We start from the raw sequence: 144,179 nt of genomic DNA on the forward strand, positions 1-144,179 counted from the left end.
CATTGCCACAGTAACTAGATGAAACCCACTAGCATGGGTAGGAGTTGATTGAGCCATGTATGTGATTCCTACCTTGCTATGCCTGCTATGCTTAGAGTTGTGCCAGGTCTGGTTCATCTGGGTGATGGGCTAGAGTGAAATGATTATGTCGGTAATGTGAGGGATGTGTTGAACATGATTTGGTAAAGGTATCGATGAGAGGCCATGTAGGAGTACATGGTGGGTTGTTTCATTGAGGCCGTCCCTAAGAACTGAGATCTGTATGTGTGATTTAAGATTCAGTTACTACCATACATTGGTCGGGTATGCGGGGCGCCCGTTTGGCGTCTCGGGACCCTGTTCACATCATTCGGGGCCGTATGTGGAAACCTCGGCCGGACTCCCTGCGGATGGAACCTGGATAGGCGATAAACCTGGACTAGAGACTTGAGTGTTTAGGTACGCCGTGGCCGACACCCTCGTTGGGCTTCCGCTTGAAGGTTGCCGAGTACATGTCGTGTAAACGGCGGTTAGTGGTGAGACGTGTATGAAGAAGTACACCCCTGCAGGGTTAACATCATCTATTCGAATAGCCACGTCCGCGGTAAAGGACTACTTGGTTGCCTATACAGTTCATAGACAAGTTAATGGATACTACTAAAAGACTCAAGATAAGTGTGAGTACCGAGGATGGCCCTCTCGTAGGACGACGAGGGAGGATCCCCAGTGGAGTATTGTGTTGGTGATTAGTGGACTCGTGTGTGGAAACTATTTTACTAGTGGTGTCCCGTAGGATAGCTTAGCTAAGAGTCAAAGCTGGCTTACTGCAATAACTCCACCACCTTCTTGATAATGAGCATGTATAGTAGGTCCTGATGTAAGACTTGTTGAGTACCTTTTTACTCATGTTTGCTTAATTACTGTTTTCAGACGACAACACCGCCCCCTCCGATGGGTTCTACGTAGACCTTGATGTCGACAAGTGACTAGCCACCCAGGTGGTGATCCTGGCCATGGAGGGCCCTATGTAGATAGACAGGCTTCGAGAAGCCTTCTTTATTTCTAGTGTCTGTACTCAGACTAGTTGCTTCCGCATGTGCTTGTATGATTGTATGACTTGAGTGTCGGGTCGTGTGACCCCTACCTGTATGAATATGTTATGTATGGCTCCTCGGAGCCTTTTTAAATAAAGAACTTGAGTTGTAGAGTTTTGTTGTGATGCCATGTTGTATGTACTCATATCGGGCATATTGTGTGTATGATTGAAATGCTTGGTATGAGTGGGATCCGACAATCTAGTTGTTTATCTTTGGCAGCCTTTCTTATGGGGAAATGTAGTCTAGTGTTCCTCGAGCCATGGTAGTCCGCTAGAGCCCGGTTCACCGGAGTCCTGCTAGCCCAGCACTATTGCTCAGGACACTTGACTGGCCGGCATGTGTTTCACTTTGTTCCTATGTCTGTCCCTTCGGGGAAATGTCACGCGGTGACTTCCGGAGTCCTGCCTAGCCTGCTACAACCCGGGTTCCCCGGATTCCTGTTAGCCCAATGTTACAGCCCGGATTCACACGATGATGACCAACATGCTCGATGTGATTCACGTATGCCTGTCTCCATAGGTCTGTGCCGCTTTGGGTTCATGACTAGCCATGTCGGGTCGGGTTCTCTGTCATATGGATGCTAGCGACACTATCATATACGTGAGCCAAAAGGTGCAAACGGTCCCAGGCCATGCTAAGGCGACACTCGTGGGAATACCGTGCGTGAGGCCGCAATGTGATATGAAGTGTTACCGGCTAGATCAATGTGACTTGGAATCGGGGTCTTGATAGCTATTGTTAGAACCAAACACGTCGAACAGTTGATAGACAACCTCCGCGACACATTAGCCAATCTACGGGAATACCAAATTAAACTCAACCCGGAGAAATGCATCTTCGGAGTCCCAACTGGCAAACTCCTTGGTTTCATTGTATCTAGCCTAGGAATTGAAGCCAATCCGGCCAAAGTCTGAGCCTTCGACTGTTTGGAGGTACCAACTCAGCTCGACCACGAGGACCGGTGGCTTAGTGGGACGGGGTAGCTCAGCAGCTGAAGGGGAGTTGTTCCCGCCAAGCTCTCTGCTGGGAACCCCGCGAGGCTCTACCGGGAGAGGCTTGCCGGAGTCCAATTTCCTCCTATTCCAGGCCATTGTTGCCATGGATATGGAGGGCTGAGTAATATGGAGAACAAAAGTACCTGGTTCCATAGGAAACTTCCGCGCAGTGCACTTTGACAGATGATCAACAATGTTATTTTACGCACACGGTATGTGCTCTGTTTGCAATCCGTCAAAGCGCTCCTGTAGACTTCTCACTTCCTCAACGTATGCCTCCATCAATGGACTTTGGTAATCCTTGTTGACTTGTCTCACCACAAGTTGTGAATCTCCTCGAATGATCAGCTTCTTGATCCTCAATTCTGTTGCAATCCTGAGCCCAGCAAGGATCCCCTCATACTCTGCAGTATTGTTGGTCACCTCCTCTCAAGGAAAATGCATCTGGACGACGTACTTTAAGTGCTCTCCAGTGGGAGCAACGAGAAGCACACTAGCCCCTGCACCTTGTAGAGAGAAGGCACCATCAATTTACATGATCCATTCTTTGGGTGCTTCCTTGCCAAGGATAACTGTCTCAGTTCCTCTTCATGAGGGGTTGGCGTCCATTCTGCAATAAACTCTGCCAATGCCCTTCTCTGAATTGTTGATGTGCTCTAAAACTTCAGGCCAAAGCTGGATAACTCCAATGCCCACTCCACTATTCTGCCGGTATGTCGGGACCCCGATCCTAAGTCACACCGATCTAGCATGTAACACATCATATCACTTTGCGGCCTCACGCACGGTATCCCCACGGGTGTCGCCTTACCATGGCCCGGGACCATTTGCGCCTTTTGGCTCACGTATATGATAGTGTCGCTAGCATCCATATGACAGAGAACCCGGGCCGACATGACTAGTCGTGAACCCAAAGTGGCACTAACTTACAGGGACAAGCATACATGAATCAACCTCGAGCATGTCGGTCAACAGCGTATGAATCCGGGCTGTAGCAACTGTGCTAACAGGACTCCGGGAACCCAGGATGTAGCAGGCTAATAGGACTCCGGATGTCTCCGCATGACATTTCCCCGAAGGGACAGACATAGGAACGAAGTGAATCACATGCCGGCCAGTCTAAGTGTTCCAGAGCAGTAGTGCTGGGCTAACAGGACTCCAGTAAACCAGGATGTAGCGGACTACCAAGGCTCAGTGGAAGCACTAGACTACATTTCCCCATAAGAGAGGCTACCAAGGATAAACAACTAGATTGTCGGATCCCACACATAGCAATACACGTTACACGTACGCATAACATGCAAGTACGTGATGTACAACATGGCATCACAACGTAACTCAAACTCATATAGATAAAGGCCCAGAAGAGCCACGTAGCATTCAATACAAACAGGGGTCTCATGACCCATCATTCAGAGCATACAGGCAACGGAATCATTACATGTCTGAGTACAGACAACTACAAAAGAAAAAGGCTGAGAAGCCCGACTATCTACAAGACCCTCCCAAGGGTACAAGATCGTAGCTGGGATACAAGATACTCGTCGAAGTCACTAGTGTAACCAACTGCAAAACATAAATAAGCAAACGTGAGTACGAAGCTACTCGGCAAGTCTTACATCAGAACTATCTACATATGCAACATTATCAACAAGGGGGTGGTGGTGTTTTAGCAGCAGCAAGCCAGCTTTGACTCAGTGGCTAACCTATACTATGAGTATCAGAAACTTCTTTGAGGTGAGAAGACACACACGAGTCCATATCAATACTCCACTATGGATCCGTTCCCGTCTGCCTACGAGAAGGCCATCCATAGCACTCACGCTTATCTTGCGGATTTTAGAGTATCCACTTCAAGTTTTCTATGTACTACATAAGTCCTCCAAGTTTCCATATCCGAGGAAAACGGCTATTCGAATAGATAATGTTAACCCTGCAGGGGTGTACTTCTTCACACACGCTCTCGCCACTTATCGCCATGTACACGTCATGTACCTCGGCAACCTTCAAGCGGAAGCCGGGCGAGGGTGTCGGCCACGACCTGACTAACCACACAAGTCTCTCGTCCAGGTTTATCGCCTATTCGAGTTCCATCCGCAAGGAGTTTCGGCCGAAGTCTCTAGTACGGCCCCAAACGATGTGTGCAGGGTTCCCAAGCCCACCATCCGGGTGCCACTTGGTACACCGTGCCACGGTGCCTAGTCTGTCCCAAGCCCGTCCCGTCAGACACCACCTGGTAGACAACTAGCACTACCTACAAACGCCAGAAACTAGTTGCAACTCCTGGACAGAGATCAAGTAGATTAATAAGCCGAGAGGGGACGGATAACCGGACACTACTGGAATCTGCTAATTTGCCATCTGCCAGCTCTTTGCCGTCTGCTAGCTGACGGCAAAGAAGCTCTTTGCCATCAGCTACCAAAAAGCAGACGACAAAGATCTGGCGGACCGCAAAGAAGCTCTTTGCCGTCCGCCAGATCTTTGCCGCCCGCCAGCAGACGGCAAAGAATCTTTGCCGCCAGCTGGCAGACGGCAAAGAGAGAGGTGGCCCCCACCCCTCGCCCGTTTGGGAAAAACTTAACGGCCCACCTCTTTGCCGTCTGCCAGCAGACGGCAAAGAGGCAAAAGGCGGACGGCAAAGAGGGGCGGACGGCAAAGAGGCAGTATCTAACGGCCCATATACCCCCCGCCCCTCTCTATTCTCTCCTCGCCCCACTTCCCACCCCACCGCTGCCGCCTCTCGCCTCCGCCGCCGCCGCCCCGTCGCCCCGGCCCCCCGCCGCCCCGTCGCCCCCCCCCCCCGCCCTGGCCCCACGCCGCCCCGGCCCCCCGCCGCCCCGCGCCCCACCGCCCCGGGCCCGGCCCCCCGCCGCCCCAGGCCGCCCCGGCGCCCCGGCCAGCTCCTCCACCGCCCCGGGCCCGGCCCCCCGCCGCCCCAGGCCGCCCCGGTGCCCCGGCCAGCTCCTCCACCGCCCCGCCCCCCTCCTCCACCGGCCCTGCCCCAGGTGAGCCCCCCTCCTTTTTTCTGTTTTTTCTGTTTTTTTTTTCTTTTTTAGTTTTAGTTTAGATTTAGTTTTAGGTTTAGTTTTAGTTTAGTTTTAGGTTTAGATTTAGTTTTTTCCTTTTTTTCTGTTTTATTAGTTTTAGGTTTATGTTTAGTTTAGATTTAGTTTTAGTTTTAGTTTTAGGTTTAGTTTAGTTTGAGGAAAGAAGAAGAAGAAGAGAAAAAGAGGAGAGGAGGAGAAGAAGAAGAGGAAAAAGGAAAGGAAGAAGAAGAAGAGGAGGAGGAGAAGAAAAAAGAAGAAGAGGAAGAAGAAAAAGAAAAAAGAGGAGAGGAGGAGAAGAAGAAAAGGAAAAAGGAAAGAAGAAGAAGAAGAAGAAGAAGAAGAAGAAGAAGAAGAAGAAGAAGAAGAAGAAGAAGAAGAAGAAGAAGAAGAAGGAAGAAAAGGAAGAATAGGAAGAAGAAGAAAAGGAAAAAAGAGGAAAAAAAACCCGACCCGACACGGCACCCCGACCCGACACGGCACCCCGACCCCGACCCGGCACCCCGACACGACACCCCGACCCCTAGACCCCGACCCCGACACCCCGACCCCGACCCCGACCCCGACACCCCGACCCCGAGCCTGACCCGACACCCCGACCCCGACACCGACACGGCACCCCGACCCCGACCCGGCACCCCGACCTGACACCCCGACCCCGAGACCCCGACCCCGACACCGACACGACACCCCGACACCGACACCCTGACACCACACCCACCCTTACCCCGACACCGACACGGCACCCCGACCCCGACCCGGCACCCCGACCAGACACCCCGACCCTGAGACCCCGACCCCGAGCTTGACCCGACACCCCGACCCCGAGACCCCGACCCCGACCCGGCACCCAACCCGACACCCCGACCCCGAGACCCCGACCCCGGGCCTGACCCGACACCCCGACCCCGACACTGACACGGCACCCCGACCCCGAGACCCCGACCCCGACACCCCGACCCCGAGCCGGACCCGACACCCCGACCCCGACACCGACACGGCACCCCGACCCCGACCCGGCACCCCGACCCGACACCCCGACCCCGAGACCCCGACATGGCACCCCGACACCGACAGGACACCCCGACCACCGACACCTCCCGAAAAGGTGTTCTTTGGCCTTCCAGAGGCCGACGGGGTCATATATTTGTGAATTATTAGTTAGGTCATATATTTTTCGATTTTGTTATGAAAAACATCATATATAATTGTGTTGATCGTGTAGTTTTAAATGTGCAGTTGTTTCATCGCTGCGAGGTTTGGTGTTCGACGACCTCGCTATGCGTTTGACGAGCTCTGCCCCTTCGTTCGTGGGTGAGCACAAATGACAAGTCCTCCTCCCCCATTAATTATTTGATCTATTCCGATGAAACTTGATAGCTAGCTATATATGTGTCTTGAATCATCAGTATGCGTAACCAATATGTGTCTCCCGTTCGAAAGCGTCATAGTTATAAATATGCATGCATTTGCATATTTATAACCTTGATTCTTTCGAATTGTCCAACGCTATCCATGGAATGACATGCAGGCAAGGGCCATGTACGAGCTCCTTGTGGTAAGTTTCTTCTGCAGATTAGCCAAAACATTCATGTAGTGTTTGTCTCATTACTAACTAGTATGACTGAGTCGTCAAAACCAAATGTGCAGTCTGTGTGCGAGAAGACAGGTCAGACCGCTCCGCCGATGCCAGTGATTGCTCCTGGGACCACGGTGAGTTTTATTGAATGGACATTACTTGCTAGTCTTAACATTTGAGTGTCATCATGCTAACAAGACATTGGAAATGATCTTTGGTGCAGCGTAACTCCAGACAACCATCGCACGATCCTTCTGCAGCTACCGACACGAGCCACCCCGCTCCTACACCTCCTACATCTTGGTAAGTTTATCTAGTGTTTTGCTTAACACATGCATAAAGACCTAGACTTAGCTTTATTTCCTCCAATGCTTACCATAATGACCTAGACTTAGCTTCTTCACCTCCAAAATGACTTAATAAGCTTACTGACCTCCAAAACCATCCATTTTACCTAAGTTAGCTCTAAAACGATCTGTACTTAGCTTACTTATGTCAAAAATTGCATAATTAGCTTAGTTAGCTTATAGACGATCCATTTTACCTAGGTTAGCTCTAAAATGACCCATTTTACCTAGGTTAGCTTATAAATGATCCAGTTCATCCAAGTTAGCTCAAAAATGACCCATTTTACCTAGATTAGCTCCTAAATGATCCATTTTACCTACGTTAGCTTTAAAATGACCCATTTCACCTAGGTTAACTCCAAAATGACCAATCTTACCTAGGTTATCTCATAAACGATTCATTTCAACTAATTTAGCTCATAAACGATCCATTTCACCTAGGTTACCTAAAAACGATCCATTTCACCTAAATTAGCTTATAAATGATCCATTTTACCTAAGTTAGCTCAAAAAGATCCATTTCAGCTAGATTAGCTCATAAATGATCCATTTCACCTAAGTTAGCTCAAAAACGATCCATTTCAACTAAGTTAGCTCATAAATGATCCATTTCATCTAAGTTAGCTAAAAAAGATCCATTTCACCTTAGTTACCTGAAAAACGATCCATTTGACCTTAGTTAGCTCATAAACGACCCATTTCAACTAAGTTAGCTCATAAATGATCCATTTCACCTTAGCTAGCTCATAAACGACCCATTTCAACTTAGTTAGCTCATATATGATCCATTTCACCTAAGTTAGCTCAAAAAGATCCATTTCAACTAGATTAGCTCATAAATGATCCATTTCACCTAAGTTAGCTCAAAAACGATCCATTTCAACTAAGTTAGCTCATAAATGATCCATTTCATCTAAGTTAGCTAAAAAAGATCCATTTCACCTTAGTTACCTGAAAAACGATCCATTTGACCTTAGTTAGCTCATAAACGACCCATTTCAACTAAGTTAGCTCATAAATGATTCATTTCACCTTAGCTAGCTCATAAACGACCCATTTCAACTTAGTTAGCTCATATATGATCCATTTCACGTAAGTTAGCTCATAAATGACATACTCTTCTTGTTCTAGTCTTCTTCTTGTTCTACTCTTCTTGTTCTACTCTTCTTGTTCTAGTCTTCTTCTTGTTCTACTCTTCTTCTTGTTCTACTCTTCTTGTCTTAACTTTCTTATTTTTCATTTTGCAGAGTTCATTCACTTGACGAAAGCTTGCATAGATGGAGTGCTCCTTGTCCCTTTCTCTGTTTCTTTTGTATCGTTGAACTATGCATGTATCGTTGGATGAAACTATTGTAATATATATGGTTGGATGCCTCTATGTTGAACTTGTTATGTATGATGGAACTATGCATGTAATATATATGGTTGGATGATGAAGTTATGTGTTGGATATCTTATATGTTTGCTCTGTAATGGCCTTTTGAAATATATCTATATATGTCATCTATATTTGTGATGAAAATTTTTGGATTTAATAAAAACAGATAAAAGAGCCAATATGCAGGCTCTTTGCCGTCTGCCACCGACGGCAACGGGCTCTTTGCCGTCTGCCGCGGACGGCAAAGAAGGCACGTGGCATCCAGCTGTGCTTCCTGGGAGCTGACCCGTTTGGCCAGTTTGCCTACAGTGGCAGACGGCAAAGACTTTGCCATCAGTGGCAGACGGCAAAGAACCTGCCATGTAGTGACGTGTAGATGACATCATACGGCGGACCGCAAAGACACTAGAAAGTTTGCCGTCAGCGGCGGACGGCAAAGGCCTGCCGTTAGCCACTTAACGGACTGACAGTGCAATTATTGCTGTCCGCCTTCTTTGCCGTCCGCCGCGCTTTCTTTGCCGTCTGCGGCGGACGGCAAAGACTTTGCCATCAGTAGCAGACGGCAAAGTAGCTATTTACCGAAGCCTACTTTGCCGGAGCCTTTTGCCGTCCGCGGCTGACGGCAAAGGCCTTTGCCCTCCGCCGTTCATGCCTTTGCCGTTCGCCGTGGCGGACGGCAAAGTAGCTGATTCCTGTAGTGGGAACCCAATGTGTGGTAGTAACTGGACTTGGATAACATACACAGAACTCGGTTCTTAGGGACGGTTCCAATGAGACAACCCACCATGTACTCCTACATGGCCTCTCATCGCTACCTTTACCAAAACGTGTTCACACACTTAGCCTTTATCGGTAGGACATGTTCACCACTCCGATTCATTCCCGATGAATCAGACCTGACACAACTCTAAGCATAGCTGGCATAAAGAAAACAAGCATGGATGAGTAGGCACATCAAGGCTCAAGCAACTCCTACTCATGCTAGTGGGTTTCAACTATTTACTGTGGCAATGACAGGTCATGTAGAGGAATGGGTTCAACTACCGTAGCAGAAAGTAGCAGTTTAATCGTTGTTGTCCTAATGCAGTATAAGGAGCAAGAGCGAGAGAGTGGGATTTATCGAAATGCTCAAGTGGGGTTGCTTGCCTGATAGATCAACGAAGGGGTACTGCTCCTCTGATAGGTACTCGGGAATACCTTCCGGAGTGGAACCTATCAAGAAGAAACGGTGCCGGCAATCAATACACAAACAAATGCAACAATATGATGCATGAACATGACATGTGCAAATTCTAGTGTTTGGGCTAATGCAAGATGCTACCAAGTTGGTTGAAGCCCATTTGAATCAAAGATTCAAATGCAATTCAAAATGAAGCATTTAAAATGCCCATATTATATTTTCACTTATACAGCATGTGTAAGTTGGTTTTTCATGAATGGAACTGGCATAAATGGATTCCTTGCATTTTTATGATAATTTTACATATATAAATTGTTTCATTCTGAGCTACGGTTGAATTTCTATAAATTTTAGAAGTTTATATCATTTTCTAGATTTTCCTAATTTATTTTAATACCAGGAAATGAATAACTGCATCAGCACTACGTCAGCATGACGTGAGCGAGTCAACGGGGCTGACCAGGTCAAACCTGACTAGCGGGTCCCACTGGTAAGTGACCTAGTCAACTAACTAAGTTAGTTAGTCCTAACTAACTAGGCAGGGCCCACTAGTCAGTGACTGTAATAACTAACCTAGCTAGTTAATTAGTGCTAACTAGAGTAATAAGTCGGGCGGGGCCCGCAAGTTAGTGAGAGAGAGAGGGGGAGGTCAAACTGGGCAGTGGGGTCAACCCACTCCGGTCAACGGTCAGTGGTTGCCGTTGTTTAGCCGCCGGCGAGTCCAGACGCGGCGGTGCGCTGCGGGTTTTGCCTACAGGGCGTCGTTTGGTGCACGGAGCGCAGCTACGGGGTGCGGACGCTCGTCCGCATCCAACCATGGTGGTGGCGCGGCCGGGGAGTGGCCGGAGTGGCGCCGGCGACGACGAGTGCGGCGGCCGGAGTTCGGGCATGCTCAGGTTGGAGCTAGGGGCACGTGGGGAGGAGCTAATGGTGGCTACATGCTCCTGGGGAGGTGAGGAGAACGATGATGCATGCGGGAGCGGCTGGTTCGGACTCTGGCCACGGTGGCGCCATGGCCGACGGCACGGAGCTCTCGGCTCTGGTGGCAAAGGCGGCTAGAGGAGAGGAACGAGCTCGGGGAGGAGGGGAAAGGCGGCGGAGCTCACAGAGGACTCGTTGAGCAGGCCAGTGGGCTCGGGGAGGCGCTGAAGACGGTGAATCGGAGTCGGCAGTCGGCAGCGTCCGAGGTTGAAGACGATGGTGATGACGATGCTATGACGCGCCCCGGCTCACTTGACTCGGTGGAGATGACGAAGACGACGTCGCGGAGCTCATGGGCATGTCCAGGGGGCGAGGGGGAGGCAGTGGCCACGGTGGTGCTTGTCGGCGGCGACGGCAGCGCTTCGGCCGTCACAGGAGAGGGTGACAGAGGAGAGGAAGAGGGCGAGGGAGAGTGAGAGAGGTGTGGGGCGTCTCCATGGCGTCCACATCGGCGTCGGGAAGGGGACAGGCAGGCAGGGAGACAGGAGGTGGCCACGGCGTGTGGCCGCAGGCGCTGGGCACGCGCCTCTCGTCCTCCTCGCAAGAGGAGGGAGATGACTGGCACGACCAGCTGGCTGGGCCGGCCAGCTGGGCCGCACAGTGCCAGGCCTCAGGTAAGTTTTCCCTTTATTTGTTTTCTTTTCTATTTCTGACATTTGTTTTTGACTTAAAATAAATACTAGCAGAAATCTAAAAATGTTGGGATTCCTTGTGACCACTAGTTATAATATACCAGAGGCCCTCACCAATTTCCAACATTTTTGGAGCCTTTAAAATATTTATATATTTTAAACAGCTCCAATTCAAATACATATGGGTTCATTCAAAAATCCAAAATGTTTAGCAAAAATATGCATCACCTCTGGTTGTTGTTTCAACATTTTCCAAAGAGCACGAACATTTTTGAAGAGCATTTTGGGTTCATTGAAATTCCATTTTAAATTTGAATCTATTTGAATTTGCTTTGGTGCTCGGGTTTGAAACATTCCCCATTTCAATTTCATTTGAAAATTAAACATGATACACAAAGCAAGCCTAGATCATACCAGAACTAGGGATGTGACAACACGCCCCCACTCGAAAAAATCTCATCCCGAGATTCAGGAGTCGGCAGAAAGAAAGCGGGGTACTCAAGTCGAAGACGATCTTCTCGCTTCCAGGTAGCTTCTCTCTCGGAATGATGAGACCACTGAACCTTGAGAAACTTGATGTTATGACGTCGAGTGACACGCTCTGCTTGATCCAGAATGCGAACGGGGTACTCTCGATAAGTGAGGTTATCTTGGAGATCAAGCATTTCGTGGTCCACTCCGCGGATGGGATCCGAGAAGCAACGCCTGAGTTGAGAGACGTGGAAGACATCATGAACTCGAGAAAGATGTGGGGGTAGTTCCAACTGGTAGGCAACCTCTCCTTGTTTAGCGAGAATGCGAAAAGGACCAATGTAACAAGGAGCCAACTTGCCCTTGATACCGAAACGATGGGTACCCTTCAAAGGAGTAACCCGAAGGTAAGCCTTGTCGTAAACTTCATAAGCCACTTCCTTATGATGACGGTCATACTGGCTCTTTTGACGATATTGGGCTATTTTCAAATTCTCACGAATAATGCGAACTTGATCTTCTGCTTCCTGAATCATATCCGGCCCAAAGAATTGTCTGTCACCGGTTTCTGACCAGTTCAAAGGTGTTTGACATCTTCGTCCATAGAGAATCTCAAAAGGAGCTTTCTTAAGACTGGATTGATAGCTATTGTTATAAGCAAACTCGGCGAAAGGAAGACACTTCTCCCAATCCATACCGAATGAGATAACACAATCTCTAAGCATGTCTTCGAGAATTTGGTTGACCCTTTCCACCTGACCACTTGACTGAGGGTGGAAAGCGGTACTGAAGGAAAGATGGGTTCCCATGGCATTCTGGAAACTTTCCCAGAAATGAGAGGTGAAAAGACTGTCACGGTCTGAATTGATCTCTAGTGGAACACCATGGAGTGACACTATTCGGGAGATATATAAGTCAGCGAGCTGACTAGCAGTGATACTCTCTCGAACAGGTAGGAAGTGAGCCACTTTGGAAAGACGATCAACGACTACGAAGATAGCATTATTTCCTTTCTTGGTCCTGGGAAAGCCGGTAATGAAGTCCATACCAACTTTGTCCCATTTCCACTCGAGAATAGCTAAAGGTTGAAGGGTGCTAGCAGGTCTTTGATGCTCTGCCTTAACGCGACGACAAACATCACAGTTGGCAATATACTGAGCGATTTCTCTCTTGATCCTAGTCCACCAGAACCTTTGGCGTAGGTCCTGATACATCTTTGTACTACAGGGATGAATCGTGAGAGGAGATTCATGGGCCTCCTTAAGGATTAGTTGCTGCATCTGTTGACATTTGGGAACCACCAAACGGTTTCCAAAGTAAACAACACCTCGTTCATCCATAGAGAAGCAACCAGCAACTCCCTTGGAGATATTTTTCTTGATCCGGGAGATTCCCGTATCATGCTTCTCAGCCTCTATGATCTGATCCGTAAGGGTAGGTGTAGCGACCAGACCTCAAACAGTCTGATCTCTGTGCTCCGGTGTCATCCCTGGATCTGTAATGCTGACACCACACAGTACTCGGAGGATTTATAGCAGAGTAGCAATCACACACTTATTACATTGAGTGTCTCAAAAGAGAACTTATTACAATAAATATGGCTTAAGGCCATCTAATAACGAAAACAGCGGAAGGCTTGGAAGATAAGTGAGTCCATCAACTCCAACGGCATCACTGAGTATAGAACCACGACCTAAAACTCCTTATTCGTCGTCTGAAAAGTCTGCAACATTAACATTGCAGCCCGAAACAGGTCAGCACATGGAATATGCTGGCAATGTAACACATAGAGAGTAATGGAATGAAACAGCTATACTATATGCATATTTGGCTGGTGGAAAGCTCTATGGTTACAGTTTTGCGTAAAGCCAATTTTTCCCTACTTTAAAGAAATAAAATTTACTTAACTATCATGGTAGTTGTTAAACATTGAGAATGGCTGACAGCATCCTCAATCCCAATTAAGCATCATCGTTAAACATAACCCAACAAAATTAATTTAGAGTAACATGTTGAGATTCACATGATAATCCAGGTACTAGATACTCAAGATGTCCATAACCGGGGACACGGCTAACCATGATTAGTTTCTTACAGTCTGCAGAGGTTTGCGCACTTTTCCCCACAAGACTCGATCGCCTCCATTTGGTTTCTCGCACTACATGGTGTTTGAGAAGACGGATGACCGAGACATAGTCTTTCAGAAGCGCTAGCACCTTATGATCGGGTAGACCGTACCACCTACATCCCCTACATCTGCTAGTCTACCACTGTAAGAGTTCGCACAACTTAATCAACTATGCTAGAGCCCATAATAGCTTGTGGCTGCACACGGAAGTTTCTAGTATGAATAGTCTCATGATCCCTTTGAGCCTGGGTGGCGGTCCAAAAGAAAACAGGCAAGTCCTGGAATACCCAGGTGCCTCAATCCACCCAGATGTGTGTTTAAGTTGCCACCTTAAATAAACCATTAATTAATAAACTCACATCTGTCATGGATATCACTCACCCAATCCACGTCTACTAGCATAGCATGGCATAATGGCAAACGTAGAAGTAACTCCCAAAGGTTTGATAATAAACAGGTAATAGGTACTACCTCATCTAGTTCCCATCCCACAGTTTAATTAGATCCTAATCATGCAATGTTTGAGGATTGATCTAATGCAATAAAACTGGGTAGTAGGAAAGGTATGATCAAAGTGTTACTTGCCTTGCTGATGATCCGCGAAACCTAGAGATTCGAAGTAACAGGCGGCGCACTCCGGGTATTCTATCACAGACAAACAAACAAGCATACAATAAGTACTCATCTAATGCACAGGTAAAAGTCATAAGAGATCTAACCAGAAGGTTCAACTTAAGAACTCCGGTTGGCAAAAAGAATCAAATCGAACGAAGCAACGAAAGTCAAACGGCGAAAGAAAACAACTACGTTCTACTAATCTGGATCTAGGGCAAATTTTACAGTAGAAAAATCTTGTTTAAGTTGGTTAAACGGATAGAGGGTTTCGAGACGAAACTCTAGGTGCTTGAATCGCCTGATTCCGATAAACGAGCAAAAAGTTATACTAAAAAGAAAATCGGATCAGGAATCGCGATCAGAAAAATCGCGGATTTAATCCGAGAAAAAGAAAAACGACGAACGTTCACTAGAACGAACGAACAGACGAACGCTCTCTATTTAAATAAACCGGAAAAACCGATCTATTAAAAAACCGAAACTAAAAAACCGGCAAAAAACCGACGAAAACCGATCTAATTTTAAACAAAAACGATGGCACGGAAGTCGAGGCGCGGCGAACCTCGGCGACGGCGGCGACGGGCGGCGCGGGAGCGGGTGGCGGCGGCGGCTAGGGGCTGGGCGGCTAGGGTTTCTCCCGGGGGGGCTGGGCCGGCTTTTAAAGGCCACCTCGGGCCGGAGTCCTATCCGGACACGGCCCGTAGGTCGGTTCGTTTATTATTATTATTATTATTATTCCACTCGGAAGAAAAATAAAAAGAAATACTAAACGGACTCCAAAAATTCCGAAATAAATTTTCACGGGCTTCTAAAATCAAACCGCACAAGGTGAACATTTATTTGGGACCTAAATGCAATTTTGAAAAACGCGCATTTTTCCTAAATTCAAATAAAACACTGAAAAACTCCGAAATAAAATCCTATTTGATTTTATTATTAAATCCTCAATATTTCTTTATTTTGGGAAAGTCGTTTTATTCCCTCTCTCATATTTTTGTAATAGAAATATTTGATGATAAAATAATTAAAATCAAATGATCCTATTCTCAAAATTTGAGAAAACTCAAATATGAAAATAACGAAATCCCCAACTCTCTCCATGGGTCATTGAGTTGCGTAGAATTTCTAGGATCAACCAAAATGCAAAAATAAAATATGGTATGCAATGATGATCTAATGTATAACATTCCAAATTGAAAATTTGGGATGTTACAAACCTACCCCCCTTAAGATGAATCTCGCCCTCGAGATTCGGGTTGGCTAGAAAATAGGTGAGGGTGGTCCTTGAGAAAATCCTCCTCTCGCTTCCAGGTGGCTTCATCCTCTGTGTGGTGGCTCCACTGAACTTTGCAAAACTTGATAACCTTGCTGCGGGTAACTCGGCTGGCAAACTCGAGGATCTTAATTGGCTTCTCCTCGTAGGTCAAATCGTTATCCAACTGAATAGTTTCTAAGGGCACTGTGTCTCTCAACGGTATGTCAGCCATCTCCGCGTGACATTTCTTTAACTGAGAAACGTGGAACACATCATGAACTCCTGACAATCCTTTAGGCAATTCCAACTTGTAGGCCACTTCTCCCATACGCTCCAAAACTCGATATGGTCCTACAAATCGTGGTGCTAACTTCCCTTTAACTCCAAAACGCTTTGTTCCCCGAAGTGGAGATACTCGAAGATAAGCTCTATCTCCGACTTCATAAACTGTCTCCTTGCGTTTAGAATCTGCATAACTTTTCTGTCTGGACTGGGCTACCTTGAGCCTATCGCGAATCAACTTCACCTTCTGTTCAGACTCTTTAATCAAGTCAGGTCCAAACAACTGGCGGTCTCCAACTTCGTCCCATGACAACGGTGTCCTGCACCTCCTTCCGTACAAGGCTTCGAAAGGGCCATCTTTAAACTGGTTTGATAACTGTTGTTGTAAGAGAACTCTGCATATGGCAAATTATCGTCCCAACTAGATCCGTAATCTAGCGCACAAGCTCTCAGCATATCCTCCAAAATCTGATTGACTCTCTCGGTCTGTCCATCTGTCTGTGGATGAAAAGCTGTACTGAATTCTAGCCTGGTACCCAAAGTTTCGTGTAACTGCTTCCAGAACTTTGAGGTAAACTAGGTTCCTCCATCTGATACGATACTCCTTGGAACTCCATGCAAACATACGATCCTGGTCATGTATATCTTTGCCAACTTAGCACTGGTGTAAGTGGTCTTTAGCGGGATAAAATGAGCTACCTTCGTCAATCGATCAACTACAACCCAAATCGAGTCATAGCCTGAACGAGTCCTGGGCAATCCCATGATAAAATCCATGCCTAGCTTATCCCACTTCCATTCAGGTATCGGCAATGGTTGTAACAATCCTGCTGGCTTCTGATGCTCTGCCTTTACTCTCTGACATACATCACAAACTGCTACATACTCCACAATATCCTTCTTCATTCCGGTCCACCAGAAAATATCTTTCAAATCCAAATACATCTTGGTATTTCCTGGGTGAATCGAATACGGTGAGTCGTGTGCCTCTTGCAAAATCAACTTCCTGATCTCCGGGTCATTGGGCACGTAAACGCGATCTTCAAACCATAGGGTATCGTGCTCATCCTCACGAAATCCTTTAGCTTTTCCTTTGCTCAGTTTCTCCTTAATAGCGGCAATCTCTTTGTCGGTCTTCTGGGCTTCTCTGATTCTATCCATCAAAGTTGACTGAATCTCCAATGCTGCTACATGGCCTCTCAGAACTATTTCCAAACATAGTTCACATAGATTTTCTACTAACTCCTTGGGTATTTCTCCCGTCATCAACGTATTGACATGGCTCTTACGGCTTAATGCTTCAGCTACTACATTAGCTTTTCCAGGATGATAATGCAATCTCATATCATAATCCTTGATGAGTTCCAACCATCTCCTTTGTCTGAGATTCAACTCCTTCTGTGTGAAAATGTACTTCAAACTCTTATGATCCGTGTACACCTCACAATGGTTTCCAATGAGGAAATGCCTCCATGTTTTTAGAGCATGCACTACGGCTACTAACTCCAAATCATGCGTAGCATAATTCAACTCATGAGGTTTCAGTTGTCTTCAGGCATATGAAACAACTCTCCCTTCCTGCATAAGCACTGCTCCAAGTCCTCGACGTGAAGCGTCGCAATACACCTCATAATCTTTGGTCTGGTCTGGAAAAATCAACACTGGTGAGGTAACCAAACGTTTCTTCAACTCCTGGAAACTAGCCTCACATTCCTCTGTCCATATGAACTTGGTATCTTTCTTTAACAACTCAGTCATAGGCTTCGCAATCTTTGAGAAATTCTCAATAAATCTCCGGTAGTATCCTGCGAGTCCAAGAAAACTTCGGATCTCTCCAACTGTTGTTGGGGCTTCCCACTTGGTCACGGTATCAACTTTAGCGGGATCTACTGATATTCCTTCTCCGGATATAACGTGTCCGAGAAATCCTACTTCCTTCAACCAAAACTCACATTTGCTGAACTTGGCATATAATTGATGTTCTCTGAGCTTTCCAAGTACCAAACGCAAATGCTCCTTATGCTCCTCTTCATTCTTCGAATAAACCAGGATATCATCAATGAACACTACGACGAACTTATCCAAAAACTCCATAAACACTTTGTTCATCATGTTCATAAAATAGGCAGGTGCGTTAGTCAGACCAAATGACATAACGGTATACTCGTACAGCCCATACCTGGTGGTAAAAGCTGCCTTGGGAATATCCTGTTCTCGAATCTTCAACTGGTGGTATCCTGATCGCAGATCGATCTTGGAAAATACTTTAGCTCCTTGCAATCGATCAAACAGATCATTAATCATTGGTAGTGGGTACTTGTTCTTGATCGTTACTTCGTTCAATCCTCGATAATCAACAACCATCCTTAACGATCCATCCTTCTTATCCACTAGAAGTACTGGCGATCCCCAAGGCGAAGAACTTGGGCGGATATATCCCTTATCCAGTAACTCCTTAATCTGGTTCTTAATTTCCACCAAATCCTTTGCTGACATCCTATATGGTCTCTTTGATATTGGCCCGGTGCCTGGCAATAGCTCAATCAAAAACTCAATATCTCTATCCGGTGACATGCCTGGCAACTCCTCTAGAAATACTTCAGGGAAATCCCTTACCACTGGTACTTCCTCCTGCACAACTCCTGTTAGGCAATTTACTTGAGTCCTCTTTGGCACATGCCAGGATACATACTTGATCGTTCTCCCTTTTGGGGTGGTAAGAAAAATTGACTTACTAGCACATTCAATATTCCCTTCATACTTTGATAACCAATCCATGCCTAATATCACATCCAATCCTTGGGATTCCAATACTATTAGGTCTGAGGGAAAAACATAATTACCAATCCTTAATGATAACCGATCACACCATAGGCTAGCCACATACTCTGCTCCAGGCGAGGTTACTAACATGGGTGACCTAAGGGCTTGGGTTGATAGGTTATACTTATCCACAAATTCCCTTGAGATGTATGAATGCGATGCACCAGTATCAAAAAGAACGAGTGCAGTAAATGACTTAACCAAAAACTTACCTATTACTGCATCGGGCTGAGCTTCAATCTCCTCCACGTTAACGTGGTTCACCTGTCCCCTGTTGAAAGGGTTCGGCTTCTTTCCAAAACTTCCATTGCCATTTTGGCCTTCAGGACATTCATTGGCATAATGTCCGATCTTCTAACACTTAAAGCAAGTGACTTGGCTCAGGTCCTTCTTGGCTGGGGTTGATGGGTTGGTGCGATTCTGGCTGTTGCTTCCTCCATTCCCATTACCATTCCTGGTGCCATTGTGATTGTACGAGCTACCTCCTCCATGGGTATGCTGAAAATGTCCTCCTGGTCTAGGGGTAAAACGTGGCTTCTGCTGAGCTCCAGAATTATACTTTCCTTGTCCATACTTCCTCTTGCGATTCTCAATTTACTGTTGCTTCCCTTCAATCATAAGAGCACGATCTACCAACTCCTGGTAGTTGTTGAAGGTTGCTACCATCAACTGCATGCTCAACTCATCATTCAGTCCTTCCAGAAACTTCTCTTGCTTAGCTGCATCCGTAGCGACGTCATCTGGGGCATAACATGCTAACTTACTAAAGTCCTCCACATACTGGCCAACTGTCCGTCCTCCTTGGGGCAAGTTGCGAAACTCACGCTTCTTCATGCCCATAGCTCCTGCTGAAACATGTGCAGTACGAAAAGCCTGCTGAAACTGGTCCCATGTGACAGTGTCGACTGGAAAAGTGGCTGTGAAATTTTCCCACCATGATGTTGCGGGTCCTTCAAGCTGATGTGCGGCAAACTTCACCTTCTCCGCATCTGTGCATCCTGCCGTGGTCAACTCTCTAGCGGTCTTGCGAAGCCAATCATCTGCTACTATCGGCTCGGTGCTACTGGAAAACACCGGCAGATTCAGCCTAAGAAAACGGGTTAAGTGATCAACAGGTGGTGGTGGTGGTGGATTGTTGTTGTTGTTCCCTTGATTCTGATTCTGGACTAGCAATTGCATCAATGTGTTCTGCTGCTGGATCAATTGGGTGAGCTCCAGTGGAAAGGAAAATCTGGGGTCACGTCTCGGAGGCATCTGAGGGTTTAGAAAAGATGAGATGTGAGAATAGAGGGGGTCTAAAGAGAAAACACTACCCATATGCACATGAGGCAAAAGCAAACAATTCACTTCATTCAATCAAACAAGGGCATACAATCGATCTATCTATCGCAAAAGTGCTCGGACTACTATATTTACATGGTGGACTACTACTACTGATGAGGTGGTCTACTAGAAATATTCTTCGGTTGCAGACTCCATGACATCTGCTCCAGCTTCATCAACATAGTCATCATCGCTACTATCTGGATCCGAATCGGTGTCGTCGATGATGATGTAGTCTTCCGGGCTAATCTCCTTGGGTTCTTCATCTTCCTCTACTGGCGTAGGGCCTCCCATAAATATTCCAATCTTCTTGATCAGGTCGTCATTCTTCTCCACCAATACTTCAATTTCCTCTTCATAATATTCATGTGTAGCCTTGAGTTCTTCCTCCAGTTCCTTGATTCTAGTCTTAGCCTTCTTCAGATCTATCATGTCGGCGCACATCTGGTTCTCCTGTCGTCGAATGTGCTGGTTTAGCTCCTGGATAAAAGCTGCGATTGATCTATCCTTCCTGGTGCTAATTATCTCCCAGTGTTCATCTCGGTGCCCACAAATCTGGTAGATAGTATCCTTGAGGTCATTGTGGTAGACTTCTCCAATGCGTCCCATGGCGATGTGAGCTGCCATGCTCTGTCCTAGACTCCAAGTTGGTGTATCAAAAGAAAACTCTATGGGCTCAGTGACTGGCATGAACGTCCTTCCTAGAACTTGAACTTGAATCATCCAGCACTCTTCTTCAGGTAATGTGGCGTTGTAGGTTCCAGTGAAGCTTGGTACTCCTATGTTCAGGTATCTAGTGACTTCCTTCAAGTGCCGTCCAAAGGGTGTATCTTCATCTGGTTGCGTGAACTTGTTCCTTGCATCCCCCATCCTAAAAGAGTAGAAAAGATGAGAGGTCAGAAGAGAAGAGAGTGAAATAGTGATCTAGGTCTTTTAGCTTAGTGGTCGTGTCCTACAGTCAGCGTGTGCTCTGATACCATCTCTGTAGCGACCAGACCTCAAACAGTCTGATCTCTGTGCTCCGGTGTCATCCCTGGATCAGTAATGCTGACACCACCCAGTACTCGGAGGATTTATAGCAGAGTAGCAATCACACACTTATTACATTGAGTGTCTCAAAAGAGAACTTATTACAATAAATATGGCTTAAGGCCATCTAATAACGAAAACAGCGGAAGGCTTGGAAGATAAGTGAGTCCATCAACTCCAACGGCATCATTGAGTATAGAACCGCGACCTAAAAACTCCTTATTCGTCGTCTGAAAAGTCTGCAACATTAACGTTGCAGTCCAAAATGGGTCAGCACATGGAATATGCTGGCAATGTAACACATAGAGAGTAATGGAATGAAATAGCTATACTATATGCATATTTGGCTGGTGGAAAGCTCTATGGTTACAGTTTTGCGTAAAGCCAATTTTTCCCTACTTCAAAGAAATAAAATTTATTTAACTATCATGGTAGTTGTTAAACATTGAGAATGGTTGACAGCATCCTCAATCCCAATTAAGCATCATCATTAAACATAACCCAACAAAATTAATTTAGAGTAACATGTTGAGATTCACATGATAATTCAGGTACTAGATACTCAAGATGTCCATAACCGAGGACAAGGCTAACCATGATTAGTTTATTACACTCTGCAGAGGTTTACGCACTTTTCCCCACAAGACTCGATCGCCTCCGTTTGGTTTCTCGCACTACATGGTGTTTGAGAAGACGGATGACCGAGACATAGTCTTTCAGAAGCGCTAGCACCTTACGATCGGGTAGACCATACCACCTCCATCCCCTACATCTGCTAGTCTACCACTATAAGAGTTCGCACGACTTAGTCAACTATGCTAGAGCCCATAATAGCTTGTGGCTGCACACGGAAGTTTCTAGTATGAATAGTCTCATGATCCCTTTGAGCCTGGGTGGCGGTCCAAAAGAAAACAGGCAAGTCCTGGAATACCCAGGTGCCTCAATCCACCCAGATGTGTGTTTAAGTTGCCACCTTAAATAAACCATTAATTAATAAACTCACATCTGTCATGGATATCACTCACCCAATCCACGTCTACTGGCATAGCATGGCATAATGGCAAACATAGAAGTAACTCCCAAAGGTTTGATAATAAACAGGTAATAGGTACTACCTCATCTACTTCCCATCCCACAATTTAATTAGATCCTAATCATGCAATGTTTGAGGATTGATCTAATGCAATAAAACTGGGTAGTAGGAAAGGTATGATCAAAGTGTTACTTGCCTTGCTGATGATCCGCGAAACCTAGAGATTCGAAGTAACAGGCGGCGCACTCCGGGTATTCTATCACAGACAAACAAACAAGCATACAATAAGTACTCATCTAATGCACAGGTAAAAGTCAAATAATAGATCTAACCAGAAGGTTCAACTTAAGAACTCCGGTTGGCAAAAAGAATCAAATCGAACGAAGCAACGAAAGTCAAACGGCGAAAGAAAACAACTTCGTTCTACTAATCTGGATCTAGGGAAAATTTTACAGTAGAAAAATCTTGTTTAAGTTGGTTAAACAGATAGAGGGTTTCGAGACGAAACTCTAGGCGCTTGAATCGCCTGATTCCGATAAACGAGCGAAAAGTTATACTAAAAAGAAAATCGGATCAGGAATCGCGATCAAAAAAATCGCGGATTTAATCCGAGAAAAAGAAAAACGACGAGCGTTCGCTAGAACTAACGAAAGGACGAACGCTCGCTATTTAAATAAATCGGAAAAACCGATCTATTAAAAAAACCGAAACTGAAAAAACGGTGAAAAACCGACGAAAACCGATCTAATTTTAAAAAAAAAACCGATGGCACGGAAGTCGAGGCGCAGCGAACCCCGGCGACGGCGGCGGCGCGGGAGCGGGTGGCGGCGGCTAGGTTTCTCCCGGGGGGGCTGGGCCGGCTTTTAAAGGCCACCTCGGGCCGGAGTCCTATCCGGACACGACCCGTAGGTCGGTTCATTTTTTTATTATTGTTATTATTCTGCTCGGAAGAAAGTAAAAAGAAATACTAAACGGACTCCAAAAATTCCGAAATAAATTTTCACGGGCTTCTAAAATCAAGCCGCACAAGGTGAACATTTATTTGGGACCTAAATGCAATTTTGAAAAATGCACATTTTTCCTAAATTCAAATAAAACACCGAAAAACTCCGAAATAAAATCCTATTTGATTTTATTATTAAATCCTCAATATTTCTTTATTTTGGGAAAGTCATTTTTTTCCTCTCTCATATTTTTGTAATATAAATAATTAATGATAAAATAATTAAAATCAAATGATCCTATTCTCAAAATTTGAGAAAACTCAAATATGAAAATAACGAAATCCCCAACTCTCTCCGTGGGTCATTGAGTTGCGTAGAATTTCTAGGATCAACCAAAATGCAAAAATAAAATATGGTATGCAATGATGATCTAATGTATAACATTCCAAATTGAAAATTTGGGATGTTACAGTAGGTTTTGCCACCAAGGTAGAAAGGGAACCATGAGGAGCTATGTGAAGGTTAAGCTTACAGAATTCCTCATGGAGGGGTGGTTGACATTGTTGCAACATGAGGTTGTTGCAATAGGATTTATGACTTAAAGCATCAGCCATGACATTGGCTTTGCCTGGGGTGTAGGTGATTCCTAAGTCGTAATCCGAGATCAACTCCAACCAACGTCTCTGTCTGAGATTCAGATCCGGTTGGGTGAAGATATACTTGAGACTCTGATGGTCAGTGTAGATTTCACAACGGTTACCAAGAAGGTAATGTCGCCAGGTCTTAAGTGCATAGACTATAGCTGCAAGCTCTAGATCATGTGTAGGATAATTTTCCTCATGTGGATGCAACTGTCGAGATGCATAGGCAATCACATGATGATCCTGCATAAGAATGCAACCTAGTCCTTAACGCGAAGCATCGCAATAGATAACAAAGTCTTTAGTGAAATCCGGTGGCACGAGTATGGGCGCAGAAGTCAGGCGTCTTTTTAGTTCCTGAATATTGTGCTCACACTGTGGGGTCCACTCAAACCTTTTATCTTTCTTGAGAAGTTCCGTGAGGGGTTTGGCCACTTTGGAGAAGTTTTCAACGAAGCGGCGACAATAACTGGCTAGACCAAGGAAACTCCTAACTTGTTTGACCATTTTGGGTGGAGTCCAATCGAGAACGGCTTTAACTCTCTCGGGATTGACAGCAATGCCCTTACCAGAGATCACGTGGCCTAGATAGGTTACTTATGGCAACCAAAATTCACATTTGGAGAACTTGGCATGAAGGCGGTGCTCTCTGAGTTTTTCTAACACAAGTCTAAGATGTTCGACATGCTCTTCCTCGTTCTTCGAGTAAATAAGAATATCATCGAGGTAAACCACGACGAACTTATCTAAGTACTCCATAAAGATCGAGTTCATCAAGCGAGAGAAAGTAGCTGGAGCATTGGTTAGGCCGAAAGACATCACGGTGTACTCGTATTGACCATAACAAGTGACAAAGGCCATTTTGGGGATGTCCCCATTTCTGATTTTGATTTGGTGGTAGCCTAACCTCAAATCCATCTTGGAAAAGACTAAGGATCCAGCGAGCTGATCATACAGGTCGTTGATCCTGGGGAGCGGATACTTGTTCTTTATCGTGACCACATTAACGGGACGATAATGTACAACCATCCGATCCGTACCATCCTTCTTCTTAACGAAGAGGACAGGACAAGCCCAAGGAGAAGAACTGGGACGGATGAAACCCTTTTGCAAGGACTCATCAAGCTGTTTCTTAAGCTCGGCTAACTCCAAAGGTGCCATCTTGTATGGTCTCCTAGAGATTGGAACAGTTCCTGGGATAAGTTCTATGACAAACTCTACATCTCTGTTAGGTGGGACACCTGGCAGTTCTTCTGGAAAGACATCCGGGAAGTCACGGACTACCGGAATATCTTCAAGGTCTGGAAGAGGGCTGGCATTAAGAGAATAGAGTTGACGCCTTGCAACTCTAGTGGAGACAGTGACTATTTTGCCAGATGGATGTGTAAGTTGAACAGATCTAGTGTAACAATCGATCTTGGCATGATGAGCTGTCATCCAGTCCATGCCCAAGATGATGTTAATATCTGAAGACTTGAGAGATATCAAAGAAGCAAGGAATACCAGTCTGTCAACAAGGATTTCATTACCATGGCTTACCTTGGAGGTTTTCCATTTGGAACCAGGAGTCTAGATTATTAGTGGAGTTGGCATATCACAGAATGACATGTCGTGCAACCGAGCATAACCTTCGGATATGAAGGAGTGAGATGCTCCAGTATCGAACAGAACTGAAGCAGGGTGACAATTGACAAGAAGCATTCCCAATACGACGTCGGGGTCATCTTGAGCTTCTGTAGCTGAGACGTGGTGCACACATGCCTGTTCAGTGGTGGCTGGCTTGGTACTGATCATCTTGCATGATGGCTTTTCACGGCCAACAGACCTCTCAGACTGGGGTGGAGTATAACTGGACTGAGGGCAGTCACATGCATAGTGTCCTGGTTCTCCGTGGGTGAAGCAAGTTCCTAAGGTAGGACGTGGACCTACATCGGCAAGTGGTCCACTAATAGGCCTGGGTGGAGCACGTTGCTGAGCTAGGTGAGGCGCCACATCGGATGGCCTCAGTGCATATCCAGGTGGAAGAGCTGAGTTCGGAATCCAAATCCGTTGCTTCTGAGAGCCAGAGCGGGAGGAAGAACCGAGATCACGGTTGTGCTTACAAGACTCCTCGTAAGTGAGCTGAGTTGTCTCTGCATTAATGGCCTTGTTCACAAGAGCCTGGAAAGTATCACAATGATGCAGGTGGAGATCACGATGCAACTTAGGGTTGAGACCCTTCCGGAACCTAGCCTGCTTCTTGGCGTCCGTGGACACTTCTTCTGTAGCATAGTGGGCGAGGTTTCCAAACTCTCTACTGTAAGCATCAACAGGTAGCTTACCCTGGGTAAAACTACAGAACTCTTCCCTCTTGCGGTCAATGAGAGCCTGAGGAATGTGGTGCTCATGAAAAGCCTCGGTGAAATCCCTCCAGGTAGGAATCTGGCCAGCTGGAAGCATAGCCTCATAGCTCTGCCACCAAATACTAGTAGGACCTTCCAGGTGATAGGTAGCATAGGTGACCTTGTCACCTTCAGCCACGTTCACAGAACACAGTTTAAGAGTGATGCTACGGAGCCAGTCATCTGCATTGAGTGGCTCAATGGAATGATGGAAGGTGGGTGGTTTCAGACCAATGAAGTCGGTGATGGAAACCAACTTCTTATGCTGATGTGCGGTGTTCTGCTCAATCTGTGCCAGCAAGCGGTTAGTCTCACGCTTGTTCCTCTTGGATGCTAACAAGAACTCTGCCATCAAAGGCTGGTCAGGAGGATCCTCATCCCTACCATCTCCATGGTTCTTGCTATGAGCAACTGATCCTCGGTTAGCAGACGACATCCTGGCACAGAAACCAAGGAAACAAGGATGGAATTAGCCTCGACATAAGGATGCGGAATGTAATGCAAAAGCATTGGAAACTCTTGAAATCCTAGGACAATTTCGGCAGCATAACGGCTGTAAATGCTCAAAAAAGATTTTGAGACATTCATCAAAGGAATAGCATAATCACTCAGCATCATAATATCAAGGTTCTGGGTCAAACTAATGACACACTGAAGTAGTAGAACTGTATGGAGACATAAACTCAACAATCCTAAGACTTTACGGTTTAGTAACATGTCATCCTAAGAGATAGAGGAGAAGCCTGGTCCTTAACCCTCATAGAAAAGAAGAGGCTGACTCAGAAAGAATGACATCAGGTAAAGGAGTAAAAGAGCCTTACGTTCCCTTCCACAATCAATTCCCTTATATAACTAAAGCATTTCTAGACTCAACTTCGACCAGTTTGGCTTGGTAATCCTACAGTCAGTCAGGCTCTGATACCAACGTTGTCGGGGCCCCAATTCTAAGTCACACCGATCTAGCATGTAACACACCATATCACTTTGTGGCCTCACGCACGGTATCCCCATGGGTGTCGCCTTACCATGGCCCGGGACCGTTTGCGCCTTTTGACTCACGTATATGATAGTGTCGCTAGCATCCATATGACAGAGAACCCGAGCCGACATGACTAGTCGTGAACCCAAAGTGGCGCTAACTTACAGGGACAGGCATACATGAATCAACCTCGAGCATGTTGGTCAACAGCATATGAATCCGGGCTGTAGCAACTGGGCTAACAGGACTCCTGGAACCCGGGCTGTAGCAGGCTAACAGGACTCCGGATGTCTCCGCGTGACATTTCCCCGAAGGGACAGACACAGGAACGAAGTGAATCACATGCCGGCCAGTCTAAGTGTTCCGGAGCAGTAGTGCTGGGCTAACAGGACTCCGGTAAACCGGGCTGTAGCGGACTACCAAGGCTCAGTGGAAGCACTAGACTACATTTCCCCATAAGAGAGGCTACCAAGGATAAACAACTAGATTGTCGGATCCCACACATAGCAATACACGTTACACGTACGCATAACATGCAAGTACGTGATGTACAACATGGCATCACAACATAACTCAAACTCATATAGATAAAGGCCCAGAAGAGCCACGTAGCATTCAATACAAACAGGGGTCTCATGACCCATCATTCAGAGCATACAGGCAACGGAATCATTACATGTCTGAGTACAGACAACTACAAAAGAAAAAGGCTGAGAAGCCCGACTATCTACAAGACCCTCCCAAGGGTACAAGATCGTAGCTGGGATACAAGCTACTCGTCGAAGTCACTAGTGTAACCAACTGCAAAACATAAATAAGCAAACGTGAGTACGAAGCTACTCGGCAAGTCTTACATCAGAACTATCTACATATGCAACATTATCAACAAGGGGGTGGTGGTGTTTTAGCAGCAGCAAGCCAACTTTGACTCAGTGGCTAACCTATACTACGAGTATTAGAAACTTCTTTGAGGAGAGAAGACGCACACGAGTCCACATATTCACCATATCAATACTCCACTATGGATCCATTCCCGTCTCCCTACGAGAAGGCCATCCATAGCACTCATGCTTATCTTGCTGATTTTAGAGTATCCACTTCAAGTTTTCTATGTACTACATAAGTCCTCCAAGTTTCCATATCCGAGGAAAACGGCTATTCGAATAGATAATGTTAACCCTGCAGGGGTGTACTTCTTCACACACGCTCTCGCCACTTATCGCCCTGTACACATCATGTACCTCGGCAACCTTCAAGCGGAAGCCGGGCGAGGGTGTCGGCTATGACCTGACTAACCACACAAGTCTCTCGTCCAGGTTTATCACCTATTCGAGTTCCATCCGCAAGGAGTTCCGGCCGAAGTCTCCAGTACGGCCCCAAACAATGTGTGCAGGGTTCCCAAGCCCACCATCCGGGTGCCACTTGGTACACCGCCACAGTGCCTAGTCTGTCCCAAGCCCGTCCCGTCGGACACCACCTGGTAGACAACTAGCACTACCTACAAACGCCAAAAACTAGTTGCAACTCCTGGACAGAGATCAAGTAGATTAATAAGCCGAGAGGGGCCGGATAACCGGAACCCAATGTGTGGTAGTAACTGGACTTGGATAACATACACAGAACTCAGTGCTTAGGGACGGTTCCAATGAGACAACCCACCATGTACTCCTAAATGGCCTCTCATCGCTACCTTTACCCAAACGTGTTCACACACTTAGCCTTTATCGGTAGGACATGTTCACCACTCCGCTTCATTCCCGATGAATCAGACCTGACACAACTCTAAGCATAGCTGGCATAAAGAAAACAATCATGGATGAGTAGGCACATCAAGGCTCAAGCAACTCCTACTCATGCTAGTGGGTTTCAACTATTTACTGTGGCAATGACAGGTCATGCAGAGGAATGGGTTCAACTACTGCGGCAGAAAGTAGCAGCTGAATCGTTGTTGTCCTAATGCAGTATAAGGACCAGGAGCGAGAGAGTGGGATTTATCGAAATGCTCAAGGGGGGGGTTGCTTGCCTGATAGATCAACGAAGGGGTACTGCTCCTCTGACAGGTACTCAGGAACACATTCTGGAGTGGAACCTATCAAGAAGAAACGGTGCCGGCAATCAATACACAAACAAATGCAACAATATGACACATGAACATGACATGTGCAAATGCTAGTGTTTGGGCTAATGCAAGATGCTACCAAGTTGGTTGAAGCCCATTTGAATCAAAGATTCAAATGCAATTCAAAATGAAGCATTTAAAATGCCCATATTATGTTTTCACTTATACAGCATGTATAAGTTGGTTTTTCATGCATGGAACTAGCATAAATGGATTCCTTGCACTTTTCTGATAATTTTTCATATATAAATTATTTCATTCTGAGCTACGGTTGAATTTCTATGAATTTTAGAAGTTTATATCATTTTCTGGACTTTCCTAATTTATTTTAATACCAGAAAATGAATAACTGCGTCAGCACTATGTCAGCATGACGTGAGCGAGTCAACGGGGCTGACCAAGTGAAACCTGACCAGCGGGTCCCACTGGTCAGTGACCCAGTCAACTAACTAAGTTAGTTAGTCCTAACTAATTAGGCAGGGCCCACTAGTCAGTGACTGTAATAACTAACCTAGTGTAACGCCCTCGATGCGGCTATATCTCCCACGTGTCGAAGCACGACTTAGAGGCATAACCGCATTGAAAGCAATGTCGCAAGTGAGGTAATCTTCACACAACCCATGTAATACATATGGGAAAGAGATACATAGTTGGCTTACAATCGCCACATCACACAAATACATGAATAAAGCATTACATCATCCCAATACAATCAGGTCCCGACTACGGAGCCAAAATAAAAGAAGACTACCCCAAATGCTACACAGATCCCCGATCGACCCGACTAGGCCCCACTACTGATCAACTAGAACGAAACAACACAAAGGGCAAGATCTTCATCGAGCTCCTCCTGAGCTTGGTTGTGTCACCTGCACGTACTCATCGGCACCTGCAAGCTGGTTTTGGAAGTATCTATGAGCCACGGGGACTCAGCAATCTCGCACCCTTGCGATCAAGACTATTTAAGCTTATAGGAAGGGTAAAAGGTATGAGGTGGAGCTGCAGCAAGCGACTAGCATATATGGTGGCTAACCTGTTCGCAAAAGAGAGCGAGAAGAGAAGGCAAAGCACGAACGAAGAAATATGATCAAGAAGTGATCCTATAACAACCTACGTCAAGCATAACTCCAACACCGTGTTCACTTCCCGGACTCCGCCGGAAAGAGACCATCACGGTTACACACGCGGTTGATGCATTTTAATTAAGGTCAACTTCAGGTTTTCTACAACTGGACATTAACAAATTCCCATCTTCCCATAACCGCGGGCACGGCTTTTGAAAATTCAAATCCCTGCAGGGGAGTCCCAACTTAGCCCATGACAAGCTCTCACGGTCAACGAAGGATATTCCTTCTAGCGGGAAGACCCGATCAGACTCGGAATCCCGGTTACAAGACATTTCGACAAGGTAAAACTAAACCAGCAACACCGCCCGAATGTGCCGACAAATCCCGATAGGAGCTGCACATATCTCTTTCTCAGGGCACACTCAGATTGTCTTAGGTACGGGTAGGCCAGCCCAGAGTTGCCCCTGGTGGCCACCGGCAGCTGACAGGTTGGACCAACACTCGGAGGAGCACTGGCCCGGGGGGGTTAAAATAATGATGACCCTTAGGAGCGCGACTCCCAAGGGAAAAGAAAAGGCTAGGTGGCGAATGGTAAAACCAATGTTGGGCATTGCTGGAGGAGTTTTATTCAAGGTGAACTGTCAAGGGGTTCCCATTATTACCCAACCGCGTAAGGAACGCAAAATCCGGGAACATAACACCGATATGACGGAAACTAGGGCGGCAAGAGTGGAACAAAACACCAGGCAAAAGGCCGAGCCTTCCACCCTTTACCAAGTATATAGATTCATTAATTAAATAATATATATTGTGATATCCCAACAAGTAAATAATGTTCCAACAAGGAACGATCTCCAATCTTCACCTGCAACTAGCAACGCTATAAGAGGGGCTGAGCAAAGCGGTAACATAGCCAATCAACGGTTTTGCTAGGACAAGGTGGGTTTGAGGCTTGGTTCAACAATATGGGAGGCATGATAAGCAAGTGGTAGGTATCGCAGCATAGGCATAGCAAAAGAGCGAGCAACTAGCAAGCAAAGATAGAAGTGATTTCGAGGGTATGATCATCTTGCCTGAGATCCCGCAAGGAAGAAGAACGAGTCCATGAAGAAGACAAACGGACGTAGAAGAACGGGTCCTCACAAACGCGACGTTACCGTAACCAACCCGAAGAAGCAAACACCGGAAAGAAGCACACAACATAGTAAACAACCACACATGAACATGGTATGATATGCGAGATGCGGTATGCGATGCATATGCATGATTTGCAAGGGAATGAATGAACCTGGCCTCAACTTGGAAATCCAAGTGTGCCACTGAAAAGGTGAGGTGATTTTGGTTGAAATCGATATAAAGATTGCCGGATTCGGATGCACGGTTTGGAAATGGCAAGCGAAACAAATATGGCACCGGTCTGCGATAAACAGCAAGTAGCCATCTAAAAGCAACAAGACAAACATGCTACAGCACTCAAACATGGCAACATAATACATGGCAGGGATCCATTCATAATGCTTGAGAAAAGATGAACACTGAGCTACGGCCAAATCATCCATTAACAGCTTCAAACAAGCATGGCAAAAATGCAATTGGTAAACAGATCTCAGACTTAGTGAAATTAACACTTGTCTGGAATTTCAGATCAGGTAGCACACTTTGGAGCATGCAAACTATATCCTATAGGGCCTGAACATGGCAAAGTAAAGCATGGCATTGAGCTACTCAAAGAGCTTAACAAAAGTCCCTTAGTGACCTTGAGCCAAAAGGGATCAGAAAATACAATTGCAAGCATGTGAACATGGCAAAAACACAATCAGGTTACAGACTTAGTGAAAAACTGGAGCATGCAAAAACAGATATCAAGTAGGCATGTCTACGAGCTCGATGCACTCACTAAAGAGCATGTCATGACAATCTAAGCATACACCCATCAATAATACACATAATACAAGCTATACATGGCAAGAATAACAACATAGCAAGCACGGATAAACTACAACATCCTCGGCAAAATCGCTAACAAGTAGACAATCTGCCCAGATTCACGAAATAGCAAAAGTAGAGCTCGATTGACTCAAGCTAGGGTGCTCCATAATTGCAAACAAACACATGGATGGATAGAGCACCACAAAATTAACAAATCATCCTTACTGATCATCCTCAAAAGAGGCACGGATCACTAGGAAACAACATGAACATATGGCATATTGATAAAAATAGATCAAGGACTTAGTGGAATTGGTATGTCCCTGAAATCAGCATTAACGAATGCACCACTTGGCATGCTTGTGCTAGTCACCACACACATCATAAAATTACATGGATGGCACCTCTGTAAAGATGACAAAGCATATAACAAAACTCATGTAGAGCTCAGGGGCATATCATGCACACAATAATCATGGCAAAAATGACAAATAGCTATTTGGAGCAGCAGATCTGACAATTAACTCAAATAGCATTCTTCCAACGGCATTTCGGGCATCAAGATGAACTCAAATGAAAATGATGCAATGGGATGAAATGATGTACTCTCCGAGACGAACATTTTGATATGCTATATGCCCAAAACGGAGTTACCGATGCAAAGTTACGGCGGGTCAAAGTATGCAAAATGAATCTGAGAGAAGGGAAGAAAGTCAACCCTAGGGTTTTCGTCCGGATCTGGATCTAAGGCGGCATGCACTTCAATGTTCATCGGAATCCTGTTCGCCGGAGGAGGGAGTCGCCGGACTTGGAGGAAAGGGAGGTGCCGCGGTGGAGGGCCGGAGGTGGCCGGAGCGGGGCGACGCCGGCGGCGATGGTGGCGGAGGTCGTCGGGCGGCTCGGCGCCAGTGAGGGAGCGGGGCGGCGGTGAGTTCAGCGCAAGGCAGCGGCGAGGGAGGCGGGGCCGGCGCGGTGGCGGGCGGCGGCCGGCCGGGCGACGTGCGGCGGCGCGCGCGCCTCGGGGCGGCGCGGGGCGCGGGGCCTCCCGCAGGCGAGCGGCGGCGCGGAGACGGGCCGCAGGGGCCGGCCTCGGGCCCCGGCGGGCCTGGCGGCGGGGACGGCAGCGGTGGGCAGGTGGCGGCTTCTGATTCACTGAGGGGCAGTGCGGACATGTCCGGCGGCGGGGTGGACATGTCCGTCGGTGGGAGGAGGACGAAGTTAGGGTTTGCACCGTGAATTTCGGGAGGGGAGCACGTATTTATAGGTAGAGGGAGCTAGGAGAGTCCAAATGAGGTGTGGTTTTCGGCCACGCGATCGTGATCGAACGACCGAGATGATGGAGGAGGTTTAAGTGGGTTTTGGGCCACTTTGGAGGGGTGTTGGGCTGCAACATAGACGAGGCCTTCTCGGTCCCTCGATTAACCGTTGGAGTATCAAACGAAGTCCAAATGACACAAAACTTGACAGGCGGTCTACCGGTAGTAAACCAAGTCCGCTTGGCAAGTCTCGGTCCAATCCGGAAATGTTTAACACCCGCACATGAAAAAGAGGTAGAAAGGGACACCGGGTGACATAGGAGCGCCGGATTGCAAAACGGACAACAGGGAAAATGCTCGGATGCATGAGACGAACATGTATGCAAAAGAAATGCACATGATGACATGATATGCAATGCGTCACACGCAAGCAATGACAACGCAACAACAGCGAATAACTGGAAGACACCTGGCACATCGGTCTCGGGGCGTTACACCTAGCTAGTTAATTAGTGCTAACTAGAGTAATTAGTCAGGCGGGGCCCGCAAGTCATTGAGAGAGAGAGGGAGAGGTCAAACTGGGCAGTGGGGTCAACCCACGCCAGTCAACGGTCAGTGGTCACCGGCGTTTAGCCGCCGGCGAGTCCAGACGCGGCGGTGCGCTGCGGGTTTTGCCTACAGGGCGCCATTTGGCGCACGGAGCGCAGCTACGGGGTGCGGACGCTCGTCCGCATCCAACTATGGTGGTGGCGCGGTCGGGGAGTGGCCGGAGTGGCACCGGCGACGACGAGTGCGGCGGCCGGAGTTCGGGCATGCTCGGGTTGGAGCTAGGGGGCACGTGGGGAGGAGCTGATGGTGGCTACATGCTCCTGGGGAGGTGAGGAGAACGATGACGCATGCGGGAGCGGCTGGTTCGGACTCTGGCCACGGTGGCGCCATGGCCGACGGCACGGAGCTCTCGGCTCTGGTGGCAAAGGCGGCTAGAGGAGAGGAACGAGCTCGGGGAGGAGGGGAAAGGCGGCGGAGCTCACAGAGGACTCATTGAGCAGGCCAGTGGGCTCGGGGAGGCGCTGAAGACGGTGAATCGGAGTCGGCAGTCGGCAGCGTCCGAGGTTGAAGACGATGGTGATGACGATGCTATGACGCGCCCCGGCTCACTTGACTTGGTGGAGATGACGAAGACGACGTCGCGGAGCTCATGGGCATGTCCAGGGGGCGAGGGGGAGGCAGTGGCCACGGTGGTGCTTGTCGGCGGCGACGGCAGCGCTTCGGCCGTCACAGGAGAGGGTGACAGAGGAGAGGAAGAGGGCGAGGGAGAGTGAGAGAGGTGTGGGGCGTCTCCATGGCGTCCACAGCGGCGTCGGGAAGGGGACAGGCAGGCAGGGAGACAGGAGGTGGCCACGGCGTGTGGCCGCAGGCGCTGGGCACGCGCCTCTCGTCCCCCTGACGAGAGGAGGGAGATGACTGGCACGACCAGCTGGCTCGGCCGGCCAGCTGGGCCGCACAGTGCCAGGCCTCAGGTAAGTTTTCCCTTTTTTGTTTTCTTTTCTATTTCTAAAATTTGTTTTTGAGTTAAAATAAATACTAGCACAAATCTAAAAATGTTGGGATTCCTTGTGACCACTAGTTATAATATACCAGAGGCCCTCACCAATTTCCAACATTTTTGGAGCCTTTAAAATATTTATATTATTTTAAACAGCTCCAATTCAAATACATATGGGTTCATTCAAAAATCCAAAATGTTTAGCAAAAATGTGCATCACCTCTCGTTGTTGTTTCCAACATTTTCCAAAGAGCACGAACATTTTTGAAGAGCATTTTGGGTTCATTGAAATTCCATTTTAAATTTGAATCTATTTGAATTTGCTTTGGTGCTAGGGTTTGAAACATTCCCCATTTCAATTTCATTTGAAAATTAAACATGATGCACAAAGCAAGCCTAGATCATACCAGAACTAGGGATGTGACACGGTAGCCTCAGGGTTTCGGAGTATCCTTTGCAAAGGGAAGTAGCTGACAACCGTGATCTCATGGGCTTGGAAGTAGTGGCGTAGTTTCCTTGAGGCCATGACAACGCCAAAAATCAACTTTTGCACACCAAAGTACCTAGACCTAGCCCCTGCAATAGGGAGCTGATGAAGTACATTGGGCGCTGCACCACTTTCTTCCTTGCCGCATCCTTGGGGTTGCCTCCGCTGTCGTGCTCTTCTTTGCCTTGATCCATATCTGGCCTTGTCGGGCTGTGCTCACTCTCTCCTCCGGAAGGGACAGTGGCTGAGGCTACTGCCTCTTCCACTTCTCGCTGTGCCACTAGTGCTGCACTAACCACTTGATTAGTTGCCGCCAGGTATAGCAGCAATAGCTCTTGTTGTCTGGGAGTAACCAAAGTGGGCACAGAGGATAAGTAGGTCTTCAAATCTTGTAGTGATGCATCTACTTCTGGGGTCCACTCCATGGGTCCTGCCTTCTTCAAAACTTTGCAGAACGGCAAGGCATGATCAGGAGACTTGGAGATGAACCTGCTAAGTGCAGCAACGCACCCTGTCAAGCGCCTCACATCCATGACTGTCTTGGGTGCCTGAATCTACTCGATGGCCTTGATCTTATCGGGGTTGTCCTCTATCCTATGGTGGGACACAAAGAAACCAAGTAGCTTGCCGGAGGGAACGCCAAGCACACACTTCTCCGAGTTCAGCTTCAAGTTGATCTTGCGCACATTAGCAAACGTCTCTTCCAAGTCCTAGATGAGGGTCGATTTGTCCTTGGTCTTGACCACAATATCATCAATGTAAGCTTCAATGTTCCTGTGCAACTATGATTCAAAACCAATCTTGACTACTCTTGCAAAAGTGGATCTGTCACTCTTTAACCCGAAAGGCATTCGCATGAAGCAGTATGTGCCACATGGGGTGATGAATGAAGTCTTCTCTTCGTCTTCCTTGGACATAAATATTTGATGATATCCAGAGTATGCATCCAGAAAGGAGAGCAAATCACACCTGGAAGTGGAATCCACAATATGATCAATGCGCGGCAAGGGAAATGGGTCCTTCGGGCATGCCTTGTTCAGATTCGTGAAATCTATGCAAAGCCTCCATTTCCCATTAGTGTTGCGCATGACCACTTGGTTTGCTAACCACGTTGGATGTAGTACTCCTCTAACCAAACCAGATGTCTCAAGTTTCTAGATTTCCTCGGCAATGAACTATTGTCGCTCCAAGGCTTGCTTTCGGACCTTCTGCTTGACGGGTGGGGCATGTGGGCAAACAGCAAGGTGGTGCTCGATTACCTCCCTAGGAACACATGGGATATCAGATGGTTGCCAGGCAAACACATCGATATTCGCCCGCAGGAAGGCAATGAGCGCGCTTTCCTATTTGTCATCAAGGGTGGCACTCATCATGAAAGTACCATCAGCGCCAGCCAGCCCTATCGGGACCTTTTTCACATGGGGTGCAGCAGCCTTGGATCTCTTGCTATTGGAACTCTCCAGCAAGTCAACAACAGGCGCAACACACTCCGAAGAGGTACGCTTCCCAGATTCCTTGTCGGCGTCCCTGCTGGCCTTCTTCTTTCCTTTTCTTTCCTTGGTGGGAACTGCGGCTTCAGCTGCCTCTGTCGTGACCGTGTCCCGGTACATCTTATCGACGCAAATAATTGCATCCTTCTCATCTGACAGAATGGAAATGACGCCCACCGGCCCTAGTATCTTCAAGGTGTTGTAGGCATAGTGGGATGCCGCCATGAATTTGGCCAGAGATGGGCGTCCAAGGATTCCATTGTACAGCAGGGGGAGGTCGACCACATCGAACACAACCTTCTCAGTCCTGTAATTCAACTCTCCCCAAAATGTTATTGGCAACATGATCTTTCCCTTAGGACGACTCCTGCCAGGGTTGATTCCTTGAAACGTGCCCGTGACCTTGAGCTCTTCCTCTGCTATCTGAAGTTTGCTGATGACCTTTGGGGAAATCAGATTCAACCCGGCCCTGCCATCAACCAACATCTTTGGGACCTTGAGATTGCAGATTGTTGGTGAGACCAACAACGGGAAGCACCCAACCGCGGTGGTGTGGTCAGCGTGGTCCTCTTCATCGAGGATGATGGGCGTGCGTGGCCACTTGAGCAGCTTCCGAGAATCTGTCGCTGGCTCCACGGCATTGACCTCACGTGCCCACTATTTAAGTTGGCGGTGAGAGCAGTGCAGAGATGCACCCCCCATCAATGCACAGGGCGTCAATGGCCTTCTGAAATTCCTGCTCACTGGTTTCCTCTTCATCCCCTCCATCACTTTCATCATTGCAATCCTCCTTCTCTCAGCCCCTGGAGGATTTTCCTTGGTTCCAAGGAGCCTTGCCGGGGTGATTTGCTTCACCGACTCGGCCCTTCCCGCTAGTGTCATTCTGACCTTTTTCCTTATCACGCTTCTCATACTCAGCCCTCTGCTTCTTGACGAGTTGTTCGACCTGATGGCATTCCTGGAGATCATGGCCCTTGGTCTGATGAATCTTGCAGTACGGCCCATCACCTTTCCCAGCCTTCTCGGCAGCCGCAGCCTCCCGGCAATCAGTGCACGCGGCAGCTTCCTTGCTGAGAGCTTTGGCCTTAGCCTTCTTGCCAGTACTAGGCATGCCCGATCCCTCAACGGTCAGTACTTCCTTATCCTTGCGCTTCTTGTTGTGCTTCTTGTTCTTCTTCTTCTGACTGGTGGCCTCATCATCATCCTCTGAGTCGATGTTGACATCATCTTATTCTCCAGGGAGTTTCCTCCCCTCCTCCACCCGAGCACACTTGTCCACCAAGGTGTAAAGCTCCTTCATTGTCTTGGGCAACCGAACGTTCATCTTGGAACGTATCCGACGGTTGTGCACATTGGACTAGAACGTAGCTATCACAGCTGCCGGGTGGATATCTGGAATATTTATGTGGACTCGGCTAAACCTCTGCATGTACTTCCACGGAGTCTCTCCTTCCTCTACGGGAGAAGCTACAAATCACTGGGCCGCCCTGGTTCCTGATGGCCGCCTGTGAAGGTGCCAACGAACTCATGGCACAGGTCAGCCCAGGTCGAGATGGAGTTCTCTAGCAGATGCATCAGCCAAGACCTCATGTTTGGCTTGAGTGCAAAAGGGAAGTAGTTGGCAAAAACCTTCTCATCTCTTCCCCCGACAGCTTGAACAGCGATGGTGTAGATGATCAGGAACTCTGTCGGGTTTAGTCTCCCATCATACTTCTCTGGTATCTCTGGCTTGAACATGCGAGCGGATGGCCGACGGACTTGCCGCAGCTCACGGGTGAAGGCAGGGCACCCAGCCTCAAAAGGCAAGTACCCGCCTCCGCCGAGCACAGGCTCGTCGACGTTGGGTCCATCGCGCCCATTGGACTAGTGGTGGTTGTCACGGCGTCGCTCGAGGGTGACGCGCGCGCCCTCCATCTGCCTGTCCTCTGGGGCCCACCGTCGGCCTTAACATGCTCGAGGATCGAATGAAGCCATCGAGACGTCATCAAGCTCTTGGTCGCGGCCCACGCTGCTGGCCATGCGGAAGGGGCCACCCCCACGGTGCAATCCCCACCACGGCAACCAGCGCGAGTCCAAAGATATTGTGGGAAACCACAACCACCTATGGGTCGATGAGCCCCTTTTGGTTCGGTGGGGGGATGGGCATGTTGCACAAAGAGCGGAGAAGCATAACACAGCACGGCGAAGATCGCACGGGCAGTTTTACCAGGTTCGGGCCGCCCTGAGGCGTAAAACCCTACTCCTAATTTGCTTGATTGATGGTGGATAATGGTGGAAAATGCGGCACTCTAGTCCGGCAGGGTTGCCTCAGGGCGAGAGTGGCTACGCGCGTATGAATGTGTGAGGGTCTGAATCATTTCTACGGTTGCCACGGGCCTCCTTTTATAGATGAAGGGGTCACCACAGTGGCAAATCAGTCATTTACACACTGATATGATAGCAAACAGTGCTATCATACCTAACTCTACAAGCTAACAGAGCTCATTAAATGCACCGCTCAGTGTCACATCATAGTGTGCCCGGCAGGCCTTGCCAGGCTGTTTTGCCAGCTTCTCGCCTGCTTGCTTGACACATCTCAGGACGGGTGTCGTATGGAGGTGTTTGCTGTAGGAAGTGGCTGCCATATGGCAGGAAGCAGCCACTTAGTCACTTAGGGGTTTGACACTGCACTGATCGATGACTTGCATAGCTGTGAGGTGGTGCGGTGGAGTGGTTTGCCTCCGCAAGCCCCGGCAGGCCTGTCGGGATGATCTGGAGGCTTGCTTCCAGGGTAATCCCAACCCTGCCAGGCTCGCCTGCCCAGCAAGGGAGGTTTTTCCCTTAGTGATATCTTGCTTCTCAGGCTCGTCTTTGTCTTCTTGATCTACACTTTGATCCTTCAAAGAACTGATCCCTTGTGCTTGGTCTGATCTTGGGTGCTCCAATCTTGTCCTTAGGCTTGTGTACTATCTAGGCAACGAACCCAGGGTTTGTTGCGCCGACAGGAGCCCCCGGGCCTGGCCCGAACGCATTGTGGGGTGTCGTCGGGGTAGGCCCTAACCAGTGCATAGGCAGGAGCGTAGTGGTGGCTTGCCCTTTTGAGATGTTTCTTTGCTTCTTCATTAACCTGAGCCCAGGTCACTTTCCGGTTCTTCCGTGCGTCGCGTAATGTCAATTGTAGTGGAGTCACTCTTGTAATGGCCCATGAATGACTTTAACGCACGGGCGAGTAACCGTCAATTCACTCCTCCCACCGTGCCCTTATCCTTAGGCACGTATGCTACATGCATCAAGGGGGGTAGGTAACGGAGGCGCGTGGTGCGGGAGAGCATCAAGGCAGGGGGTCGGTCTTCTTGGATTGGCGGAGGAGGATGGTGAGTACCTGTCGGGGGATCAGCCCCCAGCCCCAGCCCGCCTATAAAAGGAGGGGTAAGGGAGGAGTGGGAGTACTCATCCATATACCTCTCTTCCTCCATCCTCTGCTTTCTCTTGGGTATGCTGAAAGGGAGAGCCCGGGGCCAAGGCCCCAGGCCCTAGCTTGGGGTTGGTGATGCCAAATGCTCGTGCTGATGCTTGGGGAGTGTGCCTGGTCCAAGTCTAGAGGAGGTGCGGAGGTCGAGCCGTCTACGGTGCAGGAGATATCCAGATTTCCCATTGTGGTGAAATGCTTATCTCCTCTACCTCGGCCAGCCGTATGGTGGGGTGTGTTGGATCTTGCCACGAGCCATTGCAACTCGTCGGCCTGGTGACCAGATTCTTGGAGCCTCTGACACCCGTCCGGGATGTAGGGCCCGGGATCGTTGGTAATCCCAACACTGCTCCTTCCAGCGGAACTGGGGCCGATGCTGAAGAAAGGGGCGCCTTCCTGCCCGCCAAGGTGGGGACCGGCGCACCTCAAGTGCCCTGGCCATCTTGGCTCTCGGCCGCTTCTTCGGGGAAGATGACGGGCCGGGGGTCTGGCGTCTCCTTGGAGTGGTGGTGATGGAGAGAAAACGAGCGAAGACGGAGAAGGCGGGTGGTAGGGCGTCAGGTCGGAGTACGATGGCACCGACGCCTTCGTCTCCTACTGGTGACCTGCCGCCTCGTCTTTCCGCTCTTCCCCTTCCTCCCCTACCTGGCGCGCCAAAGATGTCGTGGAAAACCATGACCACATATGGGGCCATGAGCCCCTTTTGGTTCGGCGGGGGGATGGGCACGTTGCACAAAGAGCGGAGAAGCATAACACAGCATGGCAGAGATCGCACGGGCAGTTTTACCTAGGTTCGAGCCGCCGCGAGGCGTAAAACTCTACTCCTTCTTTGGTGGATCAATGGTGGATAATGGTGGAAAACGCGGCGCTCTAGCCTGGAAGGGTTGCCTCGGGGCGAGAGTGGCTACGTGAGTATGAATGTGTGAGGGTCCGAATCCTTTCTACGGTTGCCATGGGCATCCTTTTATAGATGAAGGGGTCACCACAATGGCAAATTAGTCATTTACACACTGATATGATAGCTAATAATGCTATCATACCTATCTCTGCAGGCTGACAGAGCACATTAAATGCATCGCTCAGTCTCACATCACAGTGTACCCGGTAGGCCTTGCCGGGCTGTTTTGCCAGCTTCGCGCCTGCTTGCTTGACACGTCTCAGGACGGGTGCCGTATGGAGGTGTTTTCTGTGGGAAGTGGCCGCCATGTGGCAGGAAGCAGCCACTTAGTCACTTAGGGGCTTTACACCACACTGATCGATGACTTGCGTTGCTGTGGTGCGGTGGAGTGGTTTGCCTCCGCAAGCCCCGGCAGGCCTGCCGGGACGATCTGGAGGCTTGCTTCTGGGGTAATCCCAACCCTGCCAGGCTCGCCTGCCTGGCAAGGGAGGTTTTTCCCTTAGTGATATCCTGCTTCTCTGGCTCATTTTGGTCTTCTTGGTCTGCACTTTGATCCTTTAAAGAACTGATCCCTTGTGCTTGGTCTGATCTTGGGTGCTGCAATCTTGTCCTTAGGCCTATGCACCGTCTGGGCGACGGTCCCAGGGTTTGTTGCACCGACAAATGGATTTGGATGAGCCGCTGATTAATTTGGTAGGACCTTCAATAGGAATAGAATCCACATAGTGGAATCAGTAGAGAGTTGTTGTTTCTATGGATTATTTCCTGAAATCTGCTGATTTAATTTCGAGGGTGGACAACAGAGTGTTTTTCACTAGAAAATTTAGGAAACGGCGGAGTTATTGACATTCTTTCTTTGTTAAGTCTATTATTACAGGATCAAAGTCTATGAGGGTAAGGGGTTCGGGGTGTTATATTTATGCCAATTGGGGGTGTCGCAACAACAAGAAGTCCAAGGCGCTGGGTGATCTCACGGTTTCCGAAAAGGAAGCTGCTGATCCCTCCATGGTGGCCGTCGAGGCGACGAGGGAGACTGTCTAGGCTTTCCCCCCGCTCGGCCAGCAGGGTCGGGCCTAGGCGCCCCCTTCACTGGTGCGGGCTGGAGCCCAGTCTGGTCAGCCAGACCAGACAACCACATCAGTTGCTGCTGCTTGTCCTGGCCAGGAGGGCCAGGTCCTGCCACCTATGGAGGATCCCAATCGCGGTACTATGCTGAAGGAAATATGCCCTAGAGGTAATAATAAAGTTATTATTTATTTCCTTATATCATGATAAATGTTTCTTATTCATGCTAGAATTGTATTAACCAGAAACTTAGTACATGTGTCAATACATAGACAAACAGAGTGTCACTAGTATGCCTCTACTTGACTAGCTCGTTGAATCAAAGATGGTTAAGTTTCCTAGCCATAGACATGAGTTATCATTTGATTAATGATATCACATCATTAGAGAATGATGTGATTGACTTGATCCATTCCGTTAGCTTAGCACGATGATCGTTTAGTTTGTTGCTACTACTTTCTTCATGACTTATACATGTTCCTCTGACTATGAGATTATGCAACTCCCGAATACCGGAGGAACACTTTGTGTGCTACCAAACATCACAACGTAACTGGGTGATTATAAAGTTGCTCTATAGGTGTCTCCGATGGTACTTGTTGTGTTCGCATAGATCGAGATTAGGATTTGTCATTCCGATTGTCGGAGAGGTATCTCTGGGCCCTCTCGGTAATGCACATCACTATAAGCCTTGCAAGCAATGTGACTAATGAGTTAGTTGCGGGATGACGCATTACGGAATGAGTAAAGAGACTTGCCGGTAACGAGATTGAACTAGGTATTGAGATACCGACGATCGAATCTCGGGCAAGTAACATACCGATGACAAAGGGAACAACGTATACCGTTATGCGGTTTGACCGATAAAGATCTTCGTAGAATATGTAGGAGCCAATATGAGCATCCAGGTTCCTCTATTGGTTATTGACCGGAGATGAGTCTCGGTCGTGTCTACATAGTTCTCGAACCCGTAGGGTCCGCACGCTTAACGTTCGGTGATGATCGGTATTATGAGTTTATGTGTTTTGATGTACCGAAGGTTGTTCGGAGTCCCGGATGAGATCAGGGACATGACGAGGAGTCTCTAAATTTTCGGGACGTCAAGATCGATATATTGGAAGGCTATATTCAGACATCGAAAAGGTTCTGAGTGGTTCGGGTATTTATCGGAGTACCGGAGAGCTACGGGAATTCGCCGGGGAGTATATGGGCCTTATTGGGCTTTAGGGGAAATAGAGAGGGGAGGCTGCCCCCCCCCCAAGGCCTAGTCTAAATTGGACTAGGGGGAGGGGCGGCGCCCCCTCCTTCCTTCTCTTCTCTTTTCCCTTTCCTTCTCTCCTACTCCTACTACATGGAAGGGGGGAATCCTACTCCCGGTGGGAGTAGGACTCCCCAGGGCGCGCCATAGTAGAGGGCCAGCCCTCCCCCTCCTTCACTCCTTTATATATGGGGGAAGGGGGCACCCCATGGACACACAAGTTGATTAGTTGATCTTTTAGCCGTATGCGGTGCCCCCTCCACCATAATCCACCTCGGTCATATCGTAGCAGTGCTTAGGCGAAGCCCTGCGTCGGTAGCATCATCATCACAGTCACCACGCCGTCGTGCTGATGGAACTCTCCCTTGAAGCTCTGCTGGATCGGAGTTCATGGGACGTCACCAAGCTGAACGTGTGCTGAACTCAGAGGTGTCGTACGTTCGGTACTTGGATCGGTCGGATCGTGAAGACATTCGACTACATCAACCGCGTTCTCATAACGTTTCCGCTTATGGTCTACGAGGGTACGTGGATGATACTCTCCCCTCTCATTGTTATGCATCTCCATGATCTTGCCTATGCGTAGAATTTTTTCTGAAATTACTGTGTTCCCCAACATATGCAAGACCAGGGAGGCCATCTTCAGCTGGGGCTGGGTCTTCCCATAGCGCCAGATGCTACTACTGCTACTTCCCTTCCCACAGTGCGAGATGCTACTGCTTTTTTCTCTGTGTCAGGTTGCACCGGCTGGAAAGACTAGCCTGGGCATGCAGTCGATGGCTGGGTTTAGTACTACTGCTGATTCTATGTACCAGGGTGCCTTGGCTGGATAGGAGATCCTGGGTGAGAGGCCATTGGCTGTGAATGATTAGGTGCCCATGGCAGCTGCTGGTATTGGCCAGCTGCTATTCCAACCTGGAGTGTTGGAGGCCCTGTCCGGTGCCGTTCTAGTGAGACTTGCTGCTGTAGGTGATGACACAAAGAATGATGTATCAGGTTTTCAGTTTACTGCTGAAAGGAACCCCATGTAGGGCCATCCAAGAAAGAAAGGGGGGAAGATAGAAAGAGAGGGGGAGCAGAGAGATCTGAGGGTGCACGTAGGCAAGTCCTAGGTAAAAAAAAGGGGGATGTTCTTCTGTTGCTCGTCCGAGGGAGTGATGTAGAGTTTTATTTTGAGAAATCCCTGGATAGCTATGAGCGCCTTCTATATGGAGATGTGATTGTATCTTCCAAGCGGGTGTGTACAGGTAGAGTTGAAGCAGTGCAGGACGTAGAGGGTGTGGTAAAGCATGTGGCAAAGGAGATGGATGAGAAATAAGAAGTGTACAGCCAGCAAGGGGTGGAATCGTTGGGAGAAGAGAAAGGTGAAAATGGTGCATCGGCGGCCTCCGAGGAGGAGGTCCGTCGGGCCCAATGAAAATTTTAGGGTTGAATTGTCGTGGTATGTTCTCCCATACAGCAATTCGCGAGCTCTTGGACCTTTAGGAGCGCACAAGGGAAGATTTAATATTTTCTCAGAGTCTCATTTGAATAAATGTAAAGCCAATGAGTTGCTCGTGTTTTAAATTTTGATTCTATGTTTGTAGTGGAAAGTGATGGTTGGGCCAGTGGCCTTGTTTTGTATTATCATAAGTTGAATAAAATCGAGTTGAATTGCGTATCGCCTCATTTTATTGATATTTTTTTATGTATGAGGATGGTGTGCACTAGCGGTTCACTGGTTTTTATGGTTATCTGAACTAGAATGAACGCAGGTTATCTTGGGATGACATTCACAATTTTCACAATAAGGGCAATGCGAGACCAAATGGAATGATGAGAGACTTTCATGAATGCCTCATGGATTGTGGGTTGGAGGATTTGGGTTATATCGGCGGCCCCTTCACTTGGAGAAGAGGTGATGTACGCGAGCGCCTGGATCAGGTAGTTTGCAATATTGGTTGGGCCCATAAATTTCCCCGAGCGGAGGTGATCAACGAAGAGCACATTCACTCTGACCATCGCCCGTTGATCCTGCATGTGGATTATTTGGATGACAAAATCTTCGGAAGACTGGAGGGTCGTCGGAAACAATTCGAAGCTAGGTGGTTAAAGGAGGAGACGTTCACTGAGATTGTTTGGACACCGTGGGAAAAAGCAAAGCTAGCAGGTATTGGCCCTTCTGTTGTTGATCGAAGGTGAGTTGTGCATGCCGATTAGCATTCTTGGGACCGGGAAACTCTCAGGGGCCCGAAGCGAAGAATAAATAAATTAAAAAAGGAGTTAGAGAGACTGAGGCGTGGCCCTTTAAATACAGAATCTCATGGTTATCAGAAGGAAATTATTACGCTCATTGAGAACATGTTGGATCAAAAGGAGATATTCTGGTTACAAAGAGGTCGGGCTAACTGGTTGATGCACGGGGATCATAATACCTCATTCTTCCATAATGCAGCCATAGCCAGGAAAAAAAGAAATAATATAAAGAAACTCCTAGATGAGTCGTTGGTCTGGAGGGAAGATAAGGAGTTGAAGGATCACATCGCTGATTATTTTTCAAAACTCTTCACATCGGAAGTACAGTATCCGAATCAAGAAGTGTTGTCCCTAGTTTGTAGGAGAGTGACGACTGAAATGAACAATGCTCTTTGTGCCCCTTATACTACTGAAGATGTTCGCAAGGAAATATTTGATATCAAGGACTTAAAAGCTCCAGGGCGAGATGGACTCCATGCTATCCTCTATAAGAGGTTTTAGCCCATGCTAGGGGATGATCTAATTGAGGAGGTTTTGAAGGCAATACATACATGTACTATTCCAACGGGTTGAAACGATATTGCAATTGTGATGATTCCAAAGGTGAATACACCAGGAAAGGTAACCTAATTTAGACCGATAAGTTTATGCAATGTGGTATATAAAATAATTGCAAAAACGGTGGCCTCCCGTTTGAAGGTGTTCCTACCACAAATCATTAGTCCAACAAAGAGTGCCTTCGTGCTTGGTAGATTGACTGCGGATAATATTCTAGTGGCTTGTGAGTGTTTTCACACAATCAAGACCAAAAGAGAAGGTAAAGAGGGATTATGTGCTATAAAACTCGACATGCACAAAGCTTACGACAGGGTTGAGTAGCCTTTTCTGAAGGACATTATGTTAAGACTGGGTTTCCATCAAGATTGGGTGAACTTTATCATGCAATGCATCTCAACTGTTGAATGCAGTGTAAGGATTAATACAGGGGAAAGCGAAAGTTTTAAGCCTACAAGGGGGTTGAGACAGGGAGACCCATTATCACCTTATCTATTCCTGTTGTGCACAGAGGGGTTGAATGCCTTACTTACACATGTAGAGAAAAATGGAAATATCTTAGGAGTAAAAGTATGTAGATATGCCCCGCCTATCACAAATCTCCTCTTTGTGGATGACTCTTTGATTTTCATGAAAGCTAACCAATATAGTGTCGAATCACTGAAATCAGTGCTAGATTTATACTGTGCGGCATCGGGACAGTTGGTAAGTGTGGAAAAGACCAGCATTTTGTTTAGCCCCAACACGAAGGTGGAGATTAGAGAACAATTGTGTACAACGCTGAATATTATGACTGAGGCTCTCAGTGATAAATATCTGGTTTTGCCAGCAAATGTGGGGTTAGATAAAAAGACTGTTCCACTTTCTGATTGAACGAATTGTTAAGAAAATTAGTGGTTGGGAGGAAAAATTGTTGTCAACTAAAGGGAAGGAGACCCTGCTCAAGGTTGTTATCTAAGCCATACCCTCCTATGTAATGTCGGTCTTTAAAATTCCTAAAAGCATTTGTAAAGGAATCATTGACGCAATAGCGCATTTCTGGTGGGGAGACGAGGAAAACCAGAGGAGGATGCATTGGATGGCCTGGTGGAAAATGTGCGTACCTAAAAACCAAGGGGGGATGGGATTTCGTGATATTCACTGTTTTAACTTGGCTTTGCTTGCCAAGCAGGCGTGGCGTCTTATTGATAGACCCGACTCCTTGTGTGCTACTATCCTAAGGGCTAAGTACTATCCTGACAGCGATTTGTTGAACACCAAATTAATGAAAGGTTCTTCATTTGCGTGCCAAAGTACCATGGCCGGGACGAATTCCCTAAAACGCGGCTACATTTTGCGAATGGGGAATGGTCAAAATATTAACATTTGGGAAGATGCCTGGATCCCAAACTATGCCACAAGGAAAATTGTAACGCCCAAGGGGTGACATTTGTTAACAAAGGTGGGGGACCTAATTGATCCTTCTACGAATAGTTCGGATGAAGATCTCATTAGACAAATTATGTGGCCCATTGATGTACAACGAATTCTTTCAATTCCAATCTCACAATATCACAATATGATATGCCAGATTTTATTGCTTGGAGCTATACGAAAAATGGTATGTTCTTGGTCCGGTCTGCCTACTCTAGGGAGTGGAAACATTGGTATGGAAATAAATTAAGACATTCTAATGGGATGGGACGAATCACAGTAAACCCAATTTGGAACAAGATATGGAAGTTATCTTGCCCGGCAAAAGTCAAAAAATTTATATTGCGTACACTACATGGTACACTTCCATGCCGAGTTACACTTGCAAATAGACATATGAAGATCTCGCCCATTTATCCTACATGCTCGGAGGGCCTAGAAGATACAAAACACATGTTGTTCCTTTGTAGAAAAGCCAAGGAGGTTTGGAAAAGGCTTGGGTTGGATGATATTATTGATAAAGCCTGTGAGGTAGATCGTGCTGGAGAAGCGGTGTTGGAGTATTTACTACTTCTACAAGACTAAGAATTGTTGATTTTTGGCCATCACAATGTGCGTGAAATGATTGTTGTCTCAGCATGGTATCTATGGTGGGAAAGACGAAAAATTGTGCATAAGAAGACAACGCATAATGCACTTCAAATTTCTATGGGAATTCTTGCCCTTACATCAAATTACGTTAATGCATCATACCCGCGACTTCTATGAAAAAGAGGGGTTGGTCCTGTCCTCTTAAGGGATTTGTGAAACTTAATGTTGATGTTTCTTTTGACTACGACCTCCTTAAGGGCACGATGGGGGGCAGTATTGAGAGATGACAAAGGTAGGTTTATTGCAGGAGACAACGGGAAAATTGACTATTGCGCGGATGTTTTGATGTCGGAAGCTTCAACTCTCAAATTTGGTCTATCACTGGCACGGAGGACGGGATGTAATCGCCTTATTATTAACTCAAACAATCTGAAGGTGGTCGAAATCATGCAAAACGGAAGACGGTCGACGGCGGCAATCTTCGTTGATTGTTTTCATTATGCCTGTGATTTCATTATTATTAGATTCGGACATTGTAATAGAGGAACAAATAAAGTAGCTCATGAGTTCGGTAAATTAGCTAGATTTTATGTGACTTCAGATTTTCTTTTCAAGGATACACCATGGAGAGGTGCATCAATAGCATAGAAGAAGAGCCAAGCGGTTACAACTCGCCTAGTCAAACCTCTAGCCACAATGGCAAGGAGGAAAGACTCACAGATCAAGGGCCGCGTCTCGACCAACACCAGAAACCTAGAAGCACAACACCAACTACATCACAGGCTAGGTCAACGCACTCTCCACCCTTCACGCCTAGGAGTCGGTGAGTGAACAGCGGGAACCAGCTGGTTCCGAAGAAGGTGTCAAAGCTGGTGCTGGCGTACATTGCGCCCCAAGAACCCATGCTCACAGCAGCCACCATCACCAACGGCACAATGCCCCAATCCTCGACGAAGCATCGACGAAGCCACCACCTCCAGCAACAATTCTGGTGGCCTCCATGGCACCCCGGCAGCACCTCCAAGTAAGACGCGACGCCACTGCGCCGCTGCTGCCTAGCTAGTGAGCCAGCCTAAAGATTCCCCTGGTGCCCGGGAAGGGCACGGACATGACCAAGACGACGCCTCCAAGGAGGAGACGCACCCGCAGGCGTCGTCGTCGTCTGCAACGGGCTGCTGCCGCCCACGGATTTCTCTCGGCCAGTCTGAACCCCTAGGAGACCGCCGGAGCAGCGCCATCGGAGGGGAGGAAGCAAAGCCGCCGGCTTGGGACGTGCTGCGAGGAGGAGAGCCGTCACCTGCTGCCGGCAAAGGAGGTAGACGCCGGTGGCCGTGACCGTGGGCACCGGAGCACCACCCCGCACCTCCGCCGGTAGGCCCAGCCACAAGCATCTGCGAGGCCACCGCACCGCCGCCCGCAACCAGCGCCGTTGCCGCGCCAGATCTGGAGCCCACCGACCAGGATCCACCGGCCACCACCCACCACGCGACACAGAAGCCACCACCGCGCCACCTACGCTGGAAGCCCTGCGCTAGGAAACGGCCCACGTCGCGCGGATCGACGCCATGGAGCAGCCCCCCTGCCGCAGCCACCGACCGCACAGGGTCACCACACGAGGGAGGAAGCGCCCTGCCGCCACCTTCCCCAGAACCGGTGCGGGCTTCGCCGGCGGATCCTCCGGTGGCGACGAGGTGATGGGAAGGGGGAAGGGGCGGCGGCGGCGGAGTAGGATTTCCCCCGTGTCGCCGCCAGAGGAGGGCGACGCAGGGGCGAGCCGAGCCTTCGTAGTCCCTTCTTATGACGAGTGCTCCTCTTGTGACCTCGGATTGGTTTGAGGAGCCTTCAAATGAAATTGTAATGATTCTCACAGACGATTGGTTATTTCTAATGAATAAATGTTCCGTTTATTTTGAAAAAAAAAGGATTCTCCTTAAGCAACAGGTGCCTCGGGCCTGACAGGGAGGGAGGCTCTGGCCTCAAAATAGCAAACTGGAACTGACGGCGAGAGACAGTGCCGAGATGTGCGCAGCAGGGAGTGGGCACCCGCCGCTTGCATGCACCACGAACGCCGAGACAAGGGGAAGGAGGAGAAAAACAACCGGCGGCCGGCAACCAGGCTTGGACGACCGAGCGAGCGAGTAGTTAGCTAGCCTAGGTATAGCACTGGCACCCCGGCCGGCCGGCAGCCATACATGGCCGCCACCGTGGCCGCGCGGTGGTGGGAGGACGCGGCGATCTCGGTGGGGATGGTTGCCGTGCAGCTTGCCGGCGCAGCATACATGGTGGTGCTGACGCCGATCCTGGCGCTGGGCCTGGACCCGCTCTTCCTGGTGACGTTCGGCAGCCTCTCCACGGGGATCCTCACCCTCCCTTTCGCCCTCAACCTCGACAGGTAGGAGGTATCTCGCTCTCGCGTGCATGCATGCATGCGCATTGAACAATTCGTTAGCTGCTTTCATCACGTGTGTCATGCAGGAACAAATGGCCGTCGGAGCTGAGTAATAGGTTGATCCTTGAGTTGGTGGTGCTGTCTCTGGGAGGGTAAGAAACTAAGCATATGTATGTATGTATGCTTTTTTTTTTATTAATGAATTGTTTACAGGGTGACTGTGTTCCAAGCCCTCATGCTGGATGGCATGAAGAAGACATCCCCCGCCATCGCCTCCGCGATGCTGAACCTGGCCCCGGGATTCATCTTCGTTGTCGCGGGCTGCCTCCGGTATATTTGTTGCCGTCTTCTAAATTTTAGAGGGCAGCGAGTGTCCGTGATCTGTAAATAAATGCTAATAAATTGTAGGTTTGAGAGGGTTGATCTCAAGTGCCGGTACACAAGAGCCAAGATAGTGGGGACCCTTCTATGCCTGGGGGGAGCCATCACCATGAGCATCCTGCAGAGCCCTGCCACTCCACAGGGCCGAAGATCGCCAGACCTAGCAGCCTGGGTCGTCGGCTGCCTGTGCCTCCTGGGTGCGGTGCTCGTGCTGTCGGGCACAATAATCCTGCAGGTTCACTTCCATGCTCACAAATAGTATCTTGATTAACTTATCGTCTTGCGTGTCTTGGCCCTGATGCATGCAATTGCAGGCAGCAACCCTGATCCGTTTCCCGGCCCCTTTTACCCTCTGCGCCATGACCTCACTCATCGGCGCCTTGCTGACAGGGATGTTCCAGGTGTCTACCACAGGGAGGCTCGGCCCTGGGACGCTCCAGATCAGCACCGGAATAATCCTCTCCCTTGTGTTTGTGGTGCGTGCTTGCCAAAACTTGCGTCAAATGAGCCACCATGCGGCTACTGAGGCTGAGCTTGACCCAGTACTACATTTATAACAACATAACAGGGTAGTCTGGTGAGCTCCGTGTCCATCATGTACCAGACGTGGGTGCTGGAGAAGAAGGGGCCTGTGCTCGTCTCACTGTTTAGCCCCACGCAGACCATGGGTTCCGCAATCTTCTCCGCCCTCTTCTTGGGACGGGTGGTGCAACCAGCAAGGTTCGTACATACATGCATGCATCCCCTGCCTGAGATAAGAGTTCATGCATGCATGATGAGAGAAAAAACTACTTGTGTGTGTGTGTGCGCGCGCGCGCGTGCGCGTGTGCGCGTGTGGGTGCGGGTGCGCGGGTGCGTGTGGGCGTGTGTGTGTGCGTGTGTGTGTGTGTGTGTGTGTCTTATTGGGAAAGCTAGAGTCTACACAAATGTAACCCTGAGACAATTTTCTTGGGTTTTCATGTTGTCCATGGCAAGGAATAGGCTGATATTTTTGGGGGGGCTTTGTTTTGCTGCAGCATACTAGGGATGCTATTTCTTTTCTCCGGCCTTTATGCAGTTCTGTGGGCAAAGAAGAAAGAAGGCCATGTTCTTCCTCCTGCAGACAGGGTCGTGGCAGACGATATAGAGAAACCACTCTTGCTTCCACGCTAGCTTTTGTTTTAATATCTAGACAGGCAGGGTTCATACAGCAAAAATCAAAGATTGTATACTTCTCTTTGTTTGATTTTTGTAAACAAGTACTGTACTGTGCTATGTTCATACTGACAAGATACTTAGATCAGTAGCATCAGATTGTATGATAGAGGTAAGATGAAATGAAGAATACCAAGCACATGCAAGTTGCCTTGCGCCTAGCTCCAGTAATTTCAAGCTTGAACCTTGTTGGTCATACCAGAAACAGATAAATAGCTTGCTGAAAAGCTAGAGTCTAAACAAATGCTTCCTTCAAGGTGAATCTTTTGAGTGTTATGGCAGAACCAGACAACAGGTTAAAAGTGGCTATCATAACGAGTCTGGTATCAGTCCCCAAGGCAAAATTGTCTGTTTACTGAATGGGAACGTACACAAAGAATTCATCGACTAAAATCCCAGCATTCAACGAATTTGCAAAGGGAATTTGCTGATACAGTACACTCCTGCAGATTATAAATCAGTCAGGTAAACTCTTTACAATGAACAAATCAACGTAAGGTTTTCTCCAGTCCAAGGCAAGAATGCTTTTAGAGATTATACACGCACTCTTCAAGTGCTAAAACTCTGCAGAACCAGGAACCCTGGGAAATGGAATGGCATCTCTGATGTTGTCTATTCCGGTTGCAAACTGTACAAGCCGTTCAAATCCAAGGCCAAAACCAGCATGAGGAACTGTAACAGGAAAGGTTCAAGTTCGTTAGCTCCCATCACAAGAACAAAAAGCAGGCTACACTAAGGATATAGCTACCTACGAATTTTGGAATCATCTGCTACAAACAAACAAACAAAAAGCAAGATAATTGCACTGTCAGATGTTATCAACTTCTGCATGGTTGCGATACTTAACCTGATCCATATCGTCGCAGATCCAAATACCACCAGTAGCTATCTTTGTTAAGATTTGATTCATCCAGCCGACCTTCAAGGTAATCAAGTCGTTCTTCTCTTTGGCTTCCTCCAATAAGTTCACCTACCTGAAATTGAACACAACATAAAATATGATGACAAAGTTATTCCTTCAAATTCATAAAAGCTTCTCTTGAACTTGATTCGTTCATATACTAACAAGTTTACTAGGATGCGATGTTTCAGGTTTTGCTTATGGGCTTACCCGAGGAACCAATAGATCCATTGCCGCAACTGTTTTCCCATCATCATTTTGTCGCATATAGAAAGCTTTGATTTCCTAAAGACGATGCCAGTTAATTTAAGATATTATTAAATTCTTGCTGAACCAGTTAAATACTGCAAAGTGTGCATTACAAACCTTTGGATAATCTCTAATTATTACAGGACTGCCACCAAATGCGACTTCTGTGATATATCTTTCATGCTCACTTTGCAGATCCAACCCCCACTTTACCTGTGGAAGGTATTTCAGAAGAATCAGAAAGATCCTTTTCAGTTATATGTAATAATAATCACTAGCATTTCTGCTTTTCACCCTTGCTTGCTCAAGAAAAGGGCATTAAAATATAAATAAAGATACAACAAGACTTTGCAGTATGTGGAGCTTAAGTCTGTACAAGCAGAAAGACAGATAATTTTGCACATACTAATACGAATGGAACACATCATCCTCAATAACAAGCAAACAAAATTTATCCATTCAACATTAACATGGCGATTTCATCCAACACTGAAGCCAGAAAGACAGCGTACCCCAACTACAATCCCATGAGTTGGCAATAAACAAGCTAAGTATGCAACCAATTTTTAATTATACAAAAGCATTTGCTTGAACTTCCATAGACTATCAATGAATCTAAGTTCCAAAATTGTACTGTAGGTAACAATGAGAACATTATTGATGTAAGTCATGAATTACCGGGAACTCGAATTTCTTGTTGGACCCAATAAGTAGCTTGATAGCATCAGAATATGACATCTGAACAAAGTTTTTCTCAGCTACATTCTGGGAGCAAGAAACATATCAATATTTCAGCAGTTGTAAGCAAAGACATACACACCACTTCCATATATGTAACAACAGAAGGAAGCTATAAATAAGATGTATACATTTAGTCTATCTATGATCCCTTTCTCAACCCACGTATCAAAAAAAACCATATCTTCTTTGCAGTTCTCAAGAATATACTTTACCTGCATCAAACAGAACAGTAATTAGGTAAATGATGTAAGTGTAGACATCTGCTTGAAAATAAACATGGAGCATCCATATCTGAAGCACAAAGTATCAAGCAACATGCTATAGACAAGGGCACCTACTACATACTGGAGATATGCACTTGCACACGCCATGTCATCATTTAGATCAGCAAAGGCAAGTTCAGGCTCAATCATCTTCCCCAGAACACATGACACAAAAAAAGCTGTAAATTCAATGTTCACAAATGTAAGATTCTCAAAATACAAATGTAGAAGAATGTTTAAATACCCAAAATTCAGCCAAATGCCTTGAAGTGTTTGAATTTTCAGCCCTAAATGTGGGACCAAATGTGTAAATCTGTAGAAAGGGGTGACCACAAGGAAATGAGAAGATTGGTTACAGCTGGCAAGAACTACAGTGTTAGCTGTTTCAAACAAATCAGGCAGACAGAAGTTACATCAGATAGAGCTGAAGCATATGTTTCGCCATTCAGTTGTCCAGACACCGTCAGAAATGCTGGTTTGCAGAAGAAATCCTAGCATATGTGGATGCAAATAACCATTGTTAAAGGAAAAGACAAAACATTGAAAGCATTAAGATTACATGAACAGCAGTTAAATCAAACAGCATGTGCAATAGCATACATCACCAGAATGATACAGATAAAAAATTGCTTATAGGCGTGTACCCCGCCAGACAACGAGCCTTCGCTTCTGGACTGGTGGCAATCGGCGCGACACTCCACCCCAACGCCCATGCGCAAGGGCCTAGGTACCGTGACCCTCCTCGTCCCCTGGATGATATGGAAGCACCGCAACGACTGCATCTTCAACGGAGCGTGCCCATCCGTGAACACCCTCCTAGCGAAGATCAAGGAAGAGGCCGCCTTTTGGGCAAACGCGGGCGCGCTAGGGCTCAAAGCCATTACCCCCCAGACTTGGGACGTCCATTAATTCAGTTTTTGTAACAGCCTCCTAGGAGGAATGTAACTACAACTCTCTCTTTACAATGAAAGAAACGCACACTCTCATGCGTTTTCTTGAAAAAAAAATTGCTTATAGGGAGTAAAGGGTGCTTGACATTTGACCACTACCTGTGACCAATCGACCCTTCCATCCTTCGAAGGAATGCTGTTGACTAGGCAGCCTCCTTCAGCACTATTTGAAAGCTGCAATGCAGAAGGAAATAAAATCAAACAATTTAAACACGATTATATGAGGAAAAACAAGTAGTAAAATGCCAAAGTATAGAGCGTCTCATCATTCAATGGAAAACCATCTTTTCAGATATGGATAACAAAATATGTGTAGACCGACAATAGTGCAATAACCTGACATCATCATAACTGAGAACTTGGGTTTCGTTCGAAAATGAACAAATGACAAATACCCACCGATCTAGTAGTGCACTCTGTCACGACCTGGCTGATTGCCGCGCAGGTTGTAGGAGGACGAGGGCGAGGCCCTCGCCGGCCTATGGTTGGAGAAGGGGGTTGAGGAGGGGCGCCGTGGCGCAGGAGCAAGGAGGTGAGGTTGTAGGTTATTTTCTGCTTGCGTTTATTGATCCAAGGGCTGGCTATATATAGCCTAATTACAAGACCAGATTATAGACTCCTATTACAATTGGGTGTTGGTAGGGTAACCTTCTACGGGACTAAACCTTTCCAACTAATACCAAGACTCCTAATCTAAAAAAAACTATAATTAAACTAGGACATATTTTTAGGCAGGTGCAGGGCCAGCCCGTGCAGGTCCCTTGCGCCTATAGGGCTGGCCCCACATGACATCTCCCCCTCCATTCTGAAACAGCTCGTCCTCGAGCTGGAAGCTTGGATAACGTTCGCGGAAGGTTGTAACATCCTCCCATGAAGCAGCAGACGCCGGCTGGCCCTCCCAGTGAATGAGCACCTGCTGGACACCGCGAGCAATACGAGCACGCAATGCTTGGACAGGGGTTGGATGTACTCGACCCTGAAACAGAGATGGAAGCATCGGTGGAACTTCCGGCGGTGGACCATGGTACTTCTTCAGGACCCGACATGGAAGACATTGTGAATGCGGGCGCGTGGGGGCAGCTCCAAACGGTAAGCAACCATATCGATTTTAGCGAGGACTTTCAAAAGGCCCATAATATTTGGGAGCCAATATCCCTTTGGCGCCTACTCCAAGGAATGCCGTCGGCCGGTGCGGTGCGGAAGACGGAGCCAAACCCACTCTCCAACATCAAAAGAAAGGGCCCGATGCTTATCATCATAGTAATGCTTGTACTGTTGTGCTGCCTGAAGGAGACACTCACGGATGTCGAGTAAGAACTGATCGCGGTCGACGATCTGCCGTCCCACCGCCTGATTGCGAATCTCGCCCGGCGTATAGTCCCGCAATGATGGGGGATCCCGTCCATAAACCACCTGGAAAGGAGTGTCCTTCAACGCCGAGTGGTACGAAGTGTTGTAGCAGTACTCCGCCCAAGGCAACCATTGGAGCCACTGCCGGGGGCGATCCCAACTTATGCAACAAAGGTACATGGTGATGACGCGATTGACCGAACTCATGTGCAAGCGCGTCCCCGCGGCGGCAAACAGAGCCTTCCAAAAGCCCAAAGTGAAAACCACATCCCTGTCCGAAACGATGGATGTGGGAAACCCGTGGAGTCGGACAATATTGGAGAAGAAGGCCTTAGCAACGGACTCCGCAGTGTACGGATGCGCCAAGGGGATGAAATGCGCATACTTGGAGAAACGGTCCACGACGGTCAGTATCACACTTTTGCCGCCCACCTTCGGAAGTGCCTCAATGAAATCCATGGAGATGTCTTCCCAAACACGAGATGGCACTGTCAAGGGCTGCAATATGCCGGCTGGATGAAGCTGCTCCGTCTTGTTGCGTTGACAAACCTGACAAGCACGAATATACTGCTGAAGTTCTGCCCTTGTGTGATGCCCGGATAATTAAGCTACAGCAACCCCCTGCTAATGATGCCACGTCACTTCGATTACTGTTGCTAATCACGTGTTAGTTCGAAACTGATTCAAATTCAAATTCAAAATCAAGCAAACAATAAAAGTTTTCAAGTTTAATAACTAAAATGTTCGGGTTGTGCCAGATAAATCATAAGTAGTAATGGTGGAGAAACCCCATTTTTATAAAATGTTTAAATACTCTAAAAATAAATAAACTGCAGCATAAGCAATTATTTAAATAACTTTGGTAGTTAATAAAATGTTAAACTATTTTATTTGGGGTTAAACTTTTTGTGGCAGTGGTGTATTTAATAAAACTAATTTAGGTACTAACAATATATTTACAGAACTATTAAAAACTAAAAAAAGAGAAACAAAATAAAAATAAAAGGTTAACAGAACCCCCCCCCCCCACACACACACACAGGGTCGTGGCCCAACTGGCTACTCCAGCCGGCCCACCCGCTACCCACTGGCCTAAACCCCCACACCCAAACCCTAACTACCCCACAACCCACCCCACATCCTTCCCCGATCCCTCCACTCTCCTTGGCGCCCCCTCTCCCCGATCTGGACGCGTCGCCCCAGGCCCCGCGTCATCGCTGACGCCCGGCGCCGCCTCGCCGAGCCTGATGCCGCCCGGTGCTGCCCCGCCGCTCCAACACCGTGCTCCTCCGTCCCGTCGCCCCTACCCCGCCAGCCTCCTCGAGCCACGCCGCTCGCACCTCTACATCAGGGGTGAGGAACACCTCCCCGCCTTCCCCTCTCTGTCGCGCACGCGCTCCCGCGCCCGCTCGCGGCCACCACCGTCCCGCACGCACTCCGGCCGCGCGCACCGCGTCCAGGCCTTGCCCAGCCCCGTCTTCGCCGTCCGCCCCGCGCCGTGATTGCGGCCACGCCACACGGGCTCGCCCGCTCGCCGGCCTGACAGCGCCATGCATGTCCGCCAACACCACCGCCCTCTGCTGCAGTTGCCGCTACCGCTCGCCGTGCGAGTCGAGCGGCGAGCCGAGCCCGTCGCGCCCTCCACCCCTGTCCGCGGCGCCCGTCTAGCTCCCACTTCAGCCACTGCCTCGCTGCGCCGCTCGAGGACCCCGCTCCCTGACTAGCTCGTCATGGCCAACGGCCCTACCGTCCCGCTCACCACTGGCGCTCGTGCGCCGCCCGACCACCCCTCGCGAGCGTGCGTTGGCTCCTGGCCGCCAGCGCCCGCGCCCGCGTGCCCCTGGGCGCCCGATCGGGTCGCGCCCGTAACCCGTCGCCCTCGCCCGATATGGCCCTCTAGGCCTATGACATATGGGCCCCACGCCCCTTTTATTAAAAGGAAAAAGAAAAGGAAAAAATAGTTAAAAATAAAATTTAATTAACTAAATTAATTGTGATTAATTAATCTAATTAACCCTGTTAACTAACCTTAATTGTCTGATTAGATAAACAGTCAATGACCAGTGGGACCCACGTGTCAGTTTGACCAGTCAACGGTCAGAGTTGACCACTGACATCATGATGACATCATATATGCCGTTAATTCTAGAAAATGATTAAATCCTTTTTTAAATTCGGATGGAAAAACTTTGTACATGAAAGTTGCTCAGAACAACGAGACGAATCTGGATACGTAGCCCATTCGTCCGCCACACATCCCTAGCATAGCGAACACGCAACTTTCCCCCTTCGGTTCATCTGTCCGAAAACGCGAAACACCGGTGATACTTTCCCGGATGCTTCCCCCCTTCACCGGTATCTCCTCCTACTGCGTTAGGGCATACTTGTCTTGTCATGCATCGATATGCATCTGTTTGCATTGTATTCATTGTTTCTTCCCCCTCTTCTCCTCGATAGACTACGAGACTGACACCGCTGCTAGTGCCCCGATCGACTACGTTGTTGACGACCCCTCCTTGCCAGAGCAACCAGGCAAGCGCCCCCCCCCCCCTTGATCAACCCGATATCGCCTATTCCTTCCCTCTACTGCTTGCATTAGAGTAGTGTAGCATGTTACTGCTTTCCGTTAATCCTATTCTGATGCATAGCCTGTCTTTGCTACTACTGTTGTTACCTTTACCTGCAATCCTAAATGCTTAGTATAGGATGCTAGTTTTCCATCAGTGGCCCTACATTCTTGTCCGTCTGCCATGCTATACTACCGGGCCGTGATCACTCGGGAGGTGATCACGGGTATATACTTATATACATAATATATGATACATGTGATGACTAAAGTCGGGTCGGCTCGTAGAGTACCCGCAAGTGATTCCAATGTGGGGGCTGAAGGGACAGGTGGTTCCATCCCGGTAGTGATGGGCCTGGGTTCCCGACGGCCCCCGATTGTTTCTTTGTGGCGGAGCGACAGGGCGGGTTGAGACCACCTGGGTGAGAGGTGGGCCTGGCCCTGGTCGGCGTTCGCGGTTACTTCAAAATAACACGCTTAACAAGATCTTGGTATTTGATCTGAGTCTGGCCACTGGCCTATACGCACTAACCAACTACGCGGGAACAGTTATGGGCACTCGACGTCGTGGTATCAGCCGAAGCCTTCTTGACGTCAGCAACTAAGCGGCGCGCGCCGGATTGGACCGTAAGCCTGCGCTTGTATTAAGGGGGCTAGGTCTGCTTCCGGCCACGTACGCAACGTGCAGGTGTGCAATGGGCGATGGGCCCAGACCCCTGCGCGCATAGGATTTAGACCGGCGTGCTGACTTCTCTGTTGTGCGTAGGTGGGGCTGCGACGTGTTGATCTTCCGAGGTCGGGCATGACCCAGGAAAGTGTGTCCGGCCAAAGGGATCAAGCGTGTTGGGCAATGTGGTGCACCCCTGCAGGGAAGTTTATCTATTCGAATAGTCGTGCCCCTCGATAAAAGGACGACCCGGAGTTGTACCTCGACCTTATGACAACTAGAACCGGATACTTAATAAAACACACCCTTTCAAGTGCCAGATACAACCCGGTGATCGTTCTCTCATAGGGCGACGAGGAGAGGATCGGCGGGTAGGATTATGCTATACGATGATACTTGGTTAACTTACCATCTACTCTCATCTACTGCTTCAAGATGGAGGCTACCAGAAGCGTAGTCTTCGATAGGACTAGCTATCCCCCTCTTATTCTGGCATTCTGCAGTTCAGTCCACAGATACTACCCATTTCATTGATACCAATGCATATGTAGTGTAGATCCTTGCTTGCGAGTACTTTGGACGAGTAATCACAGTTGCTTTGCTATTTCTTTTCCCCCCTTTCCCGGTTATTGCGATCATATGATGGAGTCCAGGAGCCAGAGGGATCCCAAGGATGATTCTACATGGAGTTGGACTACGAGTAGTAGTTAGGAGGTCCTAGGCAGGAGGCCTTGCCTTTTCGATTGTTGCTACTTTTGTGTTAGCCTTCTTAAGGCAAACTTGTTTAACTCATGTTTGTACTTAGATAATGTTGCTTCCGCTGACTTGTTTGTATTCGAGCTTATGTATTCGAGCCCTAGAGGCCCCTCGCTTGTAATATAAAGCTTGTATTATTTTAAATTGTGTCTAGAGTTGTGTTGTGATATCTTCCCGTGAGTCCTTGATCTTGATCGCACACATTTGCGTGTATGATTAGTGTACGGTCAAATCGGGGGCGACACACCTTGCTTGCGGCAGATGGAAATCTCGGCAAAGACGATGAAGTGACTTCTGGATACCTTCATGGCCCGCATCATGGGCTGCAGCCAGGACCTCCCTGAGCAGCGGCGACGCGGGTGGCACATAAGCCCGTTGTTGGAAGGTAACAACACCATCAACGAGAGCCCAAGGCTGTCCTAACTCACCAGATTCTAATTGTTCCCGAAAAGTGACAAGCGTCGGGTCCGTGTGTGCTGCCTGACGGAGAGCTTCAAACAGATCAAAAGAAGGTCCGGAGATGGCGAGTGCCTGGCCGGCAGGAGCATCACGGCGAGAAAGAGCATTGGCGACGATGTTTTGGCAACCCGGTTTATATTCCACCGTGAAGTCGAACCCCAACAGCTTGCCCACCCAATGATGCTGTGGAATGGTAGCGAGGCGTTGGTCCAGCAAAAACTTCAGGCTGTAGTGGTCAGTTTTGACGACAAATGCACGTCCCCAAAGATAGGACCGCCAGTGGCGCACGGCGTGCACCAGACCAATGAGCTCCCGCTCATAAGCGGCAAGAGAAGCATGATGCAGAGCAATGGTTTTGCTGAAATAGGCAATAGGGCCGCCACCTTGATGCAGGACTGCCCCAAAACCAGATCCAGATGCATCACACTCCACAATGAATGAAACTGCAAAATCCGGCAGCTGAAGCACAGGGGCGGTGGTAAGAGCTTTCTTGAGGGCTTCAAAGGCGATAGTCGCTGCAGGCGTCCAAAGAAATCCATCTTTCTTGAGGAGCGCCGTGAGGGGAGAGCTGCAATGGTGCCAAAATCCCAGATGAACTTGCGGTAGTATCCTGCCAGTCCTAAGAAACCACGCACAGCGCGGACAGTGCGTGGAACCGGCCAGTCTACCACGGCTAGAACCTTGTCGCTGTCCATGGCAACTCCTGCAACGGAGATGACGTGTCCCAGATAAGCCATGGTTTCCTCCCTAAAGGAACACTTGGAGCGCTTGAGAAACAGTTGATGTGTGCGCATAGCCTCCAAAACGAGCTTGACATGACGTAGGTGATCCGACCAGGACGAGTTGTAGATCAAGATATCATCGAAGAACACAAGCACAAACCGACGAAGGTAGGAACGGAGGACGCCATTCATGAGTGCTTGGAACGTCGCTGGGGCATTTGTCAAACCAAAGGCCATCACCACAAACTCAAAGAGGCCCTCATGTGTGCGGAATGCCGTCTTGTGGATATCCTCAAGGGCCATCCGAACATGGTGGTAACCCGACCGGAGATCCAATTTGGTGAAAAAGCGGGCGCCCTTGAGTTCATCCAGAAGTTCATCGACAACAGGAATTGGAAACTTGTCCTTGATGGTGACAAGGTTGAGACCATGGTAGTCGATACATAAACGCCAAGTCCCGTCGGCCTTTCTGGCGAGTAGAACGGGGGATGAAAATGCAGAAAAACTAGGACGGATCAGACCGCGAGCCAACATCTCTGAACATTGGCGCTCCAGTTCATCTTTTTGAATCGTTGGGTAGCGGTAGGGACGGACAGCAACCGGCGGTGTCCCGGTAATAAGATGAATATGATGGTCATGTGCGCGCTGCGGCGGCAGGCCCTGTGGGTCGGCGAAAACATCGGTGAAAGTGGCCAGCAGGCTGTCCAGAAGGTCCTTGCCTTCCCACGCATGTAGGTGGGCATGCCATCCAAGGGAGCCGAGGCCCGACCACTCCACACGGTGATCCGAGTGCCAAAACGACATCCACACGCGTAGTGAATCCCAGAGAATTGGCCCAAGAGTTTTGAGGAATCGTGTACCCAGGACGATGTCAAACCCGCCCAATGGAATGGCATGCAGATCAACAACGAAACGCTCCTTGTCTCGCAGCCTGCTGAAGGAGTCCCCGACAGGTCACCTTATCGCCAATGGGGTTGGCGCGGGTCGGCGGTCCAAAGTGGTTGGCGATCAGTTTTTGAAACTCGGTCCAGGACGGCTGATGGCCCAGCTTAGTCTCGAGGTGGCCATACCATAATGCGGCGACATCGGTGAGATGGTATGTGGCGAGCCACGTCTTATCCGACTCCGGCGTTCGCTGCCCGAGGAAGAAGAGATTGCAGCGTGTCAGCCATGGCCGCGAAGCGCTGGCCCCGTCAAAGAGGGGAAAATCAATCTTGTAGAGGCGCTGAGCCCGATCCGCCAGATCGGCCGGGACCCCGGTGTGGGACGGCGCATCTAGGGGCCGCAGGAGCCCGATACCACCCAATTGAGGCGTGCCCTTGTCTTCCAGCCGAAGGAGGGCCAGGTTCTGCGCACGCTGCTGCTGTGAAGTGTCCGCCAGCTGGCCCTGGAGGGTTTTGAGCGTCTCGGCGATGGACTGGAGGGTGGCGCGGTCCTCGGTGCGCTCTGTCCGAGCGGTGTGGTTCTCCGAGAGGCTGTTCAAAGTGGCGACCACGGCCTCATGATCCTCATGCTGTTTGGTCGCGAGGTCTGCTAGGGTTTGCGGCAGGGGCACCGGCGGCGGTGGCGGAGACATGGCCGCTGGGATCGACGAGGAAGCTGATACCAAGTTGTCACGGCCTGGCTGATTGCTGCGCAGGTTGTAGTCGTGGGTTGTAGGAGGACGAGGGCGAGGGCGAGGCCCTCGCCGGCCTATGGTTGGAGAAGAGGGTTGAGGAGGGGCGCCGTGACGCAGGAGCAAGGAGGTGAGGTTGTAGGTTATTTTCTGCTTGCGTTTATCCAAGGGCTGGTTATATATAGCCTAATTACAAGACCAGATTATAGACTCCTATTACAATTGGGTGTTGGCAGGGTAACCTTCTACGGGGCTAAACCTTTCCAACTAATACCAATACTCCTAATCTAAAAAAAACTATAATTAAACTAGGACATATTTTTAGGCAGGTGCAGGGCCGGCCCGTGCAGGTCCCTTGCGCCTATAGGGCTGGCCCCACATGACACTCATTCAGTGATTATCTTGCACTTCTATTGTGAATGCTCTTGGGAAAGATCTACCAGTGTCAACCTCAGCGAGAGTTAGCACCAGAAGCAGTGGAACAAGCTTCCAAGTCATAGTAATAGCCCTAGTCAAAGTCAGAATCAGCAAAGTCCTCCATATTGGTTAGGGTGTTCCCTAGTGGTACTCAGTTAGCTGGTCCTAGTCTTATCCTAGTTGCATACGGAATAAGTCACAGCCTTTTTTTAGTCAAGCAATAAGACTTGTTCAGAAAACACCAAACGTTAGCACGGGGATAATCCCCTCTGGTGCAACAGACGTTATCATTTGGGCGCTAATTCCAGTTGCAAAGATCATCTACTTCCATCACTGCTAACACAATGTGAAGTTTTTCTAATCAGCTACAAAGGTACGAAAATAACGAAAACAACATGTATATTCTGTACATGAGGATAAGCCAACTAACAAACCTAAATAGTTTATTGCTTGCGCTTAATACTAAAAAAACTCATTCAGTTTGGCGGTAAATATTATTACAACTAGATAACCCCATGCACGTTGCTGCGGAATTTTTTAGCAATGACCTTATCAAAAATAAAATTATAATATATGAGAATAGTACTGCACCACATTCAACTTAGAAGTAAATGGAGGATGGATGCATGTTATATTGTCTTGTGACATTCAGGTTCAATTATTTATTGTTGAAACATAAAAATAAAAAATAATGATGTGGAGGGTTTTCATGTGCTTGATGATGTCGAGGGCTTGCATGTGGTGGAAAGTGGAAAGTTGAATGGTTGCATGACGCTTGATGATGTGGAGGGCGTGCGTGTGGTGGAAATTGGAAAGTGAAACATTGATTGGTTGCATGCACTTGATGATGTGGATGACTTGCATGTGCATTTAAATGGGAGGTGGCATGTGTGGGGCATGTGTGATAAGGTGGATAGGCTGCATGTTTTAAGAAAATTAAGATAGTGGGGATCGGGGATGAACTTCTTAGGTATATTAGACACTAGATACTAGATATGAACACAACAAATCAGCACTCAGAAACACTTGGTGAGCAACATTCCACACAAGAAGTTTTAAAACACACCTAATCTATCTATAGAAGCTTATTGAAGAAATACTAACCAAAGTAGTGACATAGAACTGCTCCCCCGCTCCTTCACAATCTGAGGCAGTAATAATAGGGCTTGATACCCAAATAAATCCACTGTCTTGAAAAAATTTATGAGTTGCATATGCCAGAGCATTTCTTACTCTTGCCACCTAAATGAGCACCAAACGTCGGTAAGAAATCCACCTTAGAAATTTATATAGGGAAGAAGCATAGAAGCCCTAGCTAGCATCTTCTATCTGTAACTGCATCGTAAGAAAGACATGCTCCAAACCAGAATTCATTTTGTGTTAACACATAAAACTATCAATAAAAACAAGAGAATCACACACATTGCCTTGTCGTATCTGTTGCAGTCCTACAAATGGTTTGCATTGCTAAATTTGTTAAACTGCTCAGCAGGACTACATATAGTCGCCTATTCTGAATTCTTTGCATAACTAACCATGCTATAACTTGCATACTAGCTTATAAGCTGATTTAATAGAAACAGCAGGCAAGTCTGTGGTCAAGTAATGGAACAAAAGGGCATAAATAATATCTACGACTCATGGCTTGTGCATCTCTAAACTGAACACAAAAGTCAAAACATTATCAAATTTGGTAATTCCTCAAGAATAAGGAAAAGAACCAGAAAAATGGAAGAGCGAGCAATGAGTAAGACCATACTGCACCAAAAGTGTTTGTCCGAGGACGGAGATGTGCCACAGTCCTCAGAAATTCTCTTGATGCTCGTTTCTTCTGTATAGGAAAAGATGTGGGATCACTCTCCCCAATCTACAAGATGAAAAGGTAAAAATATATCAGAATACAAAAGAAAAATAGAAGTTTATCTGTGATTTTTGTCTACAACCTGACAAAACAACAAGGCAACTGCGGATGAACAATCAACATTATCAGTTCATCAGAGTTTCCTAAACATAGCGAAGAGGACAAAGTCTTTACAACTTAAAATTCATCAAAAAAATTACTCATCATAGGAGGCTTCACTTATGAAACAAACTGGGTAACCACCACTAAAGATGGGCAGACAGTGCGGCCTAGTAGATTGGGTAGTAGAACATTGGTTAGTGAGGACAAAGGAGGGAGATAATATACTAATAGCTAGTGACGAGGGGATGCCACACGGGCATGCCAGCAGGGACGCCAGCCAGGTACCGCGGCCATGCCTTCTATCAAGGTGCCAAGTCAGCCATTTGGGCCCAAGCATCAACCCGGGCCGCATCAACTTGGGAGACACCGAAGCAGGAAGTCACCGGCGCACGGCATAGTCTGGCGGGACCAAGTGGCGCGCGCCCACCGGCCATCCGACCCCCGCCATGTAACCCTAGCTCAGCCAGGTATATAAGGCAAGCTGGGGTCCTTCTCGGGTAATCCAACACATTCCAGATCATCCTACAGCTAGGGTTCACAGCTACCACCATCCTCTTCTTGTCGATCGCCAAGGTTGAGAGCTTTTAACCCAGGAAAATGATCTCTCGGCGATCCTCCCGATTGTCGTTGAGTACTCGAGCAATACAACCATCAATGGAAGGAGTAATGTCTTAACTCCTCCCGGAGGGCCCAAACCTGGGTAAATCATTTCCTATCTGTAGCAATAACTCGCCCAATTACTCCCCTATCTGTGGCAAGAGCTTTCATTGACAACATCTTTAAATTACATGGGCTTCCTTGTGTGATTGTGACAGACAGAGACAGGATTTTTACTAGTGCTCTGTGGCAGAAAATGTTTAAAGCAATGGATGTCAAACTCCACTTCAATACATCATACCATCCACAAACTGATGGCCAAACAGAAAGAGTAAACCAACGCTTGGAAAATTACTTAAGGTGTATGGCCTTTGCACAACCAACTAAGTGGAACAATTGGCTATCTCTTGCTGAGTGGTGGTACAACACAAGCTACCACACATCCCTCAAAATGACACCATTCCGAGCTGTGTATGGTAGACCTCCAAACATGATTGCTGAAGCAGCCTTATATCCTCCTGAGCAAACACCAAATTTTACTCTCACTCGGGAAGAAATTGCCAACAAGCAAAATCTTCTGAAAGCTAATGAAAGAATGAAATACTTCGCAGACAAGAAAAGAGTGGAACGAGTGCTGCCAGTGAGAGACATGGTCTATAAAACTCCAACCTTACAGTCACACATCTCCCAGCATTCACAAACACTTGAAGTTACACTCCCAAGTACTATGGGCCATTTAGAGTACTGACAAAAGTGGGTGTTGTCTCCTATAGGTTACTCCTTCCAGATAATTGCAAATTACATGACACCTTCCATGTGAACCAATTAAAGAAGCACCTTGGTGCGGCAGTCGTACCAAACCCATAACTGCCCCTGCTCAACCCAGATGGCACAATTCTCATTGAGCCTGAAGCTTTGCTGGAGAGAAAGAGCATACCAAGGGTGCAGGGAGAAATCAGCATACCAGTGCTGCAATGGTTGATTAAGTGGAAGAACTTGCCTCAAGAACAAGCTACATGGGAAGACTCAACTTTCATTCATAAGGCCTTTCCAGGATTTCAGCCTAGTGGACAAGTCTGAGCTCGAGAAGGCGGAATTGCCAGGCCCCTGTGGTCTTGACTGAAAATTCGACAGTTTTACTGTTTCTAACTGAACATTCTGGACACCTGCTGGAGCACGCCATCTTCGACTCACCTATGCCGTCCAATTAGCATCCAATGACAGCGTACCAGTTCGACGAGTTACTATGCTCCTTCACCCTTCATCAAGCATCCAACGGCTCACAAGGCTTCACCCGTCCCTGTTTAAAATCCGTCAAGGAGCACTGTAGCTCCACTTTTACTTTTCAGTGCATTTCTCTTCTTTTACCGCTTGTTAGGCTATTTAAGCCGCGGATCTGGGCAGGTAGAGCTCACCTTCCTGTATCCAGGTATAAACCCTAGCCGCCATGTTCTGGCTGACATGAAACGTTTATTTAAAGTTGACGGAAATCTTTCATGATCATCCTCTGTTTAGGCTATTTCTTGTTAAATCCCACGAGTAGTTCAGCGACAGACTAGTAGAGTCTGCCAGATGTCCCTCATACAACTAGAAACCTAAGTAACAATCAAAGGATACAGTTTTGATCTCTAATTCTAATCCTCTCTATTTCCTATCTAAATAACTCTCCTCCCAATTTTAAATAATACATATTTATTACTAGAATATTACCTAATCCTATATTTGTGCACGTAACAACTTGGCTGTAACAATCCTTATTAGCGACATTACCATTCGAAAGAGACATCGTAACTTACTAGTCCCCCTCGTATTTTGGGTCATATTTTGACCATAACTTTAACTAATAAAATATAAGTTATGCGTAGCAAAAATAATATCAATGGAAACTACATTCAAATACGAATCCAACAATATTTTTTTATGACATGCATTAATGTTTTGCTAATCAAATATGTGATCAAACTTTGGCCCAAAATACGATGGGGATTAATAAACCAGAACAGAGGTAGTACTTAGCAACTATTTCCCGTGCAAAATAGGAAGTATTGACGTTCAAGCAGAAATGCAGAACTTAGGCCAAAATTTTGGAGGCATGCACTGCAAAAAGGAAAAGTAAAGAAAAATAAGCAGAATGAAACACTTACCACAATGATCTTTGAAACCTTTAGCTCCACTTTCTGCTTACCGCCTTGGCTGCTTGCTACAACTCCATCCACTAACACTGAGGCCCCTGTATTGATAGAGTCTATCTGACATCCATCAACGAAAAGATTAACCAGTGAAATGTATTACAATCATTTACGCATTAACAGCAACTACTTCTATGTATAATAAGAAGCATAGACAAAATTGACAGATCACAACATCCAAAATTATGGGTAGTTCTTCACTACTTTATCCCATTCAAATAAAGTTTACTATGCACAACAAGCCCAGAGTTGACGTGCATGCTGGAGGCATGTCAGTAACTCTTTATTCTTTAAGTTACTGTGTCCTTGTCCAAGTGGATATTAAAATATATAACAGAAGTATTGCCAATCTGATTAAGATTTGTTGGTGGCATAGAGCAAATATCAGAGTAAGCCCAGCTGTTTTCACAATGTAACCATTGCATTGATCAACATATTTTTCCTGGCAATAAGAATAATGGAAGATGCATAGCGTAAACAGCATTTACACTATGCACCTCCAAACAGTTACAGTTTAGTAATAGAACACGTTCTATCTTCTAGATCGAGCAAGTAGACAAGTGTGTACCTGGTCATAGCCTTCTGTTTCAGGAGTTAACACACATTGCATATTGGACAAGCAAGATCCATCATTAACCTGAGTAATATAGTTTCAGGATTTATTAGACCCTTGAAGAAAAATAGTAATACTCCATCGTTGACAAAAATAAGTTGCATTAATTTTTCAGTCACTAATGCAACACATTGGCCAAGTTTATAATCATGCTAGCAAATGAATAAAAATAAATATTCTCAAAGTACTTTGCAAGTCCAGCTACATTATTTTACATAGTTGAACTATATAGTTCTAAATATATTAGTAGTCAATGTTTACCGAAAAAGGCTTTCGCCCCGCTTTATATATAAAGCAACGATCATCGACAACCCGATACAAACACACGCCACCCCAACACATGCACACACCCAAGGCCGGATACATAGGAGCTGAGCGCAGCAACACCACCCCCTAAGACTACAAGCTACCAAGGTCCTCCATCGTGAACACGCCACCGTGAGGAGACGAAGCCGCATATGACAAACCGTGAGCTCCAAGGCGGCGCCTTCAGGTAGGTCACGACACCATAGTGCCGCCGCCACCCGATCCAAGGATCAAGGTTTCCCCCAGAGCTACACGGTGGGCGACGAGAGCCGCGACGACGTCTTCAAGAAGGGGACGACAATTGCCACTGCCGGACTGCCTGAAGACAAAACAGGTTTTCACCCCTGCCATAGTTCGCCGCCACTGGCAGATGGGACAAACGCCGCACCACCGCCACTGAACGTCACACTCCGGCCACCACGCCGCCAACATGGCCATGGCCACCGGGCAGCACCTGAGCCACGGGCTCCGCCCACGAGCCCGTGTTGCCATCCCACCATCCCACCACCTACACCACCTGCATCCGAGACCATCCCACCACCTACACCATGGTTCACCAACCCTGCTGCCAGCAAAGCGCCACCTTTGGGCAAGAACGAGGCCCAGCCGGCCAGAGCGGGCGAGGGGAAGGCCACCGGCGGCTGCCAGCCAAGCCGCATCCACCTCACCATTTCTCGAACCGGGCCCGGGCTGCCGTCACCACCCCTGGCGACAGCAAGACCCGTATAGGCACCCCTGCCATCTCCCCGAAGTGCCCCTGGCCCCGTGGCCAGCCAAAGATGAGCGCGTCGAGCCAATGTACAACACCCGCCGGACGCGCCGCTAACCGCAGATCCGAGCACCCCATGAAGCAGGAGGAGAGGGTCGAGCCTCCGCCACTGCGCCGCCACCGCAACCAGCCAAAACGGGCCCAGTCGAGGCAGCCGACCGCAGCCTGCGCCGCCGCGAGGTCATATCTGGTCGGGCCGCTGCCGCCGTCCCCGACCCTGAGCTTGCACCCCCACCACGTCCATCCGCCACTACTTCCACCCCCACCAGCCGCAGCCATGGCAGTGGCGGACGCCCGCAGCTCGCACCACCCTCGGCCCGCGCCGCCAGGGCCCGGCCCCAGATCTGGATCGGCCGCCGCCGACCCAAGTGCGCCCGCCGCTGCGACCAGCCCTCCACGCACGCGACCGGCACCTGGAAACGCCGCCTAGTCCGCCCGTGCGCCGCAACGCCCTTGTCCAACGTCGCACTGCCGCCCTGGTTCGTCAGCTCGCGCCAAGCCCCCACGCCACGCGCGAAGGAGAGATAGAGCCCCGCCGCCACCAGCACCAACCGAAGTTTGCCCAGGGACGCGACCCGGCGGTGGCGAGGGGAGGAGAGGTAGGCAGGGGAGCTCTGCGCTGGCGGCTAGGGTTCCCGCTCGGTCGCTCGTGGGAGCGACGCGAGGGGAGGAGGGGAGTAGAGTCTCCTCTTTGTCTACTTCAGCTGATCTCTTCTCCATGTATTTGGTTTCAAAAGGTTAACCATGTGAATCCCACAAAGATTCACCTACGGTGCAAGAGGGGGCTCTTGCCAAAGAAATGTCCAGCCTCCATACTAATGTATTTATGTGATACGGTAAGAGGAACTTTGGATTCGTTATATCATGTATACAAAGACCAATATAATCATTCTACTAGTTCATGAGGATGAGGGCCTCTCTCATGACTAACACAAGACTGTCAACAACAAAAAAATCAAAACTCCTAACTCACCTAAGAAACCCTATAAATGCCAGCCAAGCTAGTTATCAAATAGAGTGGGAAGAGAATTTGCGTGAGGACGAAGATATCTCTCGTCATAGCACAAGGCTAGCCTTACAAAGATTTTCCAAACTCCAAACTCTCCTAAGAAACCCAATAAGTTGCAGTCAGGCTAGTTATCAAATGTGTGGTGAAAAGACAATATGCATGAGAATGAGGGTCTCTTTCGTGACTAACACAAGGCTGGACAAGGAAAGATTTTCTAAACTCCTAACTCACCTAAGAAACCGTATAAGTAGCAGTCGGGACTCAAGCTAGCTATCCAATATGTGGTGGAAAGAGAATACACTGTTAGAGCAACTCTAGCAGATTCCCTAAATTCCCCCGATCTTTAAAATAATGGCTATTATAAAGAAGAGAGGGCAATTTTCCACTCTAGTAGATTCCCTATACCTCACTCTATCCTTAATTTTTTTAAAGGCACTCTAAAACAGCCCACCAGCCTTTATATTTAGAGACTGGGGAGGAGTTTTTAGAGTATACTTTATATCTTCCTGCGGTTGGCAGCAAGGAAATTTCACCTGAATTACCTCCTGCCTGTAGCCGCATATTCGACCGCTGCCGTTGGAGTGGGGAGAAGGGGCCTGGAGAGGTCGAAGAAGGGGATTATTTTTCCCCTCCCACCCACATGCGGGCTCAAATTTATAAAGTCTTGGTTTTACAGACTCTTTGCACAGAACCTCCAGAGTCTTCCAAAATTTATAAAGGGAGCAGCAAGAAGGTTTTAAAGACCCAAATTGTAGGGAGTCTGCTAGAGTTACTCTTACTTTCTAGTGGCCATATAAGGGTCCCTAATCTTATTTGGAGAAACCATTGTCACCCAGTCTCTGAAAATATATATTTCTAAGCTCAGGGTCCATTTTTCCTGGAAATACAGGCATACCATGACAACAGGTGAAACCAAGCTATCCTCCAAAGTTAAGGACATATAAACTAGATAGACCTTTCCTCAACTATGGATGTTGGTGTTCGGCGTAGCATGGGTATGCCGGAAGGGTGTGAGCGTCGGGGTACATAACTTGTTTGGTTTTACCGGCTGTCGGTGGCGGCATCGTGGATGCTGTTCCCCTTCTTGAAGGCTCCGTCGCGGTGCTCCCACTTCTCTCGGACTCCAGGTGAAAACTTGATCTTCATGATCGGATGGTGGCGACACTCCGGTGCCGTCCCCTTCTTGGAGGCACCGTCTTGGAACCCATGTTTCGTTCGTGTCCGGCTCACCTCTCCACGGTGGCTAGCTCCTGGTGTTGGTCTCCGTCGACTCCAAGCGGTTCATCTTGTGTATCTGTAGTGTGTTTGGGGTCATTGGGGTGGTGTTGTGGTGCTCGGCACCTTTGTATCTTGCCTTGGGTGTGTGCGAGGAGTGTGGTGTTGGCGTGCGTTCGTATCGCTTGGTCCGGTTGTCTGATGGTCATTGCTTTATATATAAAGCGGGGCGAAAGCCTTTTTCGGTAATAGCATCAACATTTGCGCAGAAACAAATTTGCTAACTATACGCCTGGCGAGTTAAGGCAGTCCATGGCAATTGGAAACTATAGAAAAATGGACCATGGAAATTGGCAACAATAGGAGCAGCAAGAGTGTCGCCCAGCCAGAATACCTCGACGAATGTGACGGTCCTCTGGGCGCGGCAGGTGCGCACCCACCCGCGCACGGTAAGCTCCTTCCCGACCCAGGCGGCGCCTTGGTCCTCCCCGCCCTTCACTTCCGCCACCCTGATCCTCCGGCGGAACTCCCCCACGGCGTCCCCCGTCGGCGTCGCCGCGGCCGCGACGGGGGGCGCGGCGGCGCAGTAGCGGCGCCAGGCCGAGGAGAGAGCGAGTGGCGTAGGAAAGAGGGAATGCCTTGGTTTCCGGAGACGGCGCGGTGCCAGCCGGAGAAGGCGGCAGGCGGCGGCGGCGGCCGCCATGGCGAAGGTAGCAGCTGGGGGTGGGGGGGGGGGGGGGGGGTTTACGCTATCGCGCGGCCTATCTGCTGGTTTTTGAGCCGTCCGTTTTGTGATTCCATTCCACGGAACCCGCCTTCGTAACAATACTACGCTTTCCTTCCTGGTTTGCGCATTCCTCAGTGGTTCTCTCTGGCTGCCTTTGTCGGCAGTGCTAATCGATGCATATGTTAATAGTCTCTGTTACTACCTCTACAAGGTGAAGTAATATATGTGTGGTAACATGCAATATTTCATTTATTAGACTATAGACTCATCTTACCTTATATGTGTGATGTTACTCATACCACTAGTAACTAGCTATGTTACCACTTTCGTTACTTTTCTTATTTATTGCTTGCCATATCATATATTTTATCTAGATATATGTGATATTACTATTTATGTTATTTTCACTATGGGTAGTTTTATCCAATCAAATAACGCCAACGTACGGAATCAAATCACATGTGCTCCTGTAGTGGTAGTATAAGACGAGACGAGCAAGGAGAAATCATGAATCACGCTTCTCTCTCCTCTTGCATAGCGTATGGATGAAGAGGTCCAACAGCAAGCCGTCGTAGGGACAGGAGCAGGGGAAAGGGAAGAAGGCGGCGGGGTCGATCGGAGGCTACGAATCGTTGCACAGGCTCCTCCAGTCCAACCTCTCCCCGACCTCTTCAAGGTACCCGACCCTCGCTTCCTCCCTACCACTGGCTCCGCCCGCTTGGCTGAATTTGGAAACAATTGACTCATTCAGTGTGAGAAAATCCATACTCTATGTAGCAGCTGTAAATGATTCAACTGAAGGCTCCTCACATTTTACATCGAAATCAAATATGTTTCCTATAAAAATATTCAAGGAATTTGTATGTATTTCCAGAGTTCCTAGTCAAACATACCCCTATTTGTTACTCCCTCCCTTCATTATTATAGGATGTTCTACTCCACTACTCCTCCGGTCCATATTAATTATCGATGATTTATTAGAAATATGGATGGGAGACCATGTAGTTTAACTATGCCTGATCCAATATAGGACGTTTATCTCTGAAACTTTCCAAATTGTGCCACCATGTGAATTTGTGTATGTGATCTGATGGTATTCAAGTACCTGTATTTTTCTTTCACCCCTTTACTTTACTTCCGATATACTCATGGTATTTGGCTTCATTTTGTTTTAGGAATCTATTTAGGCTCAATTTTCTTTCTTACATTGGGCTTTCTTTAACTTATATATTCTCCATCTGGTGATAGGAGGCAGCCCGGTTGCTTTTGGGGCTGAATTGTGCACGCCCTCTCGAGGCTATTTCCCTGCCTAGGGCCACCACTGGTCTTGCCCAAGCGCATAATTTTGATGTGCAAGTTATCTATGAATAAATTGCCTTCATTTTAAATATGTCATTTCTGGACATCCTATTTTGAAGATCAGCAGTACCTAACAACTTGAAACTATTTGTTTGTTTTCTCTTTTTTGAAAGATTTGAACTCTTAGCTGCTTGTATGACAGGCATTCAGTTTCAACGCTAACAAAGAGCATATGAGGCAACCGCGAATTGTTCGAGTTGGCCTAATTCAGAACTCAATTGTTGTTCCAACGACTTGTCATTTTGCTGATCAAAAGAAGTCTATCATGGAGAAATTAAAACCCAGCATAGATGCAACTGGTGCTTCTGGTGTTAATATTTTGTGCTTACAGGTACTTCTAACATTGGTGATTTACTTGTGGTGTTCTCTTATAACTCTTTTCTACATCTTTGTTTTCAAGCCTGGTGTCCTATTAGTCAAAGTGTATGAGACTCTGCTTCATATATCCTGAACTTCAACTTCTGCCAGCTAAGAAAAGCTCAAGCCTTAATTAAACAGTCGCTTTCTCTACCCATCATCTTGAGAAACTTAAGCCCACCTATTTAAAATAAGCCAGAAGCTATTGAGTAGCCGGTTCTGTCCCTTTGAAATCTCCTCGGTCTCCCATTCCAAGCACCACAGAAGGAATAGAAGTCCTTCCATTTGCGATTACTCAAAAAAAAATCCTTTATCCAAACAAACCTTATAGGCTGATACTTCCTACGAAATAGCTTCGCCACCTTCTATTTGCTTATATTCCCACAGAAGCAAATCATTTGTTGTGATCCATACCCTCAAATTTCAGGAAGCCTAGGCAATGCCATTTGCCTTCTGCACGCGCGAAAAACGTTGGTGCGAGTTTGCTGAGGCTGTTGATGGAGAATCTACTCGGTTTCTTCAAGAGCTTGCACGGAAATATAACATGGTAATTATTAGCCCGATCCTCGAAAGGGATATAAACCATGGAGAGATTATATGGAATACCGTTGTTGTAATTGGAAATAATGGTAACATAATTGGCATTCATTGAAATGTACGCATATCAGTACATTTTTCTTTCCTTTGGTTGCATTGCCCTTTTATTTCCTTATACCTGAATGTAGTTGTAGTCTCTAACTGAACACTACTGAAGAATCACATCCGAAGAGTTGGCGGCTTCAATGAGAGCACGTACTATATGGAAGGTGAGACTGGGCATCCGGTCTTTGAAACAACTTGTGGCAAAATTTAAAACAATAATGAGGCTAGCCAACTCGCATGGAGAAGGCTCCCTCGACCGGTTCCTTCGTTGGCCGTCAGATCGAGGTAAAATTCCCACCACGCCTCTCATCCACCGTTGGATATTCACTGCATGTTTCACCATGTTATTTCTTTCCCATGTGCATGACCGATGGGCCGCTTCGTCGGTGGGGTCGTCATGTATTGGCTGGGTTCGTTGGTGTGAGGGTCTAATTGGTTGAGCCTCCTGGAAAGCACATTGCCCCCCAATCCCTACAGCCGCCCGCCCGCACCTCTCCCTCCTCCGGTGATTCGGCCCTCCCTCGTCTCAGCCGCCACCCCCACGAACCCTAGCCGCGCCCTCCTGCATCTGTCCTCCTCCCCCTTCCTGGTCTGCCCCCAAGCCCCTCCTCGTCTCCTTGTCGCACCCACCTCATCACCAGCGACGACCGCACCTAAACGCATGAGCTAGCCTAGGAAAAGTGGGGTGGCGCGACGCCCTGGTCGTCGGCCGGCGGGGAGCCTGCGTAGAGGCGGTGGCGGAGACGACCCTAGATGGTGCCCCGCAAGCCGCCCGACCCCCTTCCGTGGATCTGCTCCTCCCATTTCCTTTCCGTTGATTTACTTTTTTATTCGTGTTTAATCTTCAGGGCCAAGATCTAGACAGGGTGCCTCAACCTCGCCTTCCTCTTCTACCTACTCGCTAATAGAGAGACAACAGCAGCGGTGGGAGGAGCCTGGGCGTAGAGGAGAGAAGTGGACGAGGGGGGTGCAAAGCCAGGAGATGGGGGTCGCCGGATAAGCACAGCCGCACAGGGCCTGATCCCGCCGCTGCCAGAGCAGAGTGGAGGACCACACGGGGCCCGATGGGGTGGCCGGGAGCGCGAGCTCCCAAGCAGGGAATGCAGCGGTGCTGGCCTCTCCTCTCCCCGCGCCTCTGTCCTGCGTCGCCACTACCGCCACGGCCTTGCTCGCCATTGCCCTCCCCAAGTGCTTCTTTCCACAAATGGTGACGAGGTAGTGGGATGAGCTGGCCGCCGGCGATAGAGAAGAGGGAGGGGGAGTGGCGGCGGCGGCTGACAAGGGAGGTGGGGAGGGAGGGTTGCAGCGGCTGTGGGGATCGAGGAGAAAAGGGGTAGGGTTTGTGCAGGGGCGGCTGAGGCGAGACGAGGATGGGATTGGGTGCACTTGCATGGAGGGGATTGGCCAAATCCTCGTTCACGTGCGCGCGGCCTACCCAGCCAATACCCGCGACAAACGAGCCCACCAGTCATAGGCTAGACAACCAAGGCCGGTTCATGGAGGGACCTATGTAGCCTCAACGCCTGGGTGGTGGGAGACTACTACCGCCTCGTCTCCGCTGTCAACGCACTCGAGCCGCCTCTTCGGAGGCTTTCCGACGAACAGGTGGCGTGCCGCGTGGAACACCCCACCCACGATTCCTGATTCCTAATGGCCTTTTGTTGTGCGTATGATGGATTTATGTGTTCCTGCGGCTGAAGGGGAAGACGGAGGAGTTCCGCGCGCGCCTGGGCCGCGGGGAGACGCTCGCCGACGTTCAGGCAGGTTGGTCCCCTTGTTGTTCCTGTTACTGTTAGTGTTGCATTGCAGCGTTCCCTTCGAGTTGTCGTCTGATATGCGTTGGTGTGTGTTTGCTTCTATCCAGAGGCGTTTTCTGTGGTGAGGGAGGTGGCAAAGAGGACGCTCGGCATGCGACACTTCGATGTTCAGGTATACCAGTTTTGCTCTGTTAGGATGTTCAGGTAATGCACGAGTTTGTTTGGGAGTGATTGAGCTTCGTTTGATTTATGTTTGTGTTAGATTATTGGTGGCGCTGTGCTCCACGATGGGTGCATTGCGGAGATGAAGACTCGCGAGGGGAAGACACTCGTGTTGACCTTGGCAGCTTATCTCAATGCACTGACTGGGGATGGAGTTCATGGTACTGTATGCATTTAGATTATTTGCGTTTTGCCAATCAAAAATTCTGACTTAAACTGTACTCCCTCTGTAAACTAATATAAGAGCGTTTAGATCACTAAAATAGTGTTCTAAACGCTCTTATATTAGTTTACGGAGGGAGTACCATTGAGTCTATCATGGCATTGTGCATGGATGAGCGCAATGCACACGCTCGTTCTTTTGTTCTTAAATACCACCATATTCCCCAACCGTAGTTTCCTAAAATGATACTATTAAATAATTTATGCATGAGTATATATAAGATATTTTTGTTACTCGGATTATAACTCTCGCCTGTGTTTGTTGATCCAAACAAAGATGTTTATTCAGGGTTAGTTTGTTGATATTATACATTGATTTGATCCACTTTCCACATTTCCATTGTTAAACCCTAAACAGGCATCCATGTCCTTGGTCCCACTTCTTTACATTTATAAGCACTGTAATCCTTTTTCAGTGGTGACTGTAAATGATTATTTGGCACAGCGAGATGCTGAATGGATGGGCCGCGTTCATCGTTTTCTTGGCCTAAATGTCGATCTAATTGAGGTATACTTCTACATAATGCTGTTGTCATACTTTCTAGACTCCATTGTCGTTCTGGCTTGGAACCAGTCAGTTTCTGCGCTGTTACAGTATTTTTATATAAATGTATGATCAGAGGCAAACATTTAACCTTCTTTCACTCTTTCATCTGTGGCATATGCATAGGCGGGTATGAAGTCTAATGAGAGGAGAGTGTAACATCCCAAATTTCCAATTTGGAATGTTATGCATTAGATCATCATTACATACCATATTTCATTGCATTTTGGTTTGATCCTAGAAATTATACGCAACTCAAGGACCCACGGAGAGAGTTGGGGATTTCGTTATTTTCATATTTGAGTTTTCTCAAATTTTGAAAAGAGGATTGTTTGATTTTAATTATTTTCTCTTCGAATATTTCTTTTATGAAAATAAAAAGAGAGGGGATAAAATGACTTCCCCAAAATAAAGAAATATAGGAGATTTAATATTGAAATCAAATAAGATTTTATTCGGAGTTTTTATCGCTACTTTATTGAATTAGGAAAAATATGTGTTTTTAAAAATTGCATTAGAGGCCCAAATAAATGTTGACCTTGTCCGGTAGATTTTTAGAGGATGGGGAAAATTTTTCAGGATTTTTGAAGTCCGTTTAGTATTTCTTTTATTCATTTTTCTGAGCGGAATTTTTTTTAAAAGGGGAACCGCCCTACGGGCCGTATCCGGCCCGGACTCCTCCCCAGGCCCCTCCTTATAAGCCGCCCCCCTGCCCCCGCAGCCCACCGCCGCCACCAGCCCACCTCGCGCCCAAACCATAGCGCGCCGCCAGCCGCCGCAGCCGAGCCGCCGCTGTCGCCCGCCGTTGCCGAAGCCGCCGCCCGCCGGATCTCGTGGCCATTGACCGCCTTTGACCGGTCGGTTTTCTTCGGTTAAAATCCCGGTTTTTTATTTTTCCGGTTTAATTCGTTAGATCGGTTTTTCCGTCGATTTATTTATTTTGCGGACGTTCGTTCGTTTAAACGAACTCCGTTCACCCGTTAGTCACAGACAGCGAACGTTCGTTCGTTAGCCAGTTTGTCAGTTTTTCATTTTCTCGGGTTTTTCGTGATTATTTTCGATCGTGATTTCTGGTCCAATTTTCGTTTTAGTTTATCTCTTTGCTCGTTAGTCGGAATCAGGCGATTCAATCGCCTAGATCTTCGTCTCGAAGCCCTCTTTCTGTTTAACCAACTTAAACAAGATTTTGCTACTGTAAAATTTGACTTTAGTCGAGATTAGTAAACGGATATTGTTTCTTTCGCAGTTTTGAGTTTCATTGCTTCGCTTGATTTGATTCTTTTTGCAAACCGGAGTTATTAAGTTGAACTTACTGGTTAGATCTTCTTATTTGAGTTTTACCTGTGCCTCTAGTTGAGTGCTTATTGTATGCTTGTATGTTTGCGACATAGTACTCGGAGTGCGAAGCGTGCTACTACGAGTCTCTAGGTTTTGCGGATCATCAGCAAGGCAAGTAACACTTTGATCATACCTCTTTACTAACCAGTTTTATTGCACTAGATCAATCCTCAAACACTTGCATGATTAGGATCTGATTAAATTATGGGTTTTGGGAAGTAGCTGAGGTAGTACCTATGCACCTGTTTATTTTCAAACCTTGGGAGTTACCTCTACGTTGCTTATTTCGCTATGCTATGCTCATAGACGTGGATTGGGTTTGAGAGTATTCATGACAGATGTGAGTTTGTTAACTAATGGTTCAACTTAAGGTGGCAACTTAAATACACATCTGGGTGGATTGCTTGTGGACACCTGGAGTACCCAGTGTTGTCCTAGGATATCCTGGAGAACCTATGTGATCATCCTACGGCCCGCCACCAAGGCTCAAAGGGATCATAAGATTATTCATGCTAGAAACTTCCGTGTGCAGCCACAAGCTATTATGGGCTCTAGCATAGTTGAGTAAGTTGCGTGAAGCTCTTGAAGAGGTAGACTACCAGATGTAGTGGGTTGTAGGTGGTATAGTCTACCCAGAGTAGAGAGTTAATGCTTCAGAAAGACTGTGTCTCGAATCTTCGACCATGGATGTATTCGAGTCTTGTGGGGAAAAGTGCGCAAACCTCTACAGAGTGTATAAACTAATCATGGTTAGCCGTGTCCCTGATTATGGACATCTTGAGTATCTGGTTCTTGAATTATCATGATTGATCTCATCACTCTTAATATAAATTGATTGGGTTTAATGATGATGTTTAATTGGGATTGAGTTGGAGGAACCTTCTCAATGTTTAACAACTACCATGATAGTTAAATAAATTTATTCCTTTGTTGTAGGGAAAAATTGGCTTTTCGCAAAAACATATTACCATACAACCTCCACCAGCCAAATATGCAGATAGTGATAGCAATTATTCTGTTTATTATTCTCTTGTGTTACTTTGCCAGCATATTCCATGTGCTGACCCATTTCGGGCTGCAACGTTCATGTTGCAGACTTTTCAGACGACGAGTAAGGAGCCATAGGTCGTTGTCATTCACTCAGTGATGCCGTTGGAGTTGATGGACTCACGTTATCTTCCAAGCCTTCCGTCGTTATCGATTTAGATGGCCTTAAGCCATATTTATTGGTTTATGTTCTCTTTTGAGACATTCGATGTAATAAGTGTGTGATTGCTACTCTGTTATAAATCCTCAAGTACTGTGCGTGTCAGCATTACCGATCCAGGGATGACACTGATGCACAGAGATCAGACTGTTTGATGTCTGGTCGCTAGAAGATGGTATCAGAGCACACGCTGACTGTAGGACACGACCACTAAGCTAAAATCCTAGATCACTACTCCCTTCTCATCTCTGACCTCTCTTCATCTTCTACTCTTTAGGATGGCGGATGCGAGGAACAAGTTTGCACAATCGAATGAAGACACACCCTTTGGACGACACTTGAAGGAAGTCACTAGGTACATGAACATCGGAATACCAAGCTTCATCGGGACCTACAACACCACTTTACCAAAAGAGGAGCGCTGGATGATCCAAGTTCAAGTTCCAGGAAGGACGTTCATGCCAGTCACTGAGCCCATAGAGTTTTCCTTTGACGCACCCACCTGGAGTCTAGGCAAGAGCATGGCCGCCCACATCACCATGGGACACATTGGAGAAGTTTACCACATGGATCTCAAGGATACTATTTACCAGATTTGTGGGCGCCGAAATGACCAATGGGAGATGATCAGCACCAGGAAGGATAGATCTATTGCAGCTTTCATCCAGGAGTTAAACCAGCACATTCGCCGCCAGGAGAACCAGATGTGCGCAGGCATGATAGATCTGAATAAGGCAATGACAAGGATCAACGAGCTTGAAGAGGAACTCAAGGCTACTCGCGAAGATTATGAGGAGGAAATCGTCGTACTAGTGGAGAAAAATGACGACCTGACAAGAAAGCTAGGAGTATTCATGGGAGACCCCGCACCAGGAGGAGAAGATGACAATTCCACCCGCCCGGAGAACTATATCCTCATCGACGACACCGACTCAGACCCCGACGATAGCGATGATGACTTTGTTGATGAAGCTGGAGCAGATATTATGGAGTCTTCTACCGAGCAATTTTTTCTAGTCGACCACCATAACAGTAGTAGTATTGCCCCATGTATATAGTATAGTCCGAGCACTTTTGTCACAATAGTTAGACCAATTGTATGCCCTTGTTTAAATTGATTGAAGTGATATGATTGTGTTTGTCTCATGTGCATATGGGTAGTGTTTTTTCCCTAGACCCCATTCTACTCTATTTTCTCATCCTTTCTAAACCCATCAGATGCCTCCGAGACACGACAATGGATTTGCTTTCCCATCGGAGCTCACCTAGTTGATCCAGCAGCAGAATGCTTTGATGCAGATTCTAGTCCAGAACCAGAATCAGGGGAACAACAACAATAACAACAATCCACCACCACCACCACCCGTTGATCACTTAGCCCGATTTCTAAGGCTGAATCCGCCGGTGTTCTCCAATAGCACCGAGCCGATAGTTGCAGATGATTGGCTCCGCAAGATTGGAAGGGAGTTGACCACTGCAGGATGCACATATGCTGAAAGAGTGCATTTTGCCTCACATCAGCTTGATGGACCCGCAGCAGCATGGTGGGAGAATTACACTGTCACCTATCCCATCCACATTGTTACATGGGACCAGTTTTAGCAGGCCTTCCGCACTTCCCATGTATCAGCAGGAGCTATGGCCATGAAGAAGCGTGAGTTTCACAACTTACGCCAAGGAGGACGCACCGTTGGCCAGTATGTGGATGACTTTAGCAAGCTAGCACGTTATGCCCCAGATGACGTTGCTACAGATGCAGCTAAACAGGAGAAGTTTCTGGAAGGACTGAATGATGAGCTGAGCATGCAATTGATGGTAGCAACCTTTAATAACTACCAACAGTTGGTAGATAGAGCTCTCATGATTGAAGGGAAGCAGCAACAGATTGACAACCGTAAGAGGAAGTATGGACACGGGAAGTATAATTCTGGAGCTTAGCAGAGACCCCGTTTTACCCCAAACTCGGGAGGACCCCTTCAACATAACCATGGAGGTCACAACCACAATTGAGGGATTTCGCACAACCATAGTGGCCCCGGGAATGGAAATGGTAATGGAGGAAGCAACAACCAAAACCGTACCAACCCTGCAACGCCCGCCAAGAAGGATCTAAGTCACATTACTTGTTTCAAGTGCGAGAAGAACAGACATTATGCCACAGAATGTTCTGAAGCAAACAATGGAAATGGCAATGGAAGCTCTGGAAAGAAGCTCAACCCTTTCAACAGGGGACAAGTGAACCATGTTAGCATGGAGGAGATTGAAGCGCAACCCGATGCAGTAATAGGTAAGTTTATGATTAAGTCATTTACTGCAACCGTTCTTTTTGATACTGGTGCATCACATTCATACATATCAAGGGGATTTGTGGATAAGTTTAAACTGCCAACCCAAACCCTTAGGACACCCATGTTAGTAACCTCGCCAGGAGCAGAGTATATGGCTAGCCTTTGGTGTGATCGGTTACCATTAAGGATTGGTAACTACCTATTTCCCTCTGACCTAATAGTATTGGAGTCACAAGGACTGGATGTGATATTAGGCATGGATTGATTATCGAAGTATGAAGGGAACATTGACTGCGCCATTAAGTCGATTTTGCTTACCACCCCAAAAGGAAGAAGGATCAAGTATGTATCCCGGCATGTGCCGAACAGGACTCAAGTAAATTCCTTATCAGGAGTTGTACAGGAGGAAGTACCAGTGGTGAAGGATTTCTCGAATGTATTTCCAGAGGAGTTGCCAGGCATGCCACCGGATAGAGACATTGAGTTTTTGATCGAACTTTTGCCAGGCACAGGGCCAATATCTAAGAGACCGTACAGGATGCCCGGAGAGGATTTAGAGGAAATTAAGAAGCAGATTAAGGAGTTACTGGATAAAGGATATATTCGCCCAAGCTCGTCACCTTGGGGATCACCAGTGCTTCAAGTGGAGAAGAAGGATGGATCGCTGAGGATGGTTGTTGACTATCGTGGATTGAATGAGGTGACGATCAAGAACAAGTACCCACTACCGATGATCAATGATTTGTTTGACCAGCTGCAAGGAGCTAAGGTGTTTTCCAAGATCGATCTGCGATTAGGGTACCACCAGCTGAAGATTCGAGAGCAGGATATACCCAAGACAAGTTTTACCACAAGGTACGGGCTATATGAGTATACCGTTATGTCATTTGGTCTGACTAACACACCTGCCTATTTCATGAACATGACGAACAAGGTGTTTATGGAGTTTTTGGATAAGTTCATCGTCGTGTTCATTGATGATATTCTGGTCTACTCGAAGAATGAAGAAGAGCATAAGGAGCATATGCGTTTGGTACTTGGAAAACTCAGAGAACACCAGCTATATGCCAAGTTCAGCAAGTGTGAGTTTTGGTTGACGGAAGTTGGATTCCTCGAACATGTTATATCCGAAGAAGGAATAGCCATAGACCCTACCAAGGTTGTCACTGTGACAAATTGGGAAGCACCCACGTCAGTTGGAGAGATCCGGAGTTTTCTTGGACTCGCAGGATACTACCGGAGGTTCATCGAGAATTTCTCGAAGATTTCAAAGCCCATGATTGAGTTGTTGAAGAAGGACACCAAGTTTAAATGGACTGAGGAATGTGAGGCCAGTTTCCAGGAGTTGAAGAAACGCTTGGTTACAACTCTAGTGTTGATTCTTCTAGATCAACGCAAGGATTACCAGGTGTATTGTGACGCTTCTCGTTGAGGACTTGGAGCAGTGCTTATGCAGGAAGGAAGAGTTTTTTCATATGCCTCACGACAGCTCAAACCCCATGAGTTGAATTATGCTACCCATGATTTGGAGTTAGCAGCCGTAGTGCATGCGTTGAAGACATGGATACATTTTCTCATCGGAAACCATTGTGAGGTGTACACGGATCACAAGAGTTTGAAGTATATCTTCACGCAGAAGGAGTTGAATCTCATATAGAGGAGATGGTTGGAGCTCATTAAGGATTATGATATGAAGTTGCATTATCATCCCGGAAAGGCTAACATAGTAGCCGATGCGTTGAGCCGCAAGAGCCATGTCAATACACTCATGACCGGAGAGTTACCCAAGGAGTTAGCAGAGGATCTTCGTGAGCTATGTTTGGAAATAGTTCCGAGAGGTTATGTAACAACATTGGAGATTCAGACTACTTTGATGGATAAGATCAGAGAAGCTCAGAAGACGGACAAGGAGATTGCTAAGATAAAAGAGAGGATGAGCAAAGGAAAAGCTAAGGGATTTCGTGAGGATGAGCACGATACCCTATGGTTTGAGGATCGTGTTTATGTGCCTAATGATTCGGAGATCAGGAAGTTGATTCTGCAAGAGGCCCATGATTTGCCGTATTCGATTCACCCAGGAAATACCAAGATGTATCTGGATTTGAAGGATAGTTTTTGGTGGACCAGAATGAAGAAGGATATTGTGGAGTATGTAGCAGTTTGTGATGTATGTCAGAGAGTGAAGGCAGAACATCAGAAGCCAGCTGGATTGATACATCCATTGCCGATACCCGAATGGAAGTGGGATAAACTAGGCATGGACTTTATCATGGGATTGCCCAGGACCCGTTCAGGCTATGACTCGATATGGGTTGTAGTCGATCGTTTGACGAAGGTAGCTCATTTCATTCCAGTCAAGACCACGTACACCAATTCTAAGTTGGCAAAGATATACATGACTAGGATCGTATGTCTGCATGGAGTTCTGAGGACCATCGTATCAGATAGAGGAACCCATTTTACCTCAAAGTTTTGGAATCAGTTGCATGAGACTCTGGGAACCAGGCTAGAGTTCAGTACAACCTTTCACCCGCAGACAGACGGACAAACTGAGAGAGTCAATCAAATTTTGGAAGACATGTTGAGAGCTTGTGCGCTAGACTATGGATCTAGTTGGGACAACAATTTGCCTTACGTAGAGTTCTCTTACAACAACAACTATCAAGCCAATATGAAGATGGCCCCTTTCGAAGCATTGTACAGAAGGAGGTGCAGGACAACATTGTTGTGGGATGAAGTTGGAGACCGTCAGTTATTTGGACCAGATTTGATTAAAGAGTCTGAAGAGAAGGTTAAGCTGATTCGTGATAGACTCAAGGTAGCCCAGTCCAGGAAGAAGAGTTATGCGGATTCTAAACGCAAGGAGACAGTTCACGAAGTTGGAGACAGAGTGTATCTTCATGTATCACCACTCCGAGGAGTGAAGCGCTTTGGATTTAAGGGAAAGTTAGCACCACATTTTGGGGGACCATACCGTGTTTTGGAACGTAAGGGAGAAGTTGCTTACAAGTTGGAATTGCCCGAATGATTGTCAGGAGTTCACAATGTGTTCCACATTTCTCAGTTAAAGAAGTGCCACGCAGAGATGGCTGATATTCCTCTGAGAGATACAGTGCCACTAGAAGCGATTCAGTTGGATAGCGACCTGACCTACGAGGAGAAACCAGTTAAGATTCTTGATTTTGCCAGCCGAGTCACATGCAGCAAGGTTATCAAGTTCTGTAAGGTTCAGTGGAGCCACCATATTGAGGACGAAGCCACCTGGGAACAAGAGGAAGACCTACAGAAGGATCACCCTCACCTATTTTCTAGCCAACCCGAATCTCGAGGGCGTGGTTCATCTTAAGGGGGTAGGTTTGTAACATCCCAAATTTCCAATTTGGAATGTTATGCATTAGATCATCATTGCATATCATATTTCATTGCATTTTGGTTTGATCCTAGAAATTCTACGCAACTCAAGGACCCACAGAGAGAGTTGGGGATTTCGTTATTTTCATATTTGAGTTTTCTCAAATTTTGAAAAGAGGGTCGTTTGATTTTAATTATTTTCTCTTCGAATATTTCTTTTATGAAAATAAAAAGAGAGGGGATAAAATGACTTCCCCAAAATAAAGAAATATTGGAGATTTAATATTAAAATCAAATAAGATTTTATTCGGAGTTTTTATCGCTATTTTATTTGAATTAGGAAAAGTATGCGTTTTTCAAAATTGCATTAGAGGCCCAAATAAATGTTCACCTTGTCCGGTAGATTTTTAAAGGACGGGGAAAATTTATTTCAGGATTTTTGGAGTCCGTTTAGTATTTCTTTTATTCGTTTTTCTGAGCGGAATTATTTTAAAAAAAGGGGAACCGACCTACGGGTCGTATCCGGCCCGGACTCCTCCCCAGGCCCCTCCTTATAAGCCAGCCCCTGCCCCCGCAGCCCACTGCCGCCGCCAGCCCACCCCGTGCCCAAACCCTAGCACGCCGCCAGCCGCCGCCGCCGCCTCCCGCTGCCGTGCCGCCGCCCGCCGTCGCCGGAGCCGACGCCGCCGCCCGCCGGATCTCGTCCCCGTTGACCAGTCGGTTTTCTTCGGTTAAAATCCCGTTTTTTTATTTTTCCGGTTTAATTTGTTAGATCGGTTTTTCCGACGGTTTATTAATTTTGCGGACGTTCGTCCGTCCGTTCATTTAAATGAACTCCGTTCACCCGTTAGTCACAGACAGCGAATGTTCGTTCGTTAGCCTGTTCGTTAGTTTTTCTTTTTCTCAGGTTTTTCGCGATTATTTTCGATCGCGATTTCTGATCCGATTTTCGTTTTAGTTTATCTATTCGCTCGTTAGTTGGAATTAGGCGATTCAAGCGCCTAGATCTTCGTCTCGAAGCCCTCATTCTGTTTAACCAACTTAAACAAGATTTTGCTACTGTAAAATTCGACTTTAATCCAGATTAGTAAACGAATCTTGTTTCTTTCACAGTTTGAGTTTCGTTGCGTCGTTTGATTTGATTCTTTTTGCAAACCGGAGTTCTTAAGTTGAACTTTCTGGTTAGATATTCTTATTTGAGTTTTACCCGTGCTTCTAGTTGAGTGATTATTGTATGCTTGTCTGTTTGCAATAGAGTACCCGGAGTGCGAAGCGTGCTACTACGATCTCTAGGTTTTGCGGATCATCAGCAAGGCAAGTAACACTTTGATCATACCTCTGTTGGGGAACATAGTAATTTCAAAAAATTTCCTACGCACATGCAAGATCATGGTGATGCATAGCAATGAGGGGAGAGTGTGATCTACATACCTTGTAGATCGACAACGGAAGCGTTTGGTTGATGTAGTCATACGTCTCCACGGCCCGACCGATCAAGCACCGAAACTACGGCACCTCCGAGTTCTAGCACACGTTCAGCTTGATGACGATCCCCGGACTCCGATCCAGCAAAGCGTCGGGGAAGAGTTCCGTTAGCACGACGGTGTGGTGACGATCTTGATGTACTACTATTGCAGGGCTTCGCCTAAGCACCGCTACAATATTATCGAGGACTATGGTGGAAGGGGGCGCCGCACACGGCTAAGAATATGATCACGTGGATCAACTTGTGTCTCTGGGGTGCCCCTGCCTCTGTATATAAAGGACCAAGAGGGGGAGGCCGGCCGGCCACATAGGGCGCGCCAGGAGGAGTCCTACTCCCTCCGGGAGTAGGACTTCTCCCCCAATCCTAGTTGGAATAGGACTCGTGAGGTGGGAAAAGAGAGAGAAAGAAGGAAGTGGGCGCCGGCCCCCTCTCTCCTTGTCCTATTCGGACTAGGGGGGAGGGGCGCGCGGCCCAGCCCTTGGCCGCCTCTCCTCTTCTTCCACTAAGGCCCATTAAGGCCCATGTACCTCCCGGGGGGTTCCGGTAACCTCCCGGTACTCCGGTAAAATCCCGATTTCACCCGGAACACTTCTGATATCCAAATATAGGTTTCCAATATATCAATCTTTATGTCTCGACCATTTCCAGACTCCTCGTCATGTCCGTGATCACATTCGGGACTCCGAACAAACTTCGGTACATCAAAATGCATAAACTCATAATATTACTGTCATCGTAACCTTAAGCGTGCGGACCCTACGGGTTCGAGAACAATGTAGACATGACCGAGACATGTCTCCGGTCAATAACCAATAGCGGGACCTGGATGCCCATATTGGCTCCTACATATTCTACGAAGATCTTTATCGGTCAGACCGCATAACAACATACATTGTTCCCTTTGTCATCGGTATGTTACTTACCCGAGATTCGATCGTCGGTATCTCAATACCTAGTTCAATCTCGTTACGGGCAAGTCTCTTTACTCGTTCTGTAATACATCATCTCGCAACTAACTCATTAGTTGCAATGCTTGCAAGGCTTAAGTGATGTGCATTACCGAGAGGGCCCAGAGATACCTCTCCGACAATCGGAGTGACAAATTCTAATCTCGAAATACGCCAACCCAACATGTACCTTTGGAGACACCTGTAGAGCTCCTTTATAATCACCCAGTTACGTTGTGACGTTTGGTAGCACACAAAGTGTTCCTCCGGCAAACGGGAGTTGCATAATCTCATAGTCATAGGAACATGTATAAGTCATGAAGAAAGCAATAGCAACACACTAAACGATCGGGTGCTAAGCTAATGGAATGGGTCATGTCAATCAGATCATTCACTTAATGATGTGATCCCGTTAATCAAATAACAACTCATTGTTCATGGTTAGGAAACATAACCATCTTTGATTAACGAGCTAGTCAAGTAGAGGCATACTAGTGACACTTTGTTTGTCTATGTATTCACACATGTATTATGTTTCCGGTTAATACAATTCTAGCATGAATAATAAACATTTATCATGATATAAGGAAATAAATAATAACTTTATTATTGCCTCTAGGGCATATTTCCTTCAGTCTCCCACTTGCACTAGAGTCAATAATCTAGATTACACAGTAATGATTCTAACACCCATGGAGCCTTGGTGCTGATCATGTTTTGCTCGTGGAAGAGGCTTAGTCAACGGGTCTGCAACATTCAGATCCGTATGTATCTTGCAAATCTCTATGTCTCCCACCTGGACTAGATCCCGGATGGAATTGAAGCGTCTCTTGATGTGCTTGGTTCTCTTGTGAAATCCGGATTCCTTGCCAAGGCAATTGCACCTGTATTGTCACAAAAGATTTTCATTGGACCCGATGCACTAGGTATGACACCTAGATCGGATATGAACTCCTTCATCCAGACTCCTTCATTTGCTACTTCCGAAGCAGCTATGTATTCCGCTTCACACGTAGATCCCGCCACGACGCTTTGTTTAGAACTGCACCAACTGACAGCTCCACCGTTTAATGTAAACATGTATCCGGTTTGCGATTTAGAATCGTCCGGATCAGTGTCAAAGCTTGCATCAACGTAACCATTTATGATGAGCTCTTTGTCACCTCCATATACGAGAAACATATCCTTAGTCCTTTTCAGGTACTTCAGGATGTTCTTGACCGCTGTCCAGTGATCCACTCCTGGATTACTTTGGTACCTCCCTGCTAGACTTATAGCAAGGCACACATCAGGTCTGGTACACAGCATTGCATACATGATAGAGCCTATGGCTGAAACATAGGGAACATCTTTCATATTCTCTCTATCTTCTGCAGTGGTCGGGCATTGAGTCTTACTCAACTTCACACCTTGTAACACAGGCAAGAACCCTTTCTTTGCTTGATCCATTTTGAACTTCTTCAAAACTTTGTCAAGGTATGTGCTTTGTGAAAGTCCAATTAAGCGTCTTGATCTATCTCTATAGATCTTAATGCCTAATATGTAAGCAGCTTCACTGAGGTCTTTCATTAAAAAACTCTTATTCAAGTATCCCTTTATGCTATCCAGAAATTCTATATCATTCCCAATTAGTAATATGTCATCCACATATAATATCAGAAATGCTATAGAGCTCCCACTCACTTTCTTGTAAATACAAGCTTCTCCAAAAGTCTGTATAAAACCAAATGCTTTGATCACACTATCAAAACGTTTATTCCTACTCCGAGAGGCTTGCACCAGTCCATAAATGGATCGCTGGAGCTTGCACACTTTGTTAGCTCCCTTTGGATCGACAAAACCTTCTGGTTGCATCATATACAACTCTTCTTCCAGAAATCCATTCAGGAATGCAGTTTTGACATCCATCTGCCAAATTTCATAATCATAAAATGCGGCAATTGCTAACATGATTCGGACAGACTTAAGCATCGCTACGGGTGAGAAGGTCTCATCGTAGTCAATCCCTTGAACTTGCCGAAAACCTTTTGCGACAAGTCGAGCTTTGTAGACAGTAATGTTACCGTCAGCGTCAGTCTTCTTCTTGAAGATCCATTTATTCTCAATTGCTTGCCGATCATCGGGCAAGTCAACTAAAGTCCATACTTTGTTCTCATACATGGATCCCATCTCAGATTTCATGGCCTCAAGCCATTTTGCGGAATCTGGGCTCACCATCGCTTCTTCATAGTTCGTAGTTCATCATGATCTAGTAGCATGACTTCCAGAACGGGATTACCGTACCACTCTGGCGCGGATCTTACTCTGGTTGATCTACGAGGTTCAGTAGTATCTTGTTCTGAAGTTTCATGATCATCATCATTAGCTTCCTCACTAACTGGTGTAGGTGTCACAGAAATAGTTTTCTATGATGTACTACTTTCCAATAAGGGAGCAGGTACAATTACCTCGTCAAGTTCTACTTTCCTCCCACTCACTTCTTTCGAGAGAAACTCCTTCTCCAGAAAGTTTCCGAATTTAGAAACAAAAGTCTTGCCTTCGGATCTGTGATAGAAGGTGTATCCAATAGTCTTCTTTGGATATCCTATGAAGACACATTTCTCCGATTTGGGTTCGAGCTTATCAGGTTGAAGCTTTTTCACATAAGCATCGCAGCCCCAAACTTTCAGAAATGACAACTTTGGTTTCTTGCCAAACCATAGTTCATAAGGCGTCGTCTCAACAGATTTTGATGGTGCCCTATTTAACGTGAATGCGACCGTCTCTAGAGCGTATCCCCAAAACGATAGCGGTAAATCAGTAAGAGACATCATAGATCGCACCATATCTAGTAAAGTACGATTACGACGTTCGGACACACCATTACGCTGTGGTGTTCCGGGTGGCGTGAGTTGCGAAACTATTCCACAATTTTTCAAATGCACACCAAACTCGTAACTCAAATATTCTCCTCCACGATCAGATCGTAGAAACTTTATTTTCTTGTTACGATGATTTTCAACTTCACTCTGAAATTCTTTGAACTTTTCAAATGTTTCAGACTTATGTTTCAATTAAGTAGATATACCCATATCTGCTTAAGTCATCTGTGAAGGTGAGAAAATAACGATATCCGCCACGAGCCTCAATATTCATCGGACCACATACATCTGTATGTATGATTTCCAACAAATCTGTTGCTCTCTCCATAGTACCGGAGAACGGTGTTTTGGTCATCTTGCCCATGAGGCATGGTTTGCAAGTACCAAGTGATTCATAATCAAGTGGTTCCAAAAGTCCATCAGTATGGAGTTTCTTCATGCGCTTTACACCGATATGACCTAAACGGCAGTGCCACAAATATGTTGCACTATCATTATCAACTCTACATCTTTTGGTTTCAACATTATGAATATGTGTTACTACTATCGAGATTCAATAAGAATAGACCACTCTTCAAGGGTGCATGACCATAAAAGATATTACTCATATAAATAGAACAACCATTATTCTCTGATTTAAATGAATAACCGTCTCGCATCAAACAAGATCCATATATAATGTTCATGCTTAACGCTGGCACCAAATAACAATTATTTAGGTCTAATATTAATCCCGAAGGTAGATGTAGAGGTAGCGTGCCGACTGTGATCACATCGACTTTGGAACCGTTTCCCACGCGCATCGTCACCTCGTCCTTAGCCAATCTTCGCTTAATCCATAGTCCCTGTTTCGAGTTGCAAATATTAGCAATAGAACCAGTATCAAATACCCAGGTGCTACTGCGAGCATTAGTAAGGTACACATCAATAACATGTATATCACATATACCTTTGTTCACCTTGCCATCCTTCTTAGCCGCCAAATACTTGGGGCGGTTTCGCTTCCAGTGACCAGTCTGCTTGCAGTAGAAGCACTCAGTTTCAGGCTTAGGTCCAGGTTTGGGTTTCTTCTCTTGAGTAGCAACTTGCTTGCTGTTCTTTTTGAAGTTTCCCTTCTTCTTCCCTTTGCCCTTTTTCTTGAAACTAGTGGTCTTGTTGACCATCAACACTTGATGCTCCTTCTTGATTTCTACCTCCGCAGCTTTCAGCATCGCGAAGAGCTCGGGAATAGTCTTATTCATCCCTTGCATATTATAGTTCATCACGAAGCTCTTGTAGCTTGGTGGCAGTGATTGGAGAATTCTGTCAATGACGCAATCATCTGGAAGATTAACTCCAAATTGAATCAAGTGATTATTATACCCAGACATTTTGAGTATATGCTCACTAACAGAACTGTTCTCCTCCATCTTACAGCTATAGAACTTATTGGAGACTTCATATCTCTCAATCCGGGCATTTGCTTGAAATATTAACTTCAACTCCTGGAACATCTCATATGCTCCATGACGTTCAAAACGTCGTTGAAGTCCCGATTCTAAGCCGTAAAGCATGGCACACTGAACTATTGAGTAGTCATCAGCTTTGCTCTACCAGACGTTCATAACATCCGGCGTTGCTCCAGCAGCAGGCCTGGCACCCAGCGGTGCTTCCAGGACGTAATTCTTCTGTGCAGCAATGAGGATAATCCTCAAGTTACGGCCCAGTCCGTGTAATTGCTACCATCATCTTTCAACTTTGCTTTCTCAAGGAACGCATTAAAATTCAATGGAACAACAGCACGAGCCATCTATCTACAATCAAGCATAAACAAGCAAGATACTTATCAGGTACTAAGTTTCATGATAAATTTAAGTTCAGTTAATTTACTCAAAGAACTCCCACTTAGATAGACATCCCTCTAATCCTCTAAGTGATTACGTGATCCAAATCAACTAAACCATGTCCGATCATCACGTGAGATGGAGTGGTTTCATTGGTGAACATCACTATGTTGATCATATATACTATATGATTCACGCTCGACCTTTCGGTCTCCGTGTTCCGAGGCCATATCTGTATATGCTTGGCTCGTCAAGTATAACCTGAGTATTCCGCGTGTGTAACTGTTTTGCACCCGTTGTATTTGAACATAGAGCCTATCACACCCGATCATCACGTGGTGTCTCAGCACGAAGAACTTTCGCAACGGTGCATACTCAAGGAGAACACTTCTTGATAATTAGTGAGAGATCATCTTATAATGCTACCGTCAATCAAAGCAAGATAAGATGCATAAAATATAAACATCACATGCAATCAATATAAGTGATATGATATGGCCATCATCATCTTGTGCTTGTGATCTCCATCTCCGAAGCACCATTGTGATCACCATCGTCACCGGCGTGACACCTTGATCTCCATCGTAGCACCGTTGTCGTCTCGCCAAGCTTGTGCTTCCACGACTATCGCTACCGCTTAGTGATAAAGTAAAGCATTACATCGCGATTGCATTGCATACAATAAAGCGACAACCATATGGCTCCTGCCAGTTGCCGATAACTCGGTTACAAAACATGATCATCTCATACAATAAAATTCAGCATCATGTCTTGACCATATCACATCACAACATGCCCTGCAAAAACAAGTTAGACATCCTCTACTTTGTTGTTGCAAGTTTTACGTGGCTGCTACGGGCTTAAGCAAGAACTAATCTTACCTACGCATCAAAACCACAAAGATAGTTTGTCAAGTTGGTGCTGTTTTAACCTTCGCAAGGACCGGGCGTAGCCACACTTGGTTCAACTAAAGTTGGAGAAACTGTCACCCGCAAGCCACCTCTGTGCAAAGCACGTCGGGAGAACCGGTCTCGCGTAAGCGTATGCGTAATGTCGGTCTGGGCCACTTCGTCCAACAATACCGCCGAACCAAAGTATGACATGCTGGTAAGCAGTATGACTTATATCGCCCACAACTCACTTGTGTTCTACTCGTGCATATAACATCAACATATAAAACCTAGGCTCGGATGCCACTGTTGGGGAACGTAGTAATTTCAAAAATTTTCCTACGCACACGCAAGATCATGGTGATGCATAGCAATGAGGGGAGAGTGTGATCTACATACCTTGTAGATCGAAAATGGAAGCGTTTGGTTGATGTAGTTGTACGTCTCCACGGCCCGACCGATCAAGCACCGAAACTACGGCACCTCCGAGTTCTAGCACACGTTCAGCTTGATGACGATCCCCGGACTCCGATCCAGCAAAGTGTCGGGGAAGAGTTCCGTCAGCACGACGGCATGGTGACGATCTTGATGTACTACTGTTGCAGGGCTTCGCCTAAGCACCGCTACAATATTATCGAGGACTATGGTGGAAGGGGGCGCCGCACACGGCTAAGAATATGATCACGTGGATCAACTTGTGTCTCTGGGGTGCCCCTGCCTCCGTATATAAAGGACCAAGAGGGGGAGGCCGGCCGACCACATAGGGCGCGCCAGGAGGAGTCCTACTCCCTCCGGGAGTAGGACTTCTCCCCAATCCTAGTTGGAATAGGACTCGCGAGGTGGGAAAAGAGAGAGAGAGAAGGAAGTGGGCGCCGGCCCCCTCTCTCCTTGTCCTATTCGGACTAGGGGGGAGGGGCACGCGGCCCAGCCCTTGGCCGCCTCTCCTCTTCTTCCACTAAGGCCCATTAAGGCCCATGTACCTCCCGGGGGGTTCCGGTAACCTCCCGGTACTCCGGTAAAATCCCGATTTCACCCGGAACACTTCCGATATCCAAATATAGGTTTCCAATATATCAATCTTTATGTCTCGACCATTTCGAGACTCCTCGTCATGTCCGTGATCACATTCGGGACTCTGAACAAACTTCGGTACATCAAAATGCATAAACTCATAATATTACTGTCATCGTAACCTTAAGCGTGCGGACCCTACGGGTTCGAGAACAATGTAGACATGATCGAGACATGTCTCCGGTCAATAACCAATAGCGGGACCTGGATGCCCATATTGGCTCCTACATATTCTACGAAGATCTTTATCGGTCAGACCGCATAACAACATACGTTGTTCCCTTTGTCATCGGTATGTTACTTACCCGAGATTCGATCGTCGGTATCTCAATACCTAGTTCAATCTCGTTACCGGCAAGTCTCTTTACTCGTTCTGTAATACATCATCCCGCAACTAACTCATTAGTTGCAATGCTTGCAAGGCTTAAGTGATGTGCATTACCGAGAGGGCCCAGAGATACCTCTCCGACAATCAGAGTGACAAATTCTAATCTCGAAATACGCCAACCCAACATGTACCTTTGGAGACACCTGTAGAGCTCCTTTATAATCACCCAGTTACGTTGTGACGTTTGGTAGCACACAAAGTGTTCCTCCGGCAAACGGGAGTTGCATAATCTCATAGTCATAGGAACATGTATAAGTCATGAAGAAAGCAATAGCAACACACTGAACGATCGGGTGCTAAGCTAATGGAATGGGTCATGTCAATCAGATCATTCACTTAATGATGTGATCCCGTTAATCAAATAACAACTCATTGTTCATGGTTAGGAAACATAACCATCTTTGATTAACGAGCTAGTCAAGTAGAGGCATACTAGTGACACTTTGTTTGTCTATGTATTCACACATGTATTATGTTTCCGGTTAATACAATTCTAGCATGAATAATAAACATTTATCATGATATAAGGAAATAAATAATAACTTTATTATTACCTCTAGGGCATATTTCCTTCAACCTCTTTACTAACCAGTTTTATTGCACTAGATCAATCCTCAAACACTTGCATGATTAGGATCTGATTAAATTGTCGGTTTTGGGAAGTAGCTGAGGTAGTACCTATGCACCTATCTATTTTCAAACCTTGGGAGTTACCTCTATGTTTCTTATTTCGCTATGCTATGCTCGTAGACGTGGATTGGGTTTGAGAGTATTCATGACAGATGTGAGTTTGTTAACTAATGGTTCAACTTAAGGTGGAAACTTGAATACACATCTGGGTGGATTGCTTGTGGACACCTGGAGTACCCAGTGTTGTCCTAGGATATCCCGGAGGACCCGTGTGATCATCCTACGGCCCGCCACCCAGGCTCAAAGGGATCATAAGATTATCATGCTAGAAACTTCTGCGTGCAGCCACAAGCTATTATGGGCTCTAGCATAGTTGAGTAAGTTGCCTGAAGCTCTTGAAGAGGTAGACTAGCAGATGTAGTGGGTTGTAGGTGGTATAGTCTACCCAGAGTAGAGAGTTAATGCTTCAGAAAGACTGTGTCTCGAATCTCCGACCATGGAGGTATTCAAGTCTTGTGGGGAAGAGTGAGCAAACCTCTGCAGAGTGTATAAACTAATCATGGTTAGCCGTGTCCCCGGTTATGGACATCTTGAGTATCTGGTTCTTGGATTATCATGATTGATCTCATCACTCTTAAGATAAATTGATTGGGTTTAATGATGATGTTTAATTGGGATTGAGTTGGAGGAACCTTCTCAATGTTTAACAACTACCATGATAGTTAAATAAATTTATTCCTTTGTTGTAGGGAAAAATTGGCTTTTCGCAAAAACATATTACCATACAGCCTCCACCAGCCAAATATGCATGTAGTGATAGCAATTATTCTGTTCATTATTCTCTTGTGTTACTTTGCCAGCATATTCCGTGTGCTGACCCGTTCTGGGCTGCAAAGTTCATGTTGCAGACTTTTCAGATGATGAGTAAGGAGCCATAGGTCGTTGTATTTCACTCAGTGATGCCATTGAAGTTGATGGACTCACGTTATTTTCCAAGCCTTCCGTTGTTATCGATTTAGATGGCCTTAAGCCATATTTATTGTTTAATGTTCTCTTTTGAGACATTCGATGTAATAAGTGTGTGATTGCTACGCTGTTATAAATCCTCAAGTACTATGTGTGTCAGCATTACCGATCCAGGGATGACACTGATGCATAGAGATCAGACTGTTTGGGGTATGGTCGCTACAGAGAGCCAACTATATGCGTGACATTACATACAGTAATAACTCGGTAAGATGCTCAGTAGGACAACAACTTTTAGATAGTTCTATAGTGGCTATTCATCCAAGGACCTTTCTTCTTCTTGCAACTTGGTATTATATGTTAAAGTTGTCTTCATTTCAGATTAGAAGTAATAATAAAATAAGTTCTCTTTGAATCTTCTATGAGAATCTGCCTGTGAGCTGCGGCCATACTTGTTAATGAACCCTTTACCTGCTTATCTTGGTTATGTAGTACTTTATGGTGATATCCCATATCAGTATCCTTGTCTAATTTAAGATTGCTTTTCTTACTATGAAGAAGATTTGTGCTACGGTAGTGTTCTTCAGTTTCTGGTGTTTAGATGCTAGTTCATTGTTGAGACAGTTCTGGTATGTCCGTCTTCTGGAAAATGCAGTAAGTAAATTTTGTTTTCTGGACATTTTCGCAGATCCTATTTTCCAAATGAAAAATAAATAGATACAGAGAGGTATAAATTCAACAAAAAACCTTTTTTGTTTAAAAGGTTATTCCATTTGTCACCTACTGTACTTGCCCACAACTAAAACAATTAATACATGGTTTTCTTTTCAAGGCATGCACGGAATTAGTAGGCCTCTGCGCAACGGGTTTAGTGCTGCCAGGAGATTAAGTATATTCATGAAGTTGTGCAAAGTTTAAAATTGGTTGCGGTATCTCACATTTGTCAAATCCTTATATGTTGCTGGTAGTCATGCCTATGCCCATAATATTAAGTAAGCTTGTGCTATGTTGTGACTAAATAAAGAAATGTTCATACTTATCTTTTGTTTGCTCTACTTGAAGTGTCCAGGGTTTACCCAGAGGGCAATTATATGTTTCCTACTGCCGTCTCCCGCGCGACGTCAAGAAAATCCCTGATGTTTATGTTTTACTTGGCCTAAGTTTTAGTTTTCAATTTGATATTTCTACTTGCTTTTGCTTAGTAATATTATGTACTGTTTTCTAGCTCTAGGCCTACTTGTGTTCAAGGTTCAGTTGATTGTTTTTCTTAAGGGTGTTTTTTTAATTAGTGGCATCAACATGTGACACTAATTCCATTGTGCATTGTATTGTGAATTTTCCAAACAACACCATTATGGTAAATAGAGATGCTAATGAGAATAACAGAGATGCTAAGAGGCAACCTTTTGGGGATATAAACAACAACATGGTTTATGAGTCCGAAGAGAGCTCGAGTGGTGTCTTTTGGTTCTTGAAGCCCTGCACTTTCCTGGTGGAGTAGCAACAAAATAATTCAGAGGCTTTAAAGCTACTGTGCTTCATGTACTTAGGATCAATTCTTGGTCTTGGTTTGAAATACTCCCCACTTCCTCCTATTTGATTGATTCATCCGATGGACATTTTGTCAAGCAAATAAATAGAAGGCATATGTATTATTACGAGTGAAGCCATCAATACAAGTTAAGATATTAATAATCCCATATGTGGAATTCGAGATATAGAGAAATGTTATTATTCTTCTGCTAATTGGTTGCTTGACCAAATGTACTGTAAATGACATTATTATTGTTCAAGATATACATAAATGTTGTTGTTCTTCATTGTAGTGGATGATATCCATCCCAATTATTGAGATGATGGGAGTACTACTAAGGAGTTTTCTCTCTGACTGAACGAAGCTGCTATGGAAGAAGGGATAAATAAGTGTCGAGGAAGAAGGGATAAATAAGTTGCTCCATTCATGGGCCGAACTGGTTGCCATACGACTGCTTTGAAATATACATGTGGTTAAGTGGTACATAAATACTTTTTTTTCAAACATACGAAAACAAATTGATAGAAACACTACTCTTTTTAAAATAGTATAAGGCCTCATTAACTGATTTCATACATGGTGTTAAGTATGCATATGTTCTTAGGCAAAAATATATCCACTAATTTTTATATAAAAGGGTCTAAATTTTTACCGCGGGTGCTTGCTCAAATAAAAGATTATTGAAAATACATATATTTTGAATGCGATGTGGATTTTAATAAGACTCTCCGCTACCAAAGTAAAATGTGCATGTACATCGTATTGTAGACAACAAACCTATACTTTTTATTTTATCAAAGGGGGTTAAATTTGTTACTGTATGTGCATGCTCACAAGTAAAACAACTAATACATGTTTTTTCTACATGCACACATGGATTAAAAAAGATGCACGTATTTCCAGCGGCATAACTTTGAATGGGACTGTGTGCTACCAAATTAGAATGTCTATATGCATCTCATTATAGACAACAAAATACCTTAGTTTCATACTAAATGGGATTAGATTTGTTCTATGCTACTAAATTTAACTGTGTATATACATCTATTATAGACAACATGTCCCCGCTCTCCCCAACTAAGAGAGATAAAATTTGTTGTTATATGTGATTGCCCATAACAAAATCAACTAAACCATGGATTTCTTTTCATCGCTAACATGGAATCAGTAGGTCTCTACGCCATTTGGCGCAACGGGTCCACTAGTTGTTGTAAACATCTGCTACGGCATGCATCATCGTCTCAATTGGCTTGCATTTGGCCTCAATGCAGTTGAAATAGTTTTCAACCCATCTGCAGCCGTCGGTGAACTCAGTGAACCAATGTGGCCTATTGAGGATAGATAAAACTATTCACGTGACATTTGTTATTATTTATCTTGTTATTCATGCTGGAGCAACCCTGATGATGCTAAGTTGGTCCATTTTAGGGAAGGAATGCTGCAATAGAAAATAGCTACTTTGTCAGATCAATGAACCGGGTAGGCACAGAAGTATTCCCAAACCCATTCACTTCTGGTGATGGGAACCTCAGCATGCCGACTTTGGTCATTTCTATGGATCTAGCCATTTCTCAGCGCTTGATGCTTCCTACACCCCGCCACTATCGCGCTATCGAGATGGCTTGATGATATCTGACATGGACCTTAACTTATGCCGCCAGATCAAAGACAAGTGGGCCTTCCGCATGACTGCTCGGTATGACATGTATGCTAACTTGCTTTCAGAGTACTTGAAGCCAAATTTTAAGCCTCAAGTCATTGTCGATCCCTTGATAAGTAAGAGGGCTTAATTCAGGGTCAGTTGGGTCTACGCGGACAAAGTCGATGTCCTTTACCTTTTTTCATATATATTGTATAAAAATAAGAATAAAATCAGTATACATCTTTTGATTAAGTTTCCCTGGTCTGACTTTCCCCAATGTTAAAGTCATCCATGCTCATTATTTTTATGTTGTAAATTTCCAAGCAAATGTTCTTTGAATAAAATACACCACACAATGGCCCATAGATCAAAAGAATTGGATTTACATTATAGATGTTTTACAACTAAGGAACATTGTTCAAAGATGTAGCACCACAGGACAGGCTTTTTCTATGCAGATCTGGCAACCTCTGCTAGCCTCCGCATAATATTGATCCTAAGACGCCACCTTCACACAACGTACACGTGCATGGCATGTGGTGGAACGACAGGTATCACAACACAGATAATGAAATAATCTGCAGAAACAATCACCACAAAAAAATACACTTCCGTGATGATACGTGTTTGTCACAGTAGGTGAGGGAGTCCTAGATTAAGGGGTCCTCAAGTATCCGACATGTGTATTATGGGCCAGATTGATGGGCCGTGAAGATACAAAGTAGAAGGCATTCCCCCGTGTCTGGATGGGACTCTCCTTTGCATAGATGGCAATATTGGCGTCCGGATGTATAGATTCCTGCTTCTATAAACCGACTCTTTACAACCCTAGGCCCCTCCGGTGTTAATATAAACCGGAGGGTTTAGTCTGTAGAGACAATCAAAATTCATATAGGCAAGACATCTAGGGTTTAGCCATTATGATCTCGAGGTAGATCAACTCTTGTAACCCCTATACTCATCAAAGTCAATCAAGCAGGAAGTAGGGTTTTACCTCCATTGAGAGGGCCCGAACCTGGGTAAACATCGTGTCCCCTTCATCTCATGTTATCCTCGATCCTCACACGCACAGTTCGGGACCCATTACCCGAGAACGGTCGATTTTGACACCGGCATTGGTGCTTTCATTGAGAGTTCCTTTGTGTCGTCGATGGAAGGATCGATGGTTCGCCTCTTCATCAATGATAGCATCACCTCTGGAATGGCCCTAGCTCTAGGATAGATCCTCCAGCTTGGCGGTTTCATAATGGGCGCCCGCTTGGCCATTAAGCCAAAGGCGGCCCCCGCAATTGAAAGGATCGAGAAGAGGTGTCTGGAGGGGGGGGGGTGAATAGACTCTTAGTAAGAAAAGGTGCACTTTTTAATTTCTTTAAGTTGAAGTGGAGTTTTGGGACAAGTTTAAACATTCACAATACATATCAAGCAAGCATGATAAGAGTATATGGGCAGCGGAAAGTAAATCATGCAAGTTGCAAGAATGTAAAGGGATAGGATTTGAGTGTGCAAATGCAATTGGAGAAACAAAGATTTTTGGCGTGGTTCTGATAGGTGGTTCTATCGTACATCCACGTTGATGGAGACTTCAACCCACGAAGGGTAACGATTGCGTGAGTCCATGGAGGGCTCCACCCATGAAGGGTCCACAAAGAAGCAACCTTGTATATCCCACCATGGCCATCGCCCACGAAGGACTTGCCTCACTAGGGTAGATCTTCACGAAGTAGGTGATCTCCTTGCCCGTACAAACTCCTTGGTTCAACTCCACAATCTTGACAGAGGCTCCCAAGTGACACCTAACCAATCTAGGAGACACCACTCTCCAAAAGGTAATAGACGGTGTGTTGATGATGAACTCCTTGCTCTTGTGCTTCAAATGATAGTCTCCCCAACACTCAGCTCTCTCTCATAGGATTGGATTTGGTGGAAAGAGGGTTTGAGTGGAAAGCAACTTGGGGAAGGCTAGAGATCAAGATTTATGTGGTTGGAATGGAATATCTTGATCTCAACACAAGTGTAGGTGGTTCTCTCTCAGAAAATGTATGTTGGAAGTGTAGGCATGTTATAATGGCTCTCTTCATAAATGAAGAGTGGGTGGAGGGGTATATATATATCCTCCACATAAAATCTAACCATTACACACAAATCACCGAATTCGGTGGGACCGAATCAGAAAACTCGGTCAGACCGATTCAGTTCATAATGTGACCGTTAGGCTTTTCGGTGGGACCGATATTATCAACTCGGTAGGACCGATGTGCTAGGATTAGGGTAAAGCCTCATCTCGGTTGGAACGATTACACAAACTCGGTGGGACCGATTTGGGTAATAAGCAAAACAGAGAGTTGGGCAAGTAAACTCGATGAGACCGATCGCATATTTCGGTGGGACCGAAATTACTGCAATAGGCAATAGAGAGTTGGCAAGCCCATCTCGGTGAGACCGAGATCCCATCAGTGTGACCGAATTGACTAGGGTTTCTGGCAGTGGCTATGTCAAGTGAACTCGGTGGCACCGGATAGGAAATTTCGGTGGGGCCGAGTTTGACTTTTGGTTTGGGACATATGTGGATGTGAGAAAGTGGTTGAGGGCTTTGGAGCATATCACTAAGCACTTTGAGCAAGCAAGTCATTAAGCAACACCTCATCCCCTTTTAATAGTATTGGCTTTCCTATGGACTCAATGTGATCTTGGATCACTAAAATAGAATATGTAGAGTCCTGAGCTGGAGCTTGAGCCAATCATTTGTCTTCATCATCTTGAAGGGGTTCCACATCCTCTAGTCCACGCCACTCCATTGTTGAACTTATCTGAAACATACTAGATGAGAACATTAGTCCAACAAGAGATATGTTGACATTAATTACCAAAATCACACAGGGAGCACTTGTGCTTTCAATCTCCCCCTTTTTGGTAATTGATGACAACATACATCAAAGCTTTAGATAAAGATATAGAGAATAACCAGTAAAGGTTTGGAAAGACATGTAACATGCATAGGCTCCCCCTATATGTATGCAGTCATGCAAATATGTAATATAGGAAATGTACCTACATGCTCATGAGTCCTTCTTGCAAATAGTGTGTACATCAGCAAGAAATCCTCATGCACATGAGTGTGATGCATATACTTATGATACATCCATTTTGCATCATGCTTTTATATCAATATTTATTGCATTATGGGCTGTTATTACACATTATGTCATAGTACTTATGCCTATTCTCTCTTATTTTACAAGGTTTACATAAAGAGGGAGAATGCCGACAGCTGGGATTCTGGGCTGGAAAAGGAGCAAATATTAGAGACCTATTCTGCACAACTCCAAAAGTCCTGAAACTTCACGGAAGACATTTTCAGAATATATAAAAAATACTAAGCGGAAGAAATTCGGGGGCCACACCCTGCCCACGAGGGTGGGGGGCGCACCCCCTACCTCGTGGGCCCCCTGGTGGCCCTCCGGTGGCCATCTTCTGCTATATGGAGTCTTTCGATGGGAAAAAAAATCATAAGCCATCTTCTCGGATGAAACTCCGCCGCCACGAGGCGGAACCTTGGCGGATCCAATCTAGGGCTCCGACAGAGCTATTCTGCCGGGGAAACTTCCCTCCCGGAGGGGGAAATCATCGCCATCGTCATCACCAACGCTCCTCTCATCGGTAGAGGGCAATATCCATCAAGATCTTCATCAGCACCATCTCCTCTCAAAACCCTAGTTCATCTCTTGTATCCAATTCTTGTCTCTAAGTCCGGGATTGGTGCTAGTAGGTTGCTAGTAGTGTTAATTACTCCTTGTAGTTGATGCTAGTTGGTTTAATTGGTGTAAGATCATATGTTCAGATCCTATATGCATATCAATACCCCTCTGATTATGAACATGTTTATGCTTTGTGAGTAGTTACGTTTGTTCCTGAGGACATGGGAGAAGTCTTGCTATTAGTAGTCATGTGAATTTGGTATTCGTTCTATATTTTGATGAGATGTATGCTGTCTCTCCTCTAGTGGTGTTATGTGAACGTCGACTACATGACACTTCACCACTGTTTGGGTCTAGAGGGAGGCATTGGGAAGTAATAAGTAGATGATGGGTTGCTAGAGTGACAGAAGCTTAAACCGTAGTTTATGCGTTGCTTCGTAAGGGGCTGATTTGGATCCATATGTTTCATGCTATGGTTAGGTTTACCTTAATACTTTTGTTGTAGTTGCGGATGCTTGCAATAGAGGTTAATCATAAGTGGGATGTTTGTCCAAGTAAGGGAAGCACCCAAGCACCGGTCCACCCACATACCAAATTATCAAAGTACCGAACGTGAATCATATGAACGTGATGAAAACTAGCTTGACGATATTCCCATGTGTCCTCGGGAGCGCTTTACATCATATAAGAGTTTGTCCAGGCTTGTCCTTTGCTACAAAAAGGATTGGGCCACCTTGCTGCACCTTATTTACTTTTGTTAAATGTTGCTCGTTACAAATTATCCTATCACAAAACTATCTGTTACCACTTATTTCAGTACTTGCAGAGAATACCTTGCTGGAAACCGCTTATCATTTCCTTTTTCTCCTCATTGGGTTTGACACTCTTACTTATCGAAAGGACTATGATAGATCACCTATACTTGTGGGTCATCAAGACTCTTTTCTGGCGCCGTTGCCGGGGAGTGAAGCGCCTTTGGTAGGTGGAATTTGGTAAGGAAAATTTATATAATGTGCTGAAATTTACCGTCACTTGTTACTATGGAAAGTAATCCTCTGAGGGGCTTGTTTGGGGTATCTTCACCCCGACCAGTAGAGCAAAGAGTTGCTCCTCAACCTACTCAACCTACTGGAAATGAATATGAAAATGAAAATGTCTGCTTTGAAATTCCTTTGGGTATGATAGAAAAACTGCTAGCTAATCCTTTTTTAGGAGATGGAACAATACATCCTGATGAGCATCTGATATATGTGGATGAAGGTTGTGGATTATTTAAGCTTGCAGGTGTACCCGGAGATGTTGTTAAGAAGAAGGTCTTCCCTTTATCTTTGAAGGGAGATGCATCGACATGGTATAGGCTATGTGATGATATGGGGTCTTGGAATTACAAACAATTGAAATTGGAATTTCATCAGAAGTTTTATCCTATGCATCTTGTTCATCGTGATCGCAATTATATATATATATATATATTTATATATATATATAATTTTTGGCCTCGCGAAGGAGAAAGCATCGCTCAAGCTTGGGGAAGGCTTAAGTCAATGTTATATTCATGCCCCAATCATGAGCTCTCAAGAGAAATGATTATTCAAAATTTTTATGCTCGGCTTTCTGATAACAATCGCACCATGCTTGATACTTCATGTGCTGGCTCTTTTATGATGAAGACTATTGAATTCAAATGGGATTTATTAGGAAGAATTAAACACAACTCTGAAGATTGGGACCTCGACAAAGGTAAGGAGTCAGGTATGACACCTAGGTTTGATTGTGTTAAATCTTTTATGGATACCGATGTTTTCCATAAATTTAGCACTAAATATGGACTTGACTCTGAAATAGTAGCTTCTTTCTGTGAATCTATTGCTACTTATGTTGATCTCCCCAAGGAGAAGTGGTTTAAATATCATCCTCCCATAGAAGTAAAAGTACCTGCACCTATTAAAGTTGAAGAAAAGATTGTCACTTATAATGATCCTGTTGTTCCTACTGCTTATGTTGAGAAACCACCTTTTCCTATTAGGATAAAGGATCATGCTAAAGCTTCAACTATGGTTAATAAAAGCAATATTAAAACTTATACACCTTCTGAGCAAATTAAAGTTGAACCTAATACTGCTATTGTTAAAGATCTCTTGGCTGATAATATTGATGGGCATGTTATTTATTTTCTGTGATGAAACTGCTAGAATTGCTAAACCCTGTGCTAAAGATAAACCAAGACCTGTGGTAGGCATGCCTGTTATTTCTGTTAAAATAGGAGACCATTGTTATCATGGCTTATGTGATATGGGTGCTAGTGCTAGTGCAATACCTATTAGCCTTTATAAAGAAATTATGCATGATATTGCACCTGTTGAGTTAGAAGATATTGATGTCACAATTAAACTTGCCAATAGAGATACTATTTCACCAATGGGAATTGTTAGAGATGTTGAAGTCTTGTGTGGGAAAACTAAATATCCTACTGATTTTCTTGTTCTTGGTTCCCCACAAGATAGCTTTTGTCCCATTATTTTTGGTAGACCCTTCTTAAATACTGTTAATGCTACCATAGATTGCAAAAGGGATGTTGTTACTATCGGTTTAGATGATATGACTCATAAATTTAATTTCTCTAAATTTAGTAGACAACACCATGAAGAAGAATTACCTAGTAAGGATGAAATTATTGGTCTTGCTTCTATTGCCGTACCTCCTAGTGATCCTTTAGAACAATATTTGCTAGACCATAAAAATGATATGTTTATGAATGAAAGAAGGGAAATAGATGAAGTATTCTTTAAACAAGAACCTATTCTGAAACACAATTTGCCTGTTGAAATCCTAGGGGATCCTCCTCCACCCAAGGGTGATCCCGTGTTTGAGCTTAAACCGTTGCCTGATACTCTTAAATATGCTTATCTTGATGAGAAAAAGATATATCCTGTTATTATTAGTGCTAACCTTTCAGAACATGAAGAAGAGAGATTATTGAAAACTTTGAAGAAGCACCGTGCTGCTATTGGGTATACTCTTGATGATCTTAAGGGCATTAGTCCCACTCTATGTCAACATAAAATTAATTTGGAAGAAGATGCTAAACCAGTTTGTGATCATCAACGACGACTGAATCCTAAAATGAAAGAAGTGGTAAGAAAGGAGATACTAAAGCTCCTTGAGGCAGGTATAATCTATCCCGTTGCTGATAGTCAGTGGGTAAGTCCTGCCCATTGTGTCCCTAAGAAGGGAGGTATTACTGTTGTTCCTAATGATACAAATGAATTGATTCCTCAAAGAATTATTACCGATTATAGGATGGTAATTGATTTCCGCAAATTAAATAAAGCTACTAAAAAGGATCATTACCCCTTACCTTTTATCGATCAAATGCTAGAAAGATTATCTAAACATACACATTTTTCCTTTCTAGATGGTTATTCTGGTTTCTCTCAAATACCTGTGTCAGCTAAGGATCAATCAAAGACTACTTTTACTTGCCCTTTTGGTACTTTTGCTTATAGACGTATGCCTTTTGGTTTATGTAATGCACCTGCTACCTTTCAAAGATGCATGATGGCTATATTCTCTGACTTTTGTGAAAAGATTTGTGAGGTTTTCATGGATGATTTCTCCGTCTATGGATCTTCTTTTGATGATTGCTTAAGCAACCTTGATCGAGTTTTGCAGAGATGTGAAGAAACTAATCTTGTCTTGAATTGGGAAAAGTGCCACTTTATGGTTAATGAAGGTATTGTCTTGGGGCATAAAGTTTCTGAAAGAGGTATTGAAGTTGATAAAGCGAAGGTTGATGCTATTGAAAAGATGCCATGTCCCAAGGACATCAAAGGTATAAGAAGCTTCCTTGGTCATGCCGGTTTTTATAGGAGGTTCATTAAGGACTTCTCAAAAATCTCTCGGCCTCTGACTAATTTATTACAAAAAGATATACCATTTGTCTTTGATGATGGTTGTGTAGAAGCATTTGAAATACTTAAGAAAGCATTAATCTCTGCACCTATAGTTCAACCACCTGATTGGAATTTACCCTTTGAAATTATGTGTGATGCTAGCGATTATGCTGTAGGTGCTGTTCTAGGGCAAAGAGTTGATAAGAAATTAAATGTTATTCAATATGCTAGTAAAACCCTAGACAATGCTCAAAGAAATTATGCTACTACTGAAAAGGAATTCTTAGCAGTTGTATTTGCTTGTGATAAGTTCAGACCGTATATTGTTGATTCTAAAGTAACTATTCACACTGATCATGCTGCTATTAAATATCTTATGGAAAAGAAAGATGCTAAACCTAGACTTATTAGATGGGTTCTCTTGCTACAAGAATTTGACTTACATATTGTTGATAGAAAGGGAGCTGAGAACCCCGTTGCAGACAACTTGTCTAGGTTAGAAAATGTGCTTGATGACCCACTACCTATTGATGACAGCTTTCGTGATGAGCAATTAAATGTTATAAATGCTTCTCATACTGCTCGATGGTATGCTGATTATGCTAATTACATTGTTGCTAAGTTTATACCACCTAGTTTCACATACCAGCAAAAGAAAAGTTCTTCTATGATTTGAGGCATTACTTTTGGGATGACCCACATCTTTATAAAGAAGGAGTAGATGGTGTTATTAGACGCTGTATACCTAAGCATGAACAGGAATAGATCCTATGCAAGTGTCACTCCGAAGCTTATGGAGGACATCATGCTGGAGATAGAACTGTACATAAGGTATTGCAATCTGGTTTTTATTGGCCTACTCTCTTCAAGGATGCCCGTAAGTTTGTTTTATCTTGTGATGAATGCCAAAGAATTGGTAATATTAGTAGACGTCAAGAAATGCCCATGAACTATTCACTCGTTATTGAACCATTTGATGTTTGGGGCTTTGACTATATGGGACCTTTCCCTTCCTCTAATGGATATACACATATTTTAGTTGCTGTTGATTACGTTACTAAGTGGGTAGAAGCTATTCCAATTAGTAGTGCTGATCATAACACTTCTATTAAAATGCTTAAAGAAGTTATTTTCCAAGGTTTGGAGTCCCTAGATATTTAATGACTGATGGTGGATCACATTTCATTCATGGTGCTTTCCGTAAAATGCTTGCTAAATATGATGTTAATCATAGAATTGCATCCCCTTATCACCAACAGTCTAGTGGTCAAGTAGAACTGAGCAATAGAGAACTCAAACTAATTTTGCAAAAGACTGTTAATAGATCTAGAAAGAATTGGTCCAAGAAACTTGATGATGCATTATGGGCCTATAGAACTGCATATAAAAATCTGATGGGTATGTCTCCGTATAAAATGGTCTATGGAAAAGCATGTCACTTACCTCTCGAACTAGAACACAAGGCATATTGGGCTATTAAAGAACTCAACTATGATTTTAAACTTGCCGGTGAGAAGAGGTTATTTGATATTAGTTCACTCGATGAATGGAGAACCCAAGCCTATGTGTTGGGGATATTACTATCAGCTAAGACCCGCCCAGGAGGGGCCGGGTTAGCCTTAATGGGGGGTTACATAAGAAGCCCAATATACAGTCAAGATGATAGTTTATTAGTATATATAGAAAGCCAAAAGGCCTCGGGCCGGCTCAAGGCCCATTATTGTAAACCGCCATATGTGCGGAAAGACTTGTAAGGAAAGGCATGTAAAGGAAGTCACCGAGCCGGACACGATTATGAGCCGGCCGGGACTCTGTAAGCCACCAGGCGTCGACCCGTGTATATAAGGGGACGACCTGGTGGTGGCTCAGGAGGAGAGAAAACCAAGTCGATAACCAAGCCGGCGAATTGAGCCTCTTGGAAGTCGAAACCTCAGCAATACCAATCCCAACTAGACGTAGGCTTTTACCTTCATCGTAAGGGGCCGAACTAGTATAAAACTCTCTCGTGTCCTTTGTCCCGATTAACCCCTTTAAGCTTCCTAGTGCGATGGCCCTACGACTAAGTCCTTGCTCTAGGACATCTGTCGTGTCAACTCCACGACAGTTGGCGCCCACCATGGGGCCAGTGCACGGTGGATTTGAGTTCTTGAAGGGCAACTTCGAAGGGCTCAAGGGATACGCTGTGGGCCGGATGACCAAGAGTCGTCGCAGCAAGATCTACATTGACGACAAAGGCTGGGGCCCCGAGGCCGGCTCAATCGAGTACGGGTACCGGGCCCCCTTTGGCGGAATCCACGTTTTCATCGGCCGGATCAGCGGGTCAGGCCCTGAGCCGGATGTCCACACCGACCTCATCGAAATGGCTCAGCGCACCGGGTCTGCCCGTGTTCAATCTGTCGTGAAGCATACCTTCATAGGCTGCATCCATGGCGGTGAATACTCCGAAGGATTGATGCAAGGCGGGGAGACAGCCATCTGCTCTGATACGACATCATCAACAGGGGAGACGGACTCGTTGTACCAACCGCAAGACGGCTTGCTCGGGGGCTGTTCCGATGGCAGCAGTATTCCGGACCCCCTTGAGCCGCCGAATTGGGCCGGAGTCTTCATGGCAGGGACGCAGCCCGGGCAGAACTCCACCGCAGCGACAACAGCAGCCACCGGGTCGGCAGCTGCCCGGTCAGGAGACCCCGCGCGCCCCCCGGCTCAGGTTCTCATGGACCTCATGGATAAACTGACGACTCTGTTAACCACTGCGGTAGAGCTGGCGGATAAAGCCCAGCATGACGCGGAAGTGGCACGCGTGCGAGAGGAGATGGTGCAAGCTAAGGAAATTTTGGCCGCGGAGGAAACCCGGATGGCAGCAGAACGAGCAGCTTTGGATGCTCGTGCTCAGTAGCTTCAAGCAGAAACCTTCCGGCTCTCCGTGGGCCTTAATGCATCAAACGAAGTCATGAGGAGGAGGCGTCAGAAAACTCAGTCGCGTCTGCCTCTAACACTGGATCTGAGGAATCTGTTCCATACACCCGGAGCTGGAGGGAGCAGCCCGCCAGAGGCAAACCGGGTCGCGACGCCCGGTGCACTAGTTCAGCCACACACCATGGAACTGCCGCGCATAAATACAGCTCCTCGTTATATAGCAACACCCCCGGGTCACTTTTCCAACCCCATGGAGAACCTCATTGCAGCATCGGCCCGTTTGGCGGCTCTCTCGATGGAAGGCGACTTGCCAGCAGCAATTGAGACCTGGAGGGTAAGAGAACTGCTTCAGACAGCTTTGGCCCAGCAGGATGCAAACTCCTACAGTCGAGACAGGATTCATTCATCTCCTCGCCCAAGCCGGAGCCCGAGTTACAGTAGGCACATGGAATCTGCAGAAATGTCAAGTAATGCTCAATGTCACAACCGGCCATATAGGTATGAGCCGGTGCGGGCTGGAGCTCTTAACTTGGCAGATCAGGAGAGGATTCGTCAAGAGGCGGAACGGGCGGCTCAGATAGCAGTAGAACAGGCAGCTCACCAAGCCTTTCCAGCTTATCCAGCAACCTCGGTTGAGGCAGGAGTGGCTACAAGAACCGGAGGCGTACCTTGCCTGGTCCCAGCCATACACAATGAACGGTTGCCCAAGGATTTCAAGGGACCTCATAAGGTGCCTAACTACACGGCTGACTTACAGCCAGGGGCTTGGATTGAGAGTTATGAGATGGCTATGGAGCTGTTGGAGGTTAGTGATGCTGCAATGGCTAAATATTTTACCATGATGTTGGATGGAACGACTCGGACCTAGTTGAAAGGATTACCACCCAATTCCATCGGCTCATGGGCAGAGTTGAAGGCACGGTTCATCCAGAACTTTAAAGACACGTGTAAGCAGCCAATGTCGATTGTGGATCTGACCAATTGCAAGCAAGAGGATGGAGAATCTACAACCCACTGGGTGCGCCGGGTCAAGGAAATAATACATTCATCTGATAAGATGGATGCCGGCTTAGCAGTTTTGATGTTGGATAAGAATTGCCGTTTTGAACCTCTGAAGCAGAAGTTGGGGCGGCTTAAACGAGACTGTAATGACATGGGAACATTGATGGCGGCTCTTGTCAAGTATGCCGATTCTGATACCACCAAAGACCCGACGTCTGATGAAGAAAAGGCAACAAAGGGAAAGAAGAACGACAATGGCAAGGGTCACTAGCATAACCCGGCAAATCAAGGAGGTAATAAGCATAAGGCTGATGAGTTTGTTGCTAATACTAATGCACAGGGTGGTAATCAACGGCGCAAGGGCAGACAACCCCCTCGATCGGGTGGGTCAGGCCCCACCCTTGAATAGCTGCTGAATGAACCTTGTCCCAGACACGGCACCAGGGAGAAGCCAGCTACCCACTTGTGGAAGGATTGTACGATCATGAAGGCATTTAAAAATTCAAACGTGTCTGATGGGGGTCACGGTCCGGGTGGTGGCTCAGGCGGCTTTCAGGGCCCGGGCGCCGGTTCAAGCGGAGGAGGTTTTCATGGTCATCCTGGTCACCAGGGGGATATAATCAGCAACACGGCCAAGGGAATCAACAGCAGCAGCAATCCGGCTATCAGAGCAACCCGAAGCAGTTGAGTAGCGGACCGTATCATGTCTTTACTATTAGTTTATGTAAGAGAGACCATAAGCTCCACAAGAGGGCCGTTAATGCTGTTGAGCCGGCAGTTCCATGTTACTTACGTTGGTCGGAGCAGCCCATTGTATGGAGTAGAGAGGACCACCCGCCCCGGGTTGATAATCCGGGTCACTTGGCGTTAGTAGTGGAACCTCAGGTTGGTGGATACAAATTTACTAAGGTACTCATGGATGGAGGCAGTAGCATCAACATCCTTTACTATGAGACGTTTGCCGGATGGGATTGACGGATAAAAATCTTAAACAATCCAACACTATTTTTCATGGTGTGGTGCCTGGTAAGTCGGCATACCCAGTTGGTAAGATCGAGCTGGAAGTAGCTTTTGGAGATGAGTATGACTCCAGAGCAGAAAAATTAACCTTTGAGGTGGTTAAAATCAAGAGCCCATATCATTCTCTGTTTGGGCGGCCCGCTTATGCCAAGTTCATGACTCAGCCGTGTTACGTATATTTGCAGCTCAAGATGCCGGGTCACAAGGGCACCATTACAGTCCATGGGAGCCGGAAGATAGCCTTGGAATGTGAAGAGGGGGATGCTGCTTATGCTGAATCCGTTTGTGCAACAGAGGAGTTGAAATTCTATAAGGATCATGTTGACCCGGCGGACATGACGTCATTAAAGAAACCAACAACAGAGCATGAGCTGGAGTTAAAGTTCAAATCGGCTGATGACACTAAGATGGTTGACTTTGTGCCTGGCGATTCATCCAAACAGTTCATCATCAGCCAAACTTGGATTCGAAATAGGAAAGCGCGCTCATCGAGTTCATCCGTGAGAACCGGGACATCTTTGCATGGAAACCTTCAGACATGCCGGGTGTCCCGAGGGAACTCGCTGAGCACACTCTTAATATCGATCCAAAGTTCAAACCTGTCAGACAGTTTCTTCGCCGGTTCAATGAAGAAAGGCGCAAGGCCATTGGAGAAGAGGTGGCCCGGCTCTTGGTGGCCGGGTTCATTGTGGAGGTCTTCCACCCAGAATGGTTAGCTAACCCGGTGCTCGTTCTCAAAAAATGGCACCTGGCGTATGTGTGTGGATTACACAGATTTAAACAAAGCCTGTCCGGCTGATCCTTTTGCTCTTCCCCGTATTGATCAAATCATTGATGCTACGGCGGGTTGTGCACGGTTGAGTTTCTTAGATGCTTACTCTGGGTATCATCAGATTAAGATGGCAGTCAAGGATCAAGAGAAGACAACATTTATAACTCCTTTTGGGGCTTTCTGCTATGTGTCTATGCCTTTTGGGCTCAAGAGTGCTCAGGCGACTTACCAACGGTGTGTGCAGAATTGTCTTCATGATCAAATTGGGCGCAATGTTCATGCCTATGTGGATGATATAGTAGTGAAGTCTAGGGAAGAGGACACCTTGGTCACAGACTTGAAAGAGACTTTTGATAATCTTCGGATTTACAAGATGATGCTTAACCCGGCCAAGTGTGTTTTTGGAGTGCCAGCCGGCAAGCTTTTGGGTTTTCTAGTGTCTAACCAAGGTATTGAAGCTAACCCGGAGAAGATCAAGGCAATTACATCCCTGGCCAAACCAACCTGCGTCAATCATGTTCAACAACTGGCGGGTCGTGTGGCTGCTTTGAGCCGGTTCATAAGCCGGTTAGGGGAAAAGGCTATTCTTCTGTATCAGTTGATGAAGAAAACAGATGTGTTTGTTTGGAGCGATGCTGCAAACGCCGCTTTTGAGGATCTGAAGGCACAATTGGCTGAGCCACCGGTCCTAGCTGCTCCAATTGAGAAAGAGCCGCTATTGTTATACGTAGCTACCAACTCACGGGCTGTTAGTGTGACTATGGTGGTAGAGCGCAAGGAGGCTGGCAAAGAGCATCCGATTCAGCGGCCGGTTTATTATGTCAGTGAAGTGCTAATTGAGTCTAAGCAACGATATCCACATTGGCAGAAGCTTGTTTATGGGGTGTTCATGGCAAGCCGGAAGCTTAAGCATTACTTTCAGGGACATCCAATCACTGTGGTTAGCTCTGCTCCTTTGGGAGACATTATTCAAAACAGAGAAGCTACAGGGCGAGTGGCCAAGTGGGCAATTGAGCTTGGGTCTCATGGGCTGAAGTAAGTTCCACGCACCGCGATTAAGTCTCAAGCCCTGGTTGACTTCATCAATGACTGGACAGAGATGCAGATGCCAGAAGAAAAGCCGGACAACACATATTGGACTATTCATTTTGATGGGTCCAGGCAATTGGAGGGCTCGGGGGCTGGAGTTGTATTAACTTCCCCACGAGGTGATAAATTTTGTTGTGTGTTACGATTGATGTTTCCATGCACTAACAACGCAACAGAATATGAAGCATTGCTCCATGGTCTTCGAGTGGCAAAGGAGATGAGCTTGAGCCGGGTCAGATGTCTTGGTGATTCAGATCTAGTGGCTTAGCAGGTGTCTGGCAAGTGGGATTCCAAAGACCCTCTCATGGCAGCTTATCGCCGAGAGGTCGATGCTATTGCAGGGTATTTTAAAGGTTATCAGGTGGAACACATTGACCGTCAAAAGAATGAAGCAGCTGATGCTTTGAGCCGGCTAGGGTCTCAACGTAAGCCGGTACCACCCAATACCTTTTTAGATGTTTTGCATAACCCCTCTGTCAAGTTGCCCACAGAAGAAGATTTAGCTGTTCCTGACCCGGAGGCGCAGTTGGTGGAGGCTCTTCATGTCATCCCAGATTGGACAGTGCCGTTCTTGGCTTACATGACCCGGGGAGAATTGCCAGCAGATGAGACTCTGGCTCGACAGATTACCCGGCGGTCTAAGTCCATGACAATTTCGGATGGAGAGTTATTTCATTGCAGTGTTTCCGGAGCATTTCAACGGTGTGTTTCCCCCGAAGAAGGTCAAGAAATCCTTCGTGAGATCCATGAAGGCGATTGTGGCCATCACGCTGGGTCAAAATCTTTAGTGGCCAAGGCGTTTCGTCACGGTTTTTACTGGTTGACGGCTCACGCTGATGCAGAAGATTTGGTCAGTAGATGTGATGGGTGTCAGAAATTTGCACGACGAGCGCATGTGCCGGCTCAAGAGCTCCGGATGATTCCAATCACTTGGCCGTTTGTAGTCTGGGGGATTGACATGGTGGGACCTTTCAAAAGGTCTAAGGACAAGAAGACACATCTCCTGGTGGCTGTTGATAAGTTCACTAAATGGGTTGAGGCGGAGCCTATGAGTAAGTGTGATGCAGCCACGGCGGTTCAGTTCATGAAGAAAATAATTTTCCGTTTTGGTTTTCCACACAGTATTATCACAGACAATGGCACTAATCTGTCCCAAGGGGCTATGGAAGAGTTTTGTCAGCGAGAGCACATCCGGCTTGATGTTTCTTCTGTAGCTCATCCTCAATCCAATGGTCAAGCTGAGAGAGCCAATCAGGAAATTCTGAAAGGGCTAAAACCCCGGCTTATGGTTCCTTTACAGCGAACGCCGGGTTGTTGGGTAGAGGAGTTGCCTTCAGTGTTATGGAGCATCAATACTACACCCAACAGGTCTACGGGTTACACACCCTTCTTCATGGTTTATGGGGCAGAAGCAGTATTGCCCAGTGGCATCCGTCATGACTCGCCCCGTGTGGCGGCTTACGTTGAAGCTAAAATGAAAAAGCCAGACATGATGCGCTTGACCTATTGGATGAAGAAAGAGACTTAGCAGTAGCACGGTCAGCAATCTATCAACAGGACCTGCGTCGTTATCACAACCGCCGAGTTAAGACTAGGACTTTTCAGGAAGGCGACTTGGTGCTCTGGCTCATCCAAGATCTTTCAGATGCACACAAGTTATCCCCACCTTGGGAAGGACCCTTTGTGGTCAGCAAAAATTTAAACAATGGCTCTTACTACCTCATTGACGTTCGAGAGCGCGCAGACTCATGTAAGTTACAAGAGGAGACCCGCCGGCCGTGGAACATTGCTCAACTTCGGCCATATTATACCCGAGCCACCGGCTCTCATCATGTACATACGTTCATGTTGTATATACGATGATAAGCAATAAAGTAAGCCCATCGGTCTCTTTTCTTTTCAAAGATTATGCATTTTTATTTTTTTTCACAAATGACTATTAAGGAGCTGATCATATTTGAATCAAGTTTAACCTTTTCTAGTCCGGCTTATGATCGTATCCGAATCTAGCTATAAATCTCAAGGTCACTTGGGGGCTTCCTGTTCAAACATAGGTCGTATGCGAACCAAAGAGAACATAGCTGTCGTAACCCTCTTGATTGGCTCAAGGCCAAACTCACTTGGGGGCTTCTTGATCGTATCCGAATCATAGCTTAACCCCTTTTGAGCCGACTTGGATCGTATTCGAATCAGGGTCGTTAAAAACCTATCAAGGTCATTTGGGGGCTTCCTGTTCAAACATAGGTCGTATTCGAACCAACGAGAACATAGCTGTCGGTACCCTCTTGATCGGCGCAACGCCAAAGCCACTAGGGGCTATATGGTCGTATTCGAACCTTAGCTTAACCCTTTTGGTCCGGTTTACTGATCTTATTTGAATCATAAACCCCCAATATTTTGAATGCAGAGTTAAAATTATGTTTGTTGCTTGCCTTTGAGTTTTTGCTGTTTCAATATTACAAATGAGTTAGCCTCGTTTTGTTCGCCGGCTCAATTATTAGACAGCACAGCCGCCCGGGTTGTTCAAACCGGTGGTCTAAGGATCTAAAGGTATGAGCAACTGCGATATGATTATTGAATATTCAAGGATTATTAACTTTCATACATATTGAATTATCAAGTTCGTCACCCGGGTTATTTGAGCCAGCGGCCTAAGAATCAACAAGGACAAGGTATAATTCTTATTTACACGCGCTTACCAGCTGCGTTAATTTAAGAGTTAGTATTAAACCTTATCCTTTATTTATATTTGTCTCTATTCTTTGAGGTGGAGATATGAGTTGTAAAAGAGGTGTTTAATCCCAGTTGTTTCTAAACCACCTTGCCAGGTCTTTCTTTTTTCCTTGTGTTCACAGGAACAGAGTTTAAACATTGCGGAGACAAGCATTAAACGAGGCATAAGAAAAGCATTAAAACATTGGCACCCGGAAGCATAGAGTCACATAGAAGTGTTTTATGCGCGATGGCATAAGCAAACATACGGTGTTTTTAGCAGCTAAGCTATTACAAGGCTTTCTAAAGCCCATGAAGATGATCATTGTCCTTCCCTCACCGGCTCAACATCTTGAATCTGCTGGAAGTTGGGTTTTGACCAGTCATAGCCGTTCATGGCGACAAATTCAGCTTCGTCATCAATCAGGCCAACCGGATCAACCTCCGGGGCAAATGTGTCTTCTCTCACTGGTGGGATCAAGTCGGTTACTTTATAGGAAGGAGGGGCCATCTTCTTATTCTCATTATCAAAACCCGGTTGATACTTGTCCACATTGGTATCATCTCCAAGGCTAGTCGCCTGAGGCCGGATTTCACGGACGCATGCTATAAAGTCATCCTAATCAAAAGGAGACCCGTCCTCCTTCACGGTAGGATAACCCCTTGCCACGTCTGCCGGGTCTAGATCTGGTACCCAAGCCTTGGAGCGGCTTAGGGCAGTCAATGCTCCGGCTCGCGCGCAGGAGCGTTTCACCTCTTGGAATCTGGCAGGGAGAATGGACAGCTTCTTCAAGACGTCACTGATCCGGTTAGACCCTTGATTAGTAGGAGAGATGGCAGCCAGAGCTCGTTGTGCACCGATATACAATTGTGCAGTTAAAGTGTACACGACTTTCATCTTAATCAACGGGTCTTGGTTTAGATTCTTACTTCGCGGACCTACATGCATTTTTCACAGTCAGTTGATGGATCATATTCCGGTTTGACAAGAAACACATATGAAAAATCAAATCAGGAAGCTTACCAAAGATAGCAGCGACCATCTGAGACACCCGGCCTTTTAAACCGTTTAGTTCGGTTGAAATTTCCTTTAGAGGTGTTTCGGCTGTCTCACCTCGCCGGGTCAGAAGTATCTTCTCATCTGCCCACGTTTTCTCTTTGACAGCAAAGTCGGTCTTCAACTTCTCTGTTTCAGAAAGGCTTATTTGCAGTTGGGAGGTGGAAGACTTAATTTCTGATTCCTGGTTCGCTAGCTGGGTCTTTGTATCAATCAATTGGGAGTTCAGTTCAGACAATGCATTCTGTGAAAACATTCAGATAAATCAAGACTTGGTTTCAAATTCCAGTATCCAATTTCAAGACTCAAGTCTCAAGTACTTTATGAATAAACCACTTGACACTTGGGGGCTAATGTATGTCAAATCAAATTTTTATGACTCTACCAACATATTTGAAGTCCCAAGTCCTTTACAAAGTAACATCACTTGGCACTTGGGGGCTAATGCATGCAGTTCAGCAACTTTTTCAAGTTTAAACCGGAGTGTTAAGTATTTTGAAGGTGGTTTTCATTCTAAAAGTACCGATTCATAAATGCTCAAAATAAACCGGTCCTTGGGGACTATGGGTCAAGTTTTGTTTCTCTCAGGCAATGATTCAGAGGTAAAAGTCTCGGCCTATATTTTAAGTCTACAGGTTATTCCGTTTCTCTCATAAAGCTGAAGACTTGGGAGCTGAAGGAATATTGGTAAACCGGAAGTAACATACCTCATACTTCAACTGAAGTTTCTTGACCATCTCGATCTCAGACTCACGACTAGAGTGGACATGCCTGAGATAGCCGGATAAGATATCACTGGCATTGAGACGGTCATAGTTGGTGATATCAAAGAGAACCTTCTGCCGTTCCAATGCTTCTTGCTTTGTTGTGCACCGAGCCAACACTGTTGGATTCCCCGGCTCAACAAAGAGGCTCCCAGTAATTTGAACATCTGGAGCATGTGGAGATGGCGGGTCGGTTGCGTTTGACGGTCCGGTTGTAGAAGGATTGATAGTGGTGTTATCAAGAGACGGCTCCGGAGGATTTGCTTCACTGATAATTGGCGGGTCTTCTGGGGCGTCAGTTAATGGAGAAGGCGGCCTAGCCGGGTCAGATGCTAGTACTGGCGGGTCTTCCGCTGGTTTTGTTACCCTCGCTTTCTTGGACTTAGCCTAACCACTAAATATATATATATATATATATATATATATATATATTACAGACAACCAACATCAAAGGTACAATTTATCAACCCGGAAGAAAAAAGGATCTCTGATTACCCAGGAGCAGTCTTGAAAGCTGGAAATTGTGTTTGTGATGAATCGCCCGAAGAGCGAGACACCTCCTGAGAAAGTAAAAGAAAGGAGTTAAAAGGAATACAATGAGCAGGATTCATCAAAACCAGTTAAGGGCAGTAATAAGTAAACCTCGTTCGGACGTTTCCGAGGGGTCTGTTCAGGGATGACAGCCGGCTCATCTTCAATCTCAACTTCACAACGGCTTTCATGCTGCTGCTTTTTCAAATGAAAGTTGGGATCCAAGTAAGCTAAGGGGTTAGAAAACCTTACTTTACGGATCACTCGTCGAACTTTGTGTCTTGGTAAGGGCTCTGAGTCGGAGGAAATGATAGTTACCTCTGCTTCCCCGGCTTGGCTAGCCCCAGTATCATCCTGGTAAGGATCAGTATCAATAAGATTGTTAAAAAGTTGGCCAAGGGAATCAAGGGCTACCTCCGAGTCAGACGAGTCATCAAGCTTCATTAAATCCTCAGCAGTAATTTTCTTCTTCTTCTTTGATTTCCGGGTTGTCTTCTTGGTGTTCATAGCGGCGGCTTTCGCCTTCTTGGCAGCTTTGTGGTGATATTTCGCCTTCCAGAAGTCAGAATTGGCCTGTAAAGACAAGAAGAAATATCAGTATTAAGTACTAATAGCTGGGCAAAACACGAAGAAAAAGAGATCAGAATGTACTTACTTCTGGCGCCGGATTAATCTTGCAGAAGGGACTCAACCCAACAATACTGCAATCCTCGTACTTCCCATTTACCAAAAGGGTTGACATCGAAACAATATCTTCTTCGGTGAGATCAACTGAGCTGTGATGAAGCGAGTTGTCCGGGCTTCTGTCATATTCATAAATCAGTTTAGATCGACAGCCTAATGGAATAACCCACCATGAGATCCAGCAGCGGGTCAGATCTACTCCGGTTAAGCCATTGCCCAACAAAGCATTGATTGTTTTGATGGAGGGAAGTAGTGTAACACCGCGGATGTAATTTACCTTATATGTACTCCAACTCTTGCCGTTTCCGGCGCTAAGTTATTTTATTTCCTCGGTTTTGGGTTTTTGTCTCCGTGTGTTATTGTCGTTGTCATGCATCTCATTTCATGTCATCATGTGCATTGCATTCGCATACGTGTTCGTCTCATGCATCCAAGCATTTTCCCCGTTGTCCGTTTTGCATTCCGGCGCTCCTATCTCCTCCGGTGGTCCTTTCTACCTTCTTTTCGTGTGTGGGGATTAAACATTTCCGGATTGGACCGAGACTTGCCAAGAGGCCTTGGTTTACTACCGGTAGACCGCCTGTCAAGTTTCGTACCATTTGGACTTCGTTTGATACTCCAACGGTTAACCGAGGGACCGAGAAGGCCTCGTGTGTGTTGCAGCCCAACACCCTTCCAATTTGGCCCAAAACCCACCAAAGACTCTTCCATCATCTAGAGCGTTCGATCACGATCGCGTGACCGAAAACCACACCTCATTTGGATTCTCCTAGCTCCCTCTATGCCTATATATAGATCCCTTCCCCGAAATCCGGACGAAACCCTAGTCCCCTCCCTCTCCACGCGCCGCCGGAGACTTTTCCGTCTGGCCGGAAACGTCCGCCCGCTCCGCCAGACGAATCAGCGGCTGCCACCTGTCCCGCGGGCGAGCCCCACTTCACCGCCACCGCGCAGGTCCGCCAGGCCCAGCGCCGGCCCTCCCCGCCGCCGTCCGGGCCGAACAGACCTCGCGCCCGCGCCGCCCCTTTCCTCCGACTCCGGCCGCCCAGCTCCACCGCGCCATCGCCGGCGGCCGCCCGCACCTCGCCGGCCGGAGCCAAGCTCCAACCCGCGCCGGCCGCACCTCGCCGCCCCGCCGCGGCAGCCTCGCCGCCGACGACCGCCGCCCTCCGCCGCCTTCCTCCCGCACCGGCGTGCGCCGCCAAGTTTGGCCACCGCGCGGCTCCTCCCCTCCGGCGGCTACAGTGCTCTCCGGCGCCGACCATCCTCGAAGTCCGCGCCGCTACAGTGCCGATCCGGATCCAGATCTGATTCGGTTGACTTTTATCCCCGAAACCCTAGATATTTTGCGTTTTTCATCATGTTATAACTCCGCATCCGTAGCTCCGTTTTGCGTGTGTAGCATATCAAAATGTTCGCCTCCGAGAGTAAATCATTTCATCTCATTGCATCATTTTCATTTGAGCTCATCTTGATGCCCGAAATGCTGTTGGAAGAGAGCTATTTGAGTTAATTGTCAGATCTGCTGCATCAAATAGCTATTTGTCATTTTTGCCATGATTTATGTGTGCATGATATGCTCCTGAGTTCTACATGAGTTTTGTTATATGCCATGTCATCTTTACAGGGGTGCTTACCATGTATTTTTGTGATGTGTGTGGTGACTAGCACATGCTTGAAAAGTAATGCATTCATTAATGCTGATTTCAGGGACTTAGGATTTTTCTAAGTCCTTGATCTGTTTTTACCAATATGCCATATGTTCATGTTATTTCCTAGTGATCCGTGCCTCTTTTGAGGATGACCATTAATGATGATTTGTTAATATTGTGGTGCTCTATCCATACATGTCCTTGTTTGCATTTATGGAGCACCCTAACTTGAGTCAATTGAGCTCTACTTTTGCTATTTCGTGAATCCTGGCAGATTGTTGACTCGTTAGCGATTTTGCCGAGGATGTTGCTAGTGATCCGTGCATGCTATGTTGTTGTTCTTGCCATGTCTAGCTTCTATGATATGTATTATTGATGGGTGTGTGCTTAGATTGCATGCCTTGCTCTGTAGTGAGTGCATCGAGCTCGTAAACATGCCTACTCGTTAACAGATTTGCATGCTCCAGTTTTTCACCAAGTCTGTAACCTGATTATGTTTTTGCCATGTTCACATGCTTGCAATGGTATTTTCTGATCCCTTTTGGCTCAAGGTCACTAAGGGACTATTGTTAAGTGCTTTGAGTAGCTTCATTTCATGCCTTGCTTTGCCATGTTAAGTTCCTGTAGCATATAGTTTTCATGCTCCAAAGTGTGCTACCTGATCTGAAATTCCAGGCTTGTGTTAATTTCACTAAGTCTGAAACCTGTTTACCATTTGCATTTTTGCGATGCTTGTTTGAACCTGTTAATGGATGAATTGGCCGTAGCTCAGTGTTCATCTTTTGTCAAGCATCATGACTGGATCCCTGCCATGTATTTTGTTGCCATGTTTGAGTGCTGTAGCATATTTATCTTGATGCATTTAGATGACTACTTGCTGTTTATAGCAGACCGGTGCCATATTTGTTTTGCTTGCCATTTCCAAACCGTGCATCCGATTCCGGTGTTCTTTATATCGATTTCAACAAAAATCACCTCACCTTTCCAGTGGCACTCTTGGATTTCCAAGTTGAGGCCAGGTTCAATCATTCCTTGTCAAATCTTGCATATGCATCACATATCGCATCCCGCATAGCCATGTTTGCATCATGTTGTTTGAGCTTTGCACGTGGTTGATTGTGTTCCTTTTGCTTGTTTGTCTTGTTTGGGTAGAGCCGGGAGACGAGTTCACTAATGAGGAGCCCGTTGAGTTTGCTTACCAGGATCAAGTCAACTCTGACAACTTTGCAGGCAAGATGATCATACCCTCGAAATCACTTCTATCTTTGCTTGCTAGATGCTCGCTCTTTTGCTATGCCTATGCTACGATGCCTACCACTTGCTTATCATGCCTCCCAAATTGCCATGTCAAACCTCTAACCCTCCATGTCCTAGCAAACCGTTGATTGGCTATGTTACCGTTTTGCTCAGCCCCTCTTATAGCGTTGCTAGTTGTAGGTGAAGATTGGAGATCGTTCCTTGTTGGAACATTGTTTATTTGTTGGGATATCACTATATTATCTTGTTATCTTAATGCATCTATATACTTGGTAAAGGGTGGAAGGCTCGGCCTTTTGCCTAGTGTTTTGTTCCACTCTTGCCGCCCTAGTTTCCGTCATATCGGTGTTATGTTCCTGGATTTTGCGTTCCTTACGCGGTTGGGTGATAATGGGAACCCCTTGACAGTTCGCCTTGAATAAAACTCTTCCAGCAATGCCCAACATTGGTTTTACCATTTGCCACCTAGCCTTTTTCCCTTGGGTTTCGCGGACTCAAGGGTCATCTTTATTTTAACCCCCTCGGGCCAGTGCTTCTCTAAGTGTTGGTCCAACTGAGCGATGTCCGGGGCTACCAGGGGCAACTCTGGGCTGGCCTACCCGACGTCTGGCTCATCTGAGTGTGCCCTGAGAACGAGATATGTGCAGCTCCTATCGGGATTTGTCGGCACATTCGGGCGGTGTTGTTGGATTTGTTTTACCTTGTCGAAGTTGTCTTGTAGAACCGGGATACCGAGTCTGATCGGAATGTCTCGGGAGAAGGTTTATCCTTCGTTGACCGTGAGAGCTTGTGATGGGCTAAGTTGGGACTCCCCTGCAGGGATTTGAACTTTCGAAAGCCGTGCCTGCGGTTATGGGCAGATGGGAATTTGTTAATGTCCGGTTGTAGATAACATGAACCTTAATTTAATTAAAATGAATCAACTGCGTGTGTTACCGTGATGGTCTCTTCTCGGCGGAGTCCGGGAAGTGAACACGGTGTTGGAGTAATGTTTGCCGTAGGTTGTTCTATAGTTTCTCGTTCGGCTTCGCCTTCTCTCCTCGCTCTCTTTTGCGAACAGGTTAGCCACCATATATGCTAGTCGCTTGCTGCAGCTCCACATATTACCTTGCCTTACCTATAAGCTTAAATAGTCTTGATCGCGAGGGTGCGAGATTGCTGAGTCCCCGTGGCTCACAGATTACTTCCAAACCAGATGCAGGACCCGATGATTCCGTTCCAGATGATGCACTTGAGCTCAAGTGGGAGTTCGACGAAGACTCACGCCGTTACTATGTGTCTTTCCCTGATGATCAGTAGTGGTGCCCAGTTGGGGCGATCGGGACCGTGTCGCATGTTGGGGTTGATCTTATATTTTGGTACCATAGTCGGACCATGAGTGTATTAGATGATTGTAATGTTATTTATGTACTTTGTGTGACGTGGCGAGTGTAAGACAACTATGTACCTTTTCCCCTATTATCTATTACATGGGTTATTGTGGAGATTACCTTACTTGCGACATTGCTTTCAATGCGGTTATGCCTCTAAGTCGTGCTTCGACACGTAGGAGATATAGCCGCATCGAGGGCGTTACAAGTAGCCTCTTAGGTTCATCAACGGTGAGCTTATCCGGAAGGGTGAACTTGGAGTCAAGACGACCGGGGTGGTAACCCGGCAGAGGCTTCTCGTTTGCTGGAGAAATATCCTGACAATAAAACCAAGTTTGGTTCCAGTCTTTTGGGTGACTTGGTAAGACGATAAGAGGGAAAACAACACCCTGGCGGCGCTGAATTGAAATGCCTCCAAGTTCTAAGCTAGGACCATTGGTGCATTCGTTCTGCCGATTTAGGTAAAAGTACCCCCTAAACAACTCTATGGTGGGCTCTTGCTGAAGATACACCTCACAGAGTACTAAGTTGCAAATGTTGGAAATGGAATTGGGTCCAAGGTCCTGAGGGTGGAGTTTGAAAAAATGAAGGACCTCTCTGAAGAATTTTGAATCGGGCGGTGAGAAGCCACGATTCATGTGATCAGTGAAGACAATCACTTCTCCGTCTTTTGGATTGGGGCGTTCTTCCTCCGGGTCAGGAGCACGATAAGACATGACATTCTTCGAAGGAAGAAACCCAATGATGAAGAACTCTTTTAACCGTTCCTCAGTTATAGACGAAGGGACCCAGTTACAGACGATGGGTGTCTTTGACGGCATGATGTGCAGAGAACTGAAAAATAGATAACAACATGCCGGCTCAGCCTACGGTCAATTATAAAACAAGTAATGGCGGTTTAACTAAGGGCTAATGGTATATAAGGAAAAGAAAGCCGGAGTGGTAAGCCGCCATGACTACAGATTTTCTCAGAAGGCAGAATTCAGTTAACTATTGGTATAAACAAGTTTCACAAGTTGTTGTTATTATTTTGGATCAAGATGATTCAAAAAAGGAAAATAAATCTAGACCTAAAACTGGCACAAATGAGTTCATCAGTGCTAAACAAAGCCTCTGAACATGGAAAAGAATTTGTTTGCATTTGAAACAGGGGCAAAATAGCTGCCGCGTCAGTTTTATACTATCCCAAGATCAAGAAAGGGAGATGGTGATGAAATCTACAAAGAGTTCATGACGAACAGTAAAGAACACCAAGGAACTTGAAGATCCTAATACGGATCTGATCTCGAGGAAGAAAGGGACTTACAGATGCCGAGTTGCAACGGAGGTTTGTTGCAGTTTCTTCGGATCTAATCAGGTTGATGCGGCGGCCTGAGTCGATGAAGACAAGATCTGCGGCGGCGGCGGCGGAGCTCGAGCGGCAGAGAAGCAGCGAGAGGAAGAAGACGACCGAAGGGGGAGAATGGAAAAGACCTAGGTCGTGCCTATTTATAAGGGAGTGTACGAATAGGCAGGCACGAAAATCAAGGAGACCCAATAATGATTATCCAACTGAATAGACGCCTCGATTCCCGGAAGACATTAAAAATGAAAGATCCGTTGAAAGGTGACGTCATGAAAGTTTTTTGTGTTTCAAAAAGATGACGTCACGGCGGGTTAAGGAAATTTTCAGACAGAGGATGGATTCTGCCTAAGTATTGAAGATTGACAAAGAACAAAGTTCAAAGTCAACCTGGGGCCTAATGTTGGGGATATTACTATCAGCTAAGACCCGCCCAGGAGGGGCCGGGTCAGCCTTAATGGTGGGTTACATAAGAAGCCGAATATACAGTCAATATGATAGTTTATTAGTATATATAGAAAGCCCAAAGGCCTCGGGCCGGCTCAAGGCCCATTATTGTAAACTGCCATATGTGCGGAAAGACTTGTAAGGAAAGGCATGTAAAGGAAGTCACCGAGCCGGACACGATTATGAGCCGGCCGAGACTCTGTAAGCCACCAGGTGTCGACCCGTGTATATAAGGGGACGACCCGGTGGCGGCTCAGGAGGAGAGACAACCAAGTCGATAACCAAGCCGGCGAATTGAGCCTCTTGGAAGTCGAAACCTCAGAAATACCAATCCCAACTAGACGTAGGCTTTTACCTTCATCGTAAGGGGCCGAACTAGTATAAAACTCTCTCGTGTCCTTTATCCCGATTAACCCCTTTAAGCTTCCTAGTGCGATGGCCCTACGACTAAGTCCTTGCTCTAGGACATCTGCTGTGTCAACTCCATGACACTATGAAAATGCCAAGTTGTTTAAAGAAAAAGTTAAAAGATGGCATGATAAAAGAATACAAAAGAGTTTAATGTAGGTGATTATGTATTGCTATGCAACTCCCGTTTAAGATTTTTTGCAGGAAAACTTCTCTCTAAATGGGAAGGTCCTTACGTTATCGAGGAGGTCTATTGTTCCGGTGCCATAAAAATCAACAACTTTGAAGGCACAAATCTGAAGGTGGTGAACGGTCAAAGAATCAAACATTATATCTCAGGTAATCCCATAAATGTTGAAACCAATGTTATTGAAACCGTAACACCGAAGGAATACATAAGGGACACTTTCCGGAACGTTTCAGACTCCGAAAAGGAATATGTATGTGGTATGGTAAGTAAACCGACTCCAAAACATTTTTTAAGGCAATATTTCTTCGTTTTGGAATATTTAGAAAAATAGAAAAATAAGAAGCAGTCCGAGAAGGACACGAGGCCCCCACGAGGGTGGAGGGCATGCCCTACCCTACTGGGCGTGCCCCCTACCTCGTGGGCACCTCATGTGCTCTCCGGACTCCGTTTTCTTACACGATACGTATTTTGGTCGATAAAAATTCATTATATAATCTCCCGGGGGTTTTGACTCCCGTATCATGCAATTATCCCCTGTTTGTGTTTCGAGCTGTTGCTGCTGCAGATTAGAGCAGGATGTCTTCGCAAGAGTCAGTTGGGGAGAGCCGGGTGTCTCATCCGGCACCGAGATCAACGACAAACAACCATGTTGGCCCCTTTGGGCCAGCAACAGAGGAAGAGATGGAGGTTGATTTGAAGAGGATAGATGCCATGGAAGAGGATCAAGAAGTCACTTCCTGCCTCCAAGCTGGATTCACAATGGGAGAACTGCAAAGCTCGACTATTCCAAACTCGGTTATCCCTTCCAATGTTAGATTTGTTTATTATGAGAATATGAAAAAGAGTGTCACTGGTTCTCCCGCAGCTATGCAACACCCTTGGGTGCAGGGAGCTTTGGCTGTTACAGGAAAACTCCGAAAGGAAATAATGGACCTCAAGCAGCAAGTCAACAAGCTTGAGGAGGAGAATCGTATCTTGAGGGGCATCATCGCCAAGAACATCACATCACCATCCCCGAAAAGAGAGACATAATCACATGGGTATGGGCACTTCCCTTGGCAACTGCCAAGCTTGGGGGAGTGCCCCGGTATCGTATCACCATCACTTTTATCTTTACCGTTTTTCTTAGTTCGATCCTTTTGATAATATCTTGATCTAGTAGAATAAAAGTTCTTAGTATGATCTAGGCGTGAGTTTTGCTTTATTATCCTTCTATGTAATCGAGTCCGTGAGCTATATAATAAAGATTAGTGTTGAGTCAAGGGCTTGATTATTTTGCCATGATCCTAAGTGAATAAAAGAAAAGAGAAAGAATAAAAAAGAAACAAAGAGATCATGTGAATCTTATGGAGAGTAATGAGCTCACATAGAAAAAGTATGATGAATAAAAGTTGTTGAGGGTTGACAAACATAGTTTTGGTCATCGTTGCAATTAATAGGAAGTAATAAAGAAAGAGAGGTCTTGACATATAAATATACTATCTTGGACATCTTTTATGATTGTGAGCACTCATTAAAATATGACATGCTAAAGAGTTGACGTGGGACAAGGAAGACAACGTAATGGGTTATGTTTTCTTACATCAGCGATAAATTATATTGTCTTGGACCCTCCAGCATGTTGAGCTTGCCTTTCTCCCTCATGCTAGCCAAATTCATTGCACCAAGTAGAGATACTACTTGTGCTTCCAAATACCCTTAAACCAGTTTTGCCATAAGAGTCCACCATACCTACCTATGGATTGAGTAAGATCCTCCAAGTAAGTTGTCATCGGTGCAAGCAATAAAAATTGCCCTCTAAATATGTATGACTTATTAGTGTGGGAGAAAATAAGCTTTATACGATCGTGTGATATGGAAGAAATAAAAGCGACAGACTGCATAATAAATGTCCATATCACAAGTGGCAATATAAAGTGACGTTCTTTCGCATTAAGATTTTGTGCATCCAACCATAAAAGTGCATGACAACCTCTGCTTCCCTCTGCGAAGGGCTTATCTTTTACTTTTATCTCCTACCTTGCATAAGAGTCATGGTGATCTTCACCCCTCCTCTTTATATTTTATCCTTTGACAAGCACGGTATGTTGGAAAGATCCTGGTATATATGGCTAATTGGATGTGAGTTTTCATGAACTATTATTGTTGACTTTACCCTTGAGGTAAAATGTTGGGAGGCAAAACAATAAGCCCCTATCTTTCTCTGTGTCCTATTGAAACTCCATACCCATAAGTATTGCGTGAGTGTCAGCAATTGTGAAAGATTATATGATAGTTGAGTATGTGGACTTGCTGAAAAGCTCTTATACATTGACTCTTTCCTATGTTATGATAAATTGCAATTGCTTCAATGACTGAGATTATAGTTTGTTAGTTTTCAATGAACTTTACGATTTTGATATTGTGATTGAATTATTACTCTAGCATCACAGATTATATGACAAGAATTATATAAGTTGATGTTCTAAGAATGATCATGATGCCCTCATGTCCGTATTTTATTTTTATCGACACCTCTATCTCTAAACATGTGGACATATTTTTCGATTTCGGCTTTCGCTTGAGGACAAGTGAGGTCTAAGCATGGGGGAGTTGATACGTCCATTTTGCATCATGCTTTTATATCAATATTTATTGCATTATGGGTTGTTATTACACATTATGTCACAATACTTATGCCTATTCTCTCTTATTTTACAAGGTTTACATAAAGAGGGAGAATGCCGGCAGCTAGGATTCTGGGCTGGAAAAGGAGCAAATATTAGAGACCTATTCTGCACAACTCCAAAAGTCCTGAAACTTCACGGAAGACGTTTTCAGAATATATAAAAATACTCAGCGGAAGAAATTGACCAGGGGGCCACACCCTGCCCACGAGGGTGGGGGGTGCGCCCTACCCCCTGGGCGCCCCCCCTACCTCATGGGCCCCCTGGTGGCCCTTCGGTGGCCATCTTCTGCTATATGGAGTCTTTCGATGGGAAAAAAATCATAAGCCATCTTCTCGGACGAAACTCCGCTGCCACGAGGCGGAACCTTGGCGGATCCAATCTAGGGCTCCGGCAGAGCTGTTCTACCGGGGAAACTTCCCTCGCGGAGGGGGAAATCATCGCCATCGTCATCACCAACGCTCCTCTCATCGGGAGAGGGAAATCTCCATCAACATCTTCATCAGCACCATCTCCTCTCAAAACCCTAGTTCATCTCTTGTATCCAATTCTTGTCTCTAAGTCCGAGATTGGTGCTAGTAGGTTGCTAGTAGTGTTAATTACTCTTTGTAGTTGATGCTAGTTGGTTTAATTGGTGGAAGATCATATGTTCAGATCCTATATGCATATCAATACCCCTCTGATTATGAACATGTTTATGCTTTGTGAGTAGTTACGTTTGTTCCTAAGGACATGGGAGAAGTCTTGCTATTAGTAGTCATGTGAATTTGGTATTCGTTCGATATTTTGATGAGATGTATGTTGTCTCTCCTCTAGTGGTGTCATGTGAATGTCGACTACATGACACTTCACCATTGTTTGGGACTGGAGGAAGGCATTGGGAAGTAATAAGTAGATGCTAGGTTGCTAGAGTGACATAAGCTTAAACCCTAGTTTATGCGTTGCTTCGTAAGGGGCTGATTTGGATCCTTATGTTTCATGCTATGGTTAGGTTTACCTTAATACTTTTGTTGTAGTTGCGGATGCTTGCAATAGAGGTTAATCATAAGTGGGATGTTTCTCCAAGTAAGGTCAGCACCCAGCACCGGTCCACCCACATACCAAATTATCAAAGTACCGAACGTGAATCATATGAACGTGATGAAAACTAGCCTGACGATATTCCCATGTGTCCTCGGGAGCGCTTTACATCATATAAGAGTTTGTACATGCTTGTCCTTTGCTATAAAAAGGATTGGGCCACCTTTCTGCACCTTATTTACTTTTGTTACTTGTTGCTCGTTACAAATTATCCTATCACAAAACTATCTGTTACCACTTATTTTAGTACTTGCAGAGAATACCTTGCTGGAAACCGCTTATCATTTCCTTCTGCTCCTCGTTGGGTTCGACACTCTTACTTATCGAAAGGACTATGATAGATCCCCTATACTTGTGGGTCATCAACTTACCTTATGGTCTTGAGTTGGCTTAGGAAGGAATGAACCTGAGTAAACAAGGTTAGATAACACAGGTACATCTACAAGCCAAAGCAACCAAAAGAAACCACAAGAGTACCAAGACTGGGATGACATGTAGAGAGTGAGTACTGAGTACTCTATTGGATGTATACATGTCCCCAAAGGAAAAGGATGTGCAATGAATTCAAAGATTTCCTTCCCTAGTAGTCTTTCTCCCCCTGAATCTTGTATTAGATAATGGGAGAACATAGGGAAACAAAATCAGAGCAAAACATATCATAAATATAAACATAACATAGACATGTCTTTCCCCTTTTAAAGACATGTGACTTCTCTCCTCTTGAACACCAAGCATCTGGAGCCTTTGATGTGATTACCTCTCTCTCCCTTTTTCTCTCTCCCCCCTTTGAAGAGAATAAGCTTTGATGTGATCTCTCTCCCCCTTTGACATCAATTTCCAAGAAGGGATCTTCTGGAGTGTGAGTCAAAAGGTTCGATCCTTGAGTCACAGAGCAAAGCAGCATATAGATTGTGATGCTGGTAGAGGACAAGAGTCTTCTAGTGGAGCTGGAACAAAAGTGCAGGAACAAGTGGAAAATTGTTTTCTCTGTAGTGAAATCGGTGATACCGAGTTGTAGTCTTCGGTGGTACCGAATTGGTTCGGTGTGACCGAAAGCAACAGATCGGTATGACCGAGTTCAACACAGAGAGAACACTTGTCACCTCAGCTCACTAGGCAAATAAGACCTCTCAAGGATTTGCAAGGAATTGACTGAAAGATTTGCAATGAATTGGATGCAGAAAATGCAGAACTAAACAGATAAAAGAAAATCTAGATGAAGTTTTTTTTTAAAAAGGAAAGGGAATAAATATGCAAAGGACAAATGCAAAAACTCAAGGAAACACTAGATAACTTCATCTAGAATTGGGCGGTGACAAAGTCACCTATGTTAGAGTATATTGACTAAGGAGTCAAGTGAGAACACTTGATCATAAGTTATACTCATCGTTTAAGCTCAAAATGGGTTACCATTTTTCGTTTAAGCATTTGATGTATTCACATCTTGTTGAGTTGCTTTGACTTATGACTTGAGGTAAAGCTTCTCTAAGATGGAATGACATACCTTGGGTGGTGGTGTTGATCTTGATCATGTAGTTGAACTTGCATGGGGTGCTCAAGGTTGATGTAGCGCATGAATGGTTGGGAGCACCACTTGGAGTTGAGTTCATCTACCTACATGGGTTAGTCTTGCAAGGAAGAGCACTTGTGTATCCAAAATGACAATCATGAAATTTGATACCAAATGAAATTTTATATATAGAATTTGTCAAAGGATATGTTGAGGGGTTTCATCCTTCCTTGTCTTCAACCACCATTTTGTAGAGACTTGATGATGTAGAGATTTCTCAAGATGTGAGTGAGTTGCAATCTCATGGATTTAGATTCATCCAAGTACCTAGAAGGGTTAGATAGCATGCAAGTGTGCAATAATATCCAAGACATATGATCATCATCATAAGAGAAGTATCAAGATTAGTCATAGGGTCATGCCTTGCATGTATCCAAATGGAGTTCCTACTCCAAGTTTGAAGCATCAATGATGTTCAATTCACCTCTCAAATGGCAAAAGACTTTCTCATCAAGTAGTTTGGTGAATATATCCGCCAATTTTTTATCGGTACGAACATGTTTAAGATCAATGTCCCCTTTAGCAACATGATCTCGAATGAAATGATGAAGAACTTCAATGTGCTTAGTTCGAGAATGTTGCACGGGATTGTGAGCAATCTTAATAGCACTCTCATTGTCACAAAGCAATGGAACATGTTTCACATTGATCCCATAATCTTTAAGAGTTTGGGCATCCAAAGTAATTGGGCACAACATGAACCGACGACAATGTATTCCGCTTTGACGGTGGATAAGGATACCGAGTTTTGTTTCTTGGAGGACCAAGACACAAGAGATCTACCAAGAAATTGACAAGTACCCGAAGTGGACTTTTTATAAACCTTGTCTCCGGCATAGTCCGAATCGGAATATCCAATAAGATCAAAAGAGGACCTCTTAGGATACCAAATGCCAAAATTTGGTGTATGTATTAAGTATCTCGCTATCCTTTCCAGTTTTCACAGCCTTAAGATGACATTCTTTGGGGGCCGCTTGATATCATGCACACATGCACACACTTAGCATAATATCGGGATGGGAGGCACATAGATATAACAATGAACCAATCATATAGCGATAAACCTTTTGGTCAACCGATTTGCCATCCTTGGTCAAATCAAGATGTCCACTAGTTGGCATGGGAGTTTTCATACCTTTGCTTTCTTGCATGTTGAACTTCTTGAATAAGTCCTTGGTGTACTTTGTTTGAGAAACAAAGGTGCCTTCCTTAGTTTTCTTGATTTGCAAACCAAGAAACAACTTGAGTTCACTCATCATAGACATCTCAAACTTCTTCGACATTAGCTTCCCAAACTTTTCACTAAAATGAGGGTTAGTCGAACCAAATATGATATCATCAACATAAATTTGGCATACAAATAATTCACCATTAACCCTTTTAGTAAAAAGAGTAGAATATATTTTTCCAATCTCAAAGCTTTTCTCAGTAAGGAACTTGGTCAAGCATTTATACCACGCTCTAGGAGCTTGTTTAAGACCATAAAGAGCTTTGTGAAGTTTGTAAACATGATCGGGTTTCTTAGGATTGACAAAGCCGGGAGGTTGTTTAACATAAACTTCCTACTCAATTTCACCATTTAGAAAAGCACTTTTAATGTCCATTTGGTATAAAGTGATATCATGTGATTAGCATAGGCAAGTAAGATGCGGATGGACTCAAGTCTAGCAACGGGGGCATATGTCTCACCGTAGTCCATACCTTCGACTTGAGTGTAGCCTTGGGCGACGAGACGAGCTTTGTTGAGAACGACTTGACCATATTCATCTTGCTTGTTGCGAAACACCCATTTGGTGCCAATGATGTTCTGGTTGTCGTCGGGCTTCTCGACCAATGTCCACACTTGATTTCTCTCAAAGTTGTGTAGTTCTTCATGCATGGCGTTTATCCAATCCGGATCTTCCAATGCTTCTTCAACCTTCATAGGTTCAATGCTCGAGATGAATGAATAGTGTTCACAAAAATTAGCCAAACGAGTTTTAGAGCGAGTGATTCTCCCGCTTTGAATATCATTGGAGATTTTTTCGATGGGATGATCTCTTGAGACTCTTGCTCGAACTCGTGAAAGCTTTTGCTTGGGTTGGCGTGGAACATCTTCTTCATCATCTTGTCCTTCTTCTTGGTCTTCTTTATTATTGGCGTTGTTGTTCTCTTGTCTTTTTGGAGAAGGAGGTTGATGAGGTTCATCTTGGTGTACTTCCTCGTTTTCTTCATCTTGATGTGTCCCACTTGTGGATGCATCTGTATCAACTCTTGGTTCACCTTGTTGTGAGGTAGAAGCTTCCACTTGGACGGACGAGGTACTCTCCTTTACCTCCGTTGGACGAATCTTGCCAATAGACAAGTCTTGGATTTCTTCCAAAGGATCCTTATCTCCTACATCAATTGGCAATTGCTCTACTTGCGAGCCGTTAGATTCATCAAACTTCACATCTACCGTCTCTTCAACCTCTCGGGTGAAATTGTTGTAGACATGGTAAGTGTGATAGTTTGAGCCATAACCAAGTAGGAAACCTTCATGAGATTTAGGAGCAAATTTATAAAGAGGATGCTTATCAAGAATGTAGCACTTTGAGCTGAATACTCAAAAGTATCCAACTTGGGGTTTGTTACCGGTGATAAGCTCGTATGTCGTCTTGCCGAGTAGCTTGTGAAGATACAAGCGATTTGTTGCATGACAATCTATCTCAACCGCTTCCGCCCAGAAGTGTTTTGGAGTCTTGTACTCATCAAGCATCGTTCTCGCCATCTCAATAAGATTTCGGTTCTTCCTCTCAACAACTCCGTTTTATTGAGGCGTGTACGTAGCCGAGAACTCATGTGAAATCCCTTCTTCGTCAAGAAAGGTATCCACATTTGCGTTCTTGAACTCCATTCCGTTGTCGCTGTGAACCTTCTTGATCTTCACTTCAAATTGATTTTGGGCCTTCCTAGCAAAGTTCTTGAAGATCTTTTGGACCTGCGATTTATCATCAAGAAAGAACACCCACGTAAATCTTGAAAGATCATCAACTATAACTAGACCAAATGAGTTACCACTGAGACTCTTCTTGTGGTCATAATGTTCTTCACGGGGTGACTTCCTCCAACTTGTTTTCCTGCTTGACAAGCACTACAAAGTCTATCCTTGTCAAATATAACATATTTTACTCCAAGGATATGATCACCTTTAATAAGCTTATCAAGATTTCGCATGCCCACATGACCTAACCTTCTATGCCACAACCAACCTTTTGAGGATTTAGCAATTAGGAAAGTTCTAGGTTGAGCCTTTTTTAGCGAAATCAACAATATAAAGATCACCTCTACATGTACCGGTAAAGACCATGATAACCCACAAGTATAGGGGATCAATTGTAGCCTCTTTCGATAAGTAAGAGTGTCGAACCCAACGAGGAGCTAAAAGGTAGAACAAATACTCCCTCAAGTTCTATCCACCACCGATACAACTCTACGCGTGCTTAACGTTCGCTTTACCTAGAACAAGTATGACTAGAAGTACTTTGTAGGTGTTTTTGGATAGGTTTGCAAGAATATAAAGAGCACATAAATAAAAACTAGGGGCTGTTTATATAAAGAAGCAATAAATTTAGTATAGCGAGTGTGGAAAAGTGGTGGTAGGAGTTGTGAAATTGTCCCTAAGCAAATGACTACTTTACTAGACTGATAACAGGTTTTATGTGGGAGAGGCCACTGCTAGCATGTCATCCCTGACTTGGAATTCTATGCACTTATGATTGGAACTATTAGCAAGCGTCCGCAACTACTAACGTTCATTAAGGTAAAACCCAACCATAGCATTAAGATATATTGGTCCACCTTCAATCCCGTATGCATCAATTTCTATGCTAGGTTGAAGCTTCTGTCACTCTTGCCCTCCAATACATAGTCCTATCAACATACAACTAACCCTATGGTGTGATCCATGCGCGCTCTCATATGATGGGAACCAAGGGACATCAACATAACCACAAGAAAATTAAATCAATCACAACAATTCATCAACTACCGATAGGACAACCAAAATCTACTCAGACATCATAGGATGGCAACACATCATTGGGTAATAATATGAAGTATAAAGCACCATGTTCAAGTAGAGGGTACAACAGGTTGCGGGAGAGTGGACCGCTGTAGATAGAGGGGGGAAGGTGATGGATATGTTGGTGAAGATGGCAGAGGTGTTGGTGTAGATTGCGGTGATGATGATGGCCCCGGCGGCGCTCCGGCGCCACCGGGAGAGAGGGGGGAGAGAGCCCCCCTCCTTCTTCTTCTTCCTTGACCTTCTCCCTAGATGGGAGAAGGGTTTCCCCTCTGGTCCATGGCCTCCATGGCATGGGAGGGACGAGAGCCCCTCCGAGATTGGATCCGTCTCTCTGTCTCTCTCTGTTTCTGCGTTATGAGATTCTACCCTTTCACCGTTTCTTATATATCCGGAGATCCGTAACTCCGATTGGATTGAAACCTTCGCCCCGATTTTTTTCTTCTGAAAATTAGCTTTCTTGCGGCCAAAGAAGAGCAGCAACTGCCTTATGGGGGGGCACGAGGGTCAGGGGCACGCCCAGGGGGGCAGGCGCGCCCCCTGCCTCGTGGCCCCCTCGGGCACCGTCTCACGTTGATTCTTTTCCCATATTTCACAAATATTCCAAAAATATTCTCTATCCGTTTTTATTCTCTTTGGACTCCGTTTGATATGGGTTTTTTGCGAAACAAAAAACATGCAACAAACAAGAACTGGCACTGGGCACTGGGTCAATATGTTAGTCCCCAAAATAGCATAAAAAGTTGCCAAAAGTATATAAAAGTTGTAGAATATTGGCATGGAACAATCAAAATTATAGATACGACGGAGACGTATCAGCATCCCCAAGCTTAATTCCTGCTCGTCCTCGAGTAGGTAAATGATAAAAATAATAATTTTTGATGTGGAATGCTACCTAGCATAATCTTGATCACATAATCTAATCATGGCATGAATATTAAGACACGAGTGATTCAAAGCAATAGTCTATCATTGGACATTAAGACAATAATACTTCAAGCATACTAACCAAGAAATTATGTCTTATCAAAATAACATAGCCAAAGAAAGCTCATCCCTACAAAATCATATAGTCTGGCTATGCTCCATCTTCACCACACAAAGCATTCAAATCATGCACAACCCCGATGACAAGCCGAGCAATTGGTTCATACTTCTTAACGCGCTTCAACCTTTTCAACCCTCATGCAATACATGAGCGCAAGCCATGGACATAGCACTATGGGTGGAATAGAATATGATGATGGAGGTTTGTGTGAAGAAGACAAAAAAATGAGAAAGTCTCACATCGACACGGCTAATCAACGGGCTATGGAGATGCCCATCAATTGATGTCAATGTGAGGAGTAGGGATTGCCATGTAACAGATGCACTAAGAGCTATAAGTGTATGAAAGCTCAAACTGAAACTAAGTGGGTGTGCATCCAACTTGCTTGCTCATGAAGACCTCGGGCATTTGAGGAAGCCCATCATCAGAATATACAAGCCAAGTTCTATAATGAAAATTCCCACTAGTATATGAAAGTGATAACTCAAGAGACTCTCTATATGAAGAACATGGTGCTACTCTGAAGCACAAGTGTGGTAAAAGGATAGTAGCATTGTCCCTTCTCTCTTTTTCTCTCATTTTTTGGGCCTTCTCCTTTTTTGGCCTTTCTCTTTTTTATTTTATTTTTATTTTTTTTCGTCTGGAGTCTCATCCCAACTTGTGGGGGAATCATAGTCTCCATCATCCTTTCTTCACTGGGACAATGCTCTAATAATGATGATCATCACACTTTTATTTACTTACAACTCAATATTACAACTCGATATCTAGAATAAAGATATGACTCTATATGAATGCCTCCGGCGGTGTACCGGGATGTGCAATGATCTACCGTAGCAATGACATCAAAAAACGGACAAACCATGAAAACATCATGCTAGCTATCTTACGATCATGCAAAGCAATATGACAATAAATGCTCAAGTCATGTATATGATGATGATGGATGTTGCATGGCAATATATCTCGGAATGACTATGGAAATGCCATGATAGGTAGGTATGGTGGCTGTTTTGAGGAAGATATAAGGAGGCTTATGTGTGATAGAGCGTATCGTATCACAGGGTTTGGATGCACCGGCGAAGTTTGCACCAACTCTCGAGGTGAGAAAGGACAATGCACGGTACCAAAGAGACTAGCAATGATGGAAGGGTGAGAGTGCGCATAATCCTGGACTCACATTAGTCATAAAGAACTCATATATGCAAAAGTTTATTAGCCCTCGACGCAAAGTACTACTACGCATGCCCCTAGGGGGATAGATTGGTAGGAAAAGACCATCGCTCGTCTCCGCCCGCCACTCATAAGGAAGGCAATCAATAAATACCTCATGCTCCAACTTCGTTACATAACGGTTCACCATACGTGCATGCTACGGGACTTGCAAACCTCAACACAAGTATTTCTCAATTTCACAATTACTCAACTAGCATGACTCTAATATCACCACCTTTATATCACAAAACTATTGCAAGGAATCAAACATGTCATATTCAATGATCTCCAAGTTTTATGTAGGATTTTATGACTAACCATGTGAATGACCAATTCCTGTCATCTCTCTAAATAGATATAAGTGAAGCAAGAGAGTTTAATTCTTTATACAAAAGATATGCCTACGCTCTAACAAATATAAGTGAAGCAAAAGAGCATTCTACAAATGGCGGTTTTCTATGTGAAGAGAAACAGGCAATCCAAACTTCAAATGATATAAGTGAAGCACATGAAGCATTCTATAAAGCCATACTCAAAGATATAAGTGAAGTGCAAAGAGAATTCTATAAATCAATCAAGGACTATCTCATACCAGCATGGTGCATAAAAGAAAAGTGAAAACTAAATGCAAAAGACTGTAACACCCTCGATGCGACTATATCTCCCACGTGTCGAGGCACAACTTAGAGGCATAATCGCATTGAAGGCATATGTCGCAAGTTAGGCAATCTTCACAACATCCCATGTAATATAAATCATAAAGGGGAGATAACATAGTTGGCTTACACTCTCCACGTCAATCAAGTACATAAATAACATTACATCAACCAAACACTCATGGCCCGACTACGGCACCAAAATAAAAGATAACCCAACATGCGACACGGTCCCGATCACCCCCAACTGGGCACCACTACTGATCATCAGGAAAGGAAACATAGTAACGTTGAGAGTCTTCGTCGAACTCCCACTTGAGCTCAAACGCGTCTCCTGGAGCGGAATCATCAGGCCCTGCATCTGGTGTAATAGTAATCTGTGAGCCACAGGGACTCAGCAATCTCGCACCCTCGCGATCAAGACTATTTAAGCTTATAGGTAAGGCAAGGTAAAAATATGTGGAGCTACAACAAGCGACTAGCAAATATGGTGGCTATCCTGTTCGCAAAAGAGAGCGAGAAGAGGAGGCAAAGCACGAGCGAGAAACTAGAGAGCAACCTGCGCAAACATTACTCCAACACCGTGTCCACTTCCCGGACTCCGCCGAGAAGAGGCCATCACGGTAACACACTCAATTGGTTCATTTTAATTAAGTTGAGGTTCAAGTTATCTACAACCGGACATTAACAAATTCCCATCTGCCCATAACCACGGGCACGGCTTTTGAAAGTTCAAATCCCTGCAGGGGAGTCCCAACTTAGCCCATGACAAGCTCTCATGGTCAACGAAGGAATAGACCTCCTCCCAAGACGTTCCAATCAGACTCGGTATCTCGGTTCTTCAAGACATTTCGACAGGTTAAAACAAGACCAGCAACACCGCCCGAATGTGCCGACAAATCCCGATAGGAGCTGCACATATCTCGTTCTCAGGGCACACTCAGATGAGCAAGACGTCGGGTAGGCCAGCCCAGAGTTGCCCCTGGTAGCCCCGGACATCGCTCGGTTGGACCAACACTCAGAGGAGCACTGGCCTGGAGGGGGGCTAAAATAAGATGACCCTCGGGCTCCGGAAACCGAAGGGAAAAAGAGGCTAGGAGGCAAATGGTAAAACCAAGGTTGGGCATTGCTGCAAAAGCTTTAATCAAGGCGAACTATCAAGGGGTTCCCATTATAACCCAATCGCGTAAGGAACGCAAAATCCGGGAACATAACAATGATATGACGGAAACTAGGGCGGCAAGAGTGGAACAAAACACTAGGCGAGAGGCCGAGCCTTCCACCCTTTACCTAGTATATAGATGCATTAAGATAACAAGATAATATAATGATAACCCAACAAGTAAATAAATGTTCCAACAAGGAACGGCCTTCAATCTTCACCTGCAACTAGCAACGCTATAAGAGGGGCTGAGCAAAGCGGTAACATAGCCAAACAACGGTTTGCTAGGACATGGTGGGTTAGAGGTTTGACATGGCAATTTGGGAGGCTTGAAAGCAAGTGGTAGGCATCATAGCATTGGCATAGCAAAAGAGCGAGCAAAGTAGCATATCAAAGATAGTAGTGATTTCGAGGGTATGATCATCTTGCCTACACAGTTGTCAGAGTTGACTGGATCCTCGAAAGCAAACTCAACGGGATCCTCGTTAGTGAACTCGTCTCCCGGCTCTACCCAAACAAGACAAACAAGCAACAAGGACACAATCAACCACGTGCAAGGATCAAGCAAGATGATGCAAAGATGGTATGCTATGCGGGATGCGATGCGGGATGCAAATGCAAGATATGACAAGGAATGCATGAACCTGGCCTAAACTTGGGAATCCAAGTGTGCCACTGTAAATATGAGATGAAATCGCTTGAAAACGATATAAAGAACGCCGGAATCGGAGTTACGGTTTGGAAATGGCGAGCGATTCAAATATGACACTGGTCTGCGGTTTACAGCAAGTAGCCATCTAAATGCAATGAGATGAACATGCTATAGCACCCAAACATGACAACAAAATACATGGAAGGGATGCATACAAGATGCTTAACAAAAGTCTAGCACTGATCTATGGCCAATTCATCCATTAATAGGTTCAAACAAGCATGGAAAAAATGCATATGACAAACAGATCTCAGACTTAGTGAAATTAACACTTGTCTGGAATTTCAGATCAGCTAGCACTCTTCGGAGCAGCAAAACTATATGCTACAGGACCTGAACATGGCAAAGTAAAGCATGGCATGGAGCTACTCAAAGAGCTTAACAAAAGTCCTTTAGTGACCTTGAGCCAAAAGGGATCAGAAAATACAATTGCAAGCATGTGAACATAGCAAAAACATAATCAGATCACAGACTTAGTGAAAACTGGAGCATGCTGAAAATAGATATCAAGTAGGCATGTTTACGAGCTCGATGCACTCACTACGGTGCAAGTCATGATAATCTAAGCATACACCCATCAAGATTACACAAAATTCAAACTAGACATGGCAAGAACAATAGCATAGCATGCACGGATCAACTACAACATCATCGACAAAATTGCAAACAAGTTGACAATCTGCCCAGATTCACAAAGTAGCAAAAGTAGAGCTCGATTGACTCAAGCTAGGGTGCTCCATAATTTCAAACAAAGACATGGATGGAAAGAGCACTACAAGATTAACAAAACATCCTTACTGATCATCCTCAAAAAAGGCACGGATCACTAGGAAACAACATGAACATATGGCAATATGAGATAACAGATCAAGGACTTAGTGGAAATGCTAAGTCCTTGAAAACAGAATTACCAAGTGCACCACTTTGCAAGCTTGTGCTAGTCATCACACACATCACAAAAATACATGGGTTGCACCTCTGGAAAGATGACAAAACCCTTAATAAAACATATGTAGAACATCAGGGCATATCATGCACACATTAATCATGGCAAAAATGACAAAAGGCTAAATAGAGTAGCAGATCTGACAATAATCTCAAGTAGCCCTCTTCTAACAGCATTTCGGGCATCAAGATGAACTCAAATGAAAATGACGCAATGTAATGAAATGATGTACTCTCTGAGATGAACATTTTGATATGCTATATGCCAAAAACGGAGCTACGGATGCAAAGTTACGGCACGATGAACATTGGCACTTGAAACGGAAAATATCAGGGATTTAGTAGAATTTTCGACCTCTGGATCTAGGGTTCGTCCGGCGCGCGAACCGAGGTGGCGGCGCGGCTCGCCGGAGAGGACCCGGAGCTCGCCGGAGAGGGGTGCCGGCGCCGGATCCGGGCGTGGGGATGCCGGCGCCGGATCCGGGGCGGCGACGGTGGAGCACGGCGTCGGCGGGGGCGGCGCGGTCGAGGCGGCGGCTCGGGGTGGCGCAGCGATGCGGCGGCGGAGCGGCGAAGGAGGCGGGCAGCGGCTCGCGGGCTCGAGGGGGCCGGCGCTGGGCCTGGCGGGCCGCGGCGGTGGAGGCGGGGGTGGCGCCACTTGGCGCGACGGGAGTGGGCGGCGGCGATGTGTCCGGCCAGGGCGGATGTGTCCGGCCGGCGCGGAGATGATTTTTAGGGTTTCAGACGAGGGGGATCCGGATTTTCGGGGAGAGGCCTTTAGATAGAGGTAGAGGGAGCTAGGAGAGTCCAAATGAGGTGCGGTTTTCGGCCACGCGATTGTGATCGAACGCTCTAGATGATGGAGCAGTTTTAGGTGGGTTTTGGGCCAAATTGGAGGGGTGTTGGGCTGCAACACACACGAGGCCTTTTTGGTCCCTCGGTTAACCGTTGGAGTATCAAACGAAGTCCAAATGATACGAAACTTGACAGGCGGTCTAACGGTAGTAAACCAAGGCCGCGTGGCAAGTCTCGGTCCAATCCGGAAATGTTTAATCCCCACACACGAAAGGAAGGTAGAAATGACCACCGGAGGAGAACGAAGCGCCGGAATGCAAAACGGACAACGGGGAAAATGCTCAAATGCATGAGACGAACACGTATGCAAATGCAATGCACATGATGACATGATATGAGATGCATGACAATGATAACAACACACGGAGATAAAGACCCGAACCCAAGAAAATATAATAACTTAACACCGGAAACGGCA

The 144,179-nt window shown here is 46.0% G+C and overlaps 4 protein-coding genes and 1 pseudogene across 6 annotated transcripts; 3 read left to right on the forward strand and 2 right to left on the reverse strand.

Annotated features, from left to right (window-relative positions):
* The first annotated feature begins 49,264 nt into the window (after nt 1–49,264).
* LOC147984703 (WAT1-related protein At5g47470-like) lies at nt 49,265–52,619 on the forward strand. Of its 2 annotated transcripts, none has more exons than XM_087543708.1 (7): nt 49,265–50,865; nt 50,949–51,014; nt 51,076–51,192; nt 51,271–51,478; nt 51,558–51,719; nt 51,812–51,963; nt 52,260–52,619. In XM_087543708.1, the coding sequence occupies exons 1-7, from the start codon at nt 50,666–50,668 to the stop codon at nt 52,393–52,395; spliced, it is 1,041 nt and encodes a 346-aa protein (XP_087399834.1). In that variant the 5' UTR covers nt 49,265–50,665; the 3' UTR covers nt 52,396–52,619. The 2 variants fall into 2 exon arrangements, with proteins under 2 accessions (XP_087399834.1, XP_087399833.1); XM_087543707.1 differs by having other exon boundaries at nt 52,301–52,619.
* A 197-nt stretch (nt 52,620–52,816) lies between these two features.
* Nucleotides 52,817–73,482, reverse strand: NS1 (Class II aminoacyl-tRNA and biotin synthetases superfamily protein). 2 transcript variants are annotated; one of them, XM_048700196.2, is made up of 16 exons: nt 73,149–73,482; nt 69,411–69,479; nt 68,798–68,902; nt 65,853–65,960; nt 65,198–65,335; nt 57,324–57,440; nt 55,641–55,715; nt 55,005–55,082; nt 54,836–54,904; nt 54,667–54,741; nt 54,457–54,540; nt 54,266–54,352; nt 53,705–53,800; nt 53,549–53,623; nt 53,285–53,411; nt 52,817–53,109 (listed from the first exon to the last, which is right to left on the reverse strand). In XM_048700196.2, exons 1-16 carry the CDS (start codon nt 73,455–73,457, stop codon nt 52,994–52,996), a joined length of 1,728 nt encoding a protein of 575 aa, XP_048556153.1. In that variant the 5' UTR covers nt 73,458–73,482; the 3' UTR covers nt 52,817–52,993. The 2 variants fall into 2 exon arrangements, with proteins under 2 accessions (XP_048556153.1, XP_048556154.1); XM_048700197.2 differs by lacking the exon at nt 57,324–57,440.
* LOC147984704 (uncharacterized) lies at nt 62,958–65,181 on the reverse strand. Its single transcript, XM_087543709.1, has one exon. It carries the CDS (start codon nt 63,635–63,637, stop codon nt 62,963–62,965), a length of 675 nt encoding a protein of 224 aa, XP_087399835.1. The 5' UTR covers nt 63,638–65,181; the 3' UTR covers nt 62,958–62,962.
* A 540-nt stretch (nt 73,483–74,022) lies between the features above and the next one.
* Nucleotides 74,023–101,154, forward strand: LOC125535923 (beta-ureidopropionase-like; annotated as a pseudogene).
* On the forward strand, nt 76,309–80,902 carry LOC147984705 (protein translocase subunit SECA2, chloroplastic-like). The gene is made up of 5 exons (XM_087543710.1): nt 76,309–77,603; nt 77,704–77,768; nt 77,859–77,979; nt 78,457–78,548; nt 79,976–80,902. Exons 2-5 carry the CDS (start codon nt 77,748–77,750, stop codon nt 80,039–80,041), a joined length of 300 nt encoding a protein of 99 aa, XP_087399836.1. The 5' UTR covers nt 76,309–77,603; nt 77,704–77,747; the 3' UTR covers nt 80,042–80,902.
* Nucleotides 101,155–144,179: the final 43,025 nt, after the last annotated feature.

The sequence above is a fragment of the Triticum urartu genome, chromosome 2A, assembly GCF_056163025.1.
Source record: "Triticum urartu cultivar PI428250 chromosome 2A, HENAU_Tu73, whole genome shotgun sequence".
In the NCBI taxonomy this organism is placed as follows: domain Eukaryota; kingdom Viridiplantae; phylum Streptophyta; class Magnoliopsida; order Poales; family Poaceae; genus Triticum; species Triticum urartu.

What these genes read in the sequence shown, in the direction of transcription:
- NS1 (XM_048700196.2), bottom strand. Translation starts at nt 73,457, where the DNA reads ATGGCGGCCGCCGCCGCCGCCTGCCGCCTTCTCCGGCTGGCACCGCGC. An exon ending in AGGTTTCAAAGATCATTGTG is followed by an intron (nt 65,961 to 68,797) that starts GTAAGTGTTTCA and finishes TTCATCTTGTAG; the next exon opens with ATTGGGGAGAGTGATCCCAC. An exon ending in ACAAGAAATTCGAGTTCCCG is followed by an intron (nt 53,801 to 54,265) that starts GTAATTCATGAC and finishes TACCTTCCACAG; the next exon opens with GTAAAGTGGGGGTTGGATCT.
- LOC147984703 (XM_087543707.1), top strand. Translation starts at nt 50,666, where the DNA reads ATGGCCGCCACCGTGGCCGCGCGGTGGTGGGAGGACGCGGCGATCTCG. An exon ending in CGGGCACAATAATCCTGCAG is followed by an intron (nt 51,479 to 51,557) that starts GTTCACTTCCAT and finishes ATGCAATTGCAG; the next exon opens with GCAGCAACCCTGATCCGTTT. An exon ending in CGGGTGGTGCAACCAGCAAG is followed by an intron (nt 51,964 to 52,300) that starts GTTCGTACATAC and finishes GCCTTTATGCAG; the next exon opens with TTCTGTGGGCAAAGAAGAAA.
- LOC147984705 (XM_087543710.1), top strand. Translation starts at nt 77,748, where the DNA reads ATGCGACACTTCGATGTTCAG. An exon ending in TGCGACACTTCGATGTTCAG is followed by an intron (nt 77,769 to 77,858) that starts GTATACCAGTTT and finishes TGTTTGTGTTAG; the next exon opens with ATTATTGGTGGCGCTGTGCT. An exon ending in GACTGGGGATGGAGTTCATG is followed by an intron (nt 77,980 to 78,456) that starts GTACTGTATGCA and finishes ATCCTTTTTCAG; the next exon opens with TGGTGACTGTAAATGATTAT.
- LOC147984704 (XM_087543709.1), bottom strand. Translation starts at nt 63,637, where the DNA reads ATGTCTCCGCCACCGCCGCCGGTGCCCCTGCCGCAAACCCTAGCAGAC.